General features: G+C 45.8%; 7 protein-coding genes, 1 long non-coding RNA gene and 2 pseudogenes across 8 annotated transcripts; 3 read left to right on the top strand and 7 right to left on the bottom strand.

Moving 5' to 3' along the window:
* Window positions 1-5,970, bottom strand: part of LOC146341573 (olfactory receptor 14A2-like) — a 9,905-nt pseudogene extending 3,935 nt beyond the window's left edge.
* An 8,911-nt stretch (window positions 5,971-14,881) lies between these two features.
* On the bottom strand, window positions 14,882-15,833 carry LOC146341572 (olfactory receptor 14A16-like; annotated as a pseudogene).
* A 21,544-nt stretch (window positions 15,834-37,377) lies between these two features.
* LOC146341571 (olfactory receptor 14A16-like) lies at window positions 37,378-38,322 on the bottom strand. The gene has a single exon (XM_084807546.1). The coding sequence runs from the start codon at window positions 38,320-38,322 to the stop codon at window positions 37,378-37,380; it is 945 nt and encodes a 314-aa protein (XP_084663672.1).
* Window positions 38,323-46,314: 7,992 nt separating this feature from the next.
* On the top strand, window positions 46,315-51,136 carry LOC146341570 (olfactory receptor 14A16-like). Its single transcript, XM_084807544.1, has 2 exons — window positions 46,315-46,586; window positions 50,139-51,136. The coding sequence occupies exon 2, from the start codon at window positions 50,144-50,146 to the stop codon at window positions 51,134-51,136; it is 993 nt and encodes a 330-aa protein (XP_084663670.1). The 5' UTR covers window positions 46,315-46,586; window positions 50,139-50,143.
* A 7,616-nt stretch (window positions 51,137-58,752) lies between these two features.
* On the top strand, window positions 58,753-61,442 carry LOC146341569 (olfactory receptor 14A16-like). Its single transcript, XM_084808376.1, has one exon. It carries the CDS (start codon window positions 58,753-58,755, stop codon window positions 59,752-59,754), a length of 1,002 nt encoding a protein of 333 aa, XP_084664502.1. The 3' UTR covers window positions 59,755-61,442.
* A 1,466-nt stretch (window positions 61,443-62,908) lies between these two features.
* On the top strand, window positions 62,909-100,850 carry LOC146341567 (uncharacterized). The gene is made up of 3 exons (XR_014784122.1): window positions 62,909-63,046; window positions 99,538-99,614; window positions 99,776-100,850. It is a non-coding gene; the product is annotated as an uncharacterized LOC146341567 (long non-coding RNA).
* Window positions 87,995-89,056, bottom strand: LOC146341568 (olfactory receptor 14A2-like). Its single transcript, XM_084807043.1, has one exon. It carries the CDS (start codon window positions 88,916-88,918, stop codon window positions 87,995-87,997), a length of 924 nt encoding a protein of 307 aa, XP_084663169.1. The 5' UTR covers window positions 88,919-89,056.
* Window positions 100,851-105,574: 4,724 nt separating the features above from the next.
* On the bottom strand, window positions 105,575-106,504 carry LOC146341566 (olfactory receptor 14A2-like). The gene has a single exon (XM_084807543.1). It carries the CDS (start codon window positions 106,502-106,504, stop codon window positions 105,575-105,577), a length of 930 nt encoding a protein of 309 aa, XP_084663669.1.
* A 13,930-nt stretch (window positions 106,505-120,434) lies between these two features.
* Window positions 120,435-125,981, bottom strand: LOC146341565 (olfactory receptor 14I1-like). The gene is made up of 2 exons (XM_084807542.1): window positions 125,930-125,981; window positions 120,435-121,396 (listed from the first exon to the last, which is right to left on the bottom strand). The coding sequence occupies exons 1-2, from the start codon at window positions 125,979-125,981 to the stop codon at window positions 120,435-120,437; spliced, it is 1,014 nt and encodes a 337-aa protein (XP_084663668.1).
* Window positions 125,982-135,162: 9,181 nt separating this feature from the next.
* LOC146341564 (olfactory receptor 14I1-like) lies at window positions 135,163-136,119 on the bottom strand. The gene has a single exon (XM_084807541.1). It carries the CDS (start codon window positions 136,117-136,119, stop codon window positions 135,163-135,165), a length of 957 nt encoding a protein of 318 aa, XP_084663667.1.
* Between the last annotated feature and the right edge of the window lie 7,759 nt (window positions 136,120-143,878).

Genomic DNA, 143,878 nt, shown 5'->3' with positions numbered 1-143,878 from the left:
TCCTTTTTTAAAAGTTCCCACCCATCTTGGACTCCTTTTCTCGCTAGCAATGTTTGCCATGGGACCTTACTGATCATTGTTCTGAGTTTATTAAAATCAGCTTTCCTAAAATCCAGGGTACGCGTTTGACTACACTCGGCTTTTGCTTCCCTTAGAACCAAGAACTCAAGTACAACATGGTCGCTTTCCCCCAGAGTTCCTGTAACTGCTACTTTATCCACTAAGTCATCTCTGTTGGTTAGGATCAAGTCAAGGATAGCCGATCCTCTAGTTCCTTCCTCTACTTTCTGTAGGAGGAAGTTATCCGCCACACAAGTCAGGAATTTCCTGGAGGGGCCATGTTTTGCAGAATTTGTCTCCCAACAAATATCGGGGAAATTGAAGTCCCCCATTACTACTACATCATGCTTCCTTAAAACATTGGCTATTTGCTTTTCAAAAGTTTCATCCTTGGCTTCTCCTTGATTGGGTGGCCGGTAGTAGACTCCGACCACCAGGTTCCTTTTATTCTTTGCTCCATTTATTTCAACCCAGATGCTCTCGATGGGGCTACCAAGCTCCTCCTCCTGTATTTCTGTGCAGAGATATGTATTTTTCACATACAGTGCAACCCCGCCTCCCTTTCTGTTCCTCCTGTTCTTTTTGAACAAGTTATATCCTTCAACTGCTGTATTCCAGTCATGAGAGTCATCCCACCAAGTCTCAGTTATACCTATCAAGTCATAATTTCCCTCCTGTATTAAGAGTTCAAGTTCGTTCTGTTTGTTTCCCATACTCTGGGCATTAGTATATAGACATCGAAGACCATGTGCTTCATAGTCTGGCTTTCTTCCTACATGTGTCTGAAGACTATTATTGGGCGCTATCAGCGCTGTTCTCTCCATTGCAGTGCATGCGCCTACGTCCATTGTTACCCCCAACATTACATCTCCCTTCCTCGTAGGATTCAGTTTAAAGCCCTCCTGATGAAGTTCTTCATGCTGTGGCCAAACACATTCTTCCCAGCCTTTGTGAGGTGCAACCCATCCCTAGCCAACAGCCCATCTTCCAGGAAGTATAGCCCGTGGTCCCAGAATCCAAATCACTCTCGTCGGCACCACCTTCGTAGCCAGTCATTCACCCGGAGTATTTTTCGTTCCCTTTCTATCCCTCTTCTAACTACTGGAAGGATGGATGAGAAAACTATCTGGGCCCCAAAGTTCTTGAGTTTCCTTCCCAAAGCTTCAAAGTCTGACGTGATCTCTTCTTAGCTCCGCTTGGCGGTATCATTTGTTCCCACATGGATGAGAAGAAAGGGATACCTGTCAGTGGGCTTTATGAGTGCAGGCAACCTTTCAGTCACGTCTCTAATCTGTCCTCCTGGGAGACAACATACCTGGCGAGTCCACGGGTCTTCACGACATACTTGGGTCTCGATCCCACGCAGCAAGGAGTCTCCCACTACTACCACTCTTCTCTTCTTCTTCTTGTAGGCCTGGGTTTCATCGCCTCTGTTTGACTGACCTTTAGCCTCTTGCTCACTCTCATGCAGGTTCCCCTGTGATTCTTCCTCTGCAGGCTGTCCTCCAGTCTCATCTGCAAGTACCTGGAATCGGTTCCACAGCTCCACCGCTTCCACTGGTGCAGAGTGGCGTCTAGTTCTTCTTCTCCTAACTGTCACCGTTTTCCAAGGAGTATCCTCTACTCCATTTTTCTTCTCCTCAGCATTTCCCACTTCTGCCTCATCTTGCTGTTGCTCTTCAAGCTTCTGGTCTGCCCTTTGCTGCTGTAGTTCCCCCATTCTGTCCAAGAACTCTTCGTGTTCTCTTATTCCCCGGAGGGTTGACAGTCGCCGCTCCAGTCCACTTACTTTTTCCTCCAGCAGCGTGATCAACTTGCACTTGTTGCAGGTGTAGGCCATGTTGTTCTCAGGCAAGAAAACAAACATGGCACACACCTTGCAGGTCACCACCACTGGGGAGTTTTGTCCTTCCATAGCCCCGTTTCCCTTTTTGTGTCTAGCTTTGTGATTGTTCTAGACTAGCCTGTGCCTGCTCCTCTACTCAGTAGAGATTAAAAGCAGAGTCCCACTGGTGTGGAAGTGTGTGTTACAAGACAAATAAATGGGAAAAAGTTAGTTAAAAAAAAATGTTAGGGGCCTCCCCCTTGACCTCCCCTGCCGAACTCCCCTGGCCAACTCCTGTTTGCTCCCCCTGTCCACTCACTCTGTTCGCTCGCTCTCTGGGAGCTTGCCTGCTTCTGTAGTCCCTGGACCAGCTGGAGCAGCTTGCTCTGCTCTGCTCTGCTCAGCTGGGAGGCGGGAAACAGACTGAAGCTTCCCGCCCAGTCAGCTGCTGGGAGTACTCAGGCCACACCCCTCCAATTCAGTTGGAGCTCTCAGAAGCTCCTGGTGAGCTCACAGCCAGTCAGAAGGATAAAGGGCAGCGCCCTGGGCTTCCTGCAACCCACTTACCTCTTAGCCTCTGTCTCCTTTGTCTCCTTTGTCTCTTCAACCACTGCAACTCCCCTGGCCAACTCCTGTTTGCTCCCCCTGTTCGCTCGCTCTGTTCGCTCGCTCTCTGGGAGCTTGCCTGCTTCTGTAGTCCCTGGACCAGCTGGAGCAGCTTGCTCTGCTCTGCTCTGCTCAGCTGGGAGGCGGGAAACAGACAAACAGTTCTCGGTTCGCATACTGCTGAAGCCTAGCTTGTAGGATTTTGAGCATCACCTTGCTGGCATGTGAAATGAGCGCAATTGTGCGGTAGTTTGAACACTCTTTGGCATTGCCCTTCTTTGGAGTTGGAATGTAAACTGACCTTTTCCAGTCTTGTGGCCACTGTTGAGTGTTCCAGATTTGTTGGCATATTGAATGCAGCACTTTAACAGCATCATCTTTTAGGATTTTAAATAGCTCAGCTGGAATACTGTCATCTCCGCTAGCTTTATTGTTACTAATTCTTCCTAAGGCCCACTTGACTTCACTCTCGAAGATGTCCGGCTCAAGTTCAGTGACCGCACTATCATGGCTATCAGGGACATTCAGATCTTTCCTGTATAGTTCTTCTGTGTATTCTTTCCACCTCTTCTTAATCTCATCTGCTTCTGTTAGGTCCCTGCCTTCTTTGTCCTTTATCATGCCCATCTCTGCACAAAACGTTCCCTTGAGATCTCCAATTTTCTTGAAGAGATCTCTAGTCTTTCCCATTCTGTTGTTTTCCTTGATTTCTTTGCATTGTTCATTTAAGAAGGCCTTCTTGTCTCTCCTTGCTATTCTCTGGAACTCTGCATTCAGTTGGGTATATCTTCCCCTTTCTCCCTTGCTTTTCGCTTCCCTTCTTTCGTGAGCTACTTGTAAAGCCTCCTCAGACAGCCACTTTGCTTTCTTGCATTTCTTTTTCTTTGGGATGGATTTCGTTGCTGCCTCCTGAACAATGTTACGGACCTCTGTCCATAGTTCCTCAGGCACTCTGTCTATCAGGTCTAATCCCTGAAATCTATTCCTCACCTCCACTGTATATTCATCAGGGATATGATTGAGGTCATACCTGAACGGTTTAGTGGTTTTCCCGACGTTCTTCAATTTAAGCCGAAATTTTGCAAGAAGCAGCTCATGATCTGAGCCACAGTCAGCTCCAGGTATTGTTTTTACTGAGTGTATGAAGCTTCTCCATCTTTGGCTGCAAAGGACATAATCAATCTGATTTCGATATTGACCATCTGGTGATGTCCATGTGTAGAGTCGCCTCTTGTGCTGTTGGAAAAGAGTGTTTGCTATGATCAGCATGTTCTCTTGGCAAAACTCTATTAGCTTTTGTCCTGCTTCATTTTGTACACCAAGGCCATGCCTGCCTGTTATCCCGGTGATTTCTTGACTTCCTACTTTAGCATTCCAATCCCCTATGATGAAGATGACATCTTTTTTTGGTGTTAGTTCTAGAAGGTGTTGTAGGTCTTCATAGAACCGATCAACCTCAGCTTCTTCGGCCTCAGTGGTTGGGGCATAGACTTGAATTACTGTGATGTTGAATGGTTTGCCTTGGATTCGTACTGAGATCATTCTATCATTTTTAAGATTGTACCCCAGTACTGCTTTTCCCACCCTTTTGTTGACTATGAGTGCTACTCCATTTCTTCTAAGGGATTCTTGCCCACAGTAGTAGATATGATGGTCACCTGAATTAAATTCGCCCATGCCTGTCCATTTTAGTTCGCGGATTCCCAAGATGTCGATGTTCAATCTTGCCATCTCATGTTTGACCACCTCCAGCTTACCTTGATTCATTGATCTGACATTCCAGGTTCCTAAACAATATTGTTCTTTAAAGCATCGGATTTTCTTTTCACCACCAGACACATCCACAGCTGAGTGTCCTTTCAGGTTTGGCCCAGCCGCTTCACTCTTTCTGGCGCTACTTGGAAATACCCTCTGCTCTTCCCCAGTAGCATATTGGACACCTTCCGACCTGAGGGGCTCATCTTCCGGCGTCATCTCTTTTAGCCTTGTGATACGTTCCATGGGGTTTTCTTGGCAAGAATACTGGAGTGTGTTGCCATTTCCTTCTCCAGTGGACCACATTTTGTCAGAACTCTCTGCCATGACCTGTCCATCTTGGGTGGCCCTGCACAGCATAGCTTATGGCTTCACTGAGTTATGCAAGCCCCTTCGCCACAAGGCAGTGATTCATGAAGGGGATAATGAAATGAGTTTATAATAGCAAAGAGTTGGCCATAGGGATGTACGAAAGTCACTTACCTTTTCACAGATGTGATTCGCAGTGAGGGGGGATGCGCTCCGTCCCTCCCCCCAGAATCCTTGATGGGGGGGAGGCGATCTGGTCCTCCCCGCCGGAATCCTGCCCCAGCTGGCTCTGCTCCGCTGCAGCTCCGCTGAGCTGCCAGCCAGGGCCGTCCGCAGCTGGACTTCCAGCCGTGGATGGGCTGCTGCAGACACAAATGGCAGCCTGCTGTCACGGCCACCATTTGCATCCTTCCAGGCTGCCGTGATAGGCTACGTAAGTATTTACGTAGCCTATCACGGCAAGCTAAAATAATAATAATAATAATAATAATAATAATAATAATAATAATAATCTGCGTACGCAAGTGGTGGCGGTTACGGCGGCCGCCATTTGCATTCCCTATTTTTCGCCGTTTTATCCTACGTAAATATTTACATTGGCAATTATGGTGAAAAAAAGGGAACCACAAATACAGTAGTGGGCACTATTTGCTTTCTTCTTCTTTTTTTTGTCGTTTTATCCTACGTAAATATTTACGTAGGCATTTATGGCAGAAAAAAAAGGAATGCAAATAGTGCCCACTACACTATTTGCGGTTCCCTTTTTTTCACCGTAATTGCCTACGTAAATATTTACGTAGGCTAAAATGGCAAAAAATAGGGAATGCAAATGGCGGCCACCGTAGCCACTGCCATTTGCGTATGCGGGTTTTTTTTGTTTTTTGTTTTGCATGCCATGATAGGCTATGTAAATACTTATGTAGCCTATCACGGCTATGATGATGGAGAAGTGAATGGCGGCCGCAGGGCGGCCGCCATTCGCAAGTCAGCACGGACAGCAGCAGGTAAGTGCTCCGTTTTTCATGCCTTTCATGGGTTGGGGGCTCAGCTCTGCACACCTTTCATGGTTTGGGGGGGCGGCGGCTTCATTCCTCCATGGATTTCGGGGGGGTGAATGCACTGGCATTCGGCCTCACCGAGATCCGTCGTGGAATTCTCTGCCATCCCTAGTTGGCCATGGAATTTGGAACAGTGGTTGAGATGTAGCAAACATCTGTGAAGGATAGATTGACCAAGAAGAAATACATTGGGCTATGAAGTTGATAATTCTGGGGTGTGATAGTAATGATGAGAAAGTTGCCTATCAGGGCTACTAGGTAAACAAAAAAGAACACAACAAAGTGTAAAATCTGTAGTTCTCGAATATCAGAAAATCCCAGAAGCACAAATGCTGTGACAGATGTTTGGTTTGCCATTTCTTTTCTTGGAAGAAGTATGTAGAGAGAAAGGCCAAAATAATGTTAAGTAAAGGAGGATCTCACAAGTTTGTTTGTCATCCTTGCACATATTTCAGCAGTCCAGATACTGAGAAATAGGTATCTGGTGGTGGTAGCTGGGGTTGTACTTTTGAGCAGCACAGTCCCTGTGTAATTAAAAACTGCATGACTGTCAATAGAGAACAAATGCCCCCCCACACACAGACACACCATCAATGATCCTCCTCAGTGCTAGAATACATGCCACACAGCTTTTAAAATGGTTGGTGCATTGCCTCCATGAACTCACACTTTTCCTTGTTTAGCAAAGCCCATGGTGTCCTGGTCCTGTATTGCCTTATGAAGGATATAGATTTACTGTTGGAAGAGGTCTCTCTGTCCTAGGGGTGTACGAAACCCCACTTACCTGGCTTCGCCGGGTTCCGCAGGTGGGGGGAGGTGCTCCGTGCCTCCCCCCAGAATCCTGGTTGGCCGGCTCCGCTCCACTCTGCGGCCAAGCTGCGGAGCTGCCAGCTGGCTGTGGCCACCCGCAGCCAGACATCCGGCCACTAGGCAGCCCTGCAGGGATGCAAATGGCAGCTGTTGTAGCCGCCGCCATTTGCATCCCTGTAGTGAGGTGTGATAGGCAACGTAAATATTTACATAGCCTATCGCGGCAGGGGGAAAAAACCCAGCGTACGCAAATGGCGGTAGCTGCCACCATTTGCATAGGCTGGGTTTTTTTTCCCCGTGCTGTGATAGGCTACTTAAATATTTACATAACCTATCATGGCAGGGGGGAAAAAAACCCAGTGTACGCAAATGGCAGCGGCTACCGCCATTTGCGTGCGCTGGGGTTTCCCTCCCCCCGCAGTGATAGGCTACAGAAATACTTACGTAGCCTATCACGGCCTCCGCAGGGATGCAAATGGCGTCCCTGCGTTAGCTGTGATAGGCTACGTAAGTATTTATGCAGCCTATCATGGCTGAAGAAGGAGGAAGTGAATGGCGGCCGCAGGACAGCTGCCATTCACACAGCAGCGCGGACGGGAGCAGGTAAGTGCTCCGTTTCACGCGCCTTTCATGGGGTGGGGGCGGCAGGCACTTTGTCCTGTGCGCCTTTCATGGGTTGGGGGGGCGGGGGCTTTGTTTTGTGATGGTTTTCGGGGGGCCGAATGCACTGGCATTCGGCCTCACCGAGATCCGTCGCAGAATTCTCTGACATCCCTACTCTGTCCTTTTACCCATCCTGCCAGCTATTTATGTAAGCAAGGAACTGGCATGAGCCCTTTAGCAATACAGTCAGACTCAGTTGCTTCGTGAGGTGATACAGGACCAGGACAATGAGCAGCATCTCTGCTGGTCCCAGACACTCCTCCCTATCTGGATTTGGGTCTGAAAGTCCCAATAAATGTGTGGCTATTGTTGAATTTGTGACATTGAACAACATCGTCACTGATCTCAGGGTATGTCTGTTAGGGCATCAGCTTTAGCTTCCAATTTCCTAGCTTTGGGCAGCTTAAAAATAAAAAGAAATAAACTACTGAATATAAGGAATAACCAATCCATTCATGCACTGAATCTTTTTAAAAAGAACATTATGCTGCCCCTCCATCAAACAGTTGGGAAAAAGTATGAACAATAGTAGTCCTTTGGATAATATAATTATATTTTAATTTCATCACAGGTTCTCATCTCATCTCTAGTATTCTTTTGAGTTTCAAGGTCCTGCTCTCCAGACTTCACCATGTCTTAGTGGGAGAAATTATAACTTAGCTGCTGTAAAAGTCTCCCATATATTTCAGTAAACTCAAGTCTGAGATGGAGCCTGGAATAGTGCACATCTTGCTTTCTGTGTGCAGACATCTCTTCCGTGATGTCTCTTCATTATGCCCACAAGGTAACGATGTCCTCAGTCATGGTCCCTCAGCTTAATTTACATCATCCCATTGTTGTGAAAATAAGAAGCCTAATAATAACAGCAACAACAGCAGCAACAACATCCAGCAGCCTGGCACACCATGGGGCACCATGGTTTCTTGTCTTAGCCAAAAATGGCCTACAGAATCCATTTGAGATTCTACAATCTGTTCTAGAGTTTTGATATAAATTAATTTCTGTTTTGTGATGATCATCAGAACTTTACAGCTATGAAGCCAGTAGCCCTGGCTATCTCTTAAATTTATCTTTATGCTATACACATCTATTCAGAAGTAGGGATGTCACGAGTGCCTGGCTGGGTCCAGGAGTCCAGTGGCCTCTCCTGCACCCATGTCCTGGGCCCCTCCTCACAGAACAGTGGGGCACTGACAAACCTGGTTGCTGAGCGCCCCGGGGCTCAGTGAGCATCCAGAACCAGTCCGCCCTTGTTGTGAGCTGCCACCATTGTGTGCAAAATGGTGGCTCAGCCTCTTCCTGGAAGAGGGCAAGCCGCAATTATGTGCACAATGGTGACCCCCGGAGTCCCCAGCGCTGCACGCAAACAGCTCGCTGTCTCCTATTTGCAAGGAGGAGATGGCAAGTGGTTGATGCGTAGTGACAGGACTCCTCCAAGTTTGCCCTCTCCCCTCCTTGCAAACAGGAGATAGAGCACAGTTGGTGGGAGACTCCTGTCTCTGCCACCTGACTCAAGCCTTTGCAGGCTCCTTGCAGGGAAGGAACCCATGAAGGCTTGACAGGCAGCGGAGGCAGGAGTTGCCCTCCAACCACATGCTCTCCCTTCCTGGAAGAGCCTGCCTGGCAATGCATAATGGCAGCTCCAAAGTGGACTGCCCTGCAGCTTTATCAGGTGCTCACCAGGCTATCCAGAAGCTTGCACAGAGCCATGAGCAAAGGTGGGCAGTGGTGGCTTGCAGAGCATCTGACAAAGCCAGGTGTGGGTGAGTCCATCCATCCCTATTCAGAAGTAAGCCTCATTGCATTCAGTGGGACTTATCCCAATGAATAGGTTTCCGCATAAATCTGATTAATTTTAATAGGACTTAATTCTCATGTGATTAGGCCCATTATTCTTAATACAAATACAAACATAGCCTTTCAAAGATCTAATGAATTCTGATATCCATACTCATCCTAGGCTAGCAATCCAGGAATCAGGAGTATGAACGCAGGAGAAATATATATATATATATATATATATATATATATATATATATATAGACACACACACACACACACTCAGACTAAACTACATCCTCTTCCAATCCCCAGATTGTCCAAAAACTGACTAGCCGAAATTCCTTGGAACTGATCTTTGAGAAATCAACTTGGTACTAATGTAAAATCTAGCCCCACTGTCCTACATATGGATATTTTGCTTTTAAATTAAAATCTATATAAGAATACCTTAGGGTAACACTTACTACTAGAGATTGTGGGAGAAAAAGCCTGTATAAGGCCTGAACCAAGGTATCAGGCCTGAACCAAAGTCTCCAATTGGGGAAAAAAAATACAGGGAATATTGTAAAGGAAAAACAAGACACAAAGAACTGGGTAAGAGGGTAGAATAAACATTCCTGCAAACAGATAAAGCAGGCTCCAACTCCTATCTCATGGGCAATGGGTAGGCAAAAACCCATTCCCGACTGAGATAAGGTACTGCCTGTCAGGAGGCATTTGCAGCTCATTGTGCCCCAGCTGTGAATAGGGGTATATTCACGTTTAGGGAGCACTGATGCATACGTCAGCACCCCCAAGTGCTGAGCACCCCCAACCCTAATGTGATTGGATATAGATAACATAGGTAAGCTTTTAATTGGCTAAAGTCTTTCTCTTCATATTTTTACTATGTACTTTGTTTTCCTTTAAAAACCTATGTAACCTGTTCCCAAATTGTAGTTCCTTTGCGAGCTCCCCAAGTATACACGTTCCGGTAATAAAGTGTGATTTCAGATACATTGACCACCAGCCTCATCCTTTGGGTGGGGGTGGTTCTCATTCCCTTCTGGTTCCCCACAGTTTCCCCCACAAGATCTACCAGATCAATTTTGCTCATTTTTTTAGGGATGGCAGAGAATTCCGCCGCGGATCTCGGGGAGGTCGAATGTCAGTGCATTTGGCCCCCCGAAAACTGTCACGGAACAAAGGCCCCCCCACGGATCCCCCGGGACGAGATTTACTGGGGCGGATCTTCCGGGCGGCGGTGGCAGCTCCGGCGGCGGCTCCGGTGGCGGCTGCGGTGGTGGTGGCTGCGGCGGCTGGTCTTCCGACCGGCTGCCACCGCCGCCATTTGCAGGTTTTTTGTGTTTTTTTTTACACCGACGTGATAGGCTACATAAGTTTTTACATAGCCTAAAACGTCTGGGTAAAAAAAAAGGGCGTACGCAAATGACGGCGGCTACGGCCACCACCATTTGCGTTCCTTATTTTGGGCCGTCTTAGTCTATGTAAATAATTACGTAGACTAAGATGGCGAAAATAAGGGGAACGCAAATAGCATCCACTACGCTATTTGCGTTCCCTTATTTTCGCCATCTTAGTCTATGTAAATATTTACGTAGATTAAGACATCAAAAATAAGGAATGCAAATGGCTGCGGCCGTAGCCACTGCCATTTGCGTACACGGTTTTTTTTTTTTCTTCCCCAGAGCCCTCTGCGGCTGGAAATCTGGCTCCGGACAGCTCTGGCCTGGCTGGGCCTGGCTGGCTGCTCTGCAGAGCTGCTGCGGAGCACAGCCGGCCAAGGAGATTCTGGGGGTGGAGGAACGGAGCGCCTCCCCCCCTTCCAGGATTCCGGGGGGAGGGATGGAGCACCTCCCCCCCCCACCATCAGCATAATCCGTGAACAGGTAAGTGATTTTCGTACATCCCTACATTTTTTTACTTAAACTGAAGCTTGAGTAGAGTAGACGCGCAGACATTTTTGAAAGTTCAAAAAAAGTTCAAAGCTTGAGCTTTAATAGCCCAAGAGTATGTTTATTTGCTCTGCGCCAAGCACTCTCCTATTGCTGTACGGATCAGTGCCGATTTATTTTCTTCACGCTGAACAGTGCCTGATCTCGCATCCTGTATTTGCAACCTGAAACGTAAAGAAATACTAAATGATCTCTTTAAAAAGAATGCACCAAATACCACCTGATCTGCAACTTAAGTGTTTTCGACCTCCATTACTTGCCTTCTCCCACTTTCCTTTTTTTCTGTTTCTGTTTAGGTTTGTTTTTTTTTATTATTTTTGCTTCAGAGGCAGGCTTCACAGGATGCTGCTAGGTCTCAGGTCCCCCCTTGGCCATGCCCCCTCCCTCAGGTTCTATTTGAAGCAGAATGAATCAGAGAGTGAGGACGGAGGGGCTCCTGCTGCTCCTCCCATGATGCACTGAATATGGCTGGGGGGTTTGTATTTGTGTCTGTGTGTCGGTGCGAGAGGTGGGGTAGTGGGTGGCATGATGTGGCTCTGGCCAATATGGATGGCCCTGGCTCAGGGCAGGTGAAAGTCAGAATTCTTCTGCTATGTTTGATTCTGTTCGTACTGTTACATTGTGGTTTTAAGTTTTCGTGTTTTATATTGTTTTATGCTGCACTTTGTGGTTGTAATTTTTGTGAACCACCCAGAGAGCTTTGGCTATTGGGCAGTATAGAAATTAAATAAACAATCAAACAAACAAACAAATATTTTCTTCACTTTCCCCTTGTCTCACCTTTTGCTTTTCAGGCCCAGATGAAGGTGAGGGTAGGGGTGTGGCTTTCCCTCTGTTGCAGGGAAAGTGGACCCCCCACTTTCCCTGCAACAGAGGAGGGGTGGGTCTATCTGTGCTTTCATGTAATGGGAGGGGGTCTTACTGGAAGGTGGCAGACTAATTGTGTGGGTGAATGAGAGAGAGGGCGATGGATGGGTCGCAAGATCCTATTTGCTATGGTGGGGGAGGTTTGCTTTAATGTAGTGGGAAGAGGTTGTATTATTGGAGTGCCCTGAAGGGAAGCTGATGAAGGACATAACTGGAAAGTTGGGAGAAGAAGAGGGAGTGAATGAAAGAAAGAAATACCTCCTGAAAGTTGTTCCAGTCACAAGGGGAATGGTCAAACATATTCTCATCCAATCATTCTCAGACTACTAGCACCCATGGCGACACGGGCTTTACACTAGTGATTATTGAGTATAGTTTCACTAAGATACATCATATGAGAGTGAAAATGCAAGTTTCATTTATTACATTTCAATAAACCAATATGTAGATGATGTGAGGCACATGACACAGCACTCCAAAACAAAACAAAAGATCAGCAAGAGCACATCCAGTTTATAAATTTATACGTAGCGGTTAAAATGTAGAAAGTGGATAAATTGGTCATTTATTTCATTTACTGCATTTGTTCATATCCTTCAAAGAGTTATCCCCTGCTTTTCTTTCAGAAATCAAAGCAGCTCAATCAGTAAATCAATTTAAAAAATATTCTAACAACAAAACAATCTAAAACAGTAAGCAGAAAATAAGTGTCACCATAAGACAATGAGCATAACCGGTTGAGGGAAGGTATCTATCCTCAATGAAACAGCAGAATGAGCACAGCTTAATGAGTTTCCCAGAAAGGCTTCCCTAAAGGGTCACATGTTGATGGGGAAGGTGATACAGGACCTGATCCATGCATTCATTCAATGTGTGGAGGTGGTTGTATCTCACCTAAGAGACTGCTAAATGTACTTTAAAGGGGAGCTAGGTGGGCTTCCCTGGGATGTCTGCTCTATGAAGCCCACCAAATTGGGACTACAATTCCCAATAGGTGACCGATAATGCTTGAACAGTAATATCCTAGGCAACACTTTGGTGGTAGCACTTTAGATTAATTGAAGTTTCTGGGTGCCTTTAAAAGGCAGCCCTATACAATAGTCCAGTCTGGAGGTTTGGTAGAGTTTGAATGACAATGAATGTCCATCTTTTCCAAGAAAGGGCAATACTGGTATACCAGCAAAAGTTGCTAAAATTCTCTGCTGCTACATGAACAGCAAAACCAGCACCAAATCAGGGGCACTCACAGACATTGAGCCTGCATGTTAAAGGAGGGTGCTGCATCAATTGACATTGGCTGTAAACGTATCACAGGTGATCACACAAACAACAGTACTCCGATGTTATCTATATTAATTTTCAGTCGGTTCTCCCACAGTCAGTCCCTCAATGTCACAAGGCAATGGCTGCCACTTTGCTGCCACTTCCCTAGATGAAAATGTAGGAACTGAGTATCTTCATCATAGTGATGACACTTCAGCCTGAATCTCTGGATGACTTCACCAAGGCAGTTTCTGCCTGAAAATGGAGGTGGGATCCATCATCCAGGCAGAACATCTAGCTGTCACAGTGTGTGTGTGTGTGTGTGTGTGTGTTTACAAGTAAATGTTTTATTTGTAGGGATGATTAAGCCATTGTAATCAGAATAAATTATAGGCTAATTTAATTTAGTATGAACAGAAAAGTTCCTGAATCAGGCAAAACTATGAATGCTTAGAAAAGCTGCCTGAATCAGGCAAAACTGTCTGAATCAAACAACATGGCTGTCTTCTTAAGATAAGGATGATGCCTAGTTTAGGTGCAGTGTTTTAAAAAGGAATATTTTAGCATCAGTAAAATAGTCAGATCCTGGGAGAATGAGAACCTTGCCAGACATATGTATTTAGTGTTGCCAAGTAGGTCTGCCAACTAGGTAAATATAGGCTAACTCAATATAACTGAGTTGCATGGGAATAGTTGCAAGTGGAGATGGGGCAATAAAGAGATGGACACACGTGCTTGGATGCAAACTGGGCCACATTTTATTGAATATCTGCAAAGGGGAAACCCAGGATGGGCACTAAACTGTGCCAGCCACTAGCTGACACTGCAAATGGCCGAAAAAACATTCTCAGCCTGAGGAGTGGAGTGTCAACATCACCACCCCACAGGGCTACCCCTTGGGGGGAGGTAGGCCTTCCCCTATCACTGCCCCCTGGGCCGCAAAACATTGGGTGGTTGAGGTGAGTCGGTCTCACAGGTAACCCTTATCCCCTGATGGGCCACAAAACCCAGAGTGGAGGCCTCAGGTGTCACCTGTCACCAGAACAGTGCCTCTGAATATTCACCATCCCTATTCTCATCCTCATTGCCCATCCTAGCAGCTCCTAAAAATGTGACCAACTAAGGGAAATTCGACCAGTTCCACCTAAGGACTTGCCAACCCCATTTACAGTGTGAAGTGTGAAAAGTGTGAAAAGACACACAACCCATGCCAATCAGACTGTGAGCCAAAAATTCCTATTTGGCCCCCAAAAGGGCAACCAGTTAAAACCCACATTGCATAAGGGAGGGTGGGAGGGAGCCATGTGGACTGAGAGGCATTAGGGAGGGGCATGGAGAGCTAAAAGGAGCCTCTCCATCCCCTCCCACCTCTGGTGGGACCACCACTCGGCTGCCAATGGCAGCCAAGCACGTCGTCTCACCCCACCCACCCGCAATAGCCCCCTCGTGGCCAGGCAAGCTGGACATGGGGTAGGGCACTGAGAAGTAATAAATGTGTCATTAACATGTTAGCTGCTTTTTCAGTTATGCTTTTACTTAGCATATTGGTAGGATATATAGGAATATCTTGTTGTTGCAAGACTGTTATCCTTTATGCTTGTTAGAGCAATTAAAATGATATATATTTACTGGTACGAATTTGTACTCTCTGACTTGGAGATGCTTGGAGACTCAACATTTACATATATTTCTTCTTGCCCAGAACACTGCTGGGATATCTAAATCTGCAACAGATGTGGGACTGTCCAAATTGCTATAGTTCCGCTCCTGAACAGGAAAGTCACAGACAGTCCTAATTTAGGTGAATAATGGGCTAGCAGGATAGTGGAGTGTGTTTGACTGTCACATACAGTAGCCCCACTGAATGTGATCCAGACAGTCAAAGCTAGTCCAGTGGTCTAACTTCACTGAGACAGGAGCACTCATATCTATAACGTCACCATATGGAATCTAAACCTCTTGTGTGACATTTTACATAGTGCCATTTGGATTTCTTTGTTTCTCAAGCTGTAGATGATGGGATTCATTAGGGGTGGCACAACTGTATACAAAAAGGAAGTCAACAGGTCCACAGGTGGGGAGGACAAGGCCCTTGATCTGAAGTAAGAAAATACACCAGTGATAACAAACAAGCAAAAGACAGTCAAATGTGGGACACAGGTGGAGAAGGCTTTATGCCTGCTCTGAACAGACTGGATCTTGAACACAGCAGAGAAGATGAATCCATAGGAAATCACTATAAATAAAATGCAAAATGAGCTCAGAGTAAGTGCACTTGCAATGAGGAGCTTCTTATTAGTCATTGTATCAGTACAAGAGATCATTAGTAACTGAGGGATATCATAGAAAAATTGCTTGATAACGTTTGATTGGCAGAAATATAACTTAAATGTGTGTACAGTTTGGACTACTCCATTTATTGCACTGGTGAGCCAAGAAGTAGCTGCCATTTGAATACAGGCATTCCAGTTCATGATTAGCCTGTACTACTGTAAGGGTTGGCAGATTACTACATAGCAGTCGTAAGCCATGGCAGGCAGTGAGGAAGGATAGCTCAGCCCCTGCAAATGTAGCAACCAAGAAAACCTGGGTCATGCAGCCAGAGAATGAGATCAAATTGACATTGATCAAGCTGCTGAGCATCGATTTAGGCACTGTGGTAGAAATATAGCAAACATCTAGAAAGGATAGGTTGCCCAGAAAGAAAGAAATGGGACTGTGAAGGTGCTGATTTTGGATTACAGTATTAATTATGAGGAAGTTGCCTATCAGAGCTACTAGGTAAATGGAGAGAAATAGCACAAAGTGTTAAATTTGTACTTCTCGAAGATCAGCAAATCCCAAAAGAATAAATGTTTCCACATTTCTTTGGTTTTCCATATCGTATTCTGTCAAGCATTGGAGAAAATATTGTCAAGAAGAAGACTATACAAAGAAGAATTTTTCCCCAGTTTTGATGTGAATCATCATTACATCTTTTCTTCCCCTGTCAATAAAAAACAAGAAAAGATTCTTTGCCTTCAGTTGGGTGAATTATTAAACTGAGCAGGAAAAGAGTGGAGTGTAGATCCATTAAAGAGAAATCCAAGTCAGTAACAGGAAATAATGTCTGTATAACAACCAACGAACTTCCATAATTCTTAGGTAAACTTTGTTTTTTTACTGAATTAGGCTGCAATGTACAGACAAAGTTCCATTAAACTCAGTAGGACTTGCTTCTGCGTAGGCATGTATAGCAGGCATGCTCTCCAATTATCAGGCAGGACATTAATTCTAGCAATAAAAAGAGATACACTATTAAAGCAATACAGCTATACATAAGCATGACCTCCCCCCTCCCCCTAATAACCCAAGACGATTGAATACCCTGTTAGCCCTGTCTGCAGTGTAGTTTGATGTTAACATGGAATGCAGGAAGATTTTACAGACTAATTAGGTCACTTCTGGCTTGTGCAAATGATACCAGGTATTATAGTGGTATGTTCCTGTAGAGAAATAATATAGACACACCATTTCAAAACACAAACCCCCACAATTTTCCAAATCTATCTCTGGCATGAATTGGAACATGTATCAGTGGGTGACAAACCTCTTAGATCATGAATGAATAGTTTACATAAACAAGAGGGAGGGATGGTACATTTCAAAATAATTGGCAGAATTTCTTAGAATTCTATCCAGACTGAAGAATAGATTCTTTCCCCTTTCACCACCTTCCACTCCACATCAACACCACCATGCTTTCAGAACTTCACACATCTCAGTGATTTGAAGGGAGGGGAGCAGGAGGGAATGATGGGGAATGCAGGCTCATATGTCCTGTATCACCAACAGTATAACTAGGAATGGGGGAGGGGATTATTTTTTATTATGATTATTTTTTAAAAAAACACCACCTTTCAATAAACAAGAAACAAGAAGTTCCCTGCCAAGTGTGTTCAGCAGCTTAATTCATCAAAACATATCCTGTGATCTACTCACTGTTGTTCAACATGGTAGTGATAAAGTGAATTTAGAGCCAAGAGCATTGGAAATAGTTAAATATAGCTGGGATTAGTGCTGTGCAGAAAATTTCTACCACATTGTTCGACCATTCTCTGTCAATTTGACAGAAGAGAAATGGCTTTTGAAAAGAAATTCATTGGTGAAGAAAGTTTGGAGAAATTCTCATGGGTTGGGTTTGGGTTTCTTGGACTTACCTTGCTTAGGAGATGGCCAAGAACTGAGCAGAAGTGTCCTGTTTTTCATTGTACAATAATCTTTCTGGCCACCTGTAGTCTCTTCAGCTTCTTACACAACAATTAAAGCCCAGGTTAAGGCACCATGAGGTAATTCCTCCCATGGGGCTTTTTCATATCTGGATGTGCAGGCAGCCTGGGAGGCTATCTGTGTTTAGGTAAGCTCAGAAACACCACAGGAATACATTATGAAACATCCTGAATGAGGTAGAACAATGGAACCCTCTTTCATGGGGGAAGAAAACTAAAACTTTCAGGAAATTGGAGGACAGATATTGGCAGATCACTAACTCCATCCCTGGAGCTAGACACCACACTGCTCCCGCCTGCATTGTGGTGGATGGAAAGTGGGGGCCAGGCTGCCAAGAATGTTGATGCTGCTGCAGCATAAAATCCCCCAAAACTTTTAGAAAAAAAAAAAGAAATAAGTTGTGCTACAAGCCCTGCCAGTGGGGGAAAGCTACTTTGGAGAAACTGTGGAGAATTTCTCCTTCCCCTGGAAAAATTGGAGAAATTGTCTCCTAAATTTCTCAGACAGCAAGAGAGGTGGAGAATTTCAAGAGGCCATTTGTGCACAGCTCTAGCTGTGACCTTTTCCATTGTTCTGGAATATACTGCCCTATGAATATATTTCCAGAACCAAATTGATTAATTCATACTCTTCCTTTGAGAAACTAATCATTCCTTCCCAGCTTTCAAATGATACATCTATAACATTGTTCCTTTAAAAAAAAGTCCAACTTTTCAGATTAGAAGTCATGTGTTAGCTATGTAGATCATAATATTAAAACAATCACATGCCCAACCATGTAGGCTCAAACCACACATTAGGTTTAACATAAAGCATGCAGCTCTGTACAGGTTTTTTTTTTAAATTTATTTATTACATTTATATCCCACCTTTTTTCCTCCTTAAGGAACACAAGGCAGTGTACATTATCCTCCTCCTCTCCATTTTATCCTCACAACAACCACCCTGTGAGGTAGGTTGGGCTGAGAGTCTGTGACTGGCCCAAAGTCAACCAGTGAGCTTCCATGGCTGAGTGGGGACTAGAACCCAGATCTCCCAACTCCCAGCCCAACACTCTAGCCGCTACACCATGCAGATGCCCTGATCCAAGTTAGGACTGCAGTGTGTGCATAGAAAGGAGGTTTAATCTTTCCCTTCCCAACTGCATTTCCCCCCACTCCCATCCCCTGCAATAGTTATTGAGGAAAAAAACCCACTTGTGCTAATGGGAGTTGTGTGTTTTTTACTTTCGCGAATTGCTGCTTGAGTGTCTATGATGTGTGTGTATTTTCAGAAGGATGTGGCTGGGGAGGGGAGGTTTAAACCTCCCCTCCTTTTGCACTGGAATCCCATTTAGCCCAGGGGCCCACACTTACATTTAGGTAAAGAGAAACAGAAAACTCATTTAGGGTTGCATGCTACACATTTAAGGTAATGATCCTGAAGAAATGCAATGAATGCAGAGATGGCTGAATCCTGGGCTTGTAGAATGGATTGTGCAATTCCAAACTGCCGAGAGGGGATACTGGTTTGCATCCAGACTTAGTCGGACAGACATAGAACACACCCAGTGAAATTAACAGGACTCTGGATTAGGGATGTATGGACTGGGTGTGTTTTGTGGATTGTCACATCATGTCTTTTGCTCCGCCGTTCTCCCATCAATGGAATCGGATTTTTTTCGTTTCCAAATTTGTGCCCCCAAATGCAAATTTTCATACTTTCACCTATGGGGGACATGCACATTTTTGACCATTTTTTTTAAAAAAAATCTATTCTTGTGTATTTTTCTATGACAAAATTTGCACAAAATTCCCAAAGGTTAGAAAAATGGTCGAAGTCCATGGAATCTACCTCACAAGGGTAAAGCCGGTCTGCTGCAGAATCCATGAGTCAGATTCATAAAACATCCAAACTCATTTGGTTCTCTTGCAGGTTTTTCCAATATCCCTACTCTGGATCCAACCCAGTGTTTATGTGTATTTACCTTCATAACCAAACCTTACTTTAAGTTGAAACTTAGTGCAGTAGATATAGTGCTGGGTAAGACATACCTCCCTTCTCTTCCAGTTCTCTTCTGGCAGGTTTTTGTTTTAATATAGAAGAATATTTAAAATGGCATCTCCCTCCTGCAGTCCAGTCTACCATCTTAGAACATTGCCACCACCCTCTCTTCTCTTCGAGTTATCTTCTGGAAGGTAGGGTATTGTTTTCGATTTAATTCAAAATGATATCTCCCCACTGCAGTCTGAAGAGGTAAGAGTCCACTTTAACTCTTCATGTTGCTGCTGCCTAGACCAGGTCTGATGATTCTAAAACTTACCACACAATTCAAAAGATTTCCCTGGTGAATGGTATATAAAACAGTAAAAGAAAGAACTGGAAATACTGTATCTTTACTCAACATGATTTTTTTCATAGTTCCCTTCCATTACAGCAGTGGCACAGGCCAGTGTCAATATCTTGGATGAGACATTGCCTTCTGATTTAACTGTAGTTTCATTTTGTCCCAGCTGATTTTCTCTCTCAATATGCAAATGTATCTTTAAGACATTGCTGCAATACAGGATGACTTACCTCTTCACATTAATTGTTCTTGGCAGTTAAGAAAATAGGTGCTTGTGGAGCCTTATTCTTCTCTGCTTTCTTTGGCATTTCAAGAACCTGCTCTCTAGAGCCTTCTAGGTCTCAACACCCAGAAGGATAAATTAAAAACAAAAACAAAAACTTATATCCTGTGTAAATCTGCCATATGTTTCATCAAGCTAAAAAAAATTGAGATCGAGTCCACAATGCAAATTTCAGGATCATGACCCCATACGCCTGTATGACATCAGTGTGTTTGTGCAGGCCTCCCTTAAATCACTGCTGGACTGTAATGTGGACCAGTTAATCTAGGAACCCAAAGACAGCAGACCTAGTACTCCATTTCTGAATCCTATTTTGTGCCAAGTGTGATAGCACCATGAATGCTGGACACAGAAGTATCTCATGACTCTAACTTTGCAAATTAAATGCTCTGCTCACTTCTGTTGTCTTTTTGTGGGGAGCTCTAGTAACCAGATATCCTACAGTATTTCTCACCTTCAGCTTGCTTGCAGGGATGGATCAGTATTGTTAGGTTTGTATCTGAGGAGCCTTGTGCAGGGATGAGCACAGGGGATGCAGATCAGCACAGCTTGAGCTCATGGATGTTCTCCAGATTCCATCTGAAAGCTCATTCCAACTCGAGTCTGTATCAGATTGCAAGCTTTTTTTTCTTTTCTTTTTTCTTTTTGCATAGAATTCTGTGTACATTTTTGTCTGTATTTTTCCAAATGTACACATTTTTAAATGAACACATTTTTGAAGTGTACACGTTCTTCTCCCATTGATTAAAACATGTGTGTGCACATTTTTCATGCACATGTTTCAAAAGTATACATGCTGTCAGACACATTTGTTTTGGTCTGAAAATCACATTGCAAGCTCAGAAATGTATGGAATTCAACCCCAGATTGCTTCAGAGTCCATGTTTGGTCCAGAAGGTACGGACTGCACAAATCTTGATAGAAAACAAACTGAAATGAATTTCTCATACATCCCTAGCCTTGTGTCATTCCTAGGGATGTACGAAACACTTACCTGGTTTCATCCAGGGACATCCGCAGTGGGGGGGAGGCACTCCATCCCTTCCCCTGAAATCCTCAATGGGGGGGAGGTGATCTGTTCCTCCCCCCCAGAATCCTGCCCAGCCAGGCTGCGGAGCTGCTGGCCAGGGCAACCCTCAGCGGGGCCTCCAGCTGCTGCCGGGCTGCTGCGGACGCAAATGGCGTCCTGAGTAGGGGACACCATTTACGTCCCTATGGTAGCCTGTGATAGGCCATGTAAATATTTACATAGCCTATGACAGCTAAAACAGGAACGCAAATGGCGTAGGGGATGCCATTTACGTCCCCGCTTTAGCTGTCATAGGCTATGTAAATATTTACGTAGCCTATCACGGGCTACCATAGGGATGCAAATGGTGTACCCTACTCAGGATGCCATTTGTGTCTGCAGCAGCCCGGCAGCAGCTGGAGTTACCACTGCCACCGCTGGAGCCGCCGCCAGAGCCGCCACTGGAGCCGCCACCAGGTAGGCTTCATTCCAGGGGGCTTTCACGGGGTGGTGGGGTGGGTTACTCCATTCCGCCATGGATTCTGGGGGGCCGAATTCACTGGAATTCGGCCCCCCTGGGGTCCCTGGCAGAATTCTCTAACAGCCCTAGTCATTCTATGCTTCCACCCATATCATAAAATTTAGCAAATGTGCACAGTCTTAGTCAGTAAGTGTATGTGTCCATAATGGATACATGTAGAAATACACACAGAAACATGTACATTACATACATTTATTAACCCTCCCCCCAAAAAAGTGGATTTTTAAAATATATCAATAAATTGCAAGTTGAAATTGAAATGGAGTGGAATGAGCTTCACCACAGACCCCTAACAATCTAAGCAATAGCGAGACTGACTGATCCATCCATCCCTAGTGAAATCCAAATCAAGCATTTTTTCTCAGTCAAGGGTTGTGGGCAGACAACTTCTAATTCAAAGATGGAGGAAGTACTATGCACATCCAGACATGAATATTTTTTATCCCACCATGGTCTCTGGTCAACCTATTCAAACGTTATCATATGTAGGCAAATGAGTGTAGAAGTGTGGAACAGGAATGCAACACTGGCCCCATTCACAGTGTTTTGGAAGTGTTATGATGATTGAAAACCAGTTTGAGGCTTATCTTTTCTTTTTTTCATAGTAAGCCTGGTGGCATTGGAAGAATGGCCATCTCACACACCCACCCATGCCCTCCTCCAAAGGATGGTGGTTGGAGAGCTGCTGGTAAAATGTGCCTGATGATTTGAAGATGGATTTGCCATTCAAGCCTCCTCCTCCCATCAGTGTTTAAGAGAAATGAAAGCAAAAGATGCTATTTGGGGGGATGCACTTTTGAACTATCTAATACAGTACCCAATAAAGAATCTGCATTTTAATTAGGCATGGTGGAGAATTCCGCCACGGATCTCGGTGAGGCCGAATGCCAGTGCATTCGGCCACCTGAAATCCATGGCAGAACAAGGCCCCCCTGCCCCCCTACCCCACGAAATGGGCCCGGAATGGAGCACCGACCTGCTGCTGTCCACGCTGCATTGTGAATGGCGGCCGCGTCTGCGGCCGCCATTCACTTCATCCATATAGCCATGATAGGCTACGTAAATACTTACATAGCCTATCATGGCAAAACTAAGGGAACACAAATGGCGGTGGCTACGGCAGCCGCCATTTACATTCCCTTTTTTTCCGCCGTGATAGGCTACGTAAATATTTATGTAGCCTATTATGGCAAAACAGAGGGGGAAAATGGCGGCCACTACGCCATTGGTGCCCCTCTGTTTTGCCGTAATAGGCTATGTAAATATTTACATAGGCTATCACGGCGGGAAAAAAAGGGAATGTAAATGGTGGCCGCCGTAGCTGCCACCATTTGCGTTCGCTGGTTGTTGTTTTTTTCCCGTGATAGGCTACGTAAATATTTATCTAGCCTATCACGGCTAAAGCGGGAATGCAAATGGCATAGGGGATGCCATTTGCGTCCCTGCTTTAGCTGGGATAGGCTACATAAATATTTATGTAGCCTATCACGGGCTGGCATAGGGATGCAAATGGCGTCCCCTACAGAGGACACCATTTGCATCCGCACCAGCCCAGCAGTGGCTGGAGGCCCCGCTGTGGGTTGGTCTAGCTGGCGGCTCTATGGCCTGGCCATGCAGCGGGGCCAGCCGGGCAGGATTCCAGGGGAGGAACGGATCGCCTCCCCCCACCTGTGGAACCCGGCGAAGCCAGGTAAGCGGGGTTTCGTACACCCCTAATTTTAATAAGGGTATATTCAGGGAATAAATAGCATTTATTTATTAAATATGTTTAATATTTAGGATTCCTTATGTGCAACAGCACTTTATTCCAAAATACAGTTACAAAATACATTGCATAAATTATGTGTGACATGATTTAAAAGTCGACTAGATGAAACAACTATCAGGTGGATCCACAGTTGGCTACAAAATCGGATTCAAAGAGTGCTTATCAATGGGAATTTCTCAAACTGGGGAGAGGTAACAAGTGGGGTGCTGCATGGCTCAGACCTGGGCCCAGTGGTCTTCAAAATTTTTATTAATGACTTGGGAGGAGGTGCAGGGAATGCAGATCAAATTTGCAGATGACACTAAACTGGGAGGGATATCTAGTACCTTGGAAGACAGAAACAGAATTCAGAGTGATCTTGATAGACTGGAGCGCTGGGCAGAAAACAACAGAATGGAATTTAATAGGGATAAATGCCAAGTTCTGCACCTAGGAAAAAGAAACCAAATGCACAGTGACAAGGTGGGCAATATTTGGCTCAACAATACTACAAGCAAGAAGGATCTTGGAATGGCTGTAGTTCACAAGCTGAATATGAGCCAACAATGTGATGTGGCTGCAAAAAAGGCAAATGCTCTTTTGGGCTGCATTAATAGAAGCATAGCTTCCAAATCACGTGATGTACTAGTTCTGCTCTACTCAGCACTGGTTAGGCCTCATCTGGAGTACTGTGTCCAGTTCTGGGTGCCACACTTTAAGAAGGATGGAGACAAAGTGGAGAGGGTTCAGAGGAGGGCAATGAAGATCATCAGGGGACTGGAAACAAAGCCCTATGAAGAGAGATTGAAAGAACTGGGGATGTTTAGCCTTGAGAAGAGAAGACTGAGGGGACTTAGGATAGCGCTGTTCAAATCCTTGAAAGGTTGTCACAGAGAGGAAGGCCAGGATCTCTTCTTCATCATCCCAGAGTGCAGGACACGGAATAATGGGCTCAAGTTACAGGAAGGCAGATTCCGGCTGAACATCAGGAAACACTTTGTGACTGTTAGAGCAATATGACAATGGAATCAATGACCTAGGGAGGTCGTGGGCTCTCCCACACTGGAGACTTCCAAGTTGAAGCTGGACAGCCATCTGTAGCGATTGGCAGAGAATTCCGCAACGGATTCCAGTGAGGCCGAATGCACTGGCATTCGGCCCCCTGAAATCAATGGCGGAATGGCCCACCACCCCCTCACCCCCCCCACAGATCCCCCTGGGATGAGACTTACCTGGGGCGGATGTTCCGGACGGTGGCGGCTCCAGCGGCGGCTTTGGCAGTGGCCGCAGCCACGGCGGCTGGTCTTTCGACCACAGTCTGCCACAGCCGCCATTTACAGTCTGGTTTGTGTGTTTTTTTTTTTAACCTAGACGTGATAGGCTATGTAAAGACTTATGTCTGGGTAAAAATAAAACAAAAAATGGCGTATGCAAATGGCGGCGGCTACAGTGGCTGCCATTTGCGTTCCTTATTTTTCTCCATTTTAGTCTACGTAAATATTTATGTAGACTATTACAGTGGGAAAAAAAGGGGGGAATGCAAATAGCATAGTGGGCACTATTTGTGTTCCTTTTTTATTTGCCGTTTTAGCCTACATAAATATTTATGTAGGCTAGAACTGCGAAAAATGAAGGAACGCAAAGAGCGCCCACTACACTATTTGCGTTCCCCGTTTTTTGCTGTTTTATCTTACGTAAATATCTGCATAAGATAAATTGGCGAAAAATAGGGAACGCAAATGGCTGCTGCTGTAGCCGCCATTTGCGTACGCTGGGGCGGGGTAGCCGTGATAGGCTATGTAAATTATTACGTAGCCTATCAGGGCTGCCTGGCTGGATGCAAATGATGGCCGCTATGGTGGCCGCCATTTGCATCTGCAGCAGCCCGTCCGCAGCCGGAAATCTGGCTGCGAACGGCCCTGGCCAGCTGCTTCATGGCCTGGCCGTGGAGTGGAGCCGGCCATTGAGGATTCCGAGGCAGAGAACCGGATCGCCTCCCCCCATCCCCCCCCCCCACCGTGAAAGATTCCACGAAAAGGTAAGTGGGTTTCGTACATCTCTAGCCATCTGTCAGGGATGCTTTGACTCAGATTCCTGCACTGAGCAGGGGGTTGGACTCAATGGTCTTATAGGCCGCTTCCAACCCTACTATTCTATGATTCTGATTAGGGGTGTGCAAAACACTTACCCCGTTCTGGCCTGCAGTCCACGGTGTGGGGGGGAGACGATCCGTCCCTCCCCCCCGGAATCCTCCCCAGGCAGCTCTGCTCTGCTGCGAGGCCGTGGAGCCGCCGGCTGGGGCCAGCCACAGCAGGGCTTCCGGCCACTGCCGGGCTGTGGCCTCAAATGTAGGGATGTACGAAAGCCCCTTACCTGTAACGAAATTTGATTCGCGGTGGGGGGGAGGCACTCCGTCCCTTCCCCCCGAAATTCTGGCCGGAGGGGAGGCACTCCGTCCCTCCACCCCCAAATCCTGGCCGGCCGGGCCGCAAATGGCAGCGGCTGTAGCTGCCGCCGTTTGCATCCCTGCACTCAGCCGTGATAGGCTATGTAAATGTTTACGTAGCCTATCACGGCTGAGTAAAAGAACAAAAAACAAAAAACAAAAAACCGCGCGTATGCAAATGGCGGTGCCCATGGGCGCCACCATTTGTGTTCCTTATTTTGCTACGCTATTTGCATTCCCCTTATTATAGATGCTACGCTATTTGCGTTCCCCTTATTTTCGCCGTAGTCTACGTAAATGTTTAGTACAGCATAGTCTACGTAAATGTTTACGTAGACTAGACATGCCAAAATAAGGAACGCATTTGCGTACGTGCGGTTGTTTTTTTTTTACTCAGCCGTGATAGGCTACGTAAACATTTATGTAGCCTATCACGTTTTGTTGTTGTTGTTGTTGTTTTACTGGAAATGGTGGTGGTGGCGGCAGCCGAACCGCCGCCAGACCCACCGCTGCCAGGAGGATTCGCCCAAGGTAAGTCCCGTCCCGGGGGGGGGGGCGGGGGGCAGACCATTTCGCCATGAATTTCTGGGGGCCGAATGTGCTGGCATTCAGCCTCCCCAAGATTCGTGGCAAAATTCTCTGACATCCCTACTCAAATGGCGTCTGCTACGCCAGCCCCCGTTTGCGTCCCTGCCAAGCCGTGATAGGCAATGTAAGTACGTAACCTTTTTCCATGATAGGCTACGTAGATAGTTAAGTAATTTATCACAGCTTGGCAGGAACGCAAATGGCGACTGGCGTAGTTGCTGCCATTTGAGACCGCAGCCAAGCAGCGACTGGAAGATGACCCTGAGCTGCCGGAGCCGCCACTGCTGCCAGAGTAGCTGCCAGAGCCACTGCTAGGTAGGTCCATTCTGGGGGGGATTTGGGGGGGGTGGCGTGGGGGTAGTCGATTCCACCATGGACTCTGGGGGGGGCAGATTATAAAGAATCTGGCCTAACTGGAGTCCATGGCGGAATTCTACAACATCCCTAATTCTGATTCTAGGATAAAGAAGCCAATAGAGATGTTGGAGAAATCCTCCACTGACCCCAATGAGGCCGGATTCTATTGAATCCGTCCCCCTGAAGTCCATGGAGAATCGGATCTCCTACCTTGTCCTGCAGGGTGAAGTCCTTACCGGCGGATCCTCCCTGTCGCCAGCTCCAAAGCCCCAGTGATACGGTTGCCATGGCCTTATCGCTGGCTGCATGGATTGACTGAGGATGTAAATGGCATCTGGGACACCATTTGCAGCCGTAAAGGCCTTAGTTTAAGGTAAATGCAGATGTAAATGGCTGCATTTGCCTTAAACTAAGGCCTTTACGGCCGCAAATGGCGTTCTAGACTCCATTTGCATCCATGGTTTTCATTAACGTGATAGGCTACGTGATGGCGGCTGTATTGCTGGGGCTCTGGAGCCAGCCGGCAGCTCTGCGGAATTGCTGCGGAGCAGAGCCGGCCAAAGAGGATTCTGGGGGGGAGGCATGGATATCCTCCCCCCTCTTCAGACCCCCCCCCCTGGAATGGCAGATAAGCGTTCTGGCCATCCCTAGAAGCCAACTCCCTTGGAACATGGCTTAAAAGTGCTGTACTAAGGCTGATGCAGTCTATAGCACAGCAAGAATTCACCTGTGTTATTCGTCACTTCTTGAAAAATAATAATAATATTTGCATGACCTATTTAGGGACAGGTGAGAAAGTTGTTCTGTCTGATTTTTCACATACATTTATCAAATTCACCTGCCAAATCAGTGTGCAAAATGGTATAGAGTTGCAGGCTATGGTGGCCGCCATTTGCATCCGCACCAGCCACTCCGCAGAGCCACCGCGGAGTGGAGCCATCCAGGCAGGATTCCTGGGGGGAGGACCAGATCGCCTCCCCCCGGTTGAGGATTCTGGGGGGAGGGACCAAGCACCTCCCCCCCACTGCAAATCAATCAACAAAAAGGTAAGTGACTTTTGTACATCCCTAGTGCTTAGAGGCCTCATGAGAAGAGAGGGACCTCCCCCCACCATTAAGTTAGGCTAATGAGACCACCACCCTCTTCAAATGGAGGGCAACTCTCATAAATTCCATTTGGATCCCCTGAAGGCATTCCTTTGTAAATGGACAGTTTCTCTGAAAATTTGCATCTGTATGACCCTGTGAAGTAATGGATTAAAAGCTGTAGACTGAAGCCTCTCGTCTGTGTATGTTTGGCCATTGAAGTGAAGTGGGGGCTAAGGGAATCCTGACACAAGCAAGCTCCCAACAGTGGGCATGTAAGAGAAGAAAAGTAGGGGGAGAGAGGTTTTTTGCACCCAAAAAACAAAACAAAACCCTTCATCAGAGATTAGGGATAATGACCTCCTAAACATCACTTAAACACATTCTGATTAAGATCTCTAATCCCCTGTCTGGTTTGACATCTTTTACTTTTTGTTTTAGTCTTTAAGAAAAGGAAACTTTACTCATGGCTAGAACAAAGGCTGCTGGACCTAACTGAAATTTGGCAGGTTCAGTCAGTTCCATAGGGGCTGCCAGTTCCCCATACTCTTTGCACTTATGTGGAAGCTCACAAAAATATAGCTCTTTGCTTGGACAGATTTTCTTGAAAATAGTAAATTTTACCTTTGACTAGCACAAAAGCCACTGGACCTAACTGCCTGAAATTTGGCAGGTTCAATCATCTCCGCAGGGGTTGCCAGGTCCCCACATTCTACGCACTTATGTGGAATAACAACAACAACAACAACAGTTTTTTGCTTTGACACATTTTCTTGAAAAAAGTAGGGATGTATGAAACTCACTTACCTTGAACAAAATTTCATTCGCGGTGGGGGGGAGGCGCTCCGTCCCTCCCCCCGAAATTCTGGCGGGGGGTAGGCGCTCCGTCCCTCCCCCCTGAAATTCTGGCCGGGGGGGAGGCAACCAATCCCTCCCCCCCGAAATTCTGGCCGGGGGGGAGGCGCTCCGTCCCCCCACCCCCAAATCCTGGCCGGCCAGGCTGCAAATGGGGGTGGCCGTAGCCGCCGCCGTTTGCATCCCTGCAGTCAGCCGTGATAGGCTACATAAATGTTTACGTAGCCTATCACGGCTGAGTAAAAAAACAAAAAACAAAAAAACGCACGTATGCAAATGGCGGCGCCCATGGGCGCTGCCATTTGCATTCCTTATTTTGGCACGTCTAGTCTACATAAACATTTACATAGACTATGGCGAAAAGACGCTACGCTATTTGTGTTCCCCTTATTTTTGCCGTAACATAAACATTTACATAGACTATCTAGTCTACATAAACATTTACATAGACTATGGCGAAAATTTGCATTCCTTATTTTGGCACGTCTAGTCTACATAAACATTTACATAGACTATGGCGAAAAGACGCTACGCTATTTGTGTTCCCCTTATTTTTGCCGTAGTCTACGTAAATGTTTACGTAGACTAGACATGCCAAAATAAGGAACGCAAATGGTGGCACCCATGGGCGCCGCCATTTGCGTACGCGCATTTTTTGTTTTGTTTTTTACTCAGCCATGATAGGCTACGTAAATCTTTACGTAGCCTATCACGTTTTTGTGTTTTGTTTTGTTTTTTACTGGAAATGGTGGCGGCGGCAGCCGCTTGGAAGACCTGCTGCCACTGCCGCCGCCGAACCACTGCCGAACTGCCGCCGGAGCCGCCGCCGCCGCCAGGAGGATTTGCCCAAGCTAAGTCCTGTCCCGGGGTGGGGGTGGGGGGGCAGACCGTTTTGCCACCAATTTCGGGGGGCTGAATGCGCTGGCATTCAGCCTCCCCAAGATTTGTGGTGAAATTCTCTGACATCCCTAGAAAAAAGCCAAATTTACCTGTGGCTAGTCCAAAAGCCACTAGGCCTAACTGTCTGAAATTTGGCAGATTCATTCATCCATATAGGGCTGCCAGGTCCCCAAACTCTATGCACTTACATGGAAGCTCACAAAACTATAGCTCTTTGCTTTGACAGATTTTCTTGAAAATAGTGAATTTTACCTTTGACTGGCACAAAAGCCACTGGAACTAACTGCCTGAAATTAGCCAAGTTTTATCAGCTCCATGGGGGCTACCATGTCTCCAAATTCCATGTCTTTATCATACAAAAAGAAGAAGAAGAAGATATGGCCATTTCTTTTTTCCGATGCAAGTCAATGGGAAAATGGGGGGGGAAAGAATGCAATTAGGACTAGGGATATCTCCTCCACGGATCTCGGTGAGGCCGAATGCCAGTGCATTTGGCCCCCCAAAATCCGTGGCGAAACGAAGCCCCCGCACCCCCCACCCCACGAAAGGCGCGTGGAACAAAGCACTTACCTGCTGCCGTCCGCGCTGACTTGTGAATGGCAGCCGCAGTACGGCCACCATTCGCTTCTTCATCATAGCTGTCATAGGCTAATTAAATAATTACGTAGCCTATCACAGCTAACGCAGGGATGACATTTGCATCCCTGTGGAGGCCATGATAGGCTACATAAGTATTTACACAGCGTATCATGGCAAGCTTAAAAAACAAACAAACAGTGTACGCAAATGGCGGTGGCTACGGGGGCTGCCATTTGCGTTCCCTTTTTTTTCACTGTTTTAGCCTACGTAAATATTTTGGATGGTCCACGTAAATATTTACGTAGGCTAAAACAGCAGGGGGGGGAAAGTAACACAAATGCGCCCACTACACTATTTGCGTTCCCCTTTTTTTTACCTTGATAGCTTACGTAAATATTTACGTAGGCTAAAACAGCAAAAAAAAAGGGAATGCAAATGGCGGCCACCGTAGCCGCCGCCATTTGTGTATGCTTTTTTTTTCTGGAAGGCTGCCCAGCATCCGGATGTCCAGCTGTGGGCAGCCCCAGCCGGTGGCTCCGCGGAATGTCCGTGGAGCGGACCAGCCGGATTAGGATTTTTGGGGGAGGTGTGGAGTGCCTCCCCCCCCCACGAATTACCCCGTCGAAAAGGTAAGTGACTTTTGTACATCCCTACTCTTCCTGCCTGCACCGGCTGTCTAGGGCTTTTTTGACAGCTGGTAGAGGCAGGACAGGTCCCAGCACAGCCAGCCCTCAGCTCTCCCAAGGAGGCCAGGGCAAGATTGCTGGGCAACTGTGGCATAGCCAGCCACTTGCTGACCTCCAGGATGCTCAGCAGCTGGGTCTGTCAGCCCCCCAGGGCTCGGCAAGTGGGTTCCAGGAGGCCAGATGAGGGGCATCATCAGTCTCCACCCCCTCTTCAGACTCCTGCACCATCCCTACTTATCACCAATATTATCACAAATATATACACAAATTTTCATGCAACAAGAAAGGAAGAAAAAGCAAAGCTCATAATCCGATATGGACTCGAGTCCAAACAAGCTTTGAGATGGAATTTGGAGAGCTCAGGTTTTGCTGATTTGCGCATCCCTACTTATGTGCAGCCATTTCGCTATCTTTCTAACCTTCTCTCTGGTGCAATCATAATGCATTCCCATGACAACATAACCATGTTGGAAATCCAGTTGTATGTAATTTCTGACAAAGCAGTGAGGAACTTTTTACAAAGCCTCTGTATCTGTGCAGAAATCCATAGAAACAAGACTGTAGTAAATCTAGATCACTACTTGGCAGAATGTGAAAGATGACCAGTATCCTGTATGTATGTATGTATGTATGTATGCATGCAATTAATTTCTTAATCACCCATCTGGCCAGTCGCCAGCCACTCTGGGCGATGTACAATAATACAAACAGTTTAAAATAAAATCACGCTTTGATTTTATTGTATCCATGCAGTTACATGTACGAACCAATACCATTTTTGGGGACCTGGAGACTTACACTTTGAATTCACAGTGGGCAAAAGCATTTTTGTTCCCATCTTCTTCTTTCTTTTTCTTTTCTCTGTTAAAGATATTTTGACATCAGGTCTAAACTGACTAGGACAAAATAGCTGCTCCTGGTACCCCACTGGAGGAATCCACCCTCACTGCCAAATAATGCCCCTGAAAGTACAAAACGTCATGATGCAGCATCTCTTGGTAGAGGCATTATGGGGTGAAAGCCACTGCCACTTACCATGATTGCAAAACTAATGTGAGGGGGCTCACACAGAACCCTCCAATGACTGTGCAGAGGGATTCTCTGAGCCACAGAGGGCTGCCCTGTCCATCACCAGAAATGCATGCTGCCCACCTGCCCACCCCCGATTAACATCCCTTGAACATTCATGGGAAAGAGTTTGCCATGAATACAGATGTGATTAGGGGTGGACGAAAGTCCCTTACCTGTCCTCGAAGGACGTTCGCGGTGGGGGGGAGGCGCTTTGCTGGTCCCCCCGCGAAGTTCAGGCCGGGTGGGGGAGGCTTCCCGCCTCGCCCCGGCCGAAATTCAGGCTGGGGGGGAGGCTTCCCGCCTCGCCCCGGCCGAAATTCAGGCCGGGGAGGAGGCTTCCCATCTCGCCCGGCCGCGAACACGAAAGTTTTTTTTAAATGCCCCCTGATAGGCTACGTGACGATTCACGTCGCCTATCACGGCTAGATCTGCAAAGTCAGCCATGATAGGCAACGTCAATCGTCACGTAGGCTATCACAGGTGACTTTAAAAAAAAAAAAAAGCGCGTACGCTAATGGCGGCCCCCATAGGGAGCCGCCATTCGCGTTCCTTATTTAGTCGCTGTAGTCTACGTAAATGTTTACGTAGACTACGGCGAAAATAAGGGCAACGCAAATAGCGTTGCCCTTATTTTCGCCGTAGTCTACGTAAACATTTACGTGGACTACAGCGACCAAATAAGGAACAGGAATGGCGGCTCCCTATGGGGGCCGCCATTATCCGTACACACTTTTTTTTTTTTTAAAGTCACCCGTGATAGGCTACGTGACGATTGACGTAGCCTATCACGGCTGACTTTGCAAATCTAGCCGTGATAGGCTACGTTAATCGTTACGTAGCCTATCAGGGGGCATTTTTTTTCTTTGATTGCAATGGTGGCAGCGGCAGCCGGTCAAAAGACCGGCTGCCGCTCCCGCCCCGCTTGAACACCCGCCGAACCGCCAGCCGGACCCGCCGCCAGGAGGGACATTCGGCGAAGGTAAGTCCTGTCCCGGGGGGGTGCGGGGACAGGGGGGTTCGGAGGATTTCTCCTCGGAACTTGTTCGGGGGGCCGAACACGTTGGCGCTCGGCCCCCCGAAGTTTCGGGGAGAAATTCTCCGCCAACCCTAGATGTGATGCAGTGACCTCCTACACTCAAGGAGGGACGCTGCCCAATCAGTGTCTCTCATCAAGTGTATGACCTCATTGTGCCTCCATCTCTATTCACAGAGAACTCTTTCCGACCGATGTCCAATGGTTGTTCTTTAGGGATGTGGTAGGTAGGGACGGCAGAGAATTCCGCCATGGATCTCGGGGAGGCCGAATGCCAGTGCTTTCGGCCCCCTGAAATCTGTGGCAGATTGGCCTGCCACCCCACCACCACCCCGCGGATCCCCCCGGGATGAGACTTACCTGGGGTGGATCTTCCAGGCGGCAGCGGCTCCGGCGGCAGCTGTGGTGGCGGCGGCAGCGGTGGCTGGTCTTCCGACCGGCTGCTGCCACCGCCGCCATTTGCAGTCTTGTCGGGTTTGTTTGTTTTTGGTTTTTTTTACAAAACGCGATAGGCTATGTAAAGACTTACATAGCCTATCACGTCTGGCTTAAAAAAAAATGCATATGCAAATGGCGGCGGCTACGGCCGCCGCCATTTGCGTTCCTTATTTTTGGTCATCTTAGTCTACATAAATATTTACGTAGACTAAGACGGTGAAATTTGCGTTCCCCTTATTTTTGCCGTCTTAGTCTACGTAAATATTTACGTAGACTAAGACGGCCAAAAATAAGGAACGCAAATGGCGGCAGCCGTAGCTGCCGCCATTTGCGTACACGCGTATGTTTTTTTTTTTAAGTCAGACGTGATAGGCTACATAAGTATTTACATAGCCTATCACGGCTGACTATAGGGATGCAAACGGTGGCGGCTATAGCCGCCGCCATTTGTATCCCTACTAGCCAGCGGCCAGATGTCCGTCTGCTGGCAGAGCAGGTCGGCGGCTCTGCGGAATCCCCGCGGAGCAGAGCCGGCTGGCCAGGATTCCGGGGGGAAGGACGGAGCGCCCCCCCCCAGCAGAACCCAGTGGAGCCAGGTAAGGGGAGTTTCGTACATCCCTAGTGGGAGGTGGTGTGTCATTCTGGCAGTTGGTATGGCTAGTTAACGTAGCCCTGAGAACCCCTCAGTGAATGCAGTGAACTGAGGGAGTACTGTAAACCTTCTTAAAGAAAAGAATATCAAGGGAGAAAGATTTCTCTAGTATTGTGAACTGGAAACATAAGTCCCCTGAGATCTAACTCAATGTTTGCCAGCCCTTTGAAGGATGTAGCTATTTTCTCCCTACCTTTTGTCCAGCTCAGCCAGCCCCTTTCAAATGATAAACTGCAAATGATAAATGAATGTAGATTATATTGTCAGGAAGAAGCGGGGGAGGATTCTTTGGGCCAGTGGGCGCCAGCTGTGGGGGTTTTTTCCCCTCTGTCATGTTTTTTTTTTTTAGCCAGTGAGGGAGGGAGAGCGGATGCTGGCTGTTGGCCCTGCTTTTGTTCTGCCCCCTTGGAGCCCCCACCTGCCCTCCCTACTGCTTGGCAAAGGCACTGTGGCTGTGTGAGCATGCTGAGTGCAGCTTCCCTGCCTGGGCAAAGGTGGTGGCCTCCAGAGCCACCTTCTGAGGGAGGCAGGGAAGTTTTAGGGGTAGTGGCTGCAGCCCAGCTGGCATGAACCTGCTCAGTGGAGGAGAAGGAGGTGAGTTAGGAAGCGGGGATGGAGGCTAGGGATGTACGAAAGTCACTTACCTTTTCACGAAATTTGATTTGAGGTGGGGGGGAGGCGCTCCGTCCCTCCCCCTGAAATTCTGGCCAGGGGGGGAGGCGCTCTGTCCCTCCCCCCAAAAATTCTGGTCGGCCGGGTCCGCAAATGGCGGCGGCTGTAGCCACCGCCGTTTGCATCCCTGCAGTCAGCCGTGATAGGCTACGTAAATGTTTACGTAGCCTATCACAGCTGAGTAAAAAAAACAAAACAAAAAAACCCACACGTACGCAAATGGCGGTGATGTTTTTAGTTGATAGAAGTTGAGAAATAGGAATGTTGTCTGGCACTCAAAGAGGTTTTTATTCAGGCTTTGGCATATAGGCTGGTCTGTTGCTGAAGGGGTTTTAATTGGCTGTCTGTCATTTATTGGTTTATTGCTGTGTTTTTAATTGTTTTTAATGTGTTTGTTTTTATGTTCTGTTTTAATTAATTTTTTTGTTTTTAATCTGTATTTTATTTTCAGTCGTATTGAGTGCCTATGATTTGCAGATGGATCTGTCAGTCTCTCAACCCTCCTACTCCCATGAGCACTTAAGAGAAATGAAAGCAAAATATGTTATTTTTGGAGGTACACATTTGAAGCATGGACAAAGCCTTATTCAAGATCATCCAGGTTTGGTTGTGTTCACTTTGTGGGGATTCACCAGCAATGGTCCAAAGGGGCCAAATCTGATGCACACCCTACTATTTACAAAATATCATGCCTGGCCAAATGAATGAAGAAGCAGGGAACAGGAATGAACCTATTCCCAATATGTGTGCCGCTTACTCTGCCCCATCTAAATGACTACATTTTGGAATTGTCTAATACAGTTACAGTACCCAATAAATGTTTTAACCTAGATTTATTCATGGAAGAAATTGGATTTTATTTATTAAATATGTTTAATATTTAGCATAAGCAATGTCATGGGTACACTACCTGACCTGTAATTCAGCACATTGCTTCATTCCAAAATGCAGACAGAGAACAGGACAATTACATAGAGTATGTGTGTCATGATAAAGAGAACTTCAGCTTCTGGGTGGTATAGAAATGAACTAAATAAATAAACAAGCCCTCTGAGCATGACAAGACAGTGGTGGATGCTTACAAATATATTCTGTAAACATACAAATGCAGTCCATAACTCAGCAAGAATTTACCTTAGTAATTCAGCACTTCTTGGGACAATGAGAAGGAAAAGAGCATTCACATGCTCTGCGTAACGTATTTTACAGTCCATATTTATTTATTTATTATTTATTTATCACATTTATATCCCACCTTTTTCCTCTTGCAAGGAACCCAAGGCAGCTTACATTATCCTCCTCCTCTCCATTTTATCCTCACAACAACAACAACAACCCTGTGAGGTAGGTTGGGCTGAGAGTCTTATATGGGCCCAAAATCACCCAGTGAGCTTCCATGGCCGAGTGGAGACTAGAACCCGGATCTCCCAGCTCCCAGTCCAATACTCTCACCACTACACTGCACTGGCTCCCTATGCATATGGTAAAATGCTTTGTTTGACTGATTTAAGCTGTGGAGTACAGTTTAAAAAGACATAGCAATGTTATAAACAGTCTTCTCTTGCTCCTGCTTACCACTAGGGATGTCACAAGAGTCCGATTGGGGCTCAGAGCCTGGCAATCCCTTGCTGGCTTGGCCACTGGATGCCAGTCTGCGGATCCCCATGCTTGCCTGACTGGGCATGCACCAAGTTGGGCAAGCATAGAAATACCTGCCTGTCCATGAGCCCCCATTTTATGTAAAAATGGTAGCTCCGCTATTTACGTACGTAATTGTTTGAGTAAAACGGCAGCCATCTATAGCCCCATTTTAGCAAAATCATAGGCATAAATGGTCTCATGACAGCATTTATGCCTGTAATGTTGCATAAATGAGTTCTATTTATGGCTGCCATTTAACGCAAATGGCTACTTACGTAAATAGCAGAGCTGCCATTTTTATGCAAAATGGCGGTTTGCGGGATACGGGGACTCTGCTTGCTGGGCACTTGTGGACAGTCCAGCAGCTGGGGCATGCTGGCTGGCAGGGGTCTGGTGAGTGGAATGTGAGGCGAGCTTCAGTGAGTTCCCCCATCCCTATGGAAAGGGATGATCATCTCCATTCATTTGCACAGAGGCCACTTTTATAGGCTGCACTAGGAGAAAAAACATGGAACTTTGGATTGATTTGGAAATTAGCTGCTTTCCTGATGAAGGGGGAAATATCTCATTTCTGAACTAATCTAATGTTAGCCATGGGGATATTGGGTGAGCTCTTCCTTCTCTATGCATTATATAATAATACTATTTCTGGTCGGTACCACATCAAACTATAGGTGGAAGATTGAATGAAGGGCAGCCCACTCCTATGCATCTTTACTTGAAAGAAGTCCCACTGAGTTCAATGGAACTTCCTTTCAGCTTACTCTCCAGTAAGTGTGCATATAATGCTAGCCTTAGGGCTTCTTCGGGCTCCTGCACCATCCCTACTTGGCACCTATATGTAGGGATGTAACAGAAACTTGTTTCAATTCATTTTTTCTCTCTCAAGTAAGTGTGCCTATAACTGTAGCCTTAGGGCTTCTTCACAAGCACAACCAACTCCTACAAACAAACAAAAAATGTTAGGGAAAAGCTAGGCTAGTTTGCTAGGTGGAGAATGATTGCATTTTTAATGTGATGGAACATTCAGCCACACAACCCACCACTGACGTGCTGTGATCCAGTAGCCACACGATAATCTGCTTGAGTAGATAGCCTCTCTTGATGGCATCACCATGCTAAGACTCTAAGTTTTCTTAGTCTTCTCTAAGACTAAGAAGTACCTCTGAATACAGTGGGGATTATTTCTGAAGAAGCATGAATAGGATTGTGCTATTAGACATCAATTTTATCAGGAAAAAATGGTTTATGAGTTCACTGTATGAAATCTAATCCTCTTATTTAACATTTTTGACAGTGCCAGTTGGATCTCACTGTTTCTCAAGCTGTATATGATGGGATTCATTAGTGGTGGCAAAACTGCATACAAAACAGATGACCATACATTCAGAGGCAGAGACGATAAGGACTTTGGTCTCAAGTAAGAAAAGGTGGCAGTTGTAAGAAACAAAGAAAAGACAATCAAGTGTGGAGTGCAGGTGGAGAAGGCTTTACGCCTGCCCTGATATGACTGAATCTTGAACACAGTTGAGAATATGTAACTATAGGAAATCAATACAAGCAAAAAGCAAGGAGATCCTACAAAAACTGCAAGAGCAAACGTGTACCTGATTATGGGCTTTGTATCAGAGCAAGATATCTTTAATAACTGAGGGATATCACAGAAAAATTGTTCAATAATATGTGATGAACAGAAATGTAAACTGAATGTGTTTGCAGCTTGTATCACTCCATTGATTGCACTGCAGAGCAAAGAAGCAGCTGCCATTTTGAAACAGGCCTTCCGGTTCATGATCATGCTGTATTGTAGAGGATAGCAGATTGCTACATAGCGGTCATAAGCCATGACTGTGAGCAGAGCCAGCTCAAAACCTCCAAGTGTGATTACCAGTAAAACCTGAGTGACACACCCAGAGTACGAAATGAATTTATTGTCCAGCAAAGAGTTGGCCATGGATTTTGGAACAGTGGTTGAAATGTAGCCAACATCTACAAAAGATAGGTCGACCAGGAAGAAATACATAGGACTATGAAGGTGGTGATTCTGGATGACAGTTTTAATGATAAGAAAGTTGCCTATCAGGGCTACCAGGTAAATGGAGAGAAACACCATAAAATGTAAAATCTGTAGTTCTCGAATGTCAGAAAATCCCAGAAGCACAAACTCTGTCACAGATGTTTGGTTTACCATTTCTTTGCTTTGAAAAAGCCTATGGAGAGAAAAGCAAATGTTGATATAAGAAGAAATCAAGCAAGTCCTGTATTGAATCTTTATGTCATTCAAAAAACATGATATTTCCTCAACATTACCACCCCTGCAGTTGGAATATAGCTGCAACTGTAGTTGTTCTTCAGATAATATAATTATTTTCAATAAACAGAACAAAACAAAGTATATATTAAAAAACAAACAAACAGCTATACACTTTTTAACCAAGCACCAAAAAGCAGGGAAATCATGACCTGAGTCTCACAAGCCTTAACACCACATCCTCCCTTTGGAGCGTGAAAGTCCAAATGAAATTCTCATTCTCCCAATGCAGATAAACGGTGTGGACAGGATGGAGAATATGATGTCTAGGGGTGATAGTGGGGTTGCAGAAAACTGATGACAAACAACTTAGGGCCACCTATTTCTCTCTCTGTTTTAGAGCAGCCTTCCCCCCTGGTGCCCCCCAGTTGTGTTGCTCAGCAAATCCCATCATTGCCAGTCAGCATGGTCAGGAGTTGGAGTCCCGAAGATCTGGAGAGCAGCAGGTTGGAGAAGGCTGTCATACATCCTTACCCAATACAAGGTTCTGCCCAATACCTCTCTCTCACACACAATTCCCATGTACCAGCACCACTGAAGGCAAAGGGGGGGGGCATTAATTACAGATCTTGAACCACGGTATGTGTCCTAAGCCAGGCATTTTCGGCTTTTGGTCAATGTCCTGCCCTTCAGTCACCTTTGACAGGAAGAAACTGTCCAGAATATGGGAGTTAGGTGAGGTCTATCACAACAAATTGTTGTTACATTGTCTGTTGCACCCACAATCCTCCACATACTCCCTTTTGATTTTATTAGAACTTGCTTAGAAAAACGAGCTGACTTAAATCTGAAGTCATGAGTGCAATGGAGGCTACTGTGCAGTGTAAACCTTAATGGCTACATCAAGAGCATCCTCTCTGCCCCCCTGTTTCCTTTAAAAGTGTTGCACTTCAGCCGTTCACTCATATCTCCCTGAGCTGTCAGTAAATCCACCAGGTGGCCTTATTCTTTTCACTGGAGCATGCAGAGCATTTCCATCTTCAGCATCTCTCACCCTTTATTTGAAGTGGTGGCAAATATCCCAGAATAAGCTACATAGAACACTTTAAATATTTTAACCTTTGGGTTGTCCCTACAGAACTTTGCCTTCCTGGGAGGGCTTAGATTTGTGGAGAGTGGTGGAGGTGGGAGAAGGAGGACTGAAGCAAAATAACACAGAAGAATTCAACATTAAAATTGAGAGTTATCACTTGGTTCCAGGTACATGTTTGAAGATGTGCCTCAAGCTCCTATCCTTGATCAGACTTACAGTGCAACCTTATGCATGTCTACTCAGAAGTACACCCTACTGAGTTCAATGAGGCTTAAAAAAAAAAGGTAAAGGTGTCTCCAACCAGTCGTGTCCGACTCTAGGTTGTGGTGCTCATCTCCATTTCTAAGCCGAAGAGCCAGCGCTGTCCGAAGACGCTTCCGTGGTCATGTGGCCAGCATGACTGAACACCGAGGTGCACGGAATGCTGTTACCTTTCCCGCCAAAGCGGTACCTATTTATCTACTTGCAATTTCTTGCTTTCGAACTGTTAGGCTGGCAGGAGCTGGGACTGAAGACAGGAGCTCACTCCATCATGCGGCACTCAGGTCTTGAACTGCTGACCTGCCGACCTTCCGGTTTGCAGTTCAGCATCTTAACCACTAAGCCACCGCGGCAATGGATATAGGATTGCAGCCTTATTTTGAAGTAAATCCCACTGAGGTTAGGCAGACTTAATTCTGAGTAAACATGGACAGGAAGGGGCTTTAAGGTTTTAAAGGTATCATGGATGTGGTTTTGCAAAATCCAATGCTGCAGTGGGGGTGAGCATGGGCAGAGAATTGGCAGCAGCAGGGGGGGGGGGATGACTTGATCATAGGATTGCACCCTCTCACCCCTCCTCCCTCCCTTTCATTCTTTGTTTTAAATCAAGCCTTCCCAGATAGAAAACAACATTACTTACAGGTAGAAAACAAAATTATAGAACCTGAAATGACTTGCTATGGTTGTTTTGATCTCAGTTCAGCAACCCAATACTTCTGAACCTGCCAGATCATTCAGACAGAATGGTAAAACTGATATTGGGCTCTAAAAGGCACCCCTGAACAAAGGCAGGAAGAGCTAGTAACATGGCAGTTTTTCCCCTTCCCCCTCAACATGCTGAATCAGCTGTCAAGTGGTGTGAGGGATAGAGACCTTCTGTGGTTGCATGTAGTTATGCTAACCCTGTAGACGCTTATTATAGGTTTAAAAGTGTATTTTAAAAATAAAAATAAAATGGTACATCGATGAAAAACAGTTTTCCACTGATTCCAATAGAAGAGAATTAGAAAGCTATCAATTCTATATGTAACCACTAGAGATGTCCACCACTTTGGTCCAAAGCCTGAATAACGAGGTGAAATGGGGAGATCTGAAGGTGCCTCATCTTGCTTCAAAGCAGATCAGAACAGCACTGAGGCGGCCCAAACTGAAGCAGGTCACCTACGAGGCTCCTTTGTCCTCCTTGTATATTTGGAGTTCTTCTTCTGAACAGCCCAAACAGGCTGTCTCCCAAATGTATCAACTTCTGAAAGATCACGCAGAAGAGAAGAGGGAGGGGGAGGAGGAGGGAGGGAGCTTTGCTGTGACTCTGCCTCCATTTGCTCATTGTGAGAGAGGTGGTGTTACTGGAGAGAAGAGGACTGTCTGAACATTATTTGGCTAGAGCAATGGTCTCCAATGTGGGGCGCATGAACCCCAGAGGGTCGCAAGATGATCCATGGGGGTGCACAAGCCAGCGGATCATTGAGCAGCCTCCCGCTGCCCTGATGAGTTTCCATTGTGTGCAATGATGGTGGTGGCAGTTGCAGCAGCAGCAGGATGGGACAGGAGCTGAGAGGAAAGCTCCATGGGATTTCTCTCTCGGCCCCAGTTCTGTCCTGCCTCTGCTGCGGCCACTAGGAACAATTGCACCAGTCTCCACAGGCATGGCAGAGGAAGCCTTAACCCTTCACACTCTCCTTTGGAAGAACGAAGCCAAGAAGAAAGCATGTGCTGACAGCTATGTTAATGTCTCCCCACCCACCCTTCTGTAATAGGCTTGCCAATCATTATTGACATTTATTCATTTAAAAATCCAGAAAAAAATCACTGTAGTTGCTTATCCCCCCTCACACACACACACCACTTTTCAATTTCTCTCTTGACCATTAGTTTGCCTTTACTTTGATTCTGTCTAGCATATATATAGAACTTTCCTTTAATTCCTCTTCCCTCCACCTCCCCTTCTCAATGCCTGTATTCTTTCCTTTCCCATTTTTGATCTCTTTTCCCTAAAAATGAAAAAAAAATAAAATAAAAAACCCTTTCTCTTCGCTTAGGATTATAGTTAGTCCCCCTGCCCTTCACTTGTAGTTTAGTGTTTGCTTTTCTTTTGCTCTTCTCTCTCTCTCTCTCTCTCTCTCTCTCTCTCTCTCTCTCTGTGTGTGTGTGTGTGTGTTTGTGCTGTGTGGACAAGCAAACAGTGTGTGTCAAAGGAGTACACACAGCTCATATGTCCAAAAACAGTGGGCAAAAGACTGCAAACATTAACAGCTATTGTTTAAATAATATAATACTACACCGTGTGTTGCAAAGCAAGCAAGCCCAAAGCAAGCATCTTCGGGGTCTCGGCAGGGGCAGAGGTGGGCAAGGTGCTGTTGTGCCCTCCTGACAGGTTGTTGTGTTGCTTCCTGGCTCTGTCAGTCCAGCAGGCAACTGTCACTGGTCTTCGTTCAAGTCAATGTGCCCACCTGGCAAGGTGCTGTCTTTGCTTCCTGCCTACCAGCCAGTGTTTTCCCAAGCAATTCAGCCAATGAGAGCCTGAGATTATTGACTGTGAATAGGGAAGTAGTACTATTTTCACTTCAAAGAAACCTACAGCAGAGTTTAGGGATAGTGACCTCCTCACCACTTCAACACCTAACTTGATGATCCCTTTATGAACTTTGGTTTGAGTTTCTGAAAACAGCACATTTTACCCATGCCTTGCACAAAAACTAGTGGGCCAAACCATCTGGGATTTGGCAGATGGAATGCCCTCCAGGGGGGCTGTGCATTTCCCAACTTTCATGAACTTCTATGCAAGCAGTGAAAAGTTATAGCTCTTTGCTTTGATGGTTTTCCTTGAAAAAATTGAATGCCATCTGCACCTTGCACAAAACCTACTGGGCCAAATTGCCTGTAATTTGGAGGTGGATACCCCTCCAGGGGGGCAGAGAGGGGCACAGATTTCAAGCACTTCTGTGAAAACAGTGAAAAGTTATAGCTCTTTGCTTTGAGAGTTTTTGTGCAAAAAAATCAAATTTCACCTGCACCTAGCACAAAAACCACTGCGCCAAACTGTCTGAAATTTGGCAAATTGATGTCCCCTCCTGGTGGGCTGAGAGTTCCCCAAACTTCATGTATGTCTCATAAAAACTGATATAGGTATGGCCGTTTGTGTTTTCCCATACAAGTCAATGGAGAAACACCCCAAAACGACTGATTCAAATGTCTGAATCTCGCTTCGGATCGAGATCCGAGTCGAAGCAGATAGGGTCCAAATCGGTTCAAAGTGGCATCTGAAACAGAGCAGGGAGCATGCACAGCCCTAGTAACCACCCTGTTCTCCCCCCAGAAATCATGACTACAATCTGGTCACCAACCTGTTTCTCAAAGTCATTTTGACACAGGGAGAGATTTTTGCTTTTTGTACTTAAAGTGCTCTTTCTCCCTCAGTATTTTACCAATTGTCCTGAAATGATCAGGGAATATAAAAGCAACACTTCTTTCTGGCACTTGTAAATTTCAGAAAGATTGGTGAAACCATCTCCATTTTATGAAGGTTAGATTGACCCACCCTCCCCATCACTTCTTATAGTGTTGAAACTCTAATGTTGCTGACCACGTTAACTATACCTGCCATGATGGTGGCAGCTATAATAATTCAACCAGAGATTTCATTTCATAGCTTCCCTTTTCCATTTCCCCAACATTCCATTTATACGCCTCTAACTAAGTGTTTGCTTCACTAGCCAGAAACATAACAGCAAGCTGACCAACTACTCTTTAAAGAACATAAGACTACTCACTTTTGCAGCTGAGCTTTTTCTTGGCAGTAAGAAGTTGGAGCTGTGCAGATGAATTTTGTTCTGTGTTGTTGTTTTGAGTTCCAAGGACCTGCTCTCCGGAGCCTTCCATGTCTCAGTGAGAGAAATTAAGACTTAGCTTCTATACAAGCCTCCCTTATGTTTCATGAAAGATTTGTGATGGACCCTGGGATGGCATAGGTCTTGTTCTTTATGTGCAGCTGCCTCTTGTGCTTTCCATGTGCCCATAAGCTCACAATAAAATCTATTAGGCAGGGGTACATGACCTGCCTCCCAGGGGAAGCTGGCATCCCTCCAAGGTCTTCTGCACCACCTGGTCCCCTGACACCTCTGCCACCACCAAATATTTCCCCTGACAATTTTCTGTAGTTTTTACCATTGCTACCAGTGCTACAGATTGTTGTTGTTGTTGTTTTTCCCCCAGAGAGGAAAGAGCAATCTGTATGAGGATCTCTGTTGGAGGGAGTGCAGCACCTTTGGTATAAGGATTGCAGGTGAAGAGAACTATTACCGAACACCTCAATATTCTGCTATTTTTGACAAGGAAAAGGAGGCTTCATTCCAGCTTGGAAAAGCACAGGAGAAGTCTGCCATCCTAAAAGCCAGGCCTGGCAACCAATGCAGGATGGTGTATGTCATACAGCGGCATTCCCCCTCTGGCGTGACCATTCTTCTCCAAGCCAAATCCCTTGAATTCTCCTCCTCCTTGGATACAACTTCCAAAATTGTGATTAAGCTCCTGTTGTGAGCCCTAGAAGAATCAACAAGTAAATGCATTCAGCATTTTTACCTTCCTGTCTAAGATGGTAGGAAGAAGAATGGTCAGTCCAGGTTACTGCCGAAGTCACATCTTTTAAGGCATTCAACACCCCATCTTAGTCTTGTTAGGGATGTACGAAAGTCACTTACCTTTTCGCAGCTTGGCTTCGCGGTGGGGGGGAGGCACTTCGCTTTTCCCCCCGAAGTTCAGATGAAGGGGGGGAGGCTTCCCGCCTCGCTCGGCCGAAATTCAGGCCGGGGAGAAGTGCCCCGTCTCCCCGGCCGCAAAAAAAAAGTAAAAAAAAAAAAAAAAGACCCCGTGATAGGCTACGTAACGATTTACATAGCTTATCACGGCTAGATTTCCAAAGTCAGCCGTGATAGGCTACGTAAATCATCACGTAGCCTATCACGGGTGACTTTGGGAAAAAAAACACGCACTTACGCAAATGGTGGCGGCCCATGGGCGCCGCCATTTGCGTAGACGCTACGCTATTTGCATTCCCTTTATTTTCGCCGTAGTCTACGTAAATGTTTACGTAGACTAGACATGCCAAAATAAGGAATGCAAATGGCAGCACCCATGGACGCCGCCATTTGTGTATGCGCGGTGTTGTTGTTGTTTTAACTCAGCCATGATAGGCTACATAAACATTTACGTAGCCTATCACGGCTGACTGCAGGGACGCAAATGGCGGCGGCTATGGCCGTCTCAATTTGCAGTCCCGGCTGGTCAGGATTTGCAGCGGGAGGGACGGGGCGCCTCCCACCCAGCCAGAATTTCAGGGGGAGGGACGGAGCGCCTCCCCCCCCCCACTGCGAATCAAATTTCGTAAAGGGTAAGTGACTTTCGTACATCCCTAAAATATAGCAAATCAAGACAAACCAAATGCAAAACGAGCATAAAATAACTGTGGTGACAAAGATAAATTGAATTATTTTGTCTGCATCTGAGCAAGATACCCATAATAACAGAGGGATATCATAGAAAAAAATTTCAACAACATGGGATGAGCACTGTGGAGCTCAGAAGGCTCCCTGGTTTACTGGGGAGCTCCAGGCAATGAAACAGGTCCAAAGATGGCTGGAGTGTAAGTGGCATAGAAATTGTCATGAAGGAGATTGAGCATATGTAGAACCACATAATCACACCTACTATGTGGTGGTAAAGGCAACAAAGAAAGCTCACTCTGCTGCCTCCATAAAGGCAGACATATACCAGTTTTTTGGCTGTGTATCAGAGCAAGGTATATTTAATAACTGAGGGATATTGAACTGAGGATTTGGAACACCACTGGGCATCTAGTAGAATGAACAGGATCACACTTGCCGTTCACCTAGTCATCCACTAAGATAACCAAGGGATTGTCTGCCTGAAAACTGGGCTGGGATATAGACAGGGACATCAAGCTCCATATCTATTCCCACTGGTTTAATGACACCTATGATCTGGCGCTCAGGAATTATTGGAGCAGTTTGAGTATTGTACCCCACAACCCCCAGGAATAGGGGGGTACCATATGCTGAAATGTAGCCCAGACAGCTACAATTTCCAACAATATTGAGTACCACTAAGTTATTTACTGACTAAAGTAATTTCTTTCTAAAATCTTGGATGGGATACAGTCAGGGAGTGGGTATAATTCTCCCTTCCGTGTTCCATCCTTCTGTATATTTGTGCAAAAAGGGAAATCATACCACCTATGGATTCTCCAAAAGCTTGGGCTCAGTGTCAGCAATGTAAAGAATGTTGTTGTTTTTGTTGTTGTTTTAACCTGAATGCCAACATTACTCCCTGAAGAGGCAACACTATATTTCCTAATTTCACCCAAGGTGGGGTTCAAGATGACATTACACTTTCCCTTTCATGAAAACCTCTGGAGAAATTCAAGAATTGTAAAAGTGGTCCAGTAAGACCAGCAAAATATAAGAATAAGAATAAGATTATCAGGTGTGTACACATTCCTTGCCCTGGTATTTTCATTAACAGATTTTACTAATATAGCCAAAGGAGACTCCATGTGCAAAATGTGAATGAAATGGCAGCAGTTGGACTCCTGTGGGAGCAAATCTCTAGGAACAGAAAAAGGGATATTAATAAATATCCTCCCTGCATTGACAAATCTTATTACAATTGTAGATCTGTTCCCTGCATTGACAGATCTTATTACTATTATAGATCCCAGAGTATGAGAACTTCTTGTAAAACGGCATTTTATACAGCAGGACAGATAAAAAGTCATCTAACATCACTGAGGGAGAAAGTGCATCTGAAGCTGAGAGAAATCTGTGAAGCAAAACTAGTAAGCTACCTTTTCTTTCTTGTCATTTGATTTCAGGAGTTTCTGAGTTGTTCTCACAATGAAAACTAGGAATACCTCCCTCTCTGTCATATCTTCTGTTCCAAATATAGTCACTCTTCCCTGCAGTTTTATTTACCGTGATGAACTTGGCATAAATCGGTGTACTTCATTTTTAGGTGAGTTATTTATTTGGATGGTGGGGTATTTACTGCATTTCACACAAACATGTGAATAGCGAGGCAGATGAAAGCAACCTTTTGTATAATTTTCCTACACAGATCTGCAATCAGCATCAAGACTTTCCACTGAAATGTCATTTAAGCCGCAGCCTATTCCCATTTACCCAGGAGTAAGTCCCATTGAACTCAATGAGGGATACATCTGGGAGGACATGTACAGGATTGCACCATTAAGTGAAGTTAATGTAGTTTCTTTCTCATGAACAGCATCTGAGGAATTTTAAACAAAGCCAAACATGTTTTGATCAGAGATTTATCAGTAGGAGGAGATACACACATTGCTAGTCTATAGTTTTTCTATAGCAATGAAGCTGGCATAAATCAAAGAACTTCACTTTATGTGAGTTGATGTTTTCTAAATGCTGAAATATTTTCTGAAATTTTCACACAAAGTTGAAATTGTAACATGGAGGAATGCAATCTGTTGAGTAACCTCCAACAGAGAGCCCCCAGCATCATCCAGTGCTGCGACTGAAATTTTATTGTGAATTGGGTGTTGTTCTGGAGATTCCTCCTCAGGTAAAACATTTGAAGAATTCTGAGGGGAGTAATTTGAAGGGAAGCCTGAAGAGGTCTGATGAGATTATTCAGTTTCATGGGTGCAGGTGGGATGAGTGATTTGCACAGCCATACCAAGTCTTCCCTGAAATAATGGACAGATGTAATTGTTATTCCTTTCACATAATATCACATTACAGAGTAACTTACTGTATCCCCTGCCTGAGCCTAAAATGTGTAAAAATCCTTCTTTTCTTTTTGAACCAGGATGGCTCGCAATATTCCCTCATGTAGAATTTGATGTTTTGTACTTCTTTCTCAGTTATTTATTTTGTGGGTCAGCCACAAGCACTTGATTTACCATGTTCACTTTCCCCTTTTCTCAGTCTTTACTCTCCTTTGGCTTTTCATTTATATCATTCCCTTGCCACCTGCGTCCAGTCTTTTTCCTGTCATTTTAACGTTTCTCTCTTGTGCAATTATAACATACTCCTCTCACCATGAAACTAGGTCGAAAAACTCATTGACTAGTTTTCCAACAAAGCAGTTAGGGACATTTTGCCAAGCCCCTGTACTTGCACAGAAATCCAGAGAAACAAAGTGGTCATCACATGCAACTCACCACCTGGTGGAATGTGAAAAATGACAACATTCATATGGTTACATGTACAAATCAATATAAATGGGTATGTGGGGTGGGGGTGTGGGGTGGAATGCACACTTTAAAACCATGAGAGCAGAGGCATCTTTCCACCTTTTTCTTTTTTCTATGTGAAATGCTGTATGTTATCTTTGCAAAAATGGCTGGGGGGGGGGAATGACTCCTCCTGTTGCCCTACTGGAGGAATCCCTCCCCCATACTCCTGGAAGTTCACAGACTCACAACGTAGCATCTTTCCACATTCACATTGTTGGAAGAAAATGGACAAGCAGTGTGTAGAAACCCCATGCCACTTGTTATAATTTTGAGGGGCACTTAAAAAGAGGTTCTCGTGATCCCTTCCAATAAATGTGCAGAGGGGTTCTCAGGCTAGCCCTGCCCTTCAGCAGAAATGCAGGCTGCCCCTTCTCTGCTGATGAACATTCATTGGACGGTGGAGAGGAAGAGTTTGCCATGCATACTGATGCACATGCTGTGAGCTCATACAGTCAGGCAGGGATGCTGCCCCATGAATATCCCCATGGAATGTAGGAGCTCAGAGAATTCTTTCCAACAAATGCCCAGTGCTTGTTTGTCAGGGGAGGAGGAGGCATATAGTTTTGATGGTGGAATGGGGCTAGCCCACAGAGTCCAGACAATTCCTTAATGTGTTCGCTGAATACATGTAGGGATTCAGGTACACCCTCTGAAAGAAAAGGAGAAGGGGGGAGGATGTCTCTGTTATTGTCAGTTGGAAATATGTGCCTTCCCCTGAAATGAAATAAATGTTTGCTGGCCCCTGCACTATGAAGCTATTTTCTCCCAACTACTTCTCCCGCCCAACCCAGGCCCTTTCAAATGATAAATTTCAAATGTTAAATCAATACAGAATATATTATCAAAAAAGAAAAGATAACTTTCTCATAAATATTGAGGATCAGATCTACTACCTTTACTATAGGGATGTACGAAAGTTCCGCCACGGATATCAGGGAGGCCGAATGCCAGCGCATTCGGCCCACTGAAATCGGTGGCGGAACGGCCCCTCGCCCCCCCCCAGGATGGGACTTACCTGGGGCGGATCTTCCTGGTGGCGGTGGCTCTGGCGGCAGCTCTGGTGGTGGTGCGGCGGCGGCAGCTACGGTGGCCAGTCTTCCGAAATGGCTGCCGCCACTGCCGTTTCCAAGTTTTAAAAAAAAAAAAGCGTGATAGGCTACGTAAAGATTTACGTAGCCTATCACGGCTAAATTTTAAAAAACACCGTGATAGGCTACGTAAATGTTTATGTAGCCTATCACGGCTGATTAAAAAAACAATAACAACCCGCGCGTACGCAAATGGGGGCGCCCATGGGCACCGCCATTTGCGTTCCTTATTTTGGCACGTCTTAGTCTACGTAAACATTTACATAGACTACGGCGAAAATAAGGGGAACACAAATAGCGTAGCGTTTACTCGCTATTTGCGTTCCCCTTATTTTCGCCGTAGTCTACGTAAGTGGTTACGTAGACTACACGTGCCAAAATAAGGAACGCAAATGGCGGTGCCCATGGGTGCCGCTATTTGCGTACGTGCGGTTTGTTTGTTTGTTTTTCACTCAGCTGTGATAGGCTACATAAATCTTTACGTAGCCTATCACTTTTTTTTTTTTTAATTTGGAAATGGTGGCGGCGGCAGCCGGTTGGAAGACCGGCCGGCGGCCGCCGCCGCAGCCGCACCGCTGCCAAACCACTGCCGGAGCCACTGCCGCCGCCAGGGACATTCGCACAAGGTAAGTCCCGTCCCAGGGGGGCGGGGGGGCACACCGTTTCTCCACCAATTTCGGGGTGACTCCGAGATTCGTGGCGAAATTCTCTGACATCTCTACTAGCCAGCCGACGGCTCCGCAGAATCCCTGCAGAGCGGAGGCGGCTGGCCAGGATTCGGGGGGGGGGAGGGATGGAGCACCTCCCCCCACCAGAATTTCAGGGGGAGGGACAGAGTGCCTCCCCCCCAGCATCTGCATAATCCAGGAACAGGTAATTGACTGTCGTACATCCCTACTTTACTACAACTATACTATTACTAATAATTATAATTATGTCAGCTTAAAATTAAAGGTGTAAGTACTACAGCTCCACTTGTTACAAGGTTAAGCCCTCATTCCAACAACTGTCCTTTTGCTTCCTTCTGTAGGCAGCATGCTTCTTATGGAGCAACAGCTCATGAATGAATCCTCTCTGTCAGAGTTTCTACTTCTGGAATTCTCAACAGTTCGAGAACTACAGATTCTGCACTTCACTGGATTCCTTGCTTTTTACATGGCAGCAGTTGCAGAAAATCTTCTCATCATCTCTGCAGTTGTCTCTGACCACCACCTGCACACCCCCATGTACTTCTTCCTGATGAACCTGGCCATGCTGGATGTGGGCCAAGTTTCAGTCATTTTCCCCCAAACCATGGCCAATTCTCTTTTAAATACCAGACACATTTCTTATTCTGGATGTGTTGCCCAAGTCCTTCTGTTTGTCTTCTTTATGGCATGCGATTTCTCTCTTCTCACAGTCATGGCATATGATCGCTATGTTGCCATTTGCAAGCCATTGCAATATGAGATGCTGATGAATAAACCAGCCTGCATTCAAATGGTTTCTACTGTATGGTTCAGCAGCTTTTTCTATGGAGTGTTACACACTGGAGGCACCTTTGCAGCCCCCTTTTGTTCCAATACTGTGAATCAGTTTTTCTGTGAAATCCCACAGTTACTTAAGCTTGCCTGCTCTGACTTGTACCTATTTGAAATTGGAATTGTTTTCTTAGGTTGCATCATTGGGTCAGGATGCTTTATTTTCATTGTTGTGAGTTACGTGCACATCTTCATGGCAGTACTGAGAATCCCCTCTGTGCAGGGAAGGCAAAAAGCTTTCTCAACTTGCCTTCCCCACCTTATCATTTTCTCTATATTTGTGTTCACTGGATATTTTGCTTACCTCAAGCCTACCTCTAATACCACCTCACATCTGGATTTGGCATTTACTATGATATACTCCATGGTCCCTCCTTTGATGAATCCTGTAATCTACAGCATGAGAAACAAGGAGATAAAACATGCTGTGTCAAAGCTATTGGGTTTGAGGCACTGTTCTAGGAGTACCTTATCCAGTCTTTGTTCTGCAATGGTGAATTCAGTATAATTATAATCAGGGTGTCATTCTATGGGCCATGGTAGGGTGCTTCAGAAGCCATAGAATGTTTTGGATCACCATTTTCAAGGTCAGAGCAAGAGAGGACCTCTGTGCCTCCCCTGCTCCCAGCATTTATGCTGCTCTACGGAGGTCCTGGTTCAGATTGCGTTTCAGCTATATTCACTTTTCCAGGGAGAGGGGGCTTCTGTGTGGCAGCCCAAGTGCTCTGTAACTTTCTCCCAAGACAGATTTATTCAACCTCCTCCCTGTTGTCTTTTTGGAAATAGCTAGACTGACCTTTTTTTCAGAGGACCTCTGAATTTTTCATGCTGCTTGTCTTTGTTTTGTTTGTTGAGCTACTTCAGTTGTTGCCTTCTGAAATTGTATTATATTACCAGTTCATCCCTATCTACATGTTGATTGACACTCTCAAAGAACCCTAAAACCGTATTGAGACAGGACTTACATTTTCAGAAGCCCTGCTGATTCTTTTTCAGCAGTGGTTGTCCTTCAATATGCTTACTAATTTTATCTTTAATACTACTTTCAACCAGTTCACCTGGAATATTACGCTAACTGGCTTAACACATGGGTTATGAGTTTTCTTTTTTGAGATACTGATGGATGTGGGAGAACGTACAATTTAGCTGTTGTGCAGGCATTAAGGCCTAGAAGGGGAGGCCAAGCACTGGATGGGGAGTCCCTGTAGGCTCTATCCTGTCTGCTGGCTGCCGGTTCCTCACCCATGTTCTATATGGAAGAATTTAGTGAAGTATCTTCAAGTATGCTGACCCCACACACAGGGGGTATGCTTTTGTTTGCAGTTCTTAAACTCTGCCTAAATGCTCCTCTGTGTTAGAAGTGTGTGTGTGTGTGTGTGTGTGTGTGTATATATATATATATATATTCTGGAATAATTAGTCAAAGTATGATAGCAGCAATCAGGAGGGCTGCCCTAATTGTGATCAGCACATTTGAAGCCTCTTTGTTCCTATAAGCTAGTGGAAACAAAGCATGGAATGTGGTCATGGAGCTAAGTTTGAACATCAAGAGTTCACCCTCCACTTCTTTTGCAGTGTGAGACATACAGAAGAGCAGTATTGCTTGGTTCTATAACATGAGAGAATAACTTAAAAAAATATTGGCAGGATTGGATGATATCTGCAGACATAATTGCACCTTCTGAGGGTATCATGCCTGCCACATTTCAGATGAATAGATGCATGGATTTTCATGCAAGAGCAGCAGCCTTTACATTATGAGGGTATCCAAAAAAGGACATATCACCCTATGTTCCTTGTGGACCTTCTTTCTAAAAATGACAGACATTCTAAAGGTGTTGCTATCTAAGAAGCCTGCAGGCTTTCAGAAGGGTATATGCATTTATTCATGTAGAAGAGAGGTTGTTTCAAATTTTGTGGGGAGACGAAGTGATTCACTTTCCCTTTCCTTCCCCAATGATTTTTTCCGCAATTTGTATGAAAGTGGTGTTTGTCACACAGGTTACTCCTGACAAGTCACCTGTCATGTTTCAGAACTATAGGCACAGAGACAAAAGAGTTATGATGACTGAAACTAGGGAGAGACGATTGAGCACAATACTCCCCATATGCCAACCCCCCCAAATACCTCCCCCTGAGTAAAAGGGGTGGGGGAGATGTAGAATAGAGGGTGGGAAGATGGGGAAGACCAATAAAAAAACTCTTCCTGGGTGAGGTGGATGTGGGATATCAATACTATGACAGGCAGAATTGAAGAATCCCATTGAAATGCATTGAGTTGCATTTTATTGGCCGAGGGCTTAGTCCCATGCAATGTCTCATGTGACCACTAGGGACACTGTAGACAAGTTCCATGCATAACCAGCAGGGGGAGCCCACAGGCTTAGGTCTGTGACACAAAATGGCAGCTGGTGCACAAAATGGCCACCATGCTTCAGACTTCCAAATCAGTGTATAGGCCTAATATCTCCATATCTATTCAGAAATAAGCTCTGATGAGTCAGTGGGATTTACACCCAGGTAAGTGTGTATAAGATTGCAGCTTAAATGTGATTGTTTGCTAGCTCCTTTAAAATGCAGAATAATATGAGGCAATAGACTTTGGGGAAATACTGTTCTCCTTTGCAAGCTTGTGAAAACTAGATGATATAATAATAAAAAAAGGTGTTCGTCATACAGCTTTGCATGTGATGTTTAGTTAGGCCCTGCATTGGTAGAACTTAAGAAATAGGAATGTTGTCCAGTACTCAAAGACGTTTTTATTCAGCCTTTGGCATACAAGCTGTTCTGTTGCTGAAGGGGTTTTAATTGGCTGGCTGCTGTTTATTTGTTGCTGTGTTTTTATTGTTTTTAAAGTATTTGTTTTTATGTTCTGTTTTAATTAATATTTTGTTTTTAATCTGTAGTTTATTATCAGCCTATTGAGCACCTGTGATTTCAGGGTGGATCTGTCAATCACTCAACTGTCTGCCCCCATCAATGGTTCAGAGAAATGAAAGCAAAATATACAATTTTTAGAGACATTGTCAAATTCAAAGTTGGAAGTAGTACTATAGAGCTGCAGACATGAATATGTTTTGTCCTGCCATGGTCTCTGGCCAACCTATTCACACATGATCATACCTAGGCAAATCCTATGCAGCACTGGTCCCATCAACAATGTTTTGGAAGTCTTATCATGATTGAAAACCAGTTTAAGGCTTTTTTTCATAGTGAAGCCTCATGACATTGGAAGGATGGCCATCTCACACTCCCACCCATGCCCTCCTCCAAAGGATGGTGGTTGGAGAGCTGCTGGTAAAATTATGATTTGAAGATGGATTTCTCATTTACACAACTCTCCTCCTCCTATCCGTGTTTAAGAGAAATGAAAGCAAAATATGTATTTTTTGGAGATACACATTTGAAGCCTGGACAAAGCCTTGTTCAGGGTCCAGGTTTGGTTCGCTTTGTGGGGATTCACCAGAAATGGTCCAAAGGGACCGAATCTGATGCATACCCTACTATTTACAAAGTATCATGCCCGGCCAATGAATGAAGAAGCAGGGAACAGGAATAAACCACTGGTCCTATTCCCAATATCATGTGTGCTGCTTACTCTGCCCCATCTAAACGACTACGTTTTGGAACTATCTAATACAGTACCCAATACATGTTTTACCTAGATTTATTCTTGAAAGAAATTGGATTTTATTTGTATAATAAGGAATTGAGCCAGTCTTGTACTGAATCTTTATGTCATTAAAAAAAAAAAAAGGTATTTCCTCAATGTTACCACCCCTACAGTGATTGCGTATTCAGGATTCATTAATTCTCTTTTCATTTGGTTTAAGATAGCCTATTTAAAGCAATGCACCCGTTTTGGCATTCCTCAGTAGATATGTTCTGTCCTAATTCTGGAAAAGAGGATGCTCTAGAACAGGTGTGGGCAGAAACGCTTTTGACCCAAAGAAGCCTTACTCTCTCCTGCAAAGGAATCTCTCTTCCCCTCTTTCTCTCTGTGTTGCTGAATAGGAACCCCATTGCCTCTACCTTCGTTGCACCCAAAACTGCACAGAGAAAGGATGGGTACCCCCCTGCTAACTAACCTCTCCTTTACTTACTAACTTTAACTATTACCCCCCACTGCAGTCCTGATCCAGATCACCCCAAAACTGCAATTTAGATTGCCAAATAGTGATCCATTAAAACACTTATGCTAGAATGGAAAAGAAGAAAAGATGTAGCTGCTTGCTCCATCTTTAAAGATGTGTCTGCTTTGACATGTAGAGCTTCTTTACAACCACAGCCAACTGCTACACAACCATGACAACACTGGGGGAAGGCTAGTCAGGAACCCCAGTCCTTTATATCAAACTTTCTCTGTGTAGAAAGGTTTTGTTTTTGTTTTTCTTAACATGCTGGAGTGTTCAGCCATACAGATTCCCACTTGCAATCTGACATTATACTCTCTTATTTAATATTTTTGAAAGAGCCACATGGATCTCTATTCCTCAAGCTGTACATCATGATGGGATTAATTAGTGGTGGCAAAATTGTATATAAAACACCAGCCAACATATCCAGAGTTATATAAAAGATATGGACTATGGTCTTAGTTAAGGGGGGGAAAGGAAAAGGCAGTTGTAAGAAGTAAAGAAAAAGACAATTTAGTATAGAGTGCAGGTGGAGAAGGCTTTACGTCTGCCCTGAGCAGACTCAATCTTGAACATAGAGGAGAATATATACATATAGAAAATCAAGACAAACAAAATGCAGAACAAGCATGAAATAACTGCAATGACAAAGAGAAACTGGATGATTTTCTCCGTATCGGAGCAAGGTATCTATAATAACAAAGGGATATCACAGAAAAAAGATGTTCATCAACATGGGGTGAGCACTGTGGAGCTCGGAAGGCCCTCTCCCTGGTTTGCTGGGATGCTCCAGGCAATGAAACAGGTCAGGAGATGGATGGAGTGTAAGTGGCATAGGAATTGTCATGAAGGAGACTGAGCATGTGCAGAAGCACATAATCACACCTACTATGTGGTGGTAAAGGCAACAAAGAAAGCTCACTCTGCTGCCTCCATAAAGGCAGACATATACCAGTTTTTTGGCTGTGTATCAGAGCAAGGTATATTTAATAACTGAGGGATATTGAACTGAGGATGTGGAACACCACTGGGCATCTAGTAGAATGAACAGGATCACACTTGCCCATCTCCTAGTCATTCACTAAGATAAACAAGGGAGTTTCTGCCTGAAAATTGGGCTGGGATATAAACAGGGACATCCAGCCCCATATGTACTCCCACTGATCTAATGTCACCTATGATCCGATGCTCAGGAATTACTGGAGCAGTTTGAGAATGCTATATCCCCCCTGCCCCCAGAAATAAGGGGATACCATGCCCTGAGAAGTAGCCCAGACAGCTACAGTTTCCATCAATATTGAACACCAGTAAGTCATGTACTAACCAAGGTAATGTCTTTCTAAAATCTTGGCTGGGGGATGCAGTCAGGGAGTGTGTATATTTTCCCTTTCCGTGTTCCATCCTTCTGTGTATTTGTGCAAAAAGGGAAAACGTACCATGAATGGATTCTCCAAAAGCTTAGGCTCAATGTCATTAATGTAAAGAATGTTGTTGTTTTTGTTGTTGTTTTAACCTGAATGCCAACATTACTCCATGAAGAGACAACACTGTATTTCCTAATTTCACCTAAAGTGGGATTCGAGATGACATTGCAGTTTCCCATTCATACAAATCTCTGGAGAAATTCAAGAATTGTAAAAGTGGTTCAGTAAGACCAGCAAAACAACAACAACAACAACAACAACAACAAAGTGTATACACATTCCTTGCCCTGGTATTTTCATTAACGTATTTATTAATATAGCCAAAGGAGACTCCTTGTGCAAAATGTGGATGAAATGGGAGTAGTTAGATTCCTGTGGGAGCAAATCTCTAGGAACAGAAAAGGGATATTAATAAATATCCTCCCTGCATTGATGAATCTTATTACCATCGTAGATCTCAGAGTATGAGGACTTTTATAAAATTGCATTTTATACAGCAGGACAGATAAAAAGTCATCTAACATCACTGGGGGAGAAACTACATTTGAAGTTGAGAGAAATCTGTGAAGCAAAACTAGTAAGCTACCTTTTCTTTCTTGTTATTTCAGGAGTTTCTGAGTTGTTCTCACAATGAAAACTAGGAATACCTCCCTCCCTCCCTGTAATATTTTATATTCCACATATAGTCACTCTTTCCTGAAGTTTTATTTATGTTGATGAACTTGGCATAAATCAGAGTATACATTTTTTAGTTGAGTTGTTTATATGGATGGTGGGGTATTTATTTGCACACAAACATGTGAATAGCGAGACAGATGAAAGCAACCTTCTGTATAATGTCCTACACAGATCTTCAATCAGCATACAGACTCGCTACTGAAATGTAATTTAGGCTGCCACCCCTATACCTGTTTACCAAGGAGTAAGTCCCATTGAACTCAGTGAGGGATACATCTGAGAGGATATGTTCAGGATTGCACTGTTAAGTGAAGTTATAGTAGTCTCCTTCTCATGAGCAGCATCTGAGGCATTTTAAACAAAGCCAAACATGTTTTGATCAGAGATTTTCCAGGAGGAGGAGATACACAAATTGCTAGTCAATATTTTCTCTATATTGATGAACCTGGCATAAATAAAAGAACTTCACTTCCTCTCTCAGTTATTTCTTTTGTGAGTCAGTCACAAGCAATTGTTTTATCCTGTTTGCTTTTCCATTTTCTCATTCTTTACTCTCCTTTGGCTTTTTCATTTATATCATTCCCTTGCCACCTGTGTCCAGTCTTTTCCCTATCATTCTAATGTTTCTCTCTTGTGCAATTACAACGTACTCCTCTGACCATGCAGCTAGGTTGAAAAACTAGTTGTCTGAAATTTCCAACAAGGCACTTAGGAATGTTTTACCAAGCCCCTGTACTTGTGCAGAAATCTAGAGAAACAAAGCAACTTATAACATGCAACCCACCACTCGGCTGAATGTGAAAAATGACACATTCCATACAGTTATATGCAAAAATCAATATAAATTGGGGGGGGGGAGGGTGCACACTTCAAAATCATGGGAGCAGAGGCATCTTTCCACCTTTTTATTTTTCTATGTGGAATACTGTATGTCACCATGGCAAAAATGGCTGGGGGGGGGAAATGACTCCTCCTGTTGCCCTACTGGAGGAATTCCCCCCCCCCAATACTCCTGGAAGTTCACAGATTCACAACATAGCATCTTTCCACATTCACATTGTTGGAAGAAAATGGACGATCAGTGTGTAGAAGCCCCCTGCCACTTGTTATAATTTCGAGGGGCACTTAAAAAGAGGTTCTCGTGATCCCTTCCAATAAATGTGCAGAGGGGTTCTCAGGCTACCCCTGCCCTTCAGCAGAAATGAAGGTGTCTCCCCCCCCCCATGAACATTAATTGGACAATGGAGAGAAAGAGTTTGCCATGCATACTGATGCACATACCGTGAGCTCACACAGTGAGGCAGGGGTGCTGCCCAAATGAATTTCCCTCATGGAAAGTAGGAGCTCAAAGAACTCTTCCTAACAGATCCCCCTTGCTTGTCCATCAGTGGAGAGGAGAGGAGGCATATAGCTTTGATGGTGGGATGGGTTAGCCCACAGACTCCAGACAATTCCTTAATGTGTTTACTGAATGCATGTAGGGATTCATGCCCTCTGAAAGAAAAGGAGAATGGGGGAGGGGGTGTCTCTGCTATTCTGAATTGGAAAGGTGTGCCTTCCTCTGAAATGCAAATCAATTTTTGCTCCCCCCCTAAGTATGTAGGTATAGTCTCCCAACTTTTTCTCCCCCACCCCCAGACCCTTTCAACTGATAAATTACAAATGATGAATCAATATAGAAGATATTGTCAAAAAAGAGAAAAGAAAAGACAACTTTCTCACAAATACTGAGGATCAGATCTACTACCTTTACTGCAACTATACTATTACTAATAATTATAATTACGTCAGCTTAAAATTAAAAGGTGTAAGTACTACAGCTCCATTTGTTACAATGTTAAGCCCTCATTCCAACAACTGTCCTTTTGCTTCCTTCTACAGGCAGCATGCTTCTTAAGGAGCAACAGCTCATGAATGAATCCTCTCTGTCAGAATTTCTACTTCTGGAATTCTCAACAGTTCGAGAACTACAGATTCTGCACTTCACTGGATTCCTTGCTTTTTACGTGGCAGCAGTTGCAGGAAACCTTCTCATCATCTCTGCAGTTGTCTCTGACCACCATTTACACACCCCCATGTACTTCTTTCTGATGAACCTGGCCATACTGGATGTGGGCCAAGTTTCAGTCATTTTACCCAAATCTATGTCCAATTTTCTCTTAAACACCAGACACATTTCTTATTCTGGATGTGTTGCCCAAGTCCTTCTGTTTGTCTTCTTTGTGACATCTGATTTCTCTCTTCTGACAGTCATGGCGTACGATCGCTATGTTGCCATTTGCAAGCCATTACAATATGAGATGTTGATGAATAAACCAGCCTGCATTCAAATGGTTTCTACTGTATGGGTCAGCAGCTTTTTCTGTGGAGTGTTACACACTGGAGGCACCTTTGCACCCCCCTTTTGTTCCAATGTCGTGAATCAGTTTTTCTGTGAAATCCCACAGTTACTTAAGCTGGCCTGCTTAAGTAACTTGTACCTATTTGAAATTGGAGTTATTTTCTTAGCCTGCATCATTGCATTAGGCTGTTTTATTTTCATTGTTGTGAGTTACGTGCACATCTTCATGGCAGTACTGAGAATCCCCTCTGTGCAGGGAAGACAAAAAGCTTTCTCAACTTGCCTTCCCCACCTTATCATTTTCTGTATATTTGTATTGGCTGGATATTTTGCTTACGTCAAGCCCACCTCTAATACCGCCTCACATCTGGATTTGGTATTTACTATGCTATACTCCATGGTCCCTCCTTTGATGAGTCCTGTAATCTACAGCATGAGAAACAAGGAGATAAAACATGCTGTGTCAAAGCTATTGGGTTTGAGGCTCTGTTCTAGGAGTACCTTATACAGTCTTTGTCCTGCAATGGTGAATTCAAATTCAGTATAATTACAATCAGGGTGTCATTCTGTGGACCATAATAAGGTGTTTCAGAGGCCACAGAATATTTTGGATCACCATTTTCAAGGACAGAGCAAGAGAGGGTCTCTGTGCCTCCCCTGCTCCCAGAATTTATGCTGCTCTATGGAGGTCCTGGTTCAGATTGCATTTCAGCTACATTCACTTTTCCAGGGAGAGGGGGCTTCTCCGTGGCAGCCCCAGTGCCCTGTAACTTTCTCCCATGACAGATTTATTCAGCCTCCTCCCTGTTGTCTTTTTTGGAAATAGCTAAAGACTGTTCTTTTTTTTTTTTTTCCAGAAGACCTCTGAGTTTTTTTTTATGCTGCTTGTCTTTGTTTTGTTTGTTGAGCTAGTTCAGCTGTTGCCTTTTGAATGTGTATTATATTATCAGATCATCCCTATCTACATGTTTATCCCTTTTTTAAAAAATGGTGTTACATTGACCATCTTCCAATCCTCTGGTAGAGAGGCTGATCTTAGGGACATGTTGTATATTTTTTATATATATATTTTTGTATATTTTTCCCAAAGGTATATCCAGAAGTTATGCAATTTTCTCTTTTTTACTATAGTGTAAACAAAGATGGCTCAATGCAGTTCAGACTCCTAATGTTGTGATTAGTGGCTTTAAACCTCTTGTTGTCTTGCGAATCTGGATTGGAGGCACTGTGCTTGCCATTTAAATTGCCAAATAGTGATTGATGTTCTTTAATGTCTCACTATTTGGCAATCTAAACTGCAGGCACAGGGAGACCATTCTAGATGGCAATCAAAGTGTGTGTGTGTGTGTGGGGGGGGGATGTTAAACACTCCCTTACACCCCATGCTAGGTTCCCAGTTTAGATCATTCCCAGAAATTACGGTAGAGTAAAAATGAATATCATAGCTGCTTGCTATATCTTTAACCTACTGTATGTGTTTTGGTTTCAGTGGTGTAGTGGGAGGGAGGGATACTTTTACAGATGTATTGTTGTACATGTGTTGGTTCCATGGCACCCTGTGTGTCCACCCAGAGAGCTGCATTGGGGAGCTGCCTCCTGCATAATTCTACAGGTCTGAAATGTATGCCTGAATACTGGCACTCTTTGGACATGATGAATCCCATGTACCTTTCCCCCACAAGGAGCATGGCTGAGGTTATTAAAATGTTTGTTGTTGTTTTCTAATTTAGTGTTATCCATTTAAAAGAGTAACATAAGCCAAGCAAAGAAAGACCAGATGCTGAGATCCTTGCAGTCAGCATGCTGTCAGTAACAAGACAAGAATGACAGGGGAGCCAAGGGAAGAGGGGGAGAGACATAGAAAGAGGGGGGGTATAACTTGGTATGGATATGTGCTGGTTTTGTTACAAATGCTTAGGCTGCAATGCTACACGTACTTGTCAGAGATCTGCCAGGCTTCTTTGTGGAAAAACCTCACTTCATTTCCTGCCCTGTTTTCCTGCTGTTTATTATTTATTTATTTAAAATATTTCTTGGCCACCTTTCAGAGCAGAAGCCCTCCCTTCTGAAACTTTGCAGGCTTCTTACATAGGGACACCTTTAGAATCTCTTTCATTTTTAGAAATATGGTCCACAAGGAACATAGGATGATCACCCACCTCTGGTTATGTACCTGCAAGTCCCACATGGAAAAGGACCTATTGTGATCTGAGTACTGTTAATAAAGTTATTTTTAAAGTTCCTCTTATATTGCTGCTGTTGTAAGCCAGCCAGCCACTTACCTTTCCACGGATTATGTTGATGGTGGGGGGGAGGCATTCCGTCCCTCCCCCCGGAATCCTGGCTGGGGGGGAGGCTCTCCGTTCCTCCCCCCAGAATCCTGGCTGGCCAGCTGTGCTCTGCAGTGATTCTGCGGAGACGCTGGCCAGCTCCGCCAGTAGCCGGACATCTGGCCACTGGCTAGCAGGGACGCAAATGGCGGCGGCCGTAGCTGCCGCCGTTTGCGTCCCTGCAGTCAGCCGTGATAGGCTACGTAAATGTTTACGTAGCCTATCACAACTGATTAAAAACAAAACAAAACATGCGTACACAAATGGCGGCGGCCATGGCCGCCGCCATTTGAGTTCTTTATTTTGGCACGTCTTAGTCTACGTAAACATTTACGTAGACTAAGACGGCGAAAATAAGGGGAACGCAAATAGCACAGTGTCTACGCTATTTGCGTTCCCCTTATTTTTGCCATCTTAGTCTATGTAAATGTTTACGTAGACTAAGACGTGCCAAAATAAGGAGCGCAAATGGTGGCGGCCATGGCTGCCGCCATTTGCATACGCGTGGTTTTTTGTTTTTTTTTTAAGTCAGCTGTGATAGGCTATGTAAAGATTTATGTAGCCTATCACGGTGTTTTTTTTAAAATCTAGCCGTGATAGGCTACGTAAATCTTTACGTAGCCTATCACTTTTTTTGTTTTATTTTTTGTTTTTAACCTGGAGATGGCGACGGTGGCAGCCGGTCGGAAGACTGGCAGCTGCCGCTGAACCGCTGCCGCAGCCGCCGCTGCCAGGAAGATCCACCCCAGGTAAGTCTCGTCCCGGGGGGGCGGGGGGGCAGACCGTTCCACCACTGATTTCGGGGGGCCGAATGCGCTGGCATTCGGCCTCCCCGAGATCCGTGGCAGAATTCTCTGACATCCCTATATCAAATTCTGTGGGGAGAGCAAATGATTCACTTTCCCTTTCCTTCCCCAGTGATTTTTGGCTGTTTTGCAATTTGTATGAAAGTGGTGTCTGTCATAAAAGTGACTCCTGATAAGTCACCTGTAATGTTTCTGAACTATAGGCACAGAGACTAAAGAGTTATAATGACTGAAACTGTGAAGGGAAGTGGGAGAGGATTGAGCTCAACATTCCCTGTACACCAGCCCCCCATAAACACCTCCCCCTGAGAAAAAGAGAGGGGGGAGATCTAGAAAAAGGGTTGGGAAGATGGGGCGGACCAATAAAAAACTCTTCCTGGCTTAAGAGGGGTGGGGTGGATGTGGGGTATAAACAGTATGACAGGCAGTGTTGAAGAATCCCATTGAAATGCACTGAGTTGCATTTAATTGGCTGATGGCTTAGTCCCATGCAATGTCCCACATGACCACTAGGGGCACTGCAGGCAAGTTCCATGCATCAGCAGCTGTGGGAGCCCACAGGCTTAGGGCTGTGACAGAAAATGGTGGATGGTGCACAAAATGGCCACCATGCTTTGGGCTTCTGAGTCGGTGGTGCACAGGCCTAATATCTATATATCTATTCAGAAGTGAGCCCTGATGCATCAGTAGGATTTACTCCCAGGTAAGTGTGTATAAGATTGCAGCTTAAATGCCATTGTTTGCTAGCTCCTTTAAAATGCAGAATAATATGAGGCAATAGTGTTTTGGACAGATACTGTTCCCCTTTGCAAGCTTGTAAAAAACAAATGACATGATAAAAAAATGGGTGTTCATCCTACACCTTTGCATGTGATGTTTAGTTTTAGTTAGGGCCCGCATTTATAGAAGTTGAGAAATAGGAATGTTGTCCAGCACCCAAAGATATTTTTATTCAGGTTGTGGCATATAAGCTGGTCTCTTGCTGATAGGGGTGTCAGAGAATTCCGCCACGGATCTCAGTGAGGCCGAATGCCAGTGCATTCGGCCCCCCGAAATCCATGACAGAACAAAGCCCCCCCCGCCCCCCACTCCGCAAAAGGCATGCAAAAGGGGACACTTAGCCAGTGCCGTTCGCGCTGCTCTGCGAATGGCGTCCGTGTCCATGGCTGCCATTCCCTTCATCACTATAGCCGTGATAGGCTACATAAATACTTACACAGCCTATCATGGCTAATGCAGGGACACCATTTGCATCCCTGTGGAAGCTGTGATAGGCTGAGTAAGTATTTACGTAGCCTATCAGGGCAAAAAAAAGGGAACACAAATGGCAGTGGCTAGGGCAGCCGCCATTCGCATTCCCTTTTTTTTTTGCCGTGATAGCCTACGTAAATATTTACGTAGGCTATTATGGCAAAAGAGAGGGCTGCAAATGGCGTAGTGGCCGCCATTTGCGTCCCCCCCTTTTTTTGCCTAAATAGGCTACATAAATATTTACGTAGCCTATCACGGCAAAACACAGGGATGCAAATGGTGGTGGCTACGGCAGTCGCCATTTGCATCCCTGCAGGCTGCCCAGCAGTCGGATGTCCACGTGTGGGCGGCCCCAGCTGGTGGCTCCACAGAATCTCCATGGAGCAGAGCCAGCCGGAGAGAATTTTGGAGGGAGGGACGGAGCGCCTCCCCCCACCGCGAATGTCACCTTTCAAAAAGGTAAGTGACTTTCGTACATCCCTACTTGCTAAAGAGGTTTTAATTGGCTGGCTGCTGTTTATTTGTTGCTGTGTTTTTATTGTTTTTAAAGTATTTGTTTTTATGTTCTGTTTTAATTAATATTTTGTTTTTAATCTGTATTTTATTATCAGCCATATTGAGCACTTATGATTTGAAGGTGGATCTGTCAATCACTCAACCCTCCTGCCCCATCATAGTTTAAGAGAAATGAAAGGAAAAGATACTGTTTTTAGAGACAACTTCTAATTGAAAGTTGGAGGTAGTACTATACAGCTGCAGACATGAATATGTGCTGTCCTGCCATGATCCACTGTCTGCAGTGGATTGGGACCACTTACCTCCGCTCCAGCAGGACTGGAGGTGGAACAGCACTCAGCTGCTTCTTGCCAGCCAGAGCCATTCGCCTCCTCCCTATCCCTTCCGAGTGCCATGTCTTTAAAAAAAGAGAAAATGGGGATCGGGAGGATGTCCCATAGACTTATACACAAAATAGAGCCATGAATCTTGTGTCTAAGCCTATGGTCACATAGACTTAGACACAAGATTCATGACTTATCTGCATCTAAGTCTATGGGCACATCCTCCTGATCCCCCCCCTTTTTTTTTTTTAAGATATGGCAATCGGCAGGGACAGGGAGGAGGCGAATGGCTCTGGCTGGCAGGAGGGAAGGTAAGTGGCCCCTAAGCCAGTTGCCTTCCCCCCAGAATCCGAGTGGAGCAGAGCCACTCTGAAGGATTCTGTGAGAGTGGAATGAATGGATCACCTCCCCCGCCCACGGATTCCCCACTGGAACAGACAGTGGGGAATCCATATACCCCTACCATTAAGTGGTATAGAAATAATAAAAATAAATAAATAAATACAATTATCTGTTCTGAATCTTCCACCAATCTGCTTAATGATTTAGCCCCATGTTCTAGTATTACAAGAGAGGATTAAAATAGCTGTTGGTTATGATCACCTTGTCCCTTCCTCAGGAATATTTCTTGGGGTTGTAATCCCCTTGTTACCTCATGCTTCTGAAGTCATGCTGTGTTTTAAAATTGGTCCAGACTCTAAAAAATGTGCTCCTACTAAGGTTGGAAGAGTGAGCATGTGAGTGTCGCCACCTGCATTATTCTTAGTGATGTACGAAATACTCACCTGGCTATGCGCGGGGCATCCGTGGTGGTGGGGAGGCGCTCCGTCCCTCCCCCCAGAATCCTCCCCAGCCGGCTCCGCTCTGTGATGGGTCTGCGGAGCTGCCAGCCGGGACCACCCGCAGCTGGACCTCCTTTCACTGCCAGGCTGCAGCTGCAAATGGCAGCTGCCATAGCGGCCACCATTTGCATCCCTGCGTTAGCTGTGATAAGCTACGTATATATTTACTTAGCCTGTCATGGCAAAGAGTGGAATTCTTTAACATCCCTAGGAAACTTTCTCTCCCTCTCCTGTCGGAGGGTCAAATTCCCTTGGTCAAAAGCTGTCAGAGGCTATATAACAGAGGTGGGTGGGGCCAGAGCCAAAAGTATGTGGGTCCGTAGCTATCCCACCTCTTTCTTACACTCACATACACAAACACTCAGCCCCATCCATCCATCCATCCTATGTCTTCCTTTTTTCTCTTTCCCCTTGGGATTTGTGAACCCACCCCCATCTGGGTTCTCCGGGTGTCCGCCCAGCCCCTGCCCCTGCTTACCAGTCCCCAGACTCACCCCCGCTCACCCCAACAGCCTCATCGAGCTCTGTTGTAGCCATTTTTTGAAAAATAAAATGGCGATCCCAAAAATGTGCATATTTGCATATGCGTGAAAATGCACATTTCTGCAAACTGCACGTTTTCACAAATACGCAAATCTCTTCCTTTCCAAAAATGCACATGTTTGCATCTGCAGATATGTGCATTTTGCAAACACCATTTTATTTTTCAAGAAATGGTGACCGTGAAGCTTGACGAGGCAGCCAGGTTGAGCGCGCAGGCCACTCGCCGAGCATGGGCAGGCGGTGAGTGGGAGCAGGGGCTTGGCGAACAGGGCTCAAGGGTGCAAGCAGGGGGCTTCTGCCGGATCCGTTCTGCCGGATTCCCGGATAGAATCAGGCTCTCGCACCATCCCTACTTTCCCCCATCTCTCTTTCTAACTGTCCCTTTTCTCTCTCCTCTCCTCTTTGTTTCTCCTCTTTGCTCTCTTTCTCTCTTCCCCTTCTCTCTCTCTCTGTCACCTTTGCTCTGCAGTGACGTCCTCATGAAAATTGCCCCACATATATGGAAATTGAAATCTGGGTCAGGCATCCTGAGTTTACTCTAGAATGGGGATGGGAAAACCAGAGATGCTCAAGCTCACTGAAATTCTCCAAACTTCACTTCAAAACTCAGTTGAACTTGCTCCTGTTCTCATTTGCAACCTGTTGTTCAGTTTGTTCGAATGGGAAAAGTTGTGCATTTTTGCAAGCTTACATTTTGTGAATGCAAGTTCGGGAATTTACTAACATTTTTGGATAACGTGCCAATGTTCATGTTCAGGGTTGCAAATGGGGTATTTCCAAGTTATTTGCAAACTGAAACAAAATTCTTATACATCCCTACTCTAGAGTGAAATGAAAAGAAGACATACCTGCTAGATACACTTCTAAAGTAATGGCAGTTTGAGCCCACCATTTCCACAGGCTAGCTTCCCCCCCCCCCCCAATTGTATAATGTGATCATGGGGCAAAGCTAGAAGAGCAGTGGCATATACAGCACTTAATTTTCAGTATGAAACATACAGAATAGCAGTACATCTTGGCTTTATTTCTGGATGAGAGGGAACGCATGAATACACATATACACACCTAAAATGGTAACCATTCTGCTAGCACTCTTGACTGAAAGAGTAACCAGATAGTAACAATTTTACAGTGACTGTGTTTGGACAATCTCAGGGGTAAATGTAACCATTGTGGCATCTCCCCGTGCCCCCATGTTTCCCAGTCATGTGACTGGCATTTGCACAATTACCAAGACATGTGACCAGCATTTAGGGATGTATGAAACTCACTTACCTTTTCGTGGAATTTTTCGCGGTGCGGGGGGAGGCGCTCCATCCCTCCTGCCAGAATCCTCGACGGGGGGGAGGCGATCTGGTCATCCCCCCGGGAATCCTGCCCGGCCGGCTCCACTCCACGGCAGCTCCACGGAGCAGCCAGCCAGGGCCGTCCGCAGCTGGAGTTCCGGCCGCGGATGGGCTGCTGCAGACGCAAATGGCGGCCGCCGTAGTGGCCGCCATTTGCATCTTTCCAGGCTGCCGTGATAGGTTATGTAAGTATTTACGTAGCCTATCATGGCTGGGCCAAAAGAAAAACAAAAAAAACCCACGTACGCAAATAGTGGTGGCTACAGAACATCCGCCCCAGGTAAGCTTTGTCCTGGGGGGAATCTGCAGGGAGGGGGCGGGGGGCAGGCCATTCTGCCACAGATTTTGTGGGGCCGAATGCCAGTGCATTTGGCCTCACTGAAATCTGTGGCGAAATTCTCCGCCATCCCTACCAGCATTTTCATAATTTGGACAACAGTTGCTGTGTTGTCCAAACCCTTTGCATGGTGTGGCAGGGATGGCTTCACACTCACCCTACAACCCACAATGTGCAGCAAGAGTGCAGTCCTAGGGGTGTACAGATTCCCCACCATCTGTTCCAGTGGGAAATTCGTTGGGGGGGGGAGGCAATCCCCCCCCCGGAATCCTCCAGAGTGGTTCCGCTCCACTTGGATTCGGGGGGGGGACTGGCTTGGGGGGTGCTTAACTTCCCTCCTGCCAGCCAGAGCCGTTCGCCACCTCCCTGTCCCTGCCGATTGCCATGTCTTTAAAAAAAAATGGCAATCGGGTAGGGATGTATGAAACACTTACCTGGCTCCATGCCAGGGCATCCATGCTGGGGGGGAGGCGCTCCACCCCTCCCCTCAGAATATTGCATAGCTACCTTTACCATGATAGGCTACATAAATACTTACGTAGCCTATCACAGCAAAGAGCAGGGGCGCAAATGGTGTAGCGGATGCCATTTGCATCCCTGCTCTTTGCCCTGATAGGCTATGTAAATACTTACATAGCCTATCACGGCTGCCTGCAAGGACGCAAGTGGTGGCCACTATGACAGCCACCATTTGTGGCTGTAGCAGCCTGGCAGCGGCCGGCTGGGAGACCAGGCGAAGCCACCGCCGCTGCCGGAGCCACCACCAGAGCCACTGCTGCCGCATCCACCCCAGGTAAGCTCCATCCAGGGGGATTCCGCGGGGTGGTGGGGGACGGGAGGGCATTCCACCACAGATTCCAGGGGGCTGGATTCTAAAGAATTTGGCCTCACTGGAGTCCGTGGCGGAATTCTCTGACATCCCTATGATCGGGAGGATGTGCCAATAGACTTATATCCAAATGGAGTCATGAATCTTGCATATAAGGCTATGTGTCCATAGGCTTATACGCAAGATTCACGGCTCTATTTAACCTATAAGTCTATGGGTACATCCTGCTGATTGCATGTGCCCATAAGCTTATACGCAAAATAGAGCCGTGAATCTTGTGTATGGACAATGGACACATAGACTTATACGCAAGATTCATGACTCTATTTGTATATAAGTCTATGGGCACATCCTCTGGATAGCCTTTTTTTTTTCTTTTTAAAGATGTGGCAATCAGCAGGGACAGGGAGGAGACGAACTGCTCTGGCTGGCAAGAAGCAGCCGAGTGCCGTTCCGCCTCCAGTCCTCCTGGAGCAAAGGTAAGTGGTTCCGATCCACTGTGGTTTCCAAGGAATCCGTCCTCATTTGAATCCACAGCGGATTTCTCCGACATCCCTATGCAGTCCTAAACAAAACTTACAATGTCAGGGGAAAGGCTAGCCTAAAAACTCCCCCCCCCCAGATCTAGTTCAATTAAAAAAAAGAAGTGAGATTTCAGTCATAAAACTTCCCTGTTAGATGTTGATGTGCAGGAATTAGGGGTGTATGAAACACTTACCTTGTTCCGCTGGGGTCATCCGTGGTGGGGGGGATGCGCTCCGTCTCCCCCTGGAATCATCTCTGGCCAGCTCTGCTCCACGGAGACTCCGAGGAGCTACCGGCTGAAGCCGCCAACAGCCGGACCTCTGCTGCTGGGATGCGGCCGCAAATGGCAGCCGCTGTAGTGGCCGCCATTTCTGTCCCTGTGGTAGCCATGATAGGCTACATATATATTTTCATAGCCTATCATGGCAAAAGACAGGAACGCAAATGGCGGCCACTACACCATTTGCGTCCCTGCCTTTCCCCATGATAGGCTACGTAAATATATATGTAGCCTATCACGGCTACCGCAGGGACGCAAGTGGGGGCCGCTACGCCATTTGGGTCCCTGCATTAGCCGTGATAGGCTATGTATACATTTACGTAGCCTATCATGGGAAAAGACAGGGACGCAAATGGTGTCCCTGCGTTAGCCGTGATACACTACGTAGATACTTACGTAACCTATCACGGCTTGGCAGGGATGCAAATGGCCGCCAGCAGAGCCACCGGAGCCACCGCCAGAGCCACCGCCAGAGCCAGGTAGGCTCCGGCCTGGGGGGATTCCGCACGGTGGTGGTGAGGATTGCTCCATTCCGCCACGGACTCCGGGGGGGCAGATTCTAAAGAATCCAGCCTCACTGGAGTCGGTGGCGGAATTCTCCAACATCCCTAACAGGAATGGGTTTAGCCATATGAGAACATGTTTTGATTAGAGAGGCTAGGTTGCATTCTCATGTACACTTCTCTGAGAGTAAGAGTAAGTTGGAATTATTTCTGAGTAAGCATGTTTAGGATTGTGCCATTAGACAATAGATCTCTCAGAAAAAATTTCTGAAGTTCAAGAATCCATTATACGAAATCTCACCCACATGAAAATGTATTTAACATTTTCAGCACAGCTGCTTGGATCTTGTTGTTTCTCAAGCTGTAAATGATGGGATTCATAACAGGTGGCAAAACTGTATACAAAACAGAGGCCAACAAATTCAGAGCAAGAGAAAATAAGGACTTTGATCTTATGTAAGAAAATATGGCAATCGTAAGAAACAAAGAAAACACAGTCAAGTGTGGAGTGCAGGTGGAGAAGGCTTAAAAAAAAAAAGACGTGATAGGCTACATAAAGAATTACGTAGCCTAGGGATGGACGAAAGTCCCTTACCTGTCCTCGAAACTTGCTTCGCGGTGGGGGGAGGCGCTTTGCTTCTCCCCCCGAAGTTCATGCGAGGGGGGGGAGGCGCCCCGCCTTGCCTGGTTGAAATTCAGGCCGGGGGGGAGGCGCCCCATCCCTCACCGGCAAAATTCAGGCCGGGTAGAAGCGTCCCGTCTACCCGGCCGCGAAAAAAAAGTAAAAAAAAAAAAAAAAGCCCCTGTGATAGGCTAAGTAACGATTAACGTAGCCTATCACGGCTAGATTTCCAAAGTCAGCCGTGATAGGCTACGTAAATCGTCACGTAGCCTATCACGGGTAGGGATGGACGAAAGTCACTTACCTGTCCTCAAAGCTTTTCGCGGTGGGGGGGAGGTGCTTCGCTGCTCCCCCCGTGAAGTTCAGGCTGGGGGGGGAGGCTTCCCGCCTCGCCCGGCTGAAATTCAGGCCAGGGACGAGGCGCCTCGCCTCACCTGGCCGCGAAATAAAAAGTTTTTTTTAAAAAAAACCAAACGCCCCTGTGATAGGCTACGTGACGATTAATGTAGCCTATCATGGCTAGATCTGCAAAGTCAGCCATGATAGGCTACGTTAATCATCACGTAGCCTATCACGGGTGACTTTAAAAAAAAAAAAAGCGCGTACGCAAATGGCGGCCCCCATAGGGAGCCGCCATTCGCGTTCCTTATTTGGTCGCTGTAGTCTACGTAAATCTTTACGTAGACTACAGCGACCAAATAAGGAAGGGGAAAGGCGGCTCCCTATGGGGGCCGCCATTATCCGTACGCGCTTTTTTTTTTTAAGTCACCCGTGATAGGCTACGTGACGATTTACGTAGCCTATCACGGCTGACTTTGCAGATCTAGCCGTGATAGGCTACGTTAATCGTCACGTAGCCTATCACGGGGGCGTTTTTTTTTTCTTTTATTGGAATAGCGGCGGCGGCAGCCGGTCGAAAGACCAGCTGCCGCTCCCGCCCCGGATGAAGACCCGACGAACCGCCGGCCGGAATGGGAGTGGATGGGAGAATGGGAGTGGGCGAAACTGAGCTTTGTGGGAAAGCTCAGAGGATGTCCCCAAGCTCAAGTGCTCTTGGTTCTCTCATCACTAGCTTGAAATTACTTATATGCTGGATGTAACTTATTCTACCTTCCATATGGTATAATGTTTTGTTTGTTCATTAAAAACTTCTGTAAACAGCCCAGAAAGCTTTGGCTTTGTGGCAGTGTAGAAATGTAATAACATAAATACATAAAACAACAACAACAACAACACTGGGTAGAGGTTAAAAAAAAAAAAAGGCCTATCCAACTCAAAACATCTAGTTCTGTTGTAAATGTCACCAAATGCCCTTCCCCGCATCCAGCTTTCCTGGCCACGGGTGGGCTGTTGCAGGCACCAGAGGGGTGAGGAGATGTGGTAGGTCACCATTGGTGGACTCCAGTGGTGCCATCTGGGGTGGGAGGAGACCATAAGTCACTTTCAGATCTCTGGTGGCCCTCCCCGATACCTCTTTGAAGCGCAGCTGCATGGAGCACAGCACACGCTCCTGCAGCCGAGAGGGAGGCGGCTTTTTGCTGACGCTGACCATGAAGAGCAACTTTGGCATTGGTGATGGGGAGCAGCTCCTGAGCCCATGGAGAGGTGGTGTTGGCCTGTGTGCCAGCCATTTCAGCGGAGGAGGCATTCGTCCAGCAAGCTGCACCTTTCTGGGCAGCTGGTTTTTGATCTGGATTTTGCCATGGTGGGGACTCCTGGTGTGTTACAGGAGGTGGGGCACCCTCCTACTGTGGCTTTTTGTGTGTGCCAATGTGTGGTATAGGATCTACTGCTGCTGTAGGGGCCATTTTGGCTCTTCCTGCATTCCGGGTTACCCCCACCCCTTGGAAGAGGTGAGTCCCCCCGGAGCCCAGTGTTCTAGGGCCTGGTGGCCCAAAGGATTGGACAGTGGGCTCTGGGGCCTTTTTACCAGGCTGGATGGGTGGAAACCAGTAGCCCAGTAGGGTGGTAGTTTCTTGGGAGCAGACCTCCAGAGTAGGGATGGCGGAGAATTCCGCCATGGATTTCAGTAAGGCCGAATGCACTGGCATTTGGCCCCCCAAAATCTGTGGTGGAATGGCCTGCCCCCCCCCATGGATTCCCCCTGGGATAAAGCTTACCTGGGTCGGATGTTCCGGACGACGACGGCTTTGGCGGCAGCTCTGGCAGCGGCTGCGGTGGCGGCGGCGGCGGCTGGTCTTTCAACCAGCTGCCGTGGCTGCCATTTGCATCCTGGTCTTTGCCATGATAGGCTACATAAGTATTTATGTAGCCTATCACGGCAAGCCAAGAAAAAAGCAAAAACTGGGGTATGCAAATGGCGGCGGCTAGGGTGGGCGCCATTTGCGTTCCCTATTTTTCACCATTTTAGCCTACGTAAATATTTATGTAGGCTATTACGGCAAAAAACAAGGGGAACACAAATAGCGCCCACTATGCTATTTGCGTTCCTTCCCCCCCCCGCCATTTTAGCCTATGTAAATATTTACGTAAGCTATTACGGTGAAAACAAAAGGAACACAAATAGCGCCCACTATGCTATTTGCGTTCCCCTTTTTTTTCCCGCCGTAATAGCCTACGTAAATATTTACATATGCTAAAATGGCTAAAAATTGGGAATGCAAATGGCGGCCACCATAGCTGCCACCATTTGCGTACGCTGTTTTTTTGTTTTTTGCCCAGCCGTGATAGGCTATGTAAATACTTTCACAGCCTATCACGGCAGCCTGGCTGGACACAAATGGCGGCCGCGATGGCGGCCGCCATTTGCATTCGCAGCAGCCTGTCCATGGCTGGAAGTCCAGCTATGGACAGCCCTGGACGGCTGCTCCGTGGAGCCGCTGCGGAGCAAATCCGGCCAGGCAGGATTCCGGGGGGAGGGACGGAGCACCTCCACCCCCACACCGCAAATCAATTCCGTGAAAAGGTAGGTGACTTTCATACATCCCTACACCAGCCAGAATTTCGGGGGGAGGGACAGAGCTCCTCCCCCCCACCGCAAATCAAGTTTTGTGAAAGGTAAGGACTTTCGTACATCCCTAGAATTTAATAGGGATAATGCCAAGTTCCGCACCTAGGAAAAAGAAACCAAATGCACAGTGACAATATGGGGGATACTTTGCTCAACAAGACTACAAGCAAGAGGGATCTTGGAATTGTTCTAGAGCGCAAGGTGAATATGAGCCAACAACGTGATGTGGCTGCAAAATGTCAAATGGTATTTTAGTAGGGATGCTGGAGAAATCCTCCACGGACTCCAATGAGGCCAGATTTGATTGAATCTGCCCCCCCCCCCGAAGTCCACAGAGGATCAGATCTCCTACCTGCACCTCCAGGAGGCATCCTCACCGGCAGGATCCTCCCCGCCAGCCAGCTCTGGAGCACCAGCGATATGGCCGCCACTTGCTCAGCAGGAGGTGTTCTCCTCCATGCTGATCGCCATTAAAAAAAAAAAGGCAATCAGCAGGATGTGCCCTATAGACTTATATGCAAGATTCACAGCTCTGTTTGCATATAAGTCTATGGGCACATCCTGCCAATCGCCTTTTTTTAAAAAAGGCGATCGGTGTGGAGGAGAATGGCTCCAGCTGTCCGGCTGTCCAGGTAAGCGGCACTCAAACCGGGTGGCTCCACAGAATCCTTGTGGAGTGGAGCCGCTCTGGAGGATTCTGGCGGGGGGGAACAGATCGCCTCCCCCCCCCCAGGCAGATTCCCCACCGGAACGGATGGTAGGGAATCCGTACATCTCTACTTGGAAGGCTGTCACAGAGAGGACCAGCCTGTGGGGTACAGCAGGTGGAAGAGTGTCCTTATTTCCCAGCCCCAGCCCATCATGATGGTTCCTCCTTAACTGAAGTATTCATTTGGGTGATCATGATGGTGACCTGGGAGGTGGGAGGACTTGGAGTCTTTGCATTCCTTCCATACCTGGACCCCTTCCTTGGCCATCTCTGTTAGTTCACACCTGACAAGGTTCAGGAGGGGACAGCTGGTGCTCCAAGGCCTCTTAATTTTTTCATGCAGTCATTCCCAGGACACTAATGGTGCATTGTCATCTACTGTTCAAGTTCACCTGTTGGCTTTGTTCTATTAGATCACTGGATAGTTGGGCACCAGTGTGTATGCTCATACATGGGTACAGCAGTATGTTAGGGGCTGGGCAGGGGGTTTCCAGGTCAAGCTGTGGAGTCAGATTTGACTCAGCCAGTGTACCAATATTCCACTGTTGGGCAAAAGCAGAATGGGCCGGACAGAGGGCTTCCAGGTCAAGCTGATGAGCCAGGGTGGACATAGCTGGTGTGCCAACATTCAGTTGTTGGACAGATGCATAGTGGGGCTGGACCTAGTTTGCTTCCCAGGGTGGATTCGAAGAACAGCTAGGGGGCCTTGGAGCGGACCCTTCAGCAAGGTCAACCGGGAAATAGCCATAGGGCTATCTCTGCATGGGGATGTGAGTATCCTTCATCCTGAGATTTTACAGACAAGGAGGGAGTTTTACAGACAGGATGGGGTTCATCTGTTCAACATAGGTATTGACCTGTTCTTGTTCGATCTGAAAGGGGGGCTGCTGGAATTAATTCAGCACAGGTGGGGGTGGGGGTTCAATGAATCATTAGGCTTGTTGACCTCCTGTGGATGTCAGGGATAGGTAATGGGAGGAAAACAAGGATGGCGAGCAATCAGGGGCACTGTTTTTGTAACAGGTGATGCCTGAGGCCTCCTGATCTGAGATTTGCCTCACCCACCCAGCCCAGGAGGGGGTGACAGGGAAGGCCTACCACCACCCCAAAAGGGTAGTCCTGGGGATGGTGATCTCTTTGATGCCACTCAGCAGGCTTTGAATCTTTCACCTGATATAGTACCTAGCTAGTGCTGGCACAGATTAGGTGCCCACCCAGGTCTTTCCCCTTTGCAGATTGATCAAGAAATGTGGCCCAATTTGATACCAATCACTTGTGTCTCATTTCTAAATTTCCACCTTTATGCTCACAAATGCCCTACCTTGTGTCTGGCTTGCCTGGCCATGGGGGGTGGCGAGTGTTGTTGGTGGTGTTGGGGTGAAGAGATGTGGCAAGCTGCCATTGGAAGACTCCAGTGGTGCCACCTGGGGTGGGAGAGGACTGTGAGGCACTTTTAGCTGTCTGGTGGCCCTCCTCAACACCTCTTTGAAGTGCAGCTCACTCCTGTGAGTTCTGCCAGTCGCCCGTTTGGGGGCCGAGTAGGAAATTTTGGCTCACAGTCTGATTGGCCGGGGATGTGGGTTATTTTGCCTACTTCACACCGTACGTGGAGAGAATGTGTCCATTATGTCCAATTTGGTTTTATTATTTACAAAAAAAGGCCTAGGCAACTTAAAAGATTGAATTCTGTTCTAAATGTCACCAAGTGCCCTACCCTACCTCTGGTTTGCCTGGTTGCGGGGGTCTGTTGTAGGCGACAGTGGGGTGAGAGACATGGGAGACCAGCATTTTCTAACTTCACTGGTGCCACCTGGGGTGGGAGGGCACTGTGAGGCACTTTTAGCTCTCTGGTGCCCCTCCTCAGCACCTCTTTGAAGTGTTGCTCCCTCCCTCATTGTATGCAGTGTGGGTTCTGCTCATGGTCCCTTGGGGGGCCGAGGAGGAATGTTTGGCTCACAGTCTGATTGTCCAGGGCTGTGGGTCTTTTTGTCTATTCTACACAGTAAGTGGGGATGATAGGTTCACTTTGTCCTTATTTTAGGGATGTACAAAACTGACTTACCTTTCATGGATTATGTTGATGGTGGGGAGGGAGGCGTTCCGTCCCTCCCCCCAGAATCCTCGATGGGGGGGGAGGTGATCCGTTCCTCTCCCCGGAATCCTCGATGGCCGGCTGTGCTCCGCAGCAGCTCTGTGGAGCGGCTGGCCAGGCCCAGCCCAGCCCAGAGCCGTCCACAGCCGGAAATTCCGGCCGCGGAGGGCTCTGGGGGGGGGGAACGACGTACGCAAATGGCGGCGGCTACAGCCACCGCCATTTGCGTTCCTTATTTTTCACCGTCTGAATCTACGTAAATATTTATATAGACTATGACGGCAAAAATAAAGGGGAACGCAAATAGCGCAGCAGGCGCGATTTGCGTTCCCCTTTATTTTCGCCGTCATAGTCTATGTAAAAATGTACGTAGACTAAGACGGCGAAAAATAAGGAACACAAATGGCGGCGGCCGTAGCGTACGCCAAATTGCGTACGCCATTTTGTTTCCATTTTATTTGCCGAGACAAATTGCAATGCACCTGTACCTCAATATTTCCACTTCTCAAAAATTGCTGTTGAGTTCTTTTTCTTTCCCCCCTCTTTTTTAAGTGTACAAAAATGCATCTGAATTTTCATATGGACTTTAAACAACCCAATCTTATTTTGAAACAGCACAAAATGAACTTTAAGTTGAAAAAAATGAGAAACTGAGTGAGACAAGAATAGACATATTTGTCCATCCCTCCTTCTATTATACTCATATTCAAGAAGGCAGATCTGTTAAACTTAAACTTCAGAAATGGGATACACGTAGGAAACTGACACTGGGTTCTCATCACTTAGGAGATCCCTGTTCCAACAGTACATCAGTTGTAGCCAGTGTCTGTTGTGTTCAGGACCAAAACTGAGCTTTGGAGACTCAGGTGAGAGAGTCAAGCATTATGAGCCACTGAGTTCTTCTCCTCAGATGAGAATCTGAGGAGGACACTTTCTGGTTTACCGTGGTTTTTTAGGTTACATTTTAAGGTCTGCTGGGAGCCAACACCCACTTGCTTCAAGGATGAATCCCCACCCCTCCACATCCCCCCCACAAATGTGTGGGGGCAAAAGCCCATGCACATGGGACCTCTTGCACCAAGAGGGATGGAGATTTCCCTGTTGTATAGGTACTGCTTTCCATGGCTGCAATATAAACAATTGCTGTTGGAAGAGAAGATCTCATTCTCCACAGTTGAGCCTTTGAACAAGAAAGTCCCATGAAGTGGGAGTGGGCTCGGGCTCCCCAGCAGTTTGTTATTGTTGTTGTTCTTATTGTTTCTGGATGCAATTTCTGAAAGAAGCCCCAGTGCAAATGTAAGATTGTTTCAGATGTCCATTTGAAACACACTGCCAGGGGGAAAATTACAAACTTGAATTGGTTTGGAAATTAGTTGAATTCCAGATGTGGAAAAATATCTCATTTTAAAACTAATCAAATATGAACCATGGGGAAGCAAGTGAGCAATTCTGTCTCTGTTCATCACATGATGCATCTATTTCTGCTCTATCTCACATCAGTTTATAGGTGGAGGATTGCATGATGCATCCCAGTTCTATACATGTATATATACCTGAAAGGAGGTTCCACTGCGTCAAATGCAAAGGAGGGCCATAATCAATATTACTTTGAATGTTTGCCTAGCAGCTATGTCTCCTTGTCATTTTTACTCTAGATTCAGTTAGGGATGTCAGAGAATTCCGCCACGAATCTCGGGGAGGCCGAATGCCAGCGCTTTCGGCCCCCCGAAATTGGTGGCGGAACAGTCTGCCCCCCTCGCCCCCCCCGGGACGGGACTTACCTTGGACAGATCTTCCTGGCAGCGGCGGCTCTGGCGGTGGTTCGGCTCTGGCGGCGGCTGAGGTGGCCGGTCTTCTGACCGGCTGCCGCCGCCGCCACTTCCAGTTTAAAAAAAAAAAAAAAGTGATAGGCTACGTAAAGATTTAGGTAGCCTATCATGGCTAGATTTTTAAAAAACACCGTGATAGGCTACGTAAATGTTTACGTAGCCTATCACGGCTGATTTAAAAGAAAAAAATGCGCGTACGCAAATGGCAGTGCCCATGGATGCCGCCATTTGCGTTTCTTATTTTGGCACATCTTAGTCTACGTAAAAATTTACGTAGACTAAGACGGCAAAAATAAGGGGAACGCAAATAGCGTAGCGTCTATGCTATTTGCTTTCCCCTTATTTTCGCCGTCTTCGTCTATGTTAATGTTTACGTAGACTAAGATGTGCCAAAATAAGGAATGCAAATGGTGGCGCCCATGGGCGCCACCATTTGCGTACGCACATTTTTTTCTTTTAAATCAGCCATGATAGGCTACGTAAACATTTATGTAGCCTTTCACCACTGACTGCAGGGACGCAAACAGCGGCGGCTATGGCCGCCGCCATTTGCGTCCCTGCTAGCCAGCGGCCGGATGTCCGGCCACTGGCAGAGCCGGCCGGCGGCTCCGCAGAATCCCTGCGGAGTGGAGCCGGCCAGCCAGAATTTCGGGGGGGGAGGGACGGAGCGCCTCCCCCCCGGTCAGAATTTCAGGGGGAGGGACAGAGAGCCTCCCCCCCACCGCGAATCACCCCGTTGAAAAGGTTAGTGACTTTCGTACATCCCTAGATTCAGTACCAGAGCCCCCATCCAGACCTTAAAAGCACCCCAGTCCAACATGCTAGGGTCCTAATCCAGGTTGGTGTCTGTTGTTGTTCAGTCGTTAAGTCGTGCCCAACTCTTCTTGACCCCATGGACCATAGCACGCCAGGCCTTCCTGTCCTCCGCTCTCTCCCGGAGTGTGCTCAAGTTCATATTCATTGCATCGGTGATGCTATCTAGCCATCTCATCCTCTGCCGTCCCCTTCTCCTTTTGCCTTCCATCTTTCCCAGCATCAGGGTCTTTTCCAGTGGCTTTTCTTTTTGCATTAGGTGGCCAAAATATTTGAGCTTCAGCTTCAGTATCTGTCCTTCCAATGAGCACCCAGGGTTGATTTCCTTTAGGATTGACTGATTTGACCTCCTTACAGTCCAGGGGACTCGTAAGAGTCTTCTCCAGCACCACAGTCCAAAAGCATCCATTCTTCGGTGCTCAGCCTTCCTTATAGTCCAGCTCTCACAGCCATACATTGCTACTGGGAAAACCATAGCTTTGATTATGCGAATCTTTGTCGGCAAGGTGATGTCTCTGCTTCTTACTATTCTGTCTAGGTTTGCCATAGCTTTCCTCCCAAGGAGCAAGCATGTTTTAATTTCATGGCTGCAGTCACCTCTGCGGTGATCTTGGAGCCCAAGAAAATAAAATCTGTCACTACTTCCATTTCTTCCCCTTCTATATGCCAGGAAGTGATGGAGCCGGATGCCATGATCTTCGTTTTTTTAATGCTGAGTTTCAAACCAGCTTTTGCACCCTCCACTTTCACCCTCAATAAGAGGCTCTTTAGATCCTCTTTGCTTTCTGCCATTAGGGTGGTATCGTCTGCGTATCTGAAGTTGTTGATAATTCTCCCGGCAATCTTAATTCCGACGTGTGATTCATCCAACCCGGCATTTCCATGATGTACTCTGCATATAAATTAAATAAGCAGGGTGACAATATGCAGCCTTGTCGTACTCCTTTCCTAGTTTTGAACCAATCAGTTGTTCCATGTCTAGTTCTTACTGTTGCTTCTTGACCCTTGTACAGGTTTCTCAGGAGACAGGTAACGTGGTCTGGTACTCCCATCTCTTTCAGAATTTGCCACAGTTTCTTGTGATCCACACAATCAAAGGCTTTAGCATAGTCAATGAAGCAGAAATAGATGCTTTTCTGGAATTCTCTTGCCTTCTCCATGATCCAGCAAATGTTGGCAATTTCATCTCTAGTTCCTCTGCCTCTTCGAAACCCAGCTTGTACTTCCGGTAGTTCTTGGTTCACATACTGCTGAAGCCTAGCTTGTAGGATTTTGAGCATAACCTTGCTGGCATGTGAAATGAGTGCAATTGTACAGTAGTTTGAACACTACTACTACTAACAACACATGCTGGAGATTTCAGATGTGTCTAGGGATATCAGAGAATTTCGCCATGAATCTCGGGAAGGCTGAATGCCAGCACATTCGGCCCCCCGAAATTGGTGGCAAAATGGTCTGCCCCCCCTGGGACGGGACTTACCTTGGGCGAATCCTCCTGGCGGCAGTGGCTCCTGCGGCTGTTCGGCGGTGGTGCGGCAGCGGCCATTCTTCTGACCGGCTGCCGCCGCTGCCATTTCCAGTAAAAAAAGTGATAGATTTTAAAAAAAATACCGTGATAGGCTGCGTAAATGTTTACGTAGCCTATCATGGCTGAGTAAACAAAAACAAAAAAAGCCCGCACGTACACAAATTTGCATTCCTTATTTTGTCACGTCTAGTCTACGTAAATATTTACGTAGACTATGGCAAAAAATAAGGGAACGCAAATAGCATAGCGTCTATGATATTTGCGTTCCCCTTATTTTCGCCGTAGTCTACGTAAATGTTTACGTAGACTAGACGTGCCAAAATAAGGAACGCAAATGGCGGTGCCCATGGGCACCGCCATTTGCGTACGCGCGGTGTTTTTTGTTTTTTTTTTATTCAGCCGTGTTAGGCTACGTAAACATTTATGTAGCCTATCATGGCTGACTGCAGGGATGTAAATTGCGGCGGCTATGGCCACCTCCGTTTGCGGCCTGGCTGGCCAGGATTCAGGGGTGGAGGGATGGAGCGCCTCCCCCCGGCCAGAATTTCAGGGGGGAGGGACGGAGCGCCTCCTCCCACAGCCAGAATTTCAGGGGGGAGGGACGGAGTGCCTCCCCCCCCCCAGAATTCCGGGGGGAGGGATGGAGCGCCCCCCCACCGCGAATCAAAATTCATTCAAGTTAAGTGACTTTCGTACATCCCTAGATGCGTCCAGGAACACATTTAGCCGTACAATAACTTGATTTGATTAGAGAGATTTTTTAGGTTGCATTCCCATACACATTTCTCTGTGAATACGAACCATTGAATAAAGTGGGAATTATTTCTGATTACCCAGGCATAGAATTTTGTCATTACACATTTATTCTTTCAAATCAATAGTTCATTAGCTCTTTATATGAAATTAAACTCTCCTGTTTAACATTTTCAAAACAGCTTCTTGGATATCTCTGTTTCTCAAGCTGTAAATGATGGGATTCATTAGTGGCTGCAAATCTGTATACAGAACAGCACTCAACAAATCCAGAGGCAGAGAGGATAAGGACTTTGGTCTCATGTAAGAAAAGATCCTATTAGTAAGAAACATGAAAAGACAGTCAAGTGCAGAGTGCAGGTGGACAAGGCTTTACACCTGCCCTGAGATGAAAGTATTTTGAACACAGTTGAGAATATATAACTGTAGGAAATCACTACAAGCAAAAAGAGCATCCAGAAATTATAATTGTAACATATACCAAATTATGGGCTGTGTATTACAGCAAAATATCTTTAATAACTGTGGGATATGACAGAAAAATTGTTCAACAATATGGGATGAACAGAAATCTAAATTGAACGTGGTCGTGGCTTGTACCCCTCCATAGATTACACTGCACAACAAAGAACAGCTGCCATTTTGAAGCAGGCCTTCCAGTTCATGATCAAGCTGTACTGTAGGGGATAGCAGATTGCTACATAGCGGTCATAAGCCATGGCTGTGAGGAGGGCCAGCTCACTGCCACATGCAGTAACCAGGAAAACCTGTGACACACATCCAGAGTATGAAATGAGTTTATCGTCCAGCAACGAATTAGCCATGGATTTTGGAACAATGGCTGAAATGTAACCAACATCTACAACAGACAGGTTAACCTGGAAGAAATGCATAGGACTATGAAGATGGAGATTCTGGAGGACAGTATTGATGAAAAGAATGTTGTCTATCAGGGCTACCAGGTAAATGGAGAGAAACACCACAAAGTGTAAAATCTGCAGCTCTCGAATATCATAAAATCCCAGGAACAGAAACCCTGTCACAGAAGTTCTATTTATCATATTTTTGCTTGGGAAAAAAAAAAAAAAGGCTGGGGAGAGAAAGGCAAAAATGATGTTAATGAAGGGGCATTTCAGTAGTACCTATACTGAGATGAAGCACAAAATAACACTCTTAATAAGGGCTGGATTTCCCACTTTTCTGAGGGACACAGTGCCTGTGCAATTCTTGTTGTATACATTCCTCACTCTTATCCCCAAGACCTGCTTTTAGGGAACAGGTGTCCTGATGGGTTGGAGGCACTCCACACAAGCTGGGGTTAGCATTTCTCTTTCTAGGCAACTGCTCTATGCACAAACCCATGGCCACCAGCACACATGAATGTATGAACCCTTGCCCACCACTTGCTGGAAGGGAAAGTGGAGTTTCAGAGTTAGCCCTTTGCACATTGAACACGAAGTTCTGAAGAAGGTGCTGCCTGTAACCATGTTCAATTGAACTCGCCCACAGAGTTGCTATGATCACAAACCCTGAGAAGATGAACATGCTTACAGAGACCTCTTCAGAACTCTGTGCTGAACCTGCAGAGATTTAACTGGACACCATACATGTGGGAATGCAAGGAATGGGAACTGAGTAGGAAACCATTTTTAGGCACAATTCTGTAAGGAAGTTATCATATAGCAGTTCTCATGTTTAATTCCATTTCAGTTCCATGTGGCTTCTGTGGGAAAACCTCCAACTGGACTGCTTCATTTTCTACAAGATTTCCCTAAAAATGCAATGCAAAATACTGACTAAGGAAGTATTGAAAAGCTTGATATATGATGAGCAATCGAGCAAATCATGTACCAGATCTGCCCCCCCCCCGTGAATATAGAATCTTTGCTCAACATTAGCCTCCTTCCCCACCTCCATAAAACAATGAGAATAAAGCAGCAACCCTAATTGTACTGTGGATAATATAATGATCGTTTAATTTAACCACAGGTTTCATTTTGTAGATGCTTCATCAAACAGTCCATTCATGCTGTTCATTTATATTAGGGGTGGACGAAAGTCCCTTACCTGTCCTCGAAGGATGTTCGCGGTGGGGGGGAGGCGCTTCGCTGCTCCCCCCGCGAAGTTCAGGCCAGGGGGGGAGGCTTCCCGCCTCGCCCCGGCCGAAATTCAGGCCGGGGGGGAGGCTTCCCGCCACGCCCCGGCCGAAATTCAGGCCGGGGAGGAGGCTTCCCGCCTCGCCTGGCCACGAACGTGAAAGTTTTTTTAAAAAAAACGCCCCCTGATAGGCTACGTGACGATTAACGTAGCCTATCACAGCTAGATCTGCAAAGTCAGCCGTGATAGGCTACATCAATCGTCACGTAGCCTATCACGGGTGACTTAAAAAAAAAAAAAGCGCGTACGGATAATGGCGGCCCCCATAGGGAGCCTCCATTCGCGTTCCTTATTTGGTCGCTGTAGTCTACGTAAAGATTTACGTAGACTACGGCGAAAATAAGGGCAACGCAAATTTTCGCCGTATTTTCGTCTTTCCGATTTAAAGATTTACGTAGACTACGGAGAAAATAAGGACAATGCAAATAGCGTTGCCCTTATTTTCTCCGTAGTCTACGTAAAGATTTATGTAGACTACAGGGACCAAATAAGGAACTCGAATGGCGGCTCCCTATGGGGGCCGCCATTTGCGTACACGCTTTTTTTTTCTTTTTTTTCAAAGTCACCCGTGATAGGCTACGTGATGATTAACGTAGCCTATCACGGCTGACTTTGCAGATCTAGCCGTGATAGGCTACGTTAATCGTTACGTAGCCTATCACAGGGGCGTTGTTTTTTCTTCTTCTTTTGAATTTCACGGCTGGGGAGACGGGGCGCTTCTCCCCGGCCTGAATTTCGGCCGGGCAAGGCGGGAAGCCTCCCCCCCCAGCCTGAACTTCGGGGGGAGCAGCGAAGCACCTCCCCCCCCACCACGAAGCAAGCTGCGAGACCAGGTAAGTGACTTTCGTGCACCCCTACAAGTGGCCACTTTCCCTTGTTTCTCCATCAGAAAAGTGAAGGAGATGTGTTTGGCTTGGCTTCATCCCCCTTGCTTCATCCCCGCAATGGGGGAGGAAGGTGGGGCAAAGCAATCCAGGGCACAGCACTCCATTTCTGCTTTGCTTCTCCAACAGGAAAGCAAGGGGGATGCAGCTGGCTGTGCTTCACGAAGCAGAGGGCTTCCCTGATTAGCCTCAAACTAGCTTGCTGCTCTCAGGTTCAATGAATAATGTCGTCTTGCCTAGGGATGTCAGGAGCACCCAACTTAGTCTGAGACACTGGCAAAATCCCTCAGACCCGGGCCCCAGCCCCTCTCGCTGAACTCCAGGGCACTGACAGGCATGGCAGACTAGCACCCTGGTGCTTGGCAAGCAGCTGGAACAGCCCAGAGTTAGCTGCCTCGTTGGCTGTCAAAGTCTGCTGTTGAGCAGCAGCAGGAGGAGACACCAGAGCCAGAGGAGGGGAGGATCCGGCCAGCAAGGACTTAACAGGGAGGCAGAGGTAAACGATCCCTTCCTGTACGGACCCAAGTGAAGCCAGATTTAAAAGAATCCAGCCTCTGGAGTCTAAGGAGGAAGGGATTGTTTACCTCTGCCTCCCTGTGAAGTCCTTGCTGGCTGGATCCTCCCCTCCTCTGGCTCCAAGCGCCAGCAATACGGCCGCCATTGCCCATATCACTGGCTGAGGCTGACTGTCTCCAGACGCAAATGTCTGTCTGTCTATCTATCTATCTATCTATCTATCTATCTATCTATCTATCTATCTATCTATCTATCCACACACACATACATACACAATCTTAGCAAACTAAGTTTAATGTGATAGTTACATATAACCTATGCTTAATCAAAATATGTAAATTGTGTTCCACACTCAGAAACACAAATTATATATACATGGTTGTACATATGCAAAAGGGGGGGGAGGGGGGAATAGAAAAAGAAAAAGGGAGAAGCGGGGGGAAGAAACCATAGAATGTGATGCAATAAGGTCTGGCATGATGTCCAGACTTGATAGCAGAAAACTCCAGTGCAATGCCAAAACAAGACTTGAAAATACTAACTAGCAACCAGGAGGAGGAGAAGGAGGAAAGAAGACAGACAGACAGACAGACAGACAGACAGAAGCTGAAGTCCAAATTCAAGGAGTTGAGGAAGACAGGTCCTTAATTTTAATTTTAATGCCACTAAGAAATGATTCTGCAGCTCTTCATCTGCCCTTAAGAAATGAAAAAAATGTGGCAGGATATTTAATGTGATATTGAAAATTAATTTGCTTTGCCAGGTTTCTCGCCTTGGTATGGTGTTCTTCTATCAGCATTTTTTTTAGTATAATCAGGAAAGAGCATGATCTTATCATTGGCTGGCCCGGTGGCCCCCACTGAAGCTCTCCATTCTGTCTCACTGTACGCAGCAGATATTCTTTAGCGAAGACCTGGAGAAACTGAATGATAACTGGTCCCGCTCTAGGACCTCACATAGAACCAGGAAAACGATAAGCACATTCAATATCAAGTGCAAAATCAGAAGGCAAAGCCAGGAACTCAAGCAGAAATTTATCCATAAACTCAGCAAGACAGAGATCTGTAGCCAACTCTCTGAGGCTAGGGATGTACGAAAGTCACTTACCTGTTCGCAGATTATGTTGATGGTGGGGAGGAGGCGTTCCATCCCTCCCCCCAGAGGATTCCTGGCCGGCTGGCTGTGCTCCGCAGGGATTCTGCGGAGCCGCCGGCTGGCTCCACCAGCAGCCGGACATCCGGCCGCTGGCTAGCAGGGACGCAAATGGCGGCGGCCGTAGCCGCTGCCGTTTGCGTCCCTGCAGTCAGCCATGATAGGCTACGTAAATGTTTACGTAGCCTATCATGTCTGACTTAAAAAAAACACCGCGCGTACGGAAATGGCGGCGGCCACGGCCGCTACGCTATTTGCATTCCCCGTATTTTCGCCGTCTTAGTCTACGTAAATCTTGACGTATACTAAGACGTGCCAAAATAAGGAACGCATATGGCAGTGGCCATGGCCGCCGCCATTTCCGTACGCGCGGGTTTTTTTTTAAAGTCAGACATGATAGGCTACGTAAACATTTACGTAGCCTATCACATTTTTTTTTAAACCTAGCCGTGATAGGCTACGTAAATCTTTACATAGCCTATCATGTCTTTTTTTTTTTTTTTAACTGGAAATGGCGGCAGGGTGGCAGTTCCGCCACTGTTTAACTGGAAATGGCGCCCGGGGGTGGTGGTGGGGTGGCAGGCCGTTCTGCCACCGATTTCGGGGGGCTGAATGCACTGGCATTCGGCCTCCCCGAGATCCGTGGCGGAATTCTCTGACATCCCTTTCTGAGAGGCTGAATGAGGGCTTCTAAGTGTGAAATTCGAGCAGATGAGCACTATGAGAGGCATTCATTGCTTTTTCATGAGCAGTGACCTGCTCTTCAAGTGCATTAACTTTTGACTCCATCTTTTGAAGACAAACATTCATCGAATCTACAGAATCTTGAAGAGTAGTGATGGAATCCTGAATCGAGATGCTTGCAGGGTAGGCAGTGTTCCCAAGCTCTCCCCCCCTCTTTTGGTGTCGCCATGCCCCCTCGCAGCTCCAAAAGCACAACAAACAGATATTAATATAGAAAACACACACACAAAGAACAAAAGCTTAAGCAAGGTTAATAGCAAATACCGAGATAATGCGACAAAGAGGTTTTTTTAAAGCTGAAACTCAGGAGAGACACAGGCTCGCAGCAAACATCCAATCACAACTCTATCTCCAACTGAATTCTTCTCAGATGAAAATCTGAGCAGGTGACAGTCTGGTTTTCCCTTGCCTTTCAGGTTACTTTGAGGTCTACTGGGGCCAACACCCACTTGCTCCAAGAGTGAATTCCCCTCCCACATACACCCATGTGTGGTGGCAAAAGCCCATGTACATAGGACCTATTGCATCAAGAAGGAGGGGGATTTTCCCTTTGTATAGGTGCTGCTTTCCACAGCTGTAGTATAAACAATTGCTGATGGAAGAGGAGAACTCATTCTCCAGAAGTGACCCTTTGAACAAAAAAGTTACATGAATATATATATATATATATATATATACACACACACACATATATATACACACACACACACACACATACACACACACACACACTCTGGATGCAGTCTCCGAAAGAAGCCCCAGTGCAAATTGATGATCATCTCAGATGTCCATTTCAAATGCAGTGCCAAGGGGGAAATCGCAAACTTGAATTGGTTTGGAAATCAGTTAATTTCCAGATGTGGAATAATCTCTCATTTTAGAAACAATGAAATGTGAACAATGGGGGAGGAAGTGAGCAAACCTCTCACTGTTTATTACATGATGCATCTATTTCTGTTCTATACCCCATCAGACTATAAGTGGAGGCTTGCATGATGTGCATCCCAATTCTATGCATGCATACTTGTCTAGCAGTTATGCCTTCTTGTCCTTTTTAGTCTAGATTAAGTACTGGGGCCCAATCCAGGTCTTAAAATCACCTCTATCCAACACACCTGGATCCCAATCCAGGTTGGTTCCAACACTAGAATGAAAATAATAAAAAAGATGAAGCTGTAAACACACATTCAAAGTTAGAACTGTTATGGCCGTTACTCTCAAGTAAGTGTGCATAGGATTGCAGCAGTAGTGCTTTTGGACAACAAATTCCTAAACAAAACTTATGGTATCAGAGGAAAGGCAAGCATAAATGCTCCCTCCCTAACATCCAGTTTTCTCTGTGTTGATTTCTAACAATAACAACAACAACATGGTTGAGATTTCAGTCATGGGCTCTGATGTCCAGGAACACATTTAGCCATACGATAATTTGTTTTGAGTAGAGAGATTATTTAGGTTGCATTCCCATGCACATTTCTCTGAGAGTAAGAACCATTGAACAAAGTGAGAATTATTTCTGAGTAAGAAGGCATAGAATTCTTTCATTAGACGTTAATTCTTTTTTTTGGGGGGGATGGTTCATGAAACTAAACACTCTTGTTTAACATTTTCAAAACAGCTGCTTGGATATCTCTGTTTCTCAAGCTGTAAATGATGGGATTCATTAGCGGTGGCAAAACTGTATATAGAACAGCACTCAACAAATTCAGAGGCAGAGAAGATAAGGACTTTGGTCTTATGTAAAAAAAGATCCCAGTTGTAAGAAACAAAGAAAAGATGGTCAAATGCGGAGTGCAGGTGGACAAGGCTTTACGCCTGCCCTGAGATGAATGCATTTTGAACACAGTTGAGAATATATAACTGTAGGAAGTAAATACAAGCAAAAAGGAAGAAGAGCATCCAATAAGTGCAATAGCAAACATATACCAAATTGTGGGCTGTGTATCGGAGCAAGATATCTGCAATAATTCAGCAGTATCACAGAAAAATTGTTGAACAACATGGGATGAACAGAAATGTAAACTGAACGTGTATGTGGCTTGTACCCCTCCATTGACTGCACTGCAGAGCAAAGAAGCAGCCGCCATTTTGAAACAGGCCTTCCAGTTCATGATCAAGCTGTACTGTAGGGGATAGCAGATTGCTACATAGCGGTCATAAGCCACGACTGTGAGCAGTGCCAGCTCAGTACCTCTAAATGTGGTAACCAAGAAGACCTGTGTCACACATCCAGAGTATGAAATGAGTTTATCGTCTCGCAATGAGTTCGCCATGGATTTTGGAACAGTGGCTGAAATGTAGCCAACATCTACAAGAGACAGGTTAGCCAGGAAGAAATACATAGGACTATGAAGATGGAGATTCTGAAGGACAGTTTTGATGATAAGGAAGTTGCCAATCAGGGATACCAGGTAAATGGAGAGAAACACCACAAAGTGTAAAATCTGCAGCTCTCGATTATCAGAAAATCCCAGGAGCAGAAACCCTGTCACAGAAGTTCTATTTATCATATTGTTGCTTGGAAAAAAAAAAAAAGGCTGGGGAGAGAAAGGCAAAAATGATGTTAATGAAGGGGCATTTCAGTAGCACCTATACTGAGATGAAGCCCAAAATAACGCTCTTAATAAAGGCTGGATTTCCCACTTTTCTGAGGGACACAGTGCCTGTGCAATTCTTGTTGCATACATTCCTCACTCTTATCCCCAAGACCTGCTTTTAGGGAATAGGTGTCCTGATGGATTGGAGGCACTCCACACAAGGCTGTGGTCAGCATTTATCTCCCTCAACAGCTACTCTATCCATATACCCATGTCCCCCACTACACATGTATGTATGAACCCATGTCCACCACTTGCTGGAAGGGAAAGCGGAATTTCACAGTTAGCCCTTTGCACATTGAGTAAAAAGTTCTGAAGAGGGCTCTGTCTGTAACCATGTTCAGCTGAACTTGCTTGCAGAATTCTTATGATGAGAAACTCTGAGAAGCTGAACATGCTTACAGAGGCCTCTTCAGAACTACTATATGTGCCCAACGTGCAAAGATTTAACTAGACACCATGCAAGTGGGTATGCTGGGGAATGGGGACTGAGTAGGAAACCATTGTTAGGCACAATCTCTAGGAAAGTTATCATGCAGTGGTTCTCATGCTTAATTCCATTTCAGATGTATGTAGCTTCTGTGGGAAACCTTCCAACTGGACTGCTGCATTTTCTACAAGACTTCCATAAGAAAGGCAATGCAAAATATTGACTAAGAATGTATTGAAAAGCTTGATATATGAGCAGTCGAGCAAATCATGTACCAGATCCTTTTGTCATTGGGAATATAGAATCTTTGCTCAGCATCAGCCTCCTTCCCCACCTCCTTAAAACAGTGAGAATAAAGTAGGGATGTACGAAACACTTAACTGGCTCCATTCCAGGGCATAGGCGGTGGGGGGGAGGGGCTCCATCCCTCCCCCAGGAATCCACCCTGGCTGGCTCTGCTCTGCATCTGCAGCGACTCCACGGAGCTGCCAGCTGGGGCCAGCTGCAGCCGGAATTCTGGACGCTGCCGGGCTGCTGCAGCTGCAAATGGTGGCTGCTATGCTGGCCACTATTTGCGTGGCTGCCAAGCCGTGATAGGCTACATAAGTATTTACATAGCCTATCACAACAAAAGGCAGCCACACAAATGGCAGCCGCCTATGACCTTTGCGTGGCTGCCAAGCCATGATAGGCTACGTAAATACTTGCGTAGCCTATTACGGCAAAGAGCAGGGGTGCAAATGGCATAGCGGCCGCCATTTGTGCCCCTGCTCTTTGCCGTGATAGGCTACATAAGTATTTACATAGCCTATCACGAAGAAAGGCAGCCACACAAATGGCAGCCGCTACGACAGCCGCCATTTGTGGCTGCAGCAGCCCGGCAGTGGCCGGGAGACCAGCCAGAGCCACCGCCGCCGGAGCCTCTAGAGCTGCCGCATCCACCGCCAGGTACGCTCTGTCCTGGGCGGACTCCACAGGGTGGCGGGGGTGGGGAGGCCATCCCACCACAGATTCTGGGAGTCTGGATTCTTAAGAATCCGCCCTCACTGGAGTCCGTGGCAGAATTCTCTGACATCCCTAGAATAAAGCAGCAACCTCAGTTGTACTTTGGATAGTATAATGATTGGTTAATTTAACAACACTTTTCATTTCGTAGCTGCTTCATTGAACAGTCCATTTATACATCTTTCAGTAAGTGTTTTCTCCACTTACCAGAAATCTAACAGCAAGCTGACCAACTATTCTTCAAAGAGCAATAGCATAAGATCACTCACCTTTGTGGCTTAGCTTTTCTTGGTGGTAAGATGTCGGAACTGTGCGAATGTGTTTTACTCACCTCTGATACTTTTTTGCATTTCAAGGACCTGGTCTCCAGAGCCCTCCATGTCTCAGTAGGAGAAATTAAGTTAGCTGTTGTAAAAGTCCCTCAGATGTTTAATTAAACTAATGTCTGAGATGGAATCTGGAATGGCAGAGTTCTGTTTTTACATGTTGTTATCAAATGTGCAGACACATGTATATTGTTGCCCATGTTCTCACAGGCACATGTTCACTAAACCCAAAGGACCTTTAGTCATTGGTCATAGATTGGGACATTGGAGGAATCCATTTGTGGGATGGAGCTTGGCAAGCTTTTGCTGCCTTGCCCCCCGGCTTCCAACATGACATCTGCCAGTCAAGTTGGGGCAGGGGCTCAGCAGGCGCAGGTGGGGGTCTGCTGGAGCTCCGGACCCAATTGGGCACCGGTGCCATCCCTATGTATCTCTGTTCTCATTGGATTTTCGATGATCTGCTCTCTAGAGTCTTCTAGGTGTCAACAGCATAACCCTAAGGGAGAATTAAACACTTATCTCTTGTGTAGGGATGTTGGAGAAATCCACAGTGGATTCAAATGAGTTCAGGTTTTTATGAATCCAACCTGAGGATTCCACAGCGGACCAGCTTTTTCTGAGTCACGTGGATTCTGAGGACTTGTGGATGTTTTGTTTTTGCTTTTTTAAAACTGGGGGGGGGATTTGCACAAATTCACAGTTGTCATAACACACGTTAACACAAGTGTTAATTAGTGCTAATCACATCTGAGCAAGTGGAACCGAATCCTTGTACATTGCTAAAACAAATGAGCTCCCATCGATGAGCAGACCACAGAGTGAAAGATGCTTGACAATCTGTGAAACACAGACAGAATGGATGTCAGTACCAGTTCACTTAGGAATAAAATAAAAGAAGGCAGTCCAGTTCTGAATTCTATTTTGTGTCAAAGTAGATAGCACCATGTATGCCGGGGGGTATCTCATGTACATATATAAGGTTTTTACCTTTGTGAAGGTAAAAATGCTGACTTATCTTGTCTTTCTTGGGTGAGTCCTGAAGGGATGGGATTAAATTAAATCCTGAAGGGATTTAATAATCAGGATTATTAAATTTGGTCGCTGGGAGGCACAGCCCTCTTGCTGCGCTGCCAGGTGCGCTGGCCCTCCTTCAGCGGTGCATGCACCCCTCGCCTCCCTGCCCTCTGGTTGCCTCGGTGCATGGCCCCTGTTCCTTTCTGCAGATGTTCTCGCTGCTGTAGAGGCATCAGCATTGGAGACCCAAGTCATGTAGTTGTGAGTGCATTGGTCTGGGGGCCGGGTGACCCGGGTTCTAGTCCCCACTCAGCCATGGAAGCTCACTGAGTGACTTTGGCCGGTCACAGACTCTTAGCCCGACCTACCTCACAGGGTCGTTGTTGTGAAATTGTAGAGGAGGATAATATAAATGCAATAAATAATAAGAAATAAGAAATATAGATAATGCAATACCTTTTCCAGAGAGCAACGCGCTCAGCGTGTATCTTCTCTACCCTCCCCCATTCATATCTGGCAGTCCTATTGGCCGATCATCCTTGGCGTTGCCCTACCTGGAGTGGCGGGCAGTGTCCTGCCTGCGCTTGCCAGGCATTCAGCCCACTCATACCCTCGGCCTGCCTCCGCCCTACAGTAAGGGGCTATAGGTGCTGCCTCGGTTGATCTGGGGTCCTGCTGGTAGCCCTCTCTAGGATATCCTCTCCTGTGGGTTTACGCCCCTACCTGCGTTTGTGCTTTCAGGAATTGCTGCGTAGTGGTTGGAGTATTGCACTGTGACCTAGGTCCTTGTTACCTTCCCTGCCACTAGGCCTCTAGCAGCCTGATACCAAGCACTGACCCGGAACTCCACCTTCTTACATCATGCCCCAGAAGAAGGGCCATGGTGGAAGGAGGGGGAAGGGTAGGCCCCCCCGCCCACCCCGCCAGGAGACCTCAGCCTGGGCCCAACTCCAGGTCTGAGGCAGAGGTGGGCCCAGGTCTGGCCTTAATCCTTGCGTGCCTGGAGGCTGCTGAGCGTTCCTCAGGAATCCCTCCCCTGGCCAGGCCTAAGAAAACCTCGGCGGTCCAATTCGATAGGATGCAACAGCAGACCCAACACAGCTATTTTCTATTGCAGCATGTCTGGATGCCGTTGCAGCTTCCACCTCCTCTTCACTCCTGCTCTTTCCTCCTGCGACTTCCCCATCCCCCGTCACTAGGGATGCACGAAAGTCACTTACCTGGTCTCACAGCTTGCTTTGCGGTGGGGGGGAGGCGCTTTGCTGCTCCCCCTGAAGCTAACGATTCACGTAGCCTATCATGGTTAGATCTGCAAAGTCAGCCGTGATAGGCTACGTTAATCGTCACGTAGCCTATCACGGGTGACTTTGAAAAAAAAAAAAAAAGCACGTACGCAAATGGCGGCCCCCATAGGGAGCCGCCATTCGCATTCCTTATTTGGTCCCTGTAGTCTACGTAAAGATTTACGTAGACTACAGGGACCAAATAAGGAACGCGGATGGCGGCTCCCTATGGGGGCCGCCGTTAGCCGTACGCGCTTTTTTTTTTTAAAGTCACCCGTGATAGGCTACGTGACAATTAACGTAGCCTATCATGGCTGACTTTGGAAATCTAGCCGTGATAGGCTACGTTAATCGTTACGTAGCCTATCACAGGGGCGTTTTTTTTTTTTTTTTACTTTGCTTGTAATGGCGGCGGCGGCAGCTGGTCGAAAGACCGGCTGCCGCCCCCGCCCCTGATGAAGACCTGCCGAACCACCGCCGGGACCCGCTGCCGGGAGGGACATTCGTGAAAAGTAAGTCCCATCCCGGGGGGGGGGGTGGTGGAGAATTTCTCCCCGAACAACCTTCGGAGGACCGAATGCGTTGGCACTCGGCCCCCCGAAGTTTCGGGGAGAAATTCTCCCCCATCCCCACCCGTCACCCAAGCAACGCCACCCACTTTGCCGGTTGGGGATCAGAACATGGCCACAGTGGGTTCAGTGCATCTGGATGCCATAGAAGCATCGCCAGCCACCTTGTCTGCAGCGCATCTGGGCGCCACTGCAGCATCCACCTCTTCTTTGCAGGCTCACCTTGGCAGCACGCCACCGCTGGAGGCAGCCCGCCCACCTGAGGCAGCTCCACCAGCAGCAACGCAAGTAGCATCATTCCCCTGGTCCATTGGGGATCAAGGCGCTGCGGCCCCCGATCCATCACGTCTGTACACCATTGAGGCTACACCCTGTCTTCGCAGGGTCTCCCAGGCAGCACACCACCATTGGAGACGGTTCACCCTCCTGGGACATCCTGTTAGCAGCACCATAAGCAGTATCATCCCCCCTACCTATAAGGGACCCTGGCACGGCTGTCCTGGGTTAGCTGAGTACGGGTGAGACAACCACACACCCTATATATGACTCCCGGGCCACATGCGGCTCCATCAGACATATTTCCAGTAGCACTTCACTCCCTTTCACTAGTGTCCGGCTGAGTCCTGCAGGGTTAACTTAGGATCTCTTGTCCCTACCCCCAGACGCCCACATACGTGGCAATGGTAGGTCCCTTCACTAATCCCTTGAGATGAGCAATTCCCATCCAGGCTGCTTCTTCTGCAATTGACCTTCAACTTGGGAGTGGCACAAGGCCGTCTGTGGAAGGGCTGCCCCTAACTTTCTATGCGCTGGGACCTGAGAGACCAGTGCCTTTGGGCTATTAGTTATCTCTCCTTCCCTGCCGGATTGCGGCAATAGGTCTGACAGTGGCCTCCACCTATTGCAGACCCAGTGTTTTGGCACTGCATGCTGAGCTGTGAGTACAGCCCCATGGTCACATGCTCCCAAACCATTGCCATTTTCTGTCACATGTGCTCCCTTGGTAGCAGGTAGCACCCATCCACCTCCTGTCCAATAGCCCAGGGTGGCAGGGTCCCCCCCCGAGGGGGCCAAGTCTGCGGGAAGCCTGTAGCAGGTTACTGCCCCTCCCAATGGGCCCAGCCTGGTCAGAAGGGTGCCGCTTCTTCAGTTTTTAAAATGCTATCCCCCATGACATCCCTTTGGGAGTCCAGGCTAAGCCATAGCCTCTCTTTCCCGTAGGCCAGCCTGTTCATGACGAGACCCCCTGTGTATCTGGGCCCTGTATGAAACACTTCTTCTGAAGATATGGTTGTTTCGGTCTGGTAGACCGACCCCTGGTCCCTGCTGGGCATGTTGCTACATGGAGTCCAGCAGCGGGGGCAGTGTTCTTACTTAATCAAAGCATTTGTCCCCTTCCCTCTTGACCTCAATGTCACTTTTGCCCACAGGACAGTGGGCCTGTATGCTGCATTACATTCTGGGGAATCAAGTTTGATACCCTTGGGCAATGTTTTCTCCCCCTCCCCTGGACAAATCTCTGGCTTTCAGGCTGACTCCAGGTGGTTTTTACATCTCCCTGGGGTCTCCCTCGGGGGCCCTTGTATGAGGTTGTAGGGCAATTTTCTCAATCTCCCTGGTAGGGTAGTGGACCCTGGCCATGCCTTCCTGGGCCGGCTCTGTTCAACAATGCAGGGACTGTAGCGGCCGCACCATCAGACCAAGGTCACTCACGCTGTGCGTCTAGATATGTGGTTGCGGCTTCAACATTGCAGGATTTTAATGGCATCTCCTCCCGGTGGCGCGAGCTGCTCCTCAATGCCAACCCACAGATCTTACCGGGTGCCACTGGTACCCTGAGTTTTAGAATCGCATGGCTGGTTTGGGTGGTGCCCCGGGCAGCAGCCTGAGAGTTGGGCCACCACCAGAATTCATCAGGACCAGCCTTCTAGAGTTCTTCACCATTCACCTTGCCATACACATTGGGGCTGGCCTCATAGTAAACCCTCTCTGTACGTCAACATGGCCACTGTGCGAGTTACTGAGTCCTTATCCCACAGAAATCAGAGATCAGGTCATTGGGCAGAGCATCCATGCCCCAGTGTCTGGGTGTCTACATCTGGTTACAGGCCCACCATGTGCTGGGTTTTGGCACACCCAGTTGCCAATGCTTTGTCATGGAATCAGATCAACAGGCTCTGGGCCTTGCCCTCGTGGATCTGTCTGTTACTAGGTACCATGCTTGCAAGACTACATGGGACCGGTGTACCAAAAATGAACATGTTATCCTAAATTACATAGCTCTACGTACTGGTGCCACCATGGCGGGTATGCGGTCCCGCACCTTAGGAGCAAATGTCAGTCAGGACTCATGGCCCTTCCCTATAGAGCCTTGCTGCAATTCTGCATCTCTTTGAGGAATAAGGGGGATATCTGCTAGAGCCAGGAGGGCTGAGCTGGCCGTTTTTAGTCTGGGCCACAACAAGGAGAGTTACTGACGCCAAATTAACTTCCAGTGCCAGGCGTCCACTGTGAGGTGGTGGCACGGCCACCTCCACCTTTTAGCAGATTATGGGCACCCTCTCTCCAGATTCCCTTCTTGGGTTCTGAGATATGGCCCTCCATTTGCCCCTCCCTGTATGGCATTTCACTGTCACACGCTGCAGCCTTAACGGCTCTCTTCGGGGCCCTTGGGATTTTCAGGGTTGTTTTGGGTTCCTTATCTGGCTTGTCCAGAAGGGCCTTCAGATACTACGATGTACAGGTCTTTCCCACTGTACTCCACTTACCCATTCAGAGGTTAAGGCCCGTTAGGGTCATCACAGGTTTTACTGGGATACTGCATCTGGAAGGGACCCTTGTCTTGTCAGTATGACAGTTCACTATTAAGAAAATTTCAGTTGGGCCACTACCACATCAGCTCTAGCTCGCTAGGCCAGGTAATTTTTGATAGGAACCCTCTTTTGGTATTGAGCGATCCCCAAGGCAGCCACTTTAGGTGTCTCTCACAGGCAAGTTATGGTGGTGGAATGATGGCAGTTCAAAGCATTCCAGCAGGGCCCTCACAATTTGACCTCCTTCTTTCTGTTGCAATGTCCCTTTGCTTGCCCTAACGTTTTTCTTCCTCAGACTGCCGGACTCGACGTACGCCGGTACGGGTGCTCTTATGCAGGCACGGTATGGTGCTTTGGGCTGCGCATATGGTTCTATGCCAGACTTCAGATCTTAGTTTCCGCTACCCAACATGCTACGATCCAGTGGCTTAGCAGATGGAACATGCAGTGGGAGTCTCCACCCTGTTCCACCCAGGTTTGGTCAGTCTTCCTCTGCAGGTACAGGTGCTGCACGATGGAGGGAACGACTTGGGCTGTAAGCCAGGCAAGGACCCGATCGAACAGGCCTTGATGAATGTGCAGGTGGTCCGGCATACCTGGCCGGAAGTAGCCATTATGATTCTCACTGCTCCCTGGATCAATTGGAAGACCCGGAACGACGTTGCCGTTGTCAGGGTGTGTCAGAAAGTGAACGGAGAAATGGCTTATGGCCTATGTAAATGGGTGATGGATGCACCACCCACAGGAAATTCTTGGACAAGGAGGGAGCGTTACAGGCAGGACATGTCCACCTGTCTAATGTAGGGAATAGCATATTTCTGTCGGATCTGCAAAGGGGCCTGCGGAAGTTCTTCTGCGCAGGTGGGGGGAGTTCACAAGCTCTAGGCTTGTGACTCCTGTGGCAGCTAGGACGGGCAAAAGCAGAAAGGGATTAGGGATGGTGTGCATGCAGAGGCACTTTATGGTGACAGGTGATGCCTGAGGCCCCCCGAACGGGTTGTGCGGCTCGGCGGGGGGATAAGGGTTGCCTGGGAGACCAACCCTCCTCACTCACCCAGGTGTTGTGCAGCACCAGGTTGGGGTGACACCGGAAAGTCTACCTCCCCCAGAAGGGGCAGTCCGGAGGGGCGGTGAGATCGACGCCACCCCTCAGGCTGGGTGTGCTTTCGCCCGAGAAGTGCCAGCTAGTCGCTGGCACAGTCAGATGCCCGTCCTAGGTTCCCCTTTGCAGATATTTCAATAAATGTGGCCCAATTTTCAACCCAAGCCTTGTTGTCTGACTCTTCTTTGACCCATCTCCGCTCGCAAATGGATATACGAAGGTGGAATTCCACTCTTTGGAGTGGAACCCCACCTCCATTGTCCCTGTGCAATGAAAATCTGCATAACTGGGAGTAGATAAAAAATAATAGCAGAGGGTCTTCTCTGCTGTGGCACCCCAGTTGTGGAATGCCCTCACCTTGGAGGCCCAATTGGTGCAGATGTTAGTTTTGTTTTGGCACCAAGTTAAAACATGGCTTTTCACCAAAGCCTTTGAGGGATAATTAAATTCCCCAAAATTGCACACTGTTTCAATTGTTTAATTGTTTTAGATTTTTAAATTGGTATTAACTTGATTAATTGTTTAATATGCTTTTAGATGTTTAAATTATTCATTGTTTTCTACTGTTTAAATTGATTTTATCTGTATGCCGCCCTGAGATCTTAATGGTATGGGGGGGATAGAAATGTTATAAACAAACAAATAAATGCAATCCTCCCCATCAATGCCCCACATGCTGGAATGGCAGTCATGATGCAACCTTTTGAAGGACAGGACAGGTGCATTTAGGAATGTACAGACTGTGTAAAATCCATCTGTGTTCCATGGATTGTCAGGTGTCTTTTGTTCCATCATCCGCTCACAGACGGATGTGAATATATATATATATATATATATATATATAGTCATGCAGAAAAATACGTAAATAATTACATATTTATGTAAGTATTTACATAATTTACCTCAGTACATAACATTTAGCTTATTGTCCCCCATTCCATTCAATGCTTCCTCAGCAAAAACTTACATATTTTCCTATGAATTTATATGCTTAAATTTCAGGAAAGAATTAAAAAAAAAATCATCCTAAAGTCCATGGACTCTGTGCGGCTTGAGGGGATCACTCCGCAGTGGATACCGCAGGTTGAATTCTTAGAAATCCAAGCTCATTTTAGTCCATCTCAATTTTCTCCAGCATCCCTAGGTGCTCCACCTCAGTGGAACCAGCACAGGGCTAAGGCATAAGAACTCCTGTGTGCCGTGGGCAGACTTCTTTTTTTTCTGGACATGCAGCCATGCTTTTAACATGATCATACTGAAAAAGAATGTAATCAGATGAAAACGATTCTTGCAGGGAACTGAAGTAACAGGAAAAGCTTCATCTGCTATATTTTCTAGGGATGTACGAAAGTGGCTTACCTGTTCACGGATTATGTTTATGGTGGTGGGGGGGAGGCGTCCTGTCCCTCCCCCTGGAATCCTCGAATGGCCAGCTGTGCTCCACGGCAGCTCCGCGGAGCAGCCGGCCAGGCCCAGCCAGGCCAGAGCCGTCTGCAGCCGGATTTCTGGCCGTGGAGGGCTCTGGGTAAAAAACAAACAAACAAAAAACTGCATACGCAAATGGCGGCGGCTACGGCCACCGCCATTTGCGTTCCTTCTTTTTGGCTGTCTTAATCTACGTAAATATTTACGTAGACTATGACGGCGAAAATAAAGGGGAACGCAAATCGTGTAGCAGGCACTATTTGCGTCCCTTTTTGATTCCCCGTTTTAACCTACGTAAATATTTATGTAGGCTAAAACGGGGAATCAAAAAGGGATGCAAACAGCACTCGCTACGCTATTTGCGTTCCCTTTTATTTTCGCTGTCATAATCTACGTAAATATTTACATAGATTAAGACAGCCAAAAAGAAGGAACGCAAATGGCGGTGGCCAGAGCCGCCGCCATTTGCGTACGCGGGGGTTTTTTTTAAAAAAACCCCACCTAGCCATGATAGGCTACATAAAGATTTACATAGCCTATCACGTCATGTTTTTTTTTTTTACAGAAGTGGAAATGGCGGTGGTGGCAGATGGTCAGAAGACCAGCTGCCGGAGCCACCGCCGCCTGGAAGATCCACCCCAGGTGAGTCTCGTCCCAGGGGGGATCCATGGGGGGCGGGGGGGGTGGCAGGCCGTTCTGCCACAGCGTTCGGGGGGCCGAATGCACTGGCATTTGGCCTCACCGTGATCTGTGGTGGAATTCTCTGCCATCCCTAATATTTTCTCATGTCAACTTTTGTACAGGGAAACAAGAAGAGCTAGGAAAACCAAGGTGGAAATCCTTCAATCAAGAGGACTTTGGGAGACAAACAAACATCAGCAAGAGGGCAAGGGGGAATATTGTTGCATGTTCCAAACATTATAGGGGAAACTTTATGAGGCACATTGCCCCAGTTCAAATGTCACAGAGAGGTCCAACAACATGGGTCATCACTGTTGGATATCTGCTCAGACCTACATCCCAGCAGTGGTCCACTGCCAATCCATGGAGCCTCCTGACCCTGCTGCTTTCCCTCCTTCCTGTTACTGCCCATTCATCATCCTTTTTCTGAGCAAACATGCATGAGAGGAGGAAAGATAAAGAGCCAGAAGTCTGCAGCAGGTACAGCTTGTTCCCAATTCTGTGCTACTCTTAGATCAACAGGGTGCTTGTACTTGTGATGAATTTCACAAATTAATCTGAATTAAGCATCCAAATTGATTGCAGCAAATCTGAATTGACTGGAAGCAAAGCAAGCCCTGGATTTCACAGGACCTGGAAGTGATCATTGAGGAGGAGGTTGGCCCACTCGGTGTGAGAGTCCCACTGATTGTGCCCAAGGCTTCTCAGTACCAAGAGGTACTGAACACACATCATTGCAGGACATCTCTTGTGATTGATCAGCAGGTGATTTCCCCTTCTCGTCTATCAAACATCTCAAAGAAAGTATGATTCAGGGCCTCAGAGTCTTTCTATGAGGTATGAAAGACTGAAATGGTAGATAGCGGAGCCAGGATTTAGTTTCCCATCCTGCCTCCCTCCCTCCACTTCCTCTCTCTCTGGAAGAAGATGTGCCCTCTATAAAGTAAAGGCATTAGGACAAGCTGAGGGGAACCATATAACAGTCAAGGCTACATATAATTCTCCTTCCTCTTTCTGATCCAAAGCATCTAGTGTGTATTTGTATATGTCTGTGTATGCATTGTATATATGTATATAATAGAAAAAAACTACTGACAAGTACAAATTGAAGCATTATGTGCAACATTTTCAACCAGAAAATTGCCTCCAACAGTTACTGTATTCCTACTTTAAAACAAACACAAAATTTTAAACCTGTGTGTGAGTTTATACCTGTTGCAGAAATAGCACCAGTTTACGAATTATACAGCTGAAATTAATATGTTCCCTAAAATATTCTGAACGTATAACGCAAAAGAGTGGTGAGGATTTGACACTTGATAGTTCATGCTATTTCATTCCTGTAGGTTGCCAAAATCAAAATGATCAAGAGATGCCCAGAAGTTCTAAAAAAAAATCAGTTTCACGATAAAAGATGAGTATAAGGAGACATGATAAAGCTGTACAAAAGTATGTATGGTTTGGAAATAGTGGATAGTGAAAGATTTTTCTCCCTCTCCCTTAATACTAGAACCCAGGGTTATCCCATGAAGCTGAATGGTGGGAGATTCAGGACAGTCAAAACGAAGTACATATTCACACAGCACATAGTTAAACTATGGAGTTTGCTACGACAAGATGTAGTGATGGCCACCAGCTTGGATAGTTTTAAAAGGAGATTAGATAGTTAGGGCTATCAATGCCTACTAGTCATGATGGCTATATATTACCTCTAGTATAGGATGCAGTATGCCTCTGTATACCACTTGCTGGGGAACACTAGTGTGTGTGTGGGGGGGTGCTGCACTCATATTCTACTTGTGGGCTTCCCACAGGCAGCTTCTTGGCCACTGTGTGAGCAAAATGCTGGACTAGATTGACCTTTGGTTTGATTCAGCATGGCTATTCTTATGTTCTCATGATGATTCACATTATTTCATGTATGAAGCTTGCCAAAATCAAAATGATCAAGAGATGCCCAGAAATCTAAAATATTTCAGTTTCAGGGTAAGTCTGTCATATTCAAAATTCAAATTTGAATTGGACATATCTATGTATTATCTTAACTACAGGTTTCATTTCATAGCTGCCCTAACAGTCCATTCAGATGTCTTTCACTAGATGTTTGCTCCATTAGCCAGAAACATAACAATAAGCTGATCTTCATAGACCAATGTCATAAGATTACTCACCTTTGCAGCTTAGCTGTTCTTGGCAGTAAGATGTGGGAGTCGTTCACATGAGTTTTACTCATCTCTGGTATTGTTCTGAGCTTCAGGGACCTGCTCTCCAATGCTCTTCATGCATCAGCAGTCTCAGTGGGAAAAATTAAACTCACCTGCTGTTCAAGTGTCCCATATGTTTCGTCAAACTAAAGTTGGAAAAGTACCCTGGAATGGCATAAGTCTTGCTCTGTATACACAGATGTCTCTTGTGCTTTCAACATGTCTAGAAGATCACTGTAGAAATAGTCATGGTCCCTCAGCTTAACCTACTTATTCTAATTGTTGTGAGGATAAGGTGAAAAAAACCCACATGTGCATCATCCATTACTCTGGCACATCATGGAGCAGCAACGTTTCTCTTTCATAGCCCTAAATGGTTGGCTGAATCCAGTCCATATTCCACAATCTAGACTAGATGGCTTGACAGAAATGAATTCCTTTTTTGTGGGAATCAACAAGCCTTTTCGAAGATTCAGCCAGTAGCTCTACCAAACCCTTGGATGTATCTTTATGCTGGATCCATTAGACTTCAATGGGAACCTTAGCCTTATAGGGGCCTTTCCTAACTTGTTTGTTCTATTGGGTGCCATGATCTGTGATAGCAAATTAAAATTGACCCAAAGGTAGAGTTCTGCACAATTTAGAAAAGGGAGTGGTGAAACTGACTGTGGTCCCACATAGCAATATTTACAGTGAGATAGGAATTACCCACACCAAGCAAGGAGTTTTCATTAAACTTCCCCCTTTTGCCCTTTTTGTCACCTGTTCCACCATCTGGTGGTGGCAGCAACTGTGCTTCCTGCCCCTCTTGGTGACATATGAATGCCAGAGTAAGACCAGGAAACATTGCCATCCCTCCCATTTCATTTTAGACACCACTTTTAGACATTTGATTATATATCCTAATCAAATAGACTACATCGCATGTTCATGAGGCCAAATCAGAATAAGGGTGATGCTTCCTGGGCAAACGAATCAATGAAATGGTGCTGAGCCAAAGCAGGGAATATAATAATTACCACTGATGATTGGTGGAAATCCTTTGCCTGTATTCGCAGAACCACCTTAAAAGATTGCTGTAAAAGTAGCTCCTTTTCACGGTGTGAGAACATGGTTCTCTAATCTCCAGATTGCCCCAAAACTGCCCTGCCCAAATTCCTTGGAATTGATCTTATGCAAAAGAGCCTGCTAGTGGACTCAAATCTATTCCTGTTATCTTCAATATGAATACTGTGATTTAAAATTTGAATAATTGTTGCATAGAATTTCACTAAGGTACATCACATGAGAGTAAAATTAATTGCTTCAAGTTTCATGTACTACATTTGTTCTTTAAAAAAAAGAAAAAAAAAAGAGAGGTTATGTTCCATTTTTTCCCCAGACATCAAAGCAGCTCAGTCTCAACATCAATAAAAAATTAACCAAAGACATCAAAACATCTTCTTATTCAAAGTTGGAGGCAGTACTCTAGACATGCACATCTGTTCATATTTAGTTCTATCATGATCTATGATTAAACAAAGTCCTAGTGAGCCATTATACTGCCTGGACAAATTTAGGGATGGTGGAGAATTTCTCCCCGAATCTTTGGGAGGCCGAGTGCCAATGCATTCGGTCCCCTGAAAGTGTTGGGGAAATTCTCCGCTGGCCCCCCGCCCCGCCCAGGATGGGACTTACCGTGCCCAAATGTCCCTCTCGGCAGCGAGTCCCGGCAGTGGTTTGGCAGCGTTTCAGCGGGGGCGGGGGCAGCGGCTGGTCTCCCGACCGGCTGCCGCCACCGCCATTACAAAATAAAAAAGTAAAAACAAAAACACACACACACGTGATAGGCTACGTGATGATTTACGTAGCCTATCACGGCTAGATTTCCAAAGTCAGCCATGATAGGCTACGTAAATCGTCACGTAGCCTATCACGGGTGACTTTGGAAAAAAAAAAAGCATGTACGCAAATGGCGGTGCCCATGGGTCGCCGCCATTTGCGTTCCTTATTTGGTCCCGGGTAGTCTACGCAAATAGCGTTCCCTTATTTTCGCCGTAGTCTACGTAAATCTTTACGTAGACTAGACATGCCAAAATAAGGAACGCAAATGGCGGCGCCCATGGGCTGCCGCCATTTGCGTACGCGCTTTTTTTTTTCCCAAAGTCACCCGTGATAGGCTACGTGACGATTTACGTAGCCTATCATGGCTGACTTTGGAAATCTACGTAATTAATCGTTACGTAGCCTATCATGGTTTCCCCCCCCCCCACTTTTTCTTTCGCGGCCGGGGAGACGGGGCACTTCTCCCCGGCCTGTATTTCGGCTGGGTGAGGCGGGGCGCCTCCCCCCCTCCCTGAACTTCGGGGGGAGAAGCGAAGCGCCTCCCCCCCCCCACCGCAAAGCAAGCTGCGGGACAAGGTAAGTCCCTTTTGTACATCCCTAAAATTCATGAAGAAGAATGGACCAGGATTGCAACACTGCCCTGTCCTCAATGTCATGTGTGCCACTTGCCCTTAAATGACTTTTAGATATTTTGCAGCTATTTAATACAGTGCTCAATAAATGTTTTAACCTAAATATTAATAAGAGTCTCTTCCTGAAAGAAATTGCATGTATTCTTTAAATATGATTTTATGAGCCTGTTCAGATATCATGCTAAGCCATGATGGTTAGTGTTTTTGAGCTAACCATGGTGGCTTAGTGTGATGTTTGAATGGGGGGGTCAGACCCAACCATGGTGGTTTATTAACCATGCACACACCACACACACTAACCACATACTGCAAGATGGGTAGTGGTGCTAACAATGGCTTAGCATGATATCTGAACAGCCCCCCATGGTTAACAGAGCACTTCCATAGTGTTCCGCAGCAAGAGCAGCCCAAAATGGCCATTACAGGCTTTTAGCAGCCATTTTCTTCCTTCTTTCTGCTCCCCTTAAAGAAATAAGGAAAATAAAATAAAATAAAGACAGCAGAAAATTGTGCAAAAATCACCATATTGCTGAAACACATACATGTGCATCTGCACAAAATCACTACATCAATACATGGGGATATTGTGCATTTTAGAGATATATGACAATTTTGTGCAAATGTGCATTTTAGTGATATGGATGGAGATTTTTGCACAATTTTCCACCTTTTTTTTTGGCTTATTTCTGTAAGGGGAGCAGGAAGAAGGAAGAAAATGCTCACCAACAGCCATCAGCAGCCATGCTTCTGTAATAGCCATGTGAACCACTGAGGATGCTGGGAAGCATGATGGAGCGGACTGCAGGAGGACTGTAGGAGAGAGGGTGATTAGACAGCGATTAGGCTAACCATGCAGTGGACCATGGTTAGCTTCACGTGTGGCAGGGGCTCTCGCAGTGGTTAGCACTAACCACCCTGCAGCATGGTTAGCCTAATCACTCTTCCCCAATGTGTGTCTGAACAGGGCCATATTTAACACAGGCAACATCATAGGTATAGTTGCCCACTTCTCATGCAAAACATCACTTTATTCCAAAATACAGATGGAGGGTAGGAACATTACATAAAGTATGTGTAGTATGATAAATAAACCAATTCTCTATGAGCATGCCTGAAGAGTGTTGGATACCTACACATTTATTCTGTAATGAGGCTGATGCAGTCTATAGCGCAACAAGGACCCACCTGAGTTATCCATCACTTCTTGGGGCAATGCAAAACATGATTCATATGCCCTATGTAACTTATGACACAGTCCACTCTACAGTATAATCTTCTTATTAAACATTTTTGACAGAGCAACTTGAATCTCTCTGTTTCTCAGGCTATAAATGATGGGATTCAATAGTGGCGGCAGAATTGCAAACAAAACAGCACCCAACAGATCCAGTGGCAGAGAGGACAAAGACTTTGGTCTCAAATAAGAAAATATGGAAGTAGTAAAAAATACAGAAAATACAGTCAAGTGTGGTGTGCAGGTGGAGAAGGCTTTACCTCTGCCCTGAGGTGACTGAATCCTGAACACAGTAGAGAATATGTAAATATAGGAAATCAATACAAGCAAAAAGCAAGGACAGCCTGCAACAACTACAAAGGCAAACATATACCAGATTATGGGCTGTGTATCAGAGCAAGATATCTGTAATAACTGAGGGGTATCACAGAAAAATTGCTCAACAACATGGGAGGAACAGAAGCGTAAACTGAATATCTTTGCAGCATGTACCCCTCCATTGATTGCACTGCACAGCAAAGAAGCAGCTGCCATTTTGAAACAGGCCTTCCAGTTCATGATCAAGCTGTACTGTAGAGGATAGCAGATTGCTACATAGCGGTCATAAGCCATGACCGTGAGGAGACCCAGCTCAGTACCTCCAAATGTGGTAACCAGGAAAACCTGTGTCACACATGCAGAGTATGAGATGAGTTTATCATCTACCAACATGTTTGCCATGGATTTTGGAACAGTGGTTGAAATGTAGCCAACATCTACAAAAGATAGGTTGACCAGGAAGAAATACATAGGACTATGAAGATGGTGATGCTGGATGACAGTTCTGATGATAAGAAAGTTGCCTAGCAGGGCTACCAGGTAAATGGAGAGAAACACCACAAAGTATAAAATCTGTAGTTCTCGAATATCAGAAAATCCCAGAAGCACAAACTCTGTCACAGATGTTTGATTTGCCATTTGCTTGCTTGGAAAAAGTCTGTGGAGACAAAGGCAAAAAAAAAAAAAGTTAATGAAAGGGGTATCTCATGACTTTTGTTTGTCATCCTTGTGCTTGTTTTAGCAGCATGTATTCTTAGATATGGGTATATGGTGGTGGGTAGGGATAGATGGAACCCCCTGTGCCCACCCTGAACTTTCTGTGCCCAACCCCTACTTCTTACCAGACCCAGAGAGCAGCGTGGGTTGAGCCAATAGGACCGGGGGGGAGGGGCTTCACTGTTTAGCTGCCAACCCGGTCTCCATGCAAGCCCCATGTTAGTGCAAGATGGGAACTCTATTTTTCATAGATCTATTACAGCAAACAAAGGTGGCAGTGAAGGGCCATTTCAACCATATTAGAGGCCTCTAATATGGCTGCAATGACCCTTTATGGCCACCGTTGTGCACAACAGTAGATCTACAAATACAGAGTCCCCATCTTGGGCTAAAATGGGGCTCACAAGGAGACTGGCAGGTGCCATAAGTCCTGGCCTCTTGTGTGGTGTGGGGGGCAGGGTGGAGGTTCACCGAGCCAGGTTTGGGGGCATGCATGGAGTGGGATTCAGCAGGTTCCTGGACCCAGTCAGGCACTAGTGCCATCCCTAGTGTTGGGGGTTCTGCTTTTTTGAGGGGTAGACTCCCTGTGCAATTCAAAGCAGCATATGTGGCAAAATATAACGAATATTATATTTGTATCCCTCAAAAAACAGTGGGGGGTTCCATCAGGGTCCTTCTCTGCAAATGTGGGCATGCTTGTCATGGAGCTTTTAAATAGTCAGGTGTATTGCCACAGGGGACCCTTTGAAGAGCCCATGAATATGAACCCCTGTGAAATGTGGACAAACAAATAGGCTCTGCAGGTTTCTTCCAGTCACACATCAAAGCCTTTAACATGATACCAACATAAAGACTTTAATCAGATGAAGCTTATTCTAGTAGGGGGTTATAAAGTAATGCTTAATTTTTTCACATCATCCTCTGTATAAGGCAGAAGAGACTGTCCAGGTAAAACAAGGTGGAAATGCTGCTGGCAAAGGAAATTTCGGAGGCAAAGAACCATCAGCAAGAGAGCAAAGGGGAATATGGTTTGTGAATTCCAAACCTGATAGGGAACTATTACTTTTAAGAGACACACAGTCCCATTTCAAATGTTACTGGTAAAGCTGGTGGCAGGGGTTGGCATTTTGTCGGTCACCCGCTGAGGACCGATACTAGGGGTCCACTGCTGTTCCCTGGAACCTCATGGCTCTGCTTCTTCTTCTCCTTGCTATTGATACCTGCACATCTGACTTCTCAAAGTGAGAAGTGTGAGGAGAGAAGATAAAGAGCCATAACCTTTGCATGGTGTACCCTCTGTATATCATTCTGGGAGTTTATGCTGAGTGGGACCAGAGGGTTACAAAAGTGGACAGGCAGTAGCAGGGAGGAGGAGGTGGGCCCACGAGGAGAAGCAAGCCCACTGACAGCATCTTGCCCAACAGCTGACCCAGACCTGGAACAGGTAGTGCTTACAGGTAGTTGCAGTAGGTAGGTCTTGTTCAGCTGAAGAGCAGGCAGTTTCCTCCTCCCTTCCACCACACATCTCAAAGAAAATGTGGTCCAGGGTCTCAGTGCCAATACCCAATTACATTTTCAGAGAACATGGGCTCTGTTCATGTTTACATTTGAGGTTGCGAATGGAATATTTTTGAGTAGGGGTGTACAAAAATTTCATTTCTGCTTGCAAAACATGAGAGCCCTGTTTGCACTCCTGAACATGACTGTGAGTACGTGAATGCCAAAAATGTCAGCAAATTATCAAACATGTGCTTGTGTTAGATTTGCGCAACTTTTCCCTTTCGATTCGCACACATTTCTCAATCAGCCCCACCTTAGTCTACTGGGGGGAATTTTCACAGCTTTGGAAATTTGCACAAATTTGGGGATGTTGCACAACTTTCACATTCAATCACTGTTCATTTTGCACAATTTCCCCATTTGTGCAAAATGAGCATGGAGTCCCCAAAGTGAACCTAAATTGGTGTGAGACAAGTGGCGAGACACTGTTGAGAGAATCTTGGTGGGCTCAAACATTGTTTGTTCACCCATCCCTATTTTCAATTGATTTGTGAACTGAAACAAAATTCTCACACGTCCCTATCTGGCTGGTCCTGAAGTTGTCTTCCCAGACACATGAGAAACTTGAAGGGTGGGTACTAGAACCAGCAGGTTTTGGTTTGCCATCCCGCTTCCCTTCCTCCATTTCTGACAGCAGCTATGACTTCTGAAAAGTACAGACTTTACTAGAAGCCAAAGAGGAAACTTGTAGAAGTCAAAGCTGCACCTCACTGTTCCACCTCTTTCTGATCAACCAGTTGGTCAAGCTGCCAACTGTGTCCTCTATGTGTGTGTCTGTATACTTTCATGTATGCATTGTATCTCCATATATAAATACATATTAAAAACTATTAAGAACTGTCATAAGTCCTTATTGAAGTTTCATGTTCAACATTTTCAAACAGATAATTGGATAATCACTACTATGAGTCATTTATTTATTTATTTATTGGCTTTATTAGTTGCCCATCTGGCCAGCTACCTGGCCACTCTAGGCGGTGTACAACACAAATAACAATACAAAAAACAACAAATTTACATGATCAACTAAACAAAACAACATTGTTTTAAAAAAACCCAAACCCACGCAAAACACCTGCCTGAACAGCCAGGTTTTCAAAGCCCGGCAGAAGCTCATCAAAGAGGGGGCATGGTGGCAGTCATTAAGGAGGGAATTCCACAGAGTGGGGGCCACCACAGAAAAGGCCATCTCCCTCGTCCTCACAAGCTGTATTGCTGTTATTGTATTCCTACTTTAAAAAACAAAACAAAAACAAAAACAAACCTGTATGTGATTTTAAAGCTCCTTCAGCAATAGAACCAGTTCAGAAATTATACTGCTGATATGGATTTGCTTCTCCAAATCTAATACAATATGACGTGTGATGGTAATCAGCATTTGACACAATAGCTCATGCACTGTCATGGATGAAGCTTGCCAAAAGCAAAATGACCAAGACATGCCCAGAAGTCTCAATTATTTGCATTTTCAAGGTAAAAATGACACATTCAAAATGCAAATTTGAATTGAAATGTCTCATGCAGAGAACCAAGATAGAGATATTGGAAAGCCTTGCACATTTTGAATTATTATAGATATTTATTTAAGCTCTGATCAGGGATGTATGGATTTTGTAAAATCCATTCTGTCTGCAATTCACAGATTGCAAGGTGCCTTTCATTCTGTCACCTGCTCATTGGCAGAGTTAGATTTTTTCCAATTTCCCGAATTGGAAATTCACACCTGCACAAATTTGCAGTTGTGAAAATGTGCAAATCCCCCACCCCAAATGTCCATTTTTATGCTTTAGCCAGGGTGGAAATGCACATTTTCAGCTGATGTGTGTGTTGCTGTTTTTACATATTTTTGTATGACTAAATGTGTGTAAAATAAAATTCCAGAAAGTTTTTTTAAAAAAATGGTCTGCAAGTCTACAGGATCTGTGCAACTCAGGAAAAGCTGATCCACTGCAAAATCCACAGGCTGAATTCATAGAAATCCAAACTCATTTGGATTTGTTGTGGATTTCTCCAACATCCCTAGCTCTGATTAGTGTCATAGTAGTAACAGCTATTGAGTAGGATGAATTTTGGGCACAATCCAGCGGATGATTCTCCAGCAGTTGTGCTCACAGTCAGTTCCCTTTCATTTCCATGAGGAATCCTACTGGATTGTGGCCTTTTCTATGAGGTTTACATAAAAATGCAAAATATTAACTAACAAGGCACCCAAAACTTGATATATCGTATAAGTAGCAATCAAGCAAACCATGCATTGAATCTTCCTTTATTTTTGCATTGTGAATACAGAGGATCCAGATTTGGTTATAATTAGAGCTGTGCACAAAAGTCCTCTCAAACTTCTCCAGCCTATTCGTGGGCAGAGAAATTTCACCAAATTTCTCCTAGGGGACGAGAAATTCTCCAAGAGTTTCTCACAGACAGGGCTCACTATCGGCAGGAGTGGTAGCGCAGGTTCTTTCTTCTTTTTTTCCCCTAAGGGTTGTTGGTTTATCACACTGCTTCTGTAAGTAGCAACAGTATCAACTGTGTTGAGGCTTCCACTTTTCTTAGGCAGAGTTTTGAATTTCTTTTGGTGGTATTTTTGAGCTTAGCTAATCACCGTGAGGTAGCCGAGGGTGCTGTGTGTGGTTTCTCTCTCTATTGCACATCTTTCCATTGCTCTGCAGCCTCCTAGTAGGGATGTATGAAACTCACTTACCTTTGCTCTGTCCCTCCCCCCGGAATCTTCAACAGGGGGGAGGCGATCCGGTCCTCCCCCCCGGAATCCTGCCCAGCTGGCTTCGCTTTGCGGTGGCTCCATGGAGCAGCCAGCCAGGGCTGTCCGCAGCCGGAGTTCTGGCCGCGGACGGGCTGCTGCGAATGCAAATGGCAGCCACCGTAGCGGCCACCATTTGTGTCCTTCCAGGCTGCCATGATAGGCTATGTAAGTATTTACGTAGCCTATCACGGCACGCTAAAAAAAAAAAAGCGTACGCAAATGGCGGTGGCCACGGTGGCTGCCATTTGCATTCCCTATTTTTCGCCGTTTTATCCTATGTAAATATTTATGTAGGCAATTACGGCGGGAAAAAAGAGAACCGCAAATAGCATAGTGGGCGCTATTTTCGTTCCTTTTTTTTTCGCCGTCAAAGCCTATGTAAATATTTATATAGGATAAAACGGCGAAAAAAGAAGGAATGCAAATAGCGCCCACAATGCTATTTGCAGTTCCCTTTTTTTTCCACTGTAATTGCCTATGTAAATATTTACATAGGCTAGAACGGCGAAAAATAGGGAACACAAATGGTGGCCACTGTAGCCGCCGCCATTTGCGTACACGGGTTTTTTTTGGGGGGGGTTGCTTGGCTTGCCGGGATAGGCTACGTAAATACTTATGGAGCCTATCACGGCAAAGACCAAGATGGAAATGGTGGCTGCGGCAGCCAGTCGAAAGACCAGCCGGAGCTGCCGCCATAGCCGCCGCCATCCGGAACACCCACCCCAGGTAAGCTTTGTCCCGGGGGGATTCCATTGGGGGGGAGGGGGGCAAGCCATTCTGCCACGGATTTTGGGGGGCCAAATGCCAGTGCATTCAGCCTCACTGAAATCCATGGAGGAATTCTCTGCCATCCCTACCTCCTAGGCCACCTACACTTTTTCAACTGAAAAAGCCCCAGGGGAGGAATCGCCTCAGGATGTCTTCCTCACAATGGCTTTAACTGAAGTGCAGGAAGCTGAGGAGGCTACAGGCTGCCACAGAGATTATACAATGACAGACAGGACACTCATGCACACTCCTCAGCCACCTCATAGGTAAGGTAAGCACAAGAACCCGAAAGCCAAACCATGAGAATTTCTCTCAAATTTCTCCTCCTTTGAATTTCTTTTCAAAAGCAATTTATTTTTCTATACAATTGGATGAGAATGGTCTAAAAAAATGTGGGGGAAATTTTTGGCATGGCACTAGTTAAAATTAGAGCAGACCCATTGAAGTTGATGGGACAAGTTCATCATGATTGACTCAAGTCTCATTTATCTCAATGGGTCTACTCTCTAAGTACAACCAAGTCTGGATCCAACCCATTGTCTTTGCTCAACATGACTTTGTCCACAGTGACCCCACTGTAAAACAGTGGGAATAAAACAGGAACAGTAACTGTAGTTAAAATAATAACAATGTATTTTGATTTCATCACTGGTTTCATATCATAGCTACCCCATTCAATTTCTCTAACAATCCATGTATTCATCTTTCACTAAGGGTTTGCTCCAGTGGCCAGAACCATGTCAGCAAGCAGACTAACTACTCTTTAAAGAACAAGATTAGTTACTCACCATTGTAGCTTAGGTTTTCTTGGTAGTAAGATATTGGACCTGCGCAGATGAGTTTTACTCATCTCTGTTATTTGTTTGTGTTTCAGAGACCTGCTCCCCTGAGCCCTCCACATCTCAGTGGGAGAAATTAAACCTTAGCTTCTGAACAGGTTTCTCATATGTTTCATTGAGCTACAGTTTGTGATTGAGCCAGAATGGTGTAGATCTTACTTTTCATGCACAGCAGTCTCCTGTGCCTTGAATATTTAAATAATGCCAGAATATTTTCAATAGTGTTCTCACAGCTTAATCTACCGGATTTGGTTGTCATGAGGATAAGAAGATGAAAACCACACATGTGTCATCCACGATTCTGGCACAGTCTGGGGCAGCATTTTTTTTCTGTTCCAGATGCCTAAATGTTTTGCAGAACCCGTTTGAGTTTTCACAAGCCATTCTACAGTTGTTGACATGATTTAATTCCTTTGTTTGGGGGATTATCAAACCTTTACAGTAGGGCTGCAGAACATCAGACCCTGGCTGGGCTGATGGACTGCAGATGAAAATGGCATCCAGTATGCCATTTGCGGCCATAAAGGTCTTAGTTTAAGGTAAATGCAGCCGTAAATGGCTGATTTTATCTCAAACTAAGGCCTGTACAACCGCAAATGGTATACTGGACACCATTTGCGTCCCTGCTTTTTCATGCAATAGGCTACACAAATATTTGAGTAGCCTATCATGTGAAAAAGCAGGGAGTCAAGTGGCATCTACTATGCCATTTGCGGCCGTAGAGGTCTTAGTTTAAGCTAAATGCAGCCATGTATGGCACACTCCGGGAGAGAGCGAAGAACAGGAAGGCCTGGTGTTCTATGGGCCATGGGGTCACGAAGAATCAGACATGACTTAATGACTGAACAATAACAAGACCTTTACGGCCGCAAATGGATGCCATTTGTATCCGGAGACAGTCCCCCTCAGTCAGCGATATGGCAATGGTGGCCGTATTGCTGGCGCTCCGGAGGCAGCTCCACAGGATCACCATGGGGAGGATCCAGCTCTGGATGGGTCCTCAGGGAGGCAGAGGTGAGTAGTGCCATTCCACCACTCACCCTGGATACCTCATTGGGGTCCGTGGCGGAATTCTCCGCCATCTAGGGATGGGAGAGAATTTCTCCCCGAAACTTTGGGGGGCCGAGTGCCAACGCATTTGGTCCTCTGAAGGTTCGGGGAGAAATTCTCCGCCACCCCCCCACCCCTCCCCCGGGATGGGACTTACCTTTTACGAATGTCGCTCCCGGCGGCGGGTCCCGGAGGCGGTTTGGCAGGTCTTCGTCAGGGGCGGGGGAGGCAGCCGGTCTTTTGACCGGCTGCTGCCACCACCATTACAAGAAAAGTAAAAAAAAAAAAAAAACGCCCCTGTGATAGGCTACGTAATGATTTACGTAGCCTATCACGGCTAGATCTGCAATGTCAGCCGTGATAGGCTACGTTAATCGTCACGTAGCCTATCACGGGTGACTTTGAAGAAAAAAAAAAAAGCACGTACGCAAATGGCGGCCCCCATAGGGAGCCGCCATTAGTGTCCCTTATTTGGTCCCTGTAGTCTACGTAAAGATTTACGTAGACTACGGTGAAAATAAGGGCAACGCAAATAGCGTTGCCCTTATTTTCGCCGTAGTCTATGTAAATCTTTACGTAGACTACAGGGACCAAATAAGGAACGCGAATGGCGGCTCCCTATGGGGGCCGCCATTTGCGTACGCGCTTTTTTTTTTTTAAGTCACCCGTGATAGGCTACGTGACGATTAACCTAGCCTATCACGGCTGACTTTGCAGATCTAGCCGTGATAGGCTACGTAAATCGTTACGTAGCCTATCACGGGGCTTTTTTTTTTTTTACTTTTCTTTTGAAGTTCGCAGCCGGGGAGATGGGGCGCTTCTCCCCAGCCTGAATTTCGGCCGGGCAAGGCGGGAAGACACCCCCCCTCGCATGAACTTTGGGGGAGAAGCAAAGCACCTCCCCCCCCACCGCGAAAAAAGCTGCGGGTCAAGGTAAGTCCGTTTCGTACATCCCTACAGCCATCCCTACAAAAATGCTCATTTTGCACATGTGCAAATTTGGATATGCAGAAATGCACATTTTGACAAATGCATGTATTTGCACATGTGAAATGCACATTTTCATGCATACACAAATATGCACATTTTTGGGATCGCCATTTTATTTTTCAAAAAATGGTGATCACGGAGCGGGGGCTGGGCAGGCACCTGGAGAACCCAAATGGAGGTGGGTTCACAAATCTCAAATCATATGGTGGTTTCCGAGATTATATGCAGTTTTCCCCCATCATAAAATATTGAAAAGCCTTTCCTAAAGCTTAGCTACTATAGGAGCTTTAAGCTAAAATGTGCTGGCTGTGTGTGTGTGTGTGTGTGTGTGTGTGGGGGGGTATTTATGTTTGGCTGCACCCACTACTGGAATGCACCCCCTGAAAACTTCTCCGAAATAGAATTTGTCCCCTGGAATGAAAAGAAGAAGTTGACACCCCTACTTTAAAGAGATCCAGTCAGTATCCCCACCCTTCCTTTGGATTGATTCTTATACGAGATCTGGATCTGTCACAGTGGATGGGGCCTTAGCCTTTCAGGGGCCTTTCCTAACTTCTTTGTCCTCTTGGGTGCCATGACCTGAGATAATGAATCAAATTAAGATTCACCCAAGGATAGAGTTTCACATGGCTTAAACAAGGGAGGTGTGTGAAACTGATTATGGTCCCACAAAGCCACAATGTGCCTTCAGAACAATATAGGAACATAGTATCATAGGGTTGGAAGAAGCCTACAAGACCATCGAGTCCAACCCACTGCTCAGTGAAGGAAGGCTGATTCCCAGGCAGTCTCCCATCCAAGTACTAACCAGGGCTGACCCTGCTTAGCTTCTGAGATCAGATGAGAATTGCCCAGTCAAAACAGGAGTTCCAGACTCTGTCCTTAGATGAATGAGTCATTGGCTGCTAAGGTCTGTGCATTGAGCAATCAGACTCAAAGCCCATCTATACTGTATCTGAGTCTAAGAAGGCTTGGATGGTCAGACAGGGACTAGATGTTGCTTGTCCAGACTGAGGCCATGTGAAAGGTAATGATGCTCTATCCTTGGAGCGACTGGACATGCAGATCAGCTGCTTTGTGAGGCCCAGATACTTGCATACACCCAGCCGAACATCTTTATTAAACAACAACATTTTTTTTGAGTACAGAATAGTAGTTTTAGAACATAACATCATACATATACAGAAATATATACCAAAATAGCATGGCAGCTAATACAGTATCCTAATTTAAAGGCTGAAGAAGCAAAAACATGGTTCTTAGATAGTTGTCAGATGTAGGGATGTAAGAATGTCACTTACCATTTCGTTTTGTGGCATCCACGATGGGGGGGAGGCGCTCCGTCCCTCCCCCTGAAATCCTCACCGGCTGGCTCCACTCCACCGCAACTCTGCGGAGCTGCTGGCTGGGTCCGTCCGCAGCGACATCCAGCCACTGCTGGGCAGTGCAGGGATGCAAATGCTGGCTGCTGTAGCCACTGCCATTTGCGTCCCTGCCTTTTGCCGTGATAGGCTACGTAAATACTTACATAGCCTATCACGGCAAAAGGCAGGGATGCAAATGGCATAGCGGCTTCCATTTGCATTCCTGCCTTTTGCCATGATAGGCTATGTAAGTATTTACATAGCCTATCACGGTGTCTGCAGGGATGCAAATGGCATCCCTGCATTAGCCATGATAGGCTATGTAAATACGTATGTAGCCTATCACGGCATTCATGAGGAGGCGAATGCATTCACAAAGCACCGGCGAATGGCAGCAGGTAAGCTCCATTCCATGCACATTTCACTGGGGGGGGGGCTTCACTCCACCATGGATTCCAAGGGGCTGAATGCGCTGGTATTCGGCCTCCCTGGAATCGGTGGTGAAATTCTCCGCCATCCCTACTCAGATGTTAATCCATTTCAAGTATGTTTTTGATCTCTCAGCTAGAAAGCTTGTGTCACAGTATGGACATGACAGGGATGTATAATAACAAAAGGAAGAAACAAGGCAAACAGGAGCACACTCTTCAACAGAACTGGACACTTCATAATAGAAGGCCTCATAACAGCATGAACACAGCTGATTTAAAACCAATCCAAATGTGATTTGTTCTATTTCAAATTAAAAAAAAATTGTAGAGGAGTCAGTGGGGATGAACAAATAAGTGTCAGAGAGCAGTAGGTTAGAACTTTCTGGAATCTATCAGTAGGAGTGTTTGGGTTTCCCAAAAGACATAGTATGGATATCTTCTTGGATCCAAAACAAATGCATACAAATAGAGAATACCATATGTTACCTATATGAATAATAGGTGAAGGAAAATGGTTCTTAGCTCACACCAGCACAATTTATTTATGAAGACATGTCAGTATAGCTGGTGCACCTTCCAGATATCTAGGCATATCAGAGAATTATGCCACGGACTCCAGTACGGCTGGATTCTAAAGAATCTGGGCCCCTGGAATCCATGATGGAACAGCCTCCCCCATCTGCGGAATCCCCCCAGGACGGAGCATACCTGGTGGCGGATGCTGCAGCTCCAGCGGTTCCGGCAGTGGATGCAGCGCCGGCTTTGGCAGTGGCGGTGGCTCCGGCTGGTTTCCCGGCCGCTGCCGGGCTGCTGCGGCTGCAAATGGCGGCTGTCGTAGCAGCCGCCATTTGTGTGGCTGCCTTTCGTGATAGGCTACGTTATTACTTATGTAGCCTATCACAGCAAAGAGCAGGGGCGCAAATGGCAGCAAATGGCTTTTGTTGTGATAGGCTATGTAAATACTTGCTTAGCCTATCACGTCTTGGCAGCGACGCAAATGTCAGCTGGCATAGTGGCCACCATTTGTGGCCACAGTAGCCAGGCAGCAGCCGGAATTCTGGCCGTGGCCAGCCCTAGCCGGTGGCTCCGTGGAGTTGCCACGGAGAAGAGCCGGCCAGAGAGGATTCCGGGGGGAGGGACGGAGCACCTCCCACCACTGCGGATGCCCCGGAATGGAGCAAGGTAAGTGTTTCGTACATCCCTACAGAAATCTCTTCTGCTCTTCAAGTGAAGGGAGAACCTCTACAGTACTCTTGACTCTAGGGATGGCAGAGAATTCCACCATGGATTTCAGTGAGGCCAAATGCAGTGGCATTCGGCCCCCCGAAACCCGTGGTGGAATGGCCTGCCCCCCCACCTCCCCCACGGATTCCCCCCTGGATGAAGCTTACCTGGGGCGGATTTCCGGGTAGCGGCAGCTGGTCTTTCGACCGGCTGTCGCAGCCACCATTTGCATCCTGGTCTTTGCTGTGATAGGCTATGTAAGTATTTACGTAGCCTATCATGGCAAGCCAAGCAAAAATAAATAAATAAATGGCGTACGCAAATGGCGGCGGCTACGGCGGCCATCATTTGTGTTCCCTATTTTTCGCCATTTTATCCTACGTAAATATTTATGTAGGCAATTATGGCGAAAAAAAGGGAACCACAAATAGCATAGTGGGCGCTATTTGCATTCCTTTTTTTTCACCGTAAAAGCCTACGTAAATATTTACATATGATAAAATGGCGAAACAAAAAAGGATGCAAATAGCGCCCACTACACTATTTGCGGTTCCCTTTTTTTTCGCCGTAACTGCCTACGTAAATATTTACGTAGGATAAAATGGCGAAAAATAGGGAACACAAATGATGGCCGCCGTAGCCACCGCCATTTGCGTATGCCGGTGTTTTTTTTTTTTTTTGCCCAGCCGTGATAGGCTACATAAATACTTACGTAGCCTATCACAGCAGCCTGGAAGGACGCAAATGCAACATTTGCTTCTGCAACAGCCTGTCTGCGGCCGGAAGTCTGGCTGCAGATGGCCCTGGCTGGCTGCTCTGTGGATCTGCCACAGAGCAGAGCCGGCCAGGCAGGATTCCAGGGGGGAGGACCAAATCACCTCCCCCCCATCAAGGATTTCAGGGGGAGGGAAGGAGCGCCTCCCCTCCCACCGCAAAAAATTCTGCGAAAAGGGGAGTTTCATACATCCCTACTTGACTCATATTGTCTTCAATGGATGGTATGAATACAAAGTCCCACTGGTCTAACAACCTATATGTATACCCGTTTCATGAAGAAGGAGCACTAGCCCTTGAGCCTCTTTCTAGCAATAACAATTAACCAGTCATATTTAGAGGGAAAGATTAATCACCTTTTGGAATACATTTGCTAATAAGAATGTCCTAGAAGCTTCTGGAAGTTCCCATAAATAGCTGGACCTACCTTCAAATTTTTATTATGACCTTACTGCCATTGTGCTATAATTTGGAGATTTATTTATATGTGTTAACATTTTTGTATTGTGCTTAATTCTCTCTCCTGTTTAGTGCTCAGTTGTTGAACCAGTGAGCTTTTTGTACTGTTTTATTCGATATAAGATAGATAGATAGATAGATAGATAGATAGATGATAGATAGATAGATAGATAGATACTGATGTTGATATTTCTGCTATGCATTTATCTGCCAACATTATGCTTATTTTTGTATTGTATGTTTTTAATATTGTCATATTTATTGCTTTTTGATGTCCTGTAAATTATATTTCTTGTTATTCATTTCCTATGCTGTAAGCCACTTTGGACACATTCATTTGGGGGCGGGGGGAAATGGCATACACATTAAATTTTAAGAAAATTTAGATGGCATCTAATTGTTTCCGGAAATTACTTGGAAAACCAGGTAGAAGCTGTCCCTGTCTCTGGGAGTGGGGATGGGGGAATGATTTATTTAACAGAATGGTTCTTTTAATAAGAAGTGTGTATCTTACTACAGGCTTTTCTAGGAAACAGGTTGATTGTGAGTAATATAATATAGACAGTGCCCATGAAGGGTTATGCTATAATATGCTCATCTTTAAGGTGCCACAAGACTCTTTCTTAATCTTCAATATATTATTTCTTGAATAGTTGTATAAAACTAAAATGATGTATACAGAATAAAGGAATACAGAAGCATTGTGTATAATGTAGAGGCATTTTAGCCAATTAAAATACAAATCAAGAACAGAGATCTAGCATAGCTGTTCCAGGCTCCATGTGGTATCCTGTTGTTCCTCTTCTCCTTGATATATGCATCCCTATTCTTTGTTCTACCATGGTCTCAGGTCAGCCCAGTTTAACAGATTTCTGCAGTACTTCTAGGTGTGACTGTTGTGGACACCTATTTGATAATGCTCATGAAAAAATTGATGCCTCTTTGGAGAACCAACTTCTTAAGTTATGTAGACAAATATTTTGAAACAGGGTCATTTCTTGGCATTTTAAAATACCATGTTGAAGTGAAAACATGGCACACTGGACCTAGCTAAATGTTGCACCATTTCCCTTTTGTCATTGGGACTTCTTCCTTCTTGGATAAAGTCCATGATATCACCATTTGAAATCCAAATCTTGTCTTTGCATTTTACTTAAAACATAAACACACACACAGCGCAACATTTTAGGCCTTATAAATTAGGCCGTATAAAGCAACATTTATAGGCCTCATCTTACTATAAGGTAATCACAGCTCAAAATAGATGAAAATATCCATTCCAATAACAAATAAAACTCCAGAATTTTTTTAAAAAAATCATTCAGAAACAATATCTAAAACAGAAACCTATATTGCAACCTCCACTTGACTTTGACATGCCATTTGGCTCAATCCCAACTGTCTGAACTATAATCACCAGGTAGAAAGGCCCAAATCCAGTCTGTGTGTGTGTGTGTGTGTGAGTATGTATGTATATATATTTATATATATATATATATATATATATATATATATATATATATATAAAAAATCTCCTATCAGTCCTGTCTAAAAGAAGCCAAAGAGCTATTGATCTCATACCTCAAATTTAGCTCTGCTTACCACTGGGGCTTTTACCTTCAGAGTAAAGGTCTATGAAGTTGCTGTATGAAATCCAAACCTCCTTCCTGACATGTTCCACAGAGCCTTTCTGATCTCTCTGTTTCTCAGGCTATAAATGATAGGATTCATTAGTGGTGGTAAAACTGTATACAAAACAGCAGCCAACAAGTCCACTGGTAAAGAGGATAAGGCCTTTGGTCTCATGTAAGAAAACATGGCAGTGAAAATGAAAATACAGAACAAAGTTAGGTGTGGGGTGCAGGTTGAGAAAGCTTTATGCCTTCCCTGGACTGACTGTATCTTGAAAACAGCAGAGAAGATGTAACCGTATGAAACTAATACAAATATGAAGCAAAATGAGCCTATACTAAGTCCAGTGGCAACATTTAGGCTTTCGTATGCCTTTGTATCAGTGCAAGATATGCTTAATAGCTGAGGGATGTCACAGAAAAATTGCTCAATGACATTAGACTGGCAGAAATCTAACCTCAATGTGATGGTGGTTTGTATGGCTGCATTGGTTACATTGCTGACCCAAGCAGTAGCAGACATTAGGAAGCAGGCATTCCAGTTCATGATCACCCTGTACTGCAGGGGTTGGCAGATTGCTACATAGCGGTCGTAAGCCATGACAGTGAGAAAGGACAGCTCAGCCCCGGCTAGTGTGACCACCAAGAAAACCTGGAAGACACATCCAGAGAATGAAATCACCTGGCTATTGGACAAGGAATTGGCCATGGATTTAGGGACTGTGGTTGAAATATAGCAGGCATCTATGAAAGATAGGTTGACCAGGAAGAAATACATGGGATGATGAAGATGGTGATTCTGGGCGACGGTTAGGATGAGGAGAGAGTTCCCAATCAGGGCAGTCAAATAAATTGAGAGAAACATCACAGAGAGTACAATCCTTAGTTCTCGAATTTCGGAAAATCCCCAAAGGCAAAATTCAGCCACATCACTTTGGTTTATTATTTGTTTCCATGGAAAACCTGTGACAGAAATACAAAAATATTGTCAAAGAAGATTCATGAGCTTTTCCTCTTTCAATGGTACATATACTCAAAGTAGATCCAAACTCTGGGAGCCAATCAAGTTTTCCTTTCTGTATTCTTGGAAAATATGTCTACCAATGGCCACTAATCATGCTGCCTGTTAATTACCTCCAGTATCAGAGGCAGGCAGCATGCCTCTCAATATTAGTTGTGGTGGAATATGAGTGGGAGGGCACTTTTGAATTCATGTTCTGACTGGTTGGCAGCTAGTTGGCTGCTGTGTGACCAGAATGCCGGACTAGATAGGCTTTTAGTCTGATCCAGCATGGTTCTCCTTATATTCTCATGTGTATATGTTTTTAAGTGTGAGAAGCACATCTCCAAGCTCATAGTGGACATATAGCAGGGAACTGTGCAAATTTTGGCCCGTGGGGAAAGGGCCAGTGGGACATCGCATCCCCTGCCTCTCTGGAGGAACACCATGGCTGTCTGGCTCTATTCACCAGCCAGAAAAGGAAGCTGGTCCAGGGAACTTGCTGATACCCTCCCTGCCAGAAAATACACTCATGTTGAAACTGAACATTACATAAAGACAGAGCATGCAGCTCCTCCATTACCAAATACAAATGGGGACCCAAATATGGATTGGGACCAGAGTGCATGAAGAGGGAAGTATACCCCCCCTTTGCAAGATTTTAACAAAGACAAAAAACTTAATAGGCAGCAATTGGATTTTTATTTTTAAAACCCCCTATATTGGGGTGGGTGGGCAAATATCCAAAGGGGAGCAGATGGCAGAAAGGTTTAAATGCATTCTGAATCTGGATTAGAGCCCTACATGCTTCCTTGTATTTAAAGGTAGAGGGTGGCTGCATACCATAACTTTAATGCAATGTCTTTCTTGGCCCTCAGCTCCAACTGTCACTCTGGGGCTGCATAGATCCAGGGAAGTACAATCTGTCCCCATCCATTGCCAAGGCAACAAAGGATTGCTAGGTGGTGTGGGTCTGGGATGTGTGTGTTTTGTTACAATCAACTGATAGCTGCCTTGAGGATTATTTGAATGAAAGGTAATGTCCAAATGTAACAGCAGATTTGGAGGGTCTCTCGGGTGGGGTGCAGACAGGAGGAGAGGATGAGGAAGTCCTCTCTCTAAATAAAACAAATGCGCAAACAAACAAACAGATGCTTTTGGAACTGCATTTCTTCACACTCTACAAAACAAGTGGATCATAGTAAATAAAACTGCCAGTGCCACATATTCGGTCAGTTATTAGGAATGCAAACCATAAAATAATGTGCCTTTTAACTTAAGTGACCTTGTTACATCTGTGAATCTATCAAACAAAAACTGTGAGACCCTATCTTGAGAAGCTTTCATTCAGCATTTGTGCAGCGTTGCTCTTATTATAAACCAACACAATTCTTGATTTTACTGTTCTTGCTAAATTAATTAAACTGTTATAAAGAAGGAAGATATTCACTTCAGAAAACTGATGAGTTTTTTATTCATTGCTGAGAAGTTAAAATTCAGACATTGATCAAGTGTTTAGTTCATGTTAATATGTAACATGCATTTTAATAATTTATTTCATAATAAAAGCCACTGCCACAGAAAATAATGAATCTACTATATTTGTGGGGAAAAAGTAGCATGGTCCGTTTTCAAGAATAACAGAGCAGAAAGGAAAATATGTTTTGGTAGGATACATGTCACAGTCAAGCCTGTTTTCTTAAATGTTTATCAAGGAAAAGTGGCTTTCTTTCTGATCCATGGGGCACATTACTTATGAAATTAAAAGCATTTTTATAGGCCTAGAATGTTTACTTTTATTTTTCCATCTGTGTAGAGAGTCTCCATGGATAGAGGATGCTGCCTTTTTCAGAGCGTGACCCTCCACATGTAGAGGGCAATGGAAATGCATAAGGAAGGGGAGGGGTTAGTGTACTTCCCTTCACGTATTTACACAGTAATGGCGGGACCATAGCTCTGTGGTAGAGCACTTGTGTTGCATGCAGAAGATCCCAGGTTCAATCACTGGCATCTGCAAGTTGGCCTAAGAAATAATCCTGCCTGAAACCCTGGAGAGCCACTAACAGTTAGTGCTAACAACACTGGGCTTCCTATGTTCCTAATCCCTGAACAGGAAGTATCCTTTTTAAAATGTGGAATAATATTCTCTGGCTGCCATCCTATAACCATTTACTTCACGTAGGACTCATTAAACTCAGGGGACTGAATCCAATGCTGGTGGAACAGATTTCTGCTCCCCATGCAACCCCTAGTGTGTGTCCCCCACAATCTGCTCCAAGGGGCTGGGGGACACTCTGGAGCAGATTTGGAGGGTCTCGGGTGGGGTGCAGACAGGAGGAGAGGATGAGGAAGTCCTGCTGCATGAGTGGAAGTCTGCTCATGCAACATTGGATTTAAGTCATTGGGATTTACTTCTGAATAGACATATATAGGATTGTACTGTAAGTCTGTAAGCATAATAACACAGTTTTCTCAGTCAGAAAGAAACAGTTAATATGTATTAGCAGCACAATTCCATGCATTCTTACCCAGAAGGACGTCCCCGCTAGTTCAATAGGGCTTACTCCCAAGTAAGTGTGTTTTGGATTTCTATGCAAACCTAATTAGAAGTAAATCCCATTGAATACATTGGGACTTTTACACAAGTAAATATGCATAGGGCTGCATTGTAAGACTATTTCTACCTAAATGCACTTCCTGACAAATAAGCTCTGTAGATCACAAGAAGATATTTCTGAATAAAAAATGCAAGGATTGGGTTGCACACATTTTTTAAAAAATCATTATGATGAGCAAATGATAAAAATATCTAGCCCCGCCTCCAAGACTTTATGCCTATAACTTAAAATTGTAAACAAAATTCCAGATTTTTAATGGACACTGCTGAAATTTGGGCATCAGTACCTGTATTTTCGACATCCCTTGGCTCATTGTGTTTCATGCTGGAAATGTGGTATCTATTTGTCATTCCTGTCTGGATCTATCCTCTTTTGATTCCACATGTTTATGTCTTCCACTCAGATTTTGAAGCAATCACTAGAAATAAAACATCAGATGGCAGCTAAATCTTCAGGAAAAAAAATATTGGATTAGTCGTCTTTTCGTGTTCCTTCAGAATGGTTGTTTTGCAGTAAAAATAAAGGTCTGTGACTGTGAAGAGGAGCTTGATCCAGCTCCTTTCTTGTTTGGGTTTCAGTGGTGTTTTCTCTAGCGTTTTACTTGCCCCCTTAGCAGCAATCCAGAGGGAGAAATTATAATTAAACTCGTGTCTGAGCAGAGGCACACACTGGTGTGTGCATGTGTGTCCCCTTCAAGGATGTTCCAGAACACATTCATAAACATAGGGACGTACGAGAATTTCATTTCAGTATGTCAAGTATCAGAACTTGCCCCATTCATAACTCCAGATATGGATGGAAGCACATTTGTTAGCCAGAGCTCACACATCTCTGAGCTTGTGTCTTTCAAATAATGTGTTCACTAGAATAAGTGACGTTTTAACAATGCTTATTTTTTGGGGGGAGGACACGTTTTCACATTTTATTCAATGGTGGAAAGTATACATTTCAGTGTGTGCTTTAAGAAATGTGCTCCCAACTGCACACTTTTTCTATTCAAAAAACCAAACAAAAAAAAGGTCACATTTGGGAATGGGAACAAGAGAATCCAAGCTTCGAGGTTGAAATTGGAGAACTTTGAAGATCTTGAGCCTTGCTGATTCTTCCATCCCTACTTAAATGTGTAGCTTTCATTCAAAAGAAGAAGGAGAGAGAGAAAAGGGGGAATAACTCTTTAGCCTGTTTACCTGTGGTAGATCTCCAGATGTTTTGGACTTCCAGAAGCCTCTGCCAGCAGGGCCAAAGGTCAGGAATACTGGGAGCCTGTAGTCCAAAGCATCCTGAGATACACTTTCTGCCCATCTTTGCATTATAGGGTCACTGTTTACCGCTTTTATCTGACGGTGGCCTCCTTCAACTGGCTTCATTTTTACCTTAAAACTAGGTTTCAGTATGGCTGTTTGGCTTTTCCCAACCCTCCAACCTTGTATCTCCTAGAGGGAAGGGTCTGCCAAGTTTCTTATAAGGGGCAGGGCCCCCGATACTCTTACCAGGTGTAGGACATGTAGAAATTCAATATGTGTAGCTTCACCTAGCAAATGGAGATGGATGCAACTCCTGTGAGTATTCTGTCTGCACTTCAGCTGCAAGATCCCAGGGAGGGAGACGATAGGCCTGGGCCTGGCTTAATATATTAGCTCTTTTGGTTTACAGCAGCATTTCTCAAACTATGGGCCTTTATTTAAGTATACATGAAAAGTTAATATAGTCTGAAATTTGGGTTTCCCAGAGGTTTCCATGAGACAGCCAACCCTAGGACTGTATCTGGGATCTAACAAACATGCCTTTATTGAAGCTCAAAGACTTCTTGTTTGAGAGTAGAGATGTTGGAAGAATCTGTCCAGGGGGTTGGAGCTTGTTGACCTTTCATCAGCTCACCCCTCCAGACTTGGGCTTGTTTCACCATGAGCTGGCCTGACTCGATCTGCATTGAGTCGAGCCAGCTTGCTGATGTTCCATTTTCTTTTTTGTATATAGAAATTTGGGCCAAGATCAACTGCAATTTGCATTAATTTTCTCATATTTCTGCCATAATTTACTTAATTGGCACAAATTGTGACTATAATTTGTGTCAAGTGTGCAAATTGTAGCTGCAATTTTCACAAATCACACAAGTTGCACAGCCGCAATTTACACAAACTAAGCCAATAATGGCCAAAATTTGCACAGCTCATGCAAACTGCAGCTGCAATTTATGTCAGTTTCTGTTTAGGAAACAAAATCTGGAAAAATTTCCTGGATTTCGGGGAAAGCTCATGGCTCAGCTCATGAATGCAAGCCAAGCTGAGTGGGCAATGGGAATCTCTCATGCCCCCAAAGGGCTGGATTCTCAAATGCTGGACATCTGTTCTTGCATGACAGAGAGCAGTATGCCTTCCTAAGAGATATGGTATGTTAAGATCTACACATGCCAGAGTTCTGTAGTTCATGCCGACCCTTTCTGCGTACTTCCAGAGCTAGGGATGTACAAAACTCACTTACCTTTTCGCGGAATCTTTCACGGTGGGGAGGAGGCGCTTCGTCCCTCCCCCCGGAAACCTCGATGGTGGGGAAGTGATCCAGTCCTCCCCTGGAATCCTCGATGGCCAGCTCTGCTCCGCAGCCAGGCCGCGTAACAGCCAGCCAGGGCCGTCCACAGCTGGATTTCGATTTGCGTCCAGCCAGGCAGCCACGATAGGCTATGTAAGAATTTGGGTAGCCTATCACGGCTAACCCTCACCCCCAAAAAACCAGCGTATGCAAATGGCGGGGGCAACAGCGGCCACCATTTACGTTCCCTATTTTTCGCCAATTTATCTTATGTAAATATTTTGTTGTTGTTGTTCAGTTGTTAAGTCGTGTCCGACTCTTCATAAATATTTACGTAGGATAGAATAGCGAAAAATAAAGGAACGCAAATACTGCCCACTACGCTATTTGCGTTCCCCTTTTTTTTGCCGTTTTATCTTACGTAAATATTTTGTTGTTGTTGTTCAGGTGTTAAGTTGTGTCCGACTCTTTGTGACCCCATGAACCATAGCATGCCAGGCCTTCCTATCCTCCGCTCTCTCCCGGAGTGGGCTCAAGTTCATATTCATTGCATTGGTGATGCTATCTAGTCATCTCATCCTCTGCTGTCCCCTTCTCTTTTTGCCTTCAATCCTTCCCAGCATCAGGGTCTTTTCCAGGGAGTTTTCTCTTCGCATTAGGTGGCCAAAATATTTGAGCTTCAGCTTCAGTATCTGTCCTTCCAATGAGCACTCAGGGTTGATTTCCTTTAGGATTGACTGATTTGACCTCCTTGCAGTCCAGGGGACTCGTAAGAGTCTTCTCCAGCACCACAGTTCGAAAGCATCAATTCTTCGGTGCTCAGCCTTCCTTATAGTCCAGCTCTCACAGCCATACATTACTACTGGGAAAACCAAAGCTTTGATTAGATGGACCTTTGTCGACAAGGTGATGTCTCTGCTTCTTACTATGCTGTCTAGGTTTGCCATAGCTTTCCTCCCAAGGAGCAAGTGTCTTCTAATTTCATGGCTACAGTCACCATCTGCCATGATCTTGGAGCCCAAGGGAAAAAAATCTGCCACTGCTTCCATTTCTTCCCGTTCTATATGCCAGGAAGTGATGGGGCCAGATACCATGATCTTAGTTTTTTTAATGTTGAGTTTCAAACCAGTTTTTGCACCCTCCACTTTTACGCTCAACAAGAAGCTCTTTAGATCCTCTTCGCTTTCTGCCATTAGGGTGGTATCGTCTGCATATCTGAGGGTGTTGATAATTCTCCTGGCAATCTTAATTCTGTCCTGTGATTAGGGATGGAAGAAAGTCCCTTACCTGTTCTCGAAGCTTGCTTCACAGTGGGGGGGAGGCGCTTCGGTTCTCCCCCTGAAGTTCAGGCGAGGGGGGAGAGGCGCCCCGCCTCGCCTGGCCGAAAATCAGGCTGGGCGGGGGAGGCGCCCCATCCCTCGCCGGCAAAATTCGGGCCGGGTAGAAGCGCCCCATCTACCCAGCCGCGAGAAAAAAAATAAACACACACACACCCGTGATAGGTAGGGAATGGGGAAAATTTATCGCCAAAACTTTGGGGGGCCAAGTGCCAACGTATTCGGCCCCCCGAAGTAGTTTCGGGGAGAAATTCTCTGCCCCCCACCCCCTGCACCCCCCCCCCGGGATGGAAATTACCTTTCCCGAATGTCGCTCCTGGTGGCGGGTCGCAGCGGCGGTTCGGCAGGGCTTCGACAGGGGCGGGGGCGGCAGCTGGTCTTTTGACCGGCTGCCGCCGCCGCCATTCCAAGAAAAGTAAAAAAAAAAAAAAAAAAGGCCCCCGTGATAAGCTAAGTAACGATTAACGTAGCCTATCATGGCTAGATTTGCAAAGTCAGCCATGATAGGCTACATAAATCGTCACGTAGCCTATCACAGGGGCGTTTTTTTAAAAAAACCTTTTATTTCACGGCTGGGCGACGCAAGGCGCCTCCCCCCCGGCCTGAATTTTGGCCGGGCGAGGCGGGAAGCCTCCCCCCCGGCCTGAACTTCGGGGGGAGCAGCGAAGCACCTCCCCCCCACCGCGAAGCAAGCTGCAAGACCAGGTAAGTGACTTTCGTACACTCCTAGTGATAGGCTACGTAACGATTTACGTACCCTATCATGGCTAGATTTCCAAAGTCAGCCGTGGTAGGCTACATAAATCGTCACGTAGCCTATCACGGGTGACTTTGGGGGAAAAAAAAGCGCATACGCAAATGGCGGTGGCCCATGGGCGCCGCCATTTGCATTCCTTAGTTTGACACATCTAGTCTATGTAAAGATTTACATAGACTACGGCGAAAATAAGGGCAACATAAATAGCGTTCCCTTATTTTCACCGTAGTCTACGTAAACCTTTACATAGACTAGACGTGCCAAAATAAGGAACGCAAATGGCGGCGCCCATGGGCCGCCCCCATTTGCGTACGCGCTTTTTTTTTTCAAAGTCACCCGTGATAGGCTAAGTGACGATTTACGTAGCCTATCACGGCTGACTTTGGAAATCTAGCCGTGATAGGCTGCATAAATTTTTACGTAGCCTATCACGGGGGTGTTTTTATTTTTTTTACTTTACTTTTTTTTTTTGCAATGGCGGCGGTGGCAGCTGGTCGGGAGACCAGCCGCCGCCCCCGCCCCTGACGAAACGCCACCAAAATGACGCCGGGACCCGCCGCCGAGAGGGACATTCGGCCACGGTAAGTCCCATCCCGGGGGGGGGGCGGGGGGCCGGCAGAGAATTTCCCCACCAATTTCGGGGTGCCGAATGCGTTGGCACTCAGCCCCCCGAAGTTTCGGGGAGAAATTCTCGGCCATCCCTACATGTGATTCATCCAACCCGGCATTTCCCATGATGTACTCTGCATATAAGGTAAATAGGCAGGGCGACAATATGCAGCCTTGTCGTACTCCTTTCCCAATTTTGAACCAATCAGTTGTTCCATGTCTGGTTGTTACTGTTGCTTCTTGACCCTGTTACAGGTTTCTCAGAAGATGGGTAAGGTGGTCTGGTACTCCCATCTCTTTAAGAATTTGCCACAGTTTGTTGTGATCCACACAATCAAAGGCTTTAGCATAGTCAATGAAGCAGAAATAGATGTTTTTCTAGAATTCTCTTGCTTTCTCCATGATCCAGCGAATGTTGGCAATTTGATCTCTAGTTCCTCCGCCTCTTCGGAACCCAGCTTGTACTTCTGGTAGTTCTCGATTCGCATACTGCTGAAGCCTAGCTTGTAGGATTTTGAGCATCACCTTGCTGGCATGTGAAATGAGCGTAATTGTATGGTAGTTTGAACACTCTTTGGCCTTGACCTTCTTTGGAATTGGAATGTAAACTGACCTTTTCCAGTCTTGTGGCACTGCTGAGTAGGGGTGCACGAAAGCCACTTACCTGGTCTCGCAGCTTGCTTCACGGTGGGGGGGAGGTGCTTTGCTGCTCCCACTGAAATTCAGGCCGGGGAGGAGGCGCCTCGCCTCGCCCGGCTGCGAAATAAAAAGTTTTAAAAAAAACGCCCCCGTGATAGGCTACGTGACGATTTACATAGCCTATCACGGCTGAGTTTGCAAATCTAGCCGTGATTGGCTACGTTAATTGTCACGTAGACTATCATGGGGGCATTTTTTTTTTTTTTACTTTGCTTGTAATGGCGGCGGCGGCAGCCGGTCGAAAGACCGGCTGCTGTCCCCGCCCCTGACAAAGACCTGCCGAACCGTCGCAGGGACCCGCCGCCGGGAGGGACATTCGGGAAAGGTAAGTCCCATCCCGGGGCGGGGGGGTGCGGTGTGTGGGGGGGTGCGGATAATTTCTCCCTGAAACTACTTCAGGGGGCTGAATACGTTGGCACTCAGCCCCCCGAAGTTTCGGGGAGAAATTCTCCCCCATCCATACTGCTGAGTGTTCCAAATTTGTTGGCATATTGAGTGCAGCACTTTTACAGCATCATCGTTGAGGATCTTAAATAGCTTAGCTGGAATACTGTCATCTCCGCTAGCTTTGTTGTTAGTAATGCTTCCTAAGGCTCTCATCTGCTTCTCATCTGCTTCTGTTTAGGGTAGGGATGGCAGATAATTCCACTACGGATCTCGGTGAGGCTGAATGCCAGTGCTTTCAGCACCCCAAACTCCGTGGTGGAATGGCATGCCACCCCCCCACCCCCTGGATCCCCCCCAGGGATGAGACTTACCTGGGGCATATCTTCTGGGTGGCGGCGGCGGCGGCGGCTGGTCTTCCGACCGGCTGCTGCCACCGCCATTTACAGTCTTGTAAAAAAAAAAAAAAAGACATGATAGGCTACATAAAGATTTATGTAGCCTATCATGGCTGGGTTTAAAAAAAACAAAAACCCGCGTATGGAAATTGCGGCGGCTACGGCGGCCGCCATTTGCGTTCCTTATCTTTGGCCATCTTAGTCTACATAAATATTTACATAGACTATGGTGGCGAAAATAAAGGGGAACGCAAATAGCGTAACATCTACGCTATTTGCATTCCCCTTATTTTTGCCGTCTTAGACTACGTAAATGCTTACATAGACTAAGACATGCCAAAATAAAGAACGCAAATGGCGGCGGCCATTTGTGTTCGTGCTTTAAAAAAAAAATCAGCCGTGATAGGCTATGTAAACATTTACGTAGCCTGTCATGGCTGACTGCAGGGATGGAAATGGAGGTGGCTGCGGAGCACAGCCGGCCGGCCAGGATTCCGGGGGAGGGATGGAACGCCTCCCCCCCACCATCAACATAATGCGCGGAAAGGTAAATCATTTTCGTACATCCCTACTTCTTTCCTCAGCTACTTGTAAATCTTCATCAGACAGCCACTTTGCTTTCTTGCATTTCTTTTCTTTGGGATGGATTGAGTTGCTGCCTCCTGAACAATGTTACAGACCGCTGTCCATAGTTCCTCAGGCTCTCTATCAGGTCTAATCCCTTAAATCTATTCCTCACCTCCACTGTATATTCATAAGGGAGATGATTTAGGTCATACAGCAATGGTTTAGTGGTTTTCCCTACGTTCTTCAATTTAAGCTGAAATTTTGCAACAAGAAGCTCATGATCTGAGCCACAGTCAGCTCCAGGGCTTGTTTTTACTGACTGTATGGAGCTTCTCCATCTTTGGCTGGAAAAGACATAACCAATCTGATTTTGATACTGACCATCTGGTGATGTCCATGTGTAGAGTCGTCTCTTGTGCTGTTGGAAAAGAGTGTTTGCTATGATCAGCGTGTTCTCTTGGCAAAACTCGATTAGCCTTTGTCCTGCTTCATTTTGTACACCAAGGCCATGCTTGCCTGTTATCCCAGTGATGTCTTTACTTCCTACTTTAGCATTCCACTCCCCTATGATGAAGAGGACATCTTTTTTTGGTGTTAGTTCTAGAAGGTTTTGTAGGTCTGATCAACCTCAGCTTCTTCGGCATCAGTGGTTGGGGCATAGACTTGAATTACTGTGATGTTGAATGGTTTGCCTTGGATTCATACTGACATCATGCTATCGTTTTTGAGATTGTACCCCAGTACAGCTTTTCTCACCCTTTAATTGACTATGAGTGCTACTCCATTTCTTCTAAGGGATTCTTGTCCACAGTAGTAGATATAATGTTCACCTGAATTACAGTCACCCATGCTTGTCCATTTTAGTTTGCTGATTCCCAAGATGTCGATGTTCAATCTTGCCATCTCATATTTGACCACCTCTAGTTTACCTTGATTCATTGATCTTACATTCCAGGTTCTTAAACAATATTGTTCTTTAGAGCATCAGACTTTCTTTTCACCACCAGACACATCCACAGCTGAGTGTCCTTTCGGCTTTGCCCAGCTGCTTCACTCTTTCTGGCACTACTTGGAAATTCCCTCTGCTCTTCCCCAGTAGTATATTGGACAGCTTCTGACTTGAGGGGCTCATCTTCCAGCATCATATCTTTTAGCCTTGTGATACGTTCCATGGGGTTTTCTTGGCAAGAATACTGGAGTGGGTTGCCATTTTCTTCTCCAGTAGACCACTTGTTGTTAGAACTCTCCGCCATGACCTGTCCATCTTGGGTGGCCCTGCACGGCATAGCTTATGGCTTCACTGAGTTACAAGCCCCTTCGCCACAACAAGGCAGTGATACATGAAGGGGACGTAAATATTTACGTAAGATAAATCAGCGAAAAATAGGGAACACAAATGGTGGCCGCCGTAGCCGCTGCCATTTGCATACGCTGTTTTTTGGAGGGGGGAGTTAGCCATGATAGGCTATGTAAATTCTTACATAGCCTATCACAGCTGCAAGGACGGCAATGGCGGTGGCAGCAGCCCGGCCGCAGCCGGTCAGGAGACCAGCTGCCAGAGCCACCACTGCCGACGCCAGAGCCGCCGGCGCCAAATCCACCACATCCACCCCAGGTAAGTGCCATTCCAAGGGGATTCTGCAGGGGGGCGGGGGGGCAGGAGGCCGTTCCGCCACGGATTCCTGGGGGAGTGGATTCTAAAGAATCCAGCCTCACTGGAATCCTTGGCAGAATTCTCTGCCATCCCTATAGAGAGCACAGTTGGCTGAATGGAAGGGAACAAGGACAAGCAAGCTGATCGATTGATTCCAGTAAAAATTATAGGGAGCCATCTGTGCTGCTAAATTTACAGGCCTAAGCAGCTGTGGATGGTATAGATTGCCTGCTGGGTACTTGTAATGTAGAATAGTAGCTTTAGTTGCATAGAATCCAGATGTTTCTTCCAGTGAACAGACAACTCAGGGACTTAGGTCCTCCACTTTACCACTTAGAGGATTCCCCAAGGTAGTGAAGCTGAAACAGCAATAGGATACTATACCATATGCATGTTGCCTAAATAATGTATGTGTTAAGGGTGAGGCCCTGAACTGGTATAATTTCCCAGCATTTTGAAGCTTTAGTGAATATGGACAACCCTTATATATTATTATTATTTATTTACAATATTTATATACCACCTGATATCTAGAACAGATTTCAGAGTGGTGAACACAAAAGATAAAAAAGTAAAAGCATAACAAGTTTAAAACACCACATTAAAATTACACTTGCTTAAAAACATAATACCAATAAAAATGGCTGGGGAAATTTGGTCTCATGGGACCAGACATCAGGAGGTTCCCCATCCCTCCACAGAGGTAAAGAAAACTGGCACACGTGGTTCCACTATGTATGCTAGACAGAACATTTCTGGGTCTTTAGCAGGGTATTTGTTTGTAAATTGAAGAAAAGTTTGAAAGGGAAAGAAAGAATGAAAGAGAGAGAGAGAGAGAGAGAAGCCAAAAAGGGAGTTTGAAGTTGTAAAGTGTGAAGTCAAAAGTCTCTCCTCCTTAATGGGAATATTTCAGAAGAGAGAAAAGGGAGGAAGTGATACCTTCTCCATTTCTCACTCTTGAGAAACCCCTCCCTCATGCTATTTAGCAATAAAAGTGCCACATTATGCCTTTAATATTGTGCATATTAAGCTTTCCTGGCCTCAAACTGCACATATTTAAATATGCACATTTTTAAGCTCCCTTTTTTCCATTAAAAAAGGCAGCAAAATGGCAGGCACTCACTGAATGGGTCAGGGTGAGTCTGGGAGGGCACATGCGGGGACGAGCAAGGGCAGAGGCCCAGCGGGCATGGTCTGGGGGTTGTGGGCAGGGGGGCACCGACTCCCAGATCCAGTTGGTTCCCCATTCATTAGGAAACCTGATTGCACAGGGCTCCTAACAGGGATGGGAGAACCAGTGATTTTTTAGCTCACCTAAAGTCTTGGGAAATCACTTTGAAATTCACTTCAGCTTGCTCCTTTTTTTTTTTTTTTGAGCAGGTTTTCGGCTTGTTCAAATTGAAATGGTGCACATTTCACATGAGAACACTGTGAATTTCTTTGCAAATTTGTCAAAAGGGCCCACTTTTCCCCAATTGACTGAAATGTGAAAGTGTGTATGTTGTTTTTTAAAATGCAATTTCACAGTATGCATTTTTTTGAATGTGATCGCAAATTCAGGACACTGCAAAAAAATTCTCAACCCCCCCCCCCTTTCATATTAGGGATAGTGAACAGGGAGCATTTGCATGGTTTGCAAACAGAAATGAAATTCTTGTGCATCCCTAGTTCCAGATTACAAGCAGAGTCCCTGAATGTTCAACAGGGTTCACATGTACAAACAAGCCCTCCGTGTACAGACAGCATGGTGGATGAACCTGCTTGGGAAATGTTATCAGGGGCATGGACAGTGCCTAATTCTCTCTCTTGATGTGATTTTCACCTTATGCAGAGAATAATGTCCCAATCAAGCTTTTTTCCCCATAGTCAATATCACAGGGATTATTCTTTTACCATGTCTTACAGCTGTTACATTATCTCCTATGACAAAAAGGGGACATTAAAAAAACAATCTCTGAATCAGACATGAGCCTTAGCATATGGCCTATACTTCACTTTAATCAAGGTTGTAAAAGTAGTTTACATTAAAATTGTGAACTATTTTAGAACCAGTCTATAGATGCAGCACAGAAACACATGATAAATAAAACACATCCACGATGTCACACCTAAAACACTCATCATATCCAGATCAATTGGTTTCTCTTCACTGAAACCTTAATATTCTTGGGAAAGGTTCATGAAATCCCCCTGTGAAATTCAAAACACTTCTTGGGCATTTTAGATATAGCCCCATGGATTTCTTTGTTTCTCAGGCTATAAATGATGGGATTCAGTAGCGGTGGCAAAACCGTATACAAGACAGCAGCCACCAGATCCACAGGGGGAGAGGACAGGGCTTCTGGTCTCAAGTAAGAAAATATGGCAGTTGTAAAAAACAAAGACAAGACAGTCAAGTGTGGAGTGCAGGTGGAGAAAACTTTATGTCTGCCTTGAGCTGACTGGATCTTGAGTACAGTTGAGAATATGAACCCATAAGAAACCAATATAAAGAGAAGAGAAGACAAGCCAATAGTAAATACGCAAGCAAGAACAAACCATTCATTGACTGCTGTCTCCATGCAAGAAATCATCCATAATTGTGGGATGTCACAAAAAAATTGTTGTATACTAGGACTGCAAAAATTTAACCTGAATGTACTTATAGTGTGCACCATTGCATAGATTGCACTACTGACCCAAGAAGCAGCTGCCATTTGGAAGCAGGCATTCCAGCTCATGATCAACCTGTATTGTAAAGGATGGCAGATTGCCACATAGCGGTCATAGGCCATGACAGTGAGAAAAGACAGCTCGCCCCCTGCAAAGGTGAGAACTAAGAAAACTTGGGAAACACATCCAGAGAAGGAAATCTGCCTGCTATTTGTCAATGAAGCAGCCATGCATTTGGGGACAGTGATGGAGATGTAGCAAATATCTGAGAGTGATAAATTGACCAGAAAGAAATACATGGGGCTGTGAAGCTGGGGATCACAGGCTGCAGTTAGGACAATGAGAATGTTTCCCATCACAGCTGCCAAGTAAATAGTAAGGAACACCACAAAATGTAAAATCTGAAGCTCTCGGATGTCAGAAAAACGCAGCAGAATGAATTCTGTCACTGTAGATTCTGTCAGTGTGGACTGGTTTTCCATTTCTTTCCTTGGAGTGGGGGGTGGGGGGCATCTGTGTAAAGAAAAAAAATCCATGAAATAAAACATCATAAAAAAAGATATTGCCCCTCCCCCAAAAAATCCTCCTTTCTCCAGCACTGTGGGTGGAAATGAAGGGCCACGTTCCTGATGGTTATTTGGAATAACAGAGATAGGAAAAACAGTATAGCCTTCTTACATTGCCTGCCTTCATTATGCCAATCAGTAAGAGGTGATATTGGCCAACTACTCACAGCCTACTCCCCTGGACAATTCTTGGTTAGCTTGGAAGCTGTCCTCCCACGTATTACCATGTGTGACAATCGCAATTGGTATTGTGGACAAGTATGACTTTTTCGCCTTCTGAGACAAATTTATCATGTGAACAAGGTTTTGGTTGTTGATTGTTGCCTCCTTGCACAGTGTTGGAAAGAGCTCTTCATGCTTTGTGGTATTAATTGCTTTGCAATGTAAGTAAAATGTCATTTGAATGGGTCACAGCTTATACCTTCAGTGCAGATGAAGAGGCGGTATGATTCAGGGATGTATAAAGAATTCATTTCAAATTAGTTTTGATCAGAATTTAAAACCAGCAGAGAAGGAAAACCCCACAGGAGCTGCCAGAAAAGCCAGGGGCAACAGGGTTGAAAAAAAAAGGATGTTTAATGCAATAAATGAACTCTGACGAGTTTCCTACCCTCGGGTCCTCTTCAGGGTTCTTTGTGAGAATACAAGAATATCATTTACTCCATATTCCCAGTCTCTTATGCTTTGTTCTGGTTGATCAGAATTTACCCAGCTTGCACCTCCCAGTCTGAGCATGGACTCAAACCCAATCTGTAGTTGAAAACAGGGATGGCGCAGGTGCCCGATTCAGTCCAGGAATCCAGCAGAACCACCCCTGCCAGCACCACCAAGCCTTGCTTGCCGAGCCCCTGCCCATGCTTGACCATTGCCCACTCTCAGTGAATGGACTGCACTCACCGCAGTGGCCTCATGGAGCTTCGCGGTCACCTTTATTTTGAGAATTAAAATTAATATTTGTGCACACGTGAAAATGCACATATTTGTGAATGCACATTTCTGTATATGTGTGAAAAGGCACATTTTTCACAAATGCATATTTTTGCACACACATAAATATGCACCTTCACAAAAATGGACATTTCACACATGAGAATATGTGCGTTTCGTAAAATGTGCATTTTTGCTCAATACAAAGACATGCACATTTTTGCGGTCACCATTTAAAAAAAAAGTCCGGGGACCAGCAAGGAAGGTGCAGGGGCTGGGCAGGCATCCGGAGAAGCCGGAAGGGGGTGAGTTCGGTTCCTGCTTCTTCCTCCTGATGAAGTGGACAAGGTGCTTTCATCTGTAAGGCCGACCACCTGCTTACTTGATCCTTGCCCATCTTGGCTCATTATGAGCTGCAGAGAGAGACTGGGTGAGGGGATCAAGGCGGTGGTGAATGCCTCCCTTGAGGAGGGAGTGATGCCATCAGCCCTCAAGGAGGCAGTGATAAGACCGCTCTTAAAGAAGCCCTTCTTGGATCCTCAAGTTCTGAACAACTTTCGCCCAGTCTCAAATCTGCCATTTTGGGGCAAGGTGATTGAGCGGGTGGTGGCAGTGCAGTTGAAGGCACACTTGGAAGAAACTGATTATCTAGACCCATTTCAGTCGGGCTTCAGGCCTGGGCATGGGACAGAAACGGCCTTGGTCGCCTTGGTGGATGATATGAGGAGGGCTCTGGATAGGGGTGAATGCTCCTTCCTTGTTCTCCTCGACCTCTCAGCGGCTTTTGATACTGTTGACCACGGTATCCTCCTGGACCACCTGGAGGGGTTGGGCATTGGAGACACTGTATTGCGGTGGTTCCGGTCCTTCCTCTCCGGCAGGTAGCAGAGGGTAGCACTGGGAGAGGAGGTTTCGGACCCGTGGCCACTTACTTGTGGGGTGCCACAGGGTTCCATCCTCTCCCCGATGCTATTTAACATCTATGTGAAGCCGCTGGGGGCTATCATCAGGAGGTTTGGGGTGCAGTGTCATCAATATGCGGATGACACGCAGCTCTACCTCTCATTCAAATTTTCACCAAGGTTGGCCGTAGAATCCCTGTCCAAATGTCTGGAGACGGTGAGTGACTGGATGGGGAGGAATAAGCTGAAGCTGAACCCTGACAAGACCGAGGTACTTTTGGTGGGAGACAAGAGGAGGCTGGGGGATGTTGACCTGGTGTTGAATGGGGTACGGCTACCCTTGAAAGACCAGGTCCGCAGCCTGGGGGTCATTTTGGACTCCCAGCTGTCCATGGAGGCTCAGGTGTCAGCTGTGAGCCGGGCAGCGCTGTATCAACTACATCTGATACGGCGGCTGCGCCCCTTCCTTCCCAACCATCTGCTCCCATCGGTAGTACATGCCCTGGTCTCCTCTCGTTTAGACTACTGTAATGTGCTCTACGTGGGGTTACCCTTGAAGACGGTTCGGAAGCTGCAGCTGGTACAGAATGCGGTGGCTCACCTGATTAAAGGCAGCCGCTGGCGAGATCACATCACTCCAGTGCTGAAGGAGTTGCACTGGTTACCAGTTGTTTTCCAGGCCAAATTCAAGGTGTTGGTTTTGACCTTTAAAACCCTATATGGTTCCGGCCCAGCCTATCTTAAGGAGCGCCTCCAGCAGCACCAGACAGGCCGCTTAACAAGATCAGCCTCGGATGGCCTTTTCTCTGTCCCATCAGCCAGGACAGCTCGACTGGTGGGGACGAGGGAGAGGGCCTTTTCTGTGGTGGCCCCCACTCTGTGGAACTCCCTCCCTAGGGAACTCCGTCATGCCCCCTCTTTAATGAGCTTCCGTCATGCATTAAAAATGTGGTTGTTCAGGCAGGCATTTGGGGTGGGTTAGGGTATTTTAAAAAAAAAATTATGGTAGAATTTTATTGTTTTAAATTGTTTTATGGTGTGTTGTACATCGCCCAGAGTGGCTGGGTGACCAGCCAGATGGGCGATTAATAAATTTAATAAAATAAATAAATAAATAAATAAATCCATAGTTGAAGACTGTGCATTCTGAGCTTGCAATGTGATTTTCAGACCCCCCCAAAAAAATTCCATATGACAGAAATGCATATGAAAAATGCACATGAACAATGTGCTGTTATGAAAAATTAGCACAAACACACTTTAATCAATGAAAGAAGAATGTGTACATTTGGAACAATATGCAGAAAAATACAGATAAATTTCCATACCGAAAGTTCACAATATGATATAGATACGAGATGGGATGTGTTTCAAGATGAAATCTAGAGAACTTTGACAAGTTCAAGTTATGCTTGTACTCACATCCCTAGTATAATAAAAGAAATTATAAAGTTATGATTAAATAAGCACTCCAATGCATCCCCCTTCATGGATCACTGCCTTGCTGTGGTGAAGGGGCTTGCATAACTCAGTGAAGCCATAAGCTATGCCATGCAGGGCCACCCAAGACAGACAGGTCATGGCGGAGAGTTCTGACAAAATGTGGTCCACTGGAGAAGGAAATGGCAACCCATTCCAGTATTCTTGCCAAGAAAACCCCATGGAACATATCACAAAGCTAAAAGATATGACACTGGAAGATGAGCCCCTCAAGTCAGAAGGTGTCCAATATACTACTGGGGAAGAGCAGAGGGTATTTCCAAGTAGCGCCAGAAAGAGTGAAGCAGCTGGGCAAAGCCGAAAGGACACTCAGCTGTGGATGTGTCTGGTGGTGAAAAGAAAGTCCGATGCTGTAAAGAACAATATTGTTTAGGAACCTGAAATGTCAGATCAATGAATCAAGGTAAACTGGAGGTGGCCAAATATGAAATGGCAAGATTGAACATTGACATCTTGGGAATCAGCAAACTAAAATGGACAGGCATGAGCGAATTTAATTCAGGTGACCATTATATCTACTACTGTGGGCAAGAATCCCTTAGAAGAAATGGAGTAGCACTCATAGTCAATAAAAGGGTGAGAAAAGCAGTACTGGGGTACAATCTCAAAAACGATAGCATGATCTCAGGATGAATCCAAGGCAAACCATTCAACATCACAGTAATTCAAGTCAATGCCCCAACCACTGAGGCCGAAGAAGCTGAGGTTGATCAGTTCTATGAAGACCTACCACACCTTCTAGAACTAACACCAAAAAAAGATGTCATCTTCATCATAGGAGATTGGAATGCTAAAGTAGGAAGTCAAGAAATCACCGGGATAACAGGCAAGCATGGCCTTGGTGTACAAAATGAAGCAGGACAAAGGCTAATCGAGTTTTGCCAAGAGAACACGCTGATCATCGCAAACACTCTTTTCCAACAGCGCAAGAGGCGACTCTACACATGGACATCACCAGATGGTCAATATCGAAATCAGATTGATTATGTCCTTTGCAGCCAAAGATGGAGACGCTCCATACAGTCAGTAAAAACAAGCCCTGGAGCTGACTGTGGCTCAGATCATGAGCTTCTTGTTGCAAAATTTCGGCTTAAATTGAAGAACGTAGGGAAAACCACTAAACCATTCAGGTATGACCTAAATCATCTCCCTTATGAATATACAGTGGAGGTGAGGAATAGATTTAAGGGATTAGATCTGATAGATAGAGTGCCTGAGGAACTATGGACGGAGGTCCGTAACATTGTTCAGGAGGCAGCAACTCAATCCATCCGAAAGAAAAGAAATGCAAGAAAGCAAATTTGCTGACTGATGAGGGTTTACAAGTAGCTGAGGAAAGAAGGGAAGCGAAAAGCAAGGGAGAAAGGGGAAGATATATCCAACTGAATGCAGAGTTCCAGAGAATAGCAAGGAGAGACAAGAAGGCCTTCTTAAATGAACAATGCAAAGAAATCGAGGAAAACAACAGAATGGGAAAGGCTAGAGATCTCTTCAAGAAAATTGGAGATATCAAGGGAACGTTTTGTGCAAAGACGGGCATGATAAAAGAGAAAGAAGGCAGGGACCTAACAGAAGCAGATGAGATTAAGAAGAGGTGGAAAGAATACACAGAAGAACTATACAGGAAAGATCTTAATGTCCCTGATAGCCAGGATAGTGCGGTCACTAAACTTGAGCCGGACATCCTCGAGAGTGAAGTCAAGTGGGCCTTAGGAAGCATTACTAACGACAATGCTAGCGGATATGACAGTCTTCCAGCTGAGCTATTTAAAATCCTCAAAGATGATGCTGTTAAAGTGCTTGCACTCAATATGCCAACAAATTTGGAACACTCCACAGTGGCCACAAGACTGGAAAAGGTCAGTTTACATTCCAATTGCAAAGAAGGGCAATGCCAAAGAGTGTTCAAACTACTGTACAATTGCACTCATTTCACATGCCAGCAAGGTTATGCTCAAAATCCTACAAGCTTGGCTTCAGCAGTATGTGAACCGAGAACCACCAGAAGTACAAGCGGGGTTTCAAAGAGGCAGAGGAACTAGAGATCAAATCACCAACATTCACTGAATCATGGAGAGAGCAAGAGAATTCCAGAAAAAACATCTATTTCTGCTTCATTGACTATGCTAAAGCCTTTGATTTTGTGGATCACAACAAACTGTGGCAAATGCTTAAAGAGATGGGGGTACCAGACCACCTTACCTGTCTCCTGAGAAACCTGTACGAGGGACAAGAAACAACAGTAAGAACCAGACATGGAACAACTGATTGGTTCAAAATTGGGAAAGGAGTACGACAAGGCTGCATATTGTCACCCTGCTTATTTAATTTATATGCAGAGTACATCATGAGAAACACTGGGTTGGATGAATCATAGGTCGGAATTAAGATTGCTGGGAGAATTATCAACAACCTCAGATATGCAGACAATACCACCCTAATGGCAGAAAGTGGAGAGGATCTAAAGAGCCTCTTGTTGAGGGTGAAAGTGGAGAGTGCAAAAGCTGGTTTGAAACTCAACATTAAAACACGAAGCTCATGGCATCTGGCCCCATCACTTCCTGGCATATAGAAGGGGAAGAAATGGAAGCAGTGACAGATTTTATTTTCTTGGGCTCCAAGATCACCACAGACGGTGACTGTAGCCATGAAATTAAAAGACACTTGCTCCTTGGGAGGAAAGCTATGGCAAACCTAGACAGCATAGTAAGAAGCAGAGACATCACCTTGCTGACAAAGGTTCACATCATCAAAGCTATGGTTTTCCAGTAGCAACGTATGGCTGTGAGAGCTGGACTATAAGGAAGGCTGAGCACCGAAGAATTGATACTTTCAAACTGTGGTGCTGGAGAAGACTCTTATGAGTCCCCTGGACTGCAAGGAGGTCAAATCAGTCCATCCTAAAGGAAATCAACCCTAAGTGCTCATTGGAAGGACAGATACTGAAGCTGAAGCTCAAATATTTTGGCCACCTAATGTGAAGAGAAAACTCCCTGGAAAAGACCCTGATGCTGGGAAAGATTGAAGGCAAAAGGAGACGGGGATGGTAGAGGATGAGATGGCTAGATAGCATCACTGATGCAATGAATATGAACTTGAGCATGCTCTGGGAGAGAGCAGAGGACAGGAAGGCCTGGCGTGCTATGGTCAATGGGGTCACGAAGAGTCGGACACGACTTAATGACTGAACAACAACCAATGCATGCCTTTGAAGACCCCCACCCCCCAAAAAATCTGTGTCTCAAAGCAGCTTGGCTTTGGGGGATACATGTATGGTGAGGTACAGATGAGACAGGTACAGATGAGACATGCTTGTCTCATGTTTCCTGTTCATGGAGAGGTGACATGGAGAGCCCTCCCCTGGCACTTCTTTGTGGAGAAAGTAGTAGAACTAATTCATGCCCATATGTAACTATTCTTCTTCAATTCATTTACTTGAATTTAACCCAGGGGTGGTGGGGAGGTGTCTACATTTTTCATGACAAGTTTAAAAATAGAAATCTTAGAAATACCTTATCTCCTATACATGGTCACACATTACTTCCTCACTTTCCTGAATAAAATTGTACTTTGAAATAATATATTTTCCTAATTCTATGTCGCAGTTATATACAGAGTTACACAATCACCCCCATTCAAAAGTTCAGCCCCAGTTCTTGCCTAGACTTTACATTTTGACTATGCATTTAAAATATCTGAAGAGTACTCAGGCATGCAAGAAAACCCACAGATACAATTTTATACACTCTTACAGTGCAATCCTAGAGCTGTCTACTCATAAATAAGCCTAATTGAGTTCAATGGGGCTTATGCCCAGAGCCTTGTGTGGCGCAGAGTGGTAGGCAGCAGTAATGCAACCGAAAGTCTCCCCATGACCTGAGTTTGATCCCAGTGTAAGCTGGTTTTCAGGTAGACTGCTCAGGTTGACTGAGCCCTCCATCCTTCCGACTTCAGGAAAATGAGTACCCAGCTTGCTGGGGGAAAGCTGGTTAGGACTGGGGAAGGCAATGGCAAACCACCACCCCACTATACAGTTAGCCAGGAAAATGCTGAGGAAAAACAGTGTCCCTCTAAGGGTCAGTAATGACTCAGTGCTTGCACAAGAGGAACCTCTCCTTTCCTTTTCTTATTCCCAGTCCCACTCCCAGGTGTGTAAAGATCTAGGGATGTACGAAAGTCACTTACCTGGTCCCGTAGCTTGCTTCGCGGTGGGGGGAGGCACTTTGGTTCTTCCGCTGAAGTTCAGGCCGGGGGGGGAGGCGCCCCCCTCGCCCGGCCAAAATTCAGGCCGGGGAGAAGCGCCCCATCTCCCCGGCTGCGAAATAAAAAAGTGAATTTTTAAAAAA

Source organism: Heloderma suspectum, chromosome 6 (assembly GCF_057233095.1).
Source record: "Heloderma suspectum isolate Gila_16-S chromosome 6, 16-S_ref, whole genome shotgun sequence".
In the NCBI taxonomy this organism is placed as follows: Eukaryota; Metazoa; Chordata; class Lepidosauria; order Squamata; family Helodermatidae; genus Heloderma; species Heloderma suspectum.
This window is presented reverse-complemented; position numbering and strand designations above follow the sequence as displayed.

What these genes read in the sequence shown, in the direction of transcription:
- LOC146341565 (XM_084807542.1), bottom strand. Translation starts at nt 125,981, where the DNA reads ATGCAGATCGAGTCAGGCCAGCTCATGGTGAAACAAGCCCAAGTCTGG. An exon ending in ACAAGCCCAAGTCTGGAGGG is followed by an intron (nt 121,397 to 125,929) that starts GTGAGCTGATGA and finishes TTTCTGTCACAG; the next exon opens with GTTTTCCATGGAAACAAATA.
- LOC146341571 (XM_084807546.1), bottom strand. Translation starts at nt 38,322, where the DNA reads ATGGTAAACCAAACATCTGTGACAGAGTTTGTGCTTCTGGGATTTTCT.
- LOC146341568 (XM_084807043.1), bottom strand. Translation starts at nt 88,918, where the DNA reads ATGATAAATAGAACTTCTGTGACAGGGTTTCTGCTCCTGGGATTTTCT.
- LOC146341569 (XM_084808376.1), top strand. Translation starts at nt 58,753, where the DNA reads ATGCTTCTTAAGGAGCAACAGCTCATGAATGAATCCTCTCTGTCAGAA.
- LOC146341564 (XM_084807541.1), bottom strand. Translation starts at nt 136,119, where the DNA reads ATGGAAAACCAGTCCACACTGACAGAATCTACAGTGACAGAATTCATT.
- LOC146341566 (XM_084807543.1), bottom strand. Translation starts at nt 106,504, where the DNA reads ATGGCAAATCAAACATCTGTGACAGAGTTTGTGCTTCTGGGATTTTCT.
- LOC146341570 (XM_084807544.1), top strand. Translation starts at nt 50,144, where the DNA reads ATGCTTCTTATGGAGCAACAGCTCATGAATGAATCCTCTCTGTCAGAG.